This window comes from Platalea leucorodia (assembly GCF_965183815.1).
Source record: "Platalea leucorodia genome assembly, contig: HAP1_HAP1_SCAFFOLD_202, whole genome shotgun sequence".
In the NCBI taxonomy this organism is placed as follows: Eukaryota; Metazoa; Chordata; class Aves; order Pelecaniformes; family Threskiornithidae; genus Platalea; species Platalea leucorodia.
The window spans coordinates 30,180-163,301 of record NW_028121357.1 but is presented as its reverse complement, the minus strand read 5'-3'; the positions used below and the strand labels follow the sequence as shown (position 1 = coordinate 163,301).

Sequence of the window (133,122 nt, the reverse complement as noted above, 5' to 3'; positions counted from 1 at the left end):
CGGACCCCAGTGAACACACAGAGGCACATCAGCGGTGCCTCTTGCTTGGTCCCTGCCCAGCCGGAGCCGCCAGCAAGAATTTCTGGGCCCATGTGAAATGCCATCCTGGCCGCAGCCAGTGCGAGGGGAAAGCAGGGCGAAACTAGTCGTTGTCGCCACTGTAGCTGTCAGCGGCTGCTGTGCTGGGGACAGCATCGAGGGGAGACCACTGCCGCTCTTGGCAGAGGGCTGCTGCGCAGGGTTTGCCCTTTCCTCTCTGTGTTCCGCGTTCTGGCCTTGTTTTCCCTGCGGTATGAGGTCCTTGTCCGTCGTCAGCTGTCAGGCCCTGAAACACAGCTCTGTGCGTGAAGACCTCCTTCAGCAGCCGTAGATCAGCAGTCTTGTGAGCCGATCTTGCAGCTCATCGAACTCGCGCAGTGCCTCGGCGTAGGTGGCTGGATCCTGCGCCAGGCTCTGGAAGAGGTTGAGTGGCTCAGCTGCTTGGAAGGCTGGGGGCAAGACGATCTCCTCAGGCACCCTCTCGTTGCCAAAGAAGAAGTGGTCGAGGCGTTTCTCCTCCAGGCAGCAGCGCAGGTACTGCATGATATCCTGCAGCCGCAGCAGGAAATCCCTCCTGCGCCAGCCTGACAGGGGTAGGGTGGTCAGGAGGTGCATCACAACTGTCTTCAAGGTATAGGTGGAAAAGCTTGTGCCCACCAGGATGCGGGCACAGAGCTGCAGGCATTTGAGGTGGAAGCTGTCACGTGGGGCGTGCCTGGCCATATGCCTGAAGAACTTCACCTCTGCCACAGCGTAGCTCTCCGACCACATCGTGCTTGGGGTGGAGACGGCCTCTGTAGTCTGGCTGCTCAGGAAGATGCCCGAGTCGCCCTGCTGCACCCCGAGTATCATCTCAATTAAGAGACTTCTTTTGCCGTCTTTTGTCACCTGGAATTTGCAGGAGCGGCTGGAGGGCAGCACCCTTAGACGGTGGTTGGACGACTCGGGCAAAACCACCCAGGCGGCTTTCACCAGCTGCTGGAAGCAGCGGGCAGTTTTCTCCGCATCTAGGTAGGAGCCGGTGCAGAGGGTGCGTAGGAGACTGGGGTCCTGATTCCTCCTCAGGTCCTCTTTGGGGTGGTGGAGGAAGCACAGCGTGTTCTCCGCCAGCTGCTCCCTTGTGCAGGTGCACACCAGCTCCACGTGGATGCAGAAGTTCCTCGCTGGCATCTCCCCTGCCGTGCCCAGCTCCAGGTGGAAGGTGTGCCCACGGGGAGGCCGCAGGGGCACGAGCAGACGGTAGATGATGCCTTTCTCATCGGGACTCCAGCCTTCGAAGGCGCTGCCCACCCCGATGGCTGGTTGCAGCACTGGGAAGAAACTATTTGACAAGAGCACTTGGAGGACACGGAGGAGGTCGCCCACCAAGTCCTTCACCACCTGGCACTCTGTGGCCAGGTTCTGAACTGGCCACTGTATGTGCTCCTCAAAAAACCTTCCCAGGTAATCTGCATCATCGTCGTCGTCTTCCTCCTCCACCTCTACCTGCTCCCTGTCGCTGCTGGAGCTCTCCTCGTCGCTGCTGCTGGCTGGCTGGCTGACGGCTCCTCTTCCTCCACCGCCAGACCGCCAGCAGAGCCCCAAGAGCAGGACCAGGACTCCAGCAATGGCCCAGAACTGCCACTGCTGCAAGGCAGCAAAGAGCAGGGCTCCCCAGGAAAAGCCGCTCTGCTCCTGCCTCCTCTGCTCCTGGCTCCTCTGCTCCAGCTCCTGCAGCAGCCGAGCCATCTCCTGGCTCAGCTGCTCCGCACGCTGCTGCATGCGCTCGCGCGTGGCCTCATCCAGCTCATCACCGACCATCAGCAGGTTCAGAAAGATGCTTTGCACAAGCCAGAGGAGGAATTTTGTGGCAGCCATGGCCTGCAGGAGGAGGGAGAGAAGGGGTTCAGTGGGGCTGCAAGGGAGGGAGCTGGCGGCGGGGGGAGCAGGGATGGGAGCTGCAGGGGGCTGGCGGCACGTAGGAGAGGGTGCGAGGCAGCTGGGAGGCAGCAAGGCCTGTGCCCAGCCCCGGCGGCGGTAGAGACTCCGTGCCCTGCCCAAGGCGCTCGCGTGAGCGGCTGGGCCCTCGATGCAGGGTGACAACCCACCGTGCCGGGGCCCGTGTTTCTGCCCCGGCCCTCGTCCAGCCCAGCCTCCGCCTGCGTGGGCACTCACCGCTGGCCCAGGCCGTACTGGGGCAGCGCTGCCTGCTGGCGCCCCTGATAACCGCCCCCATTGTGACTCGTCACAGGCGCCAGAGCGCATCACAGGCACGCCCACCGGCCAGCCCCGCCCTTCGGCCCCACCCCGGCTCAGCAACTCACAGCAGCCCCAGGCAGCTAAGGCCCCCCACACCCACAAAGTACAGACCCACCCGCGCGGACAGGGCTCCCAGGGCCTCCCTTTCCAAAGCAGGCAGAGGCCCCCCAAACCCTTACCAAAGATCACATCGGGTGACGTGACCCATGGATGCTTTGCTCCTTGAAATGCAATCCCGTGAGATGGGATCAGCTCCCTTGATGCTGACCTCCGTGCTCGTGGACATGGGTGTGCTCTTGGTGCCTTCGTCACACCGATAGGTGGGTGGTGGCGTATACCCTGGCGGCGGGACGGGGCCTGTCCATGGCAGGATCTCTGTTCCTGCTGTGCCACTGCGAGAGGACATTGCTTCCAAAGAGACGTTTCCCAAGGGTGGAGATTGCCCAGGGGGCAACGCCCGCTGCCAATAGAGCACCGTCTTCTCCATGCCCAGCATCTTCAGTTCTGCGCTACCAGCTCCCTGGGGAGTGTCTGGGACGGGCAGATTCTCCGCCTGGACCCCAGTGAGTACACGGAGGCGCATCAGCGGTGCGTCTCGCTTGCTCCCTGCCCAGCCGGAGCTGCCTGGGAGTTTCTCGGTCCATGTCAAATGGCCACCATGGCCTTTAGAGTGAAAAAGGAGAGCAGGGCAAAAATCTTCTGCCACACAGCTGCCGTCAGGCCACTGCTTCTTATAAACGGGCCATGTACTGCACAAGTGCATGCTTTGAAGTGGAGACATCTCAAAAGCTTTCTTTAACCTTGCTGCCCGTGCTAAGTCTCCCTCCTTAAAGTGGTGGGAACCTGAGCTCGCAGGTCATGAGAGGGTGCGGCGAATGAGTCTCGTGCTCGTACGGGAGCCAGAGCAGCCAGAGCCCTGCTCTGCAGCCGTGTCACTTGTCCGCTGTGCAAAGGGCTCCCCACTCCGACAGCGGGATACCCGCCTCACTGGGGTCGCCCAAGGGCAACGCTGTCAGGCTCCCAGGGCTTGCTTTGCATATGGCTCCCAAGGAAGCCGCTTCGGCCCCCCTACGGCACACAGACAATGTGCACAGCTGTGGAGGGTGACAAATTATGCCGCTTGCCCCAGCGCAGGAGCACGGACAAGTAGGAGAGCCTCAGCTACAGAATCAGTGAAACCAGAGCCCACCGCATCAACTCTTCTGCAAAATGCTCCCTGAGTCTGTAGAGCCGAGCAGTCAGCGCACTATGCCTGTGTTCCCCGACAAAGTGATGCACAGGCGCTCACAGACGCAGCACTTGTTCAACAGGCCATTTAGTGGCAACTTCGCACAGGGTAAAGCTCCCAGAAGGAACAGACTCCGTCGAAGAGGCGAGGGCGGTCGCTGTCCAGGTGGTAACGGGAGTCTTTGTCACAAGCCTCCTTGCAACGGCCTCTTCAGCTGCATCAGGTCTGACTGCCCAGAGCGTGCTTTAGCTGTGGAGGAAAGGTGTGGCAGCGATTCCCAGTGCCGACTGAGCAGTGTCTTCTCTGTATCCTGTGTGCTCAGTTCTGTGGCACCAGCTCCCCGGGGAGCGTCTAGGCTGGGTAGGTTCTCCACCCGGACCCCAGTGAACACACAGAGGCACATCAGCGGTGCCTCTTGCTTGGTCCCTGCCCAGCCGGAGCCGCCAGCAAGAATTTCTGGGCCCATGTGAAATGCCATCCTGGCCGCAGCCAGTGCGAGGGGAAAGCAGGGCGAAACTAGTCGTTGTCGCCACTGTAGCTGTCAGCGGCTGCTGTGCTGGGGACAGCATCGAGGGGAGACCACTGCCGCTCTTGGCAGAGGGCTGCTGCGCAGGGTTTGCCCTTTCCTCTCTGTGTTCCGCGTTCTGGCCTTGTTTTCCCTGCGGTATGAGGTCCTTGTCCGTCGTCAGCTGTCAGGCCCTGAAACACAGCTCTGTGCGTGAAGACCTCCTTCAGCAGCCGTAGATCAGCAGTCTTGTGAGCCGATCTTGCAGCTCATCGAACTCGCGCAGTGCCTCGGCGTAGGTGGCTGGATCCTGCGCCAGGCTCTGGAAGAGGTTGAGTGGCTCAGCTGCTTGGAAGGCTGGGGGCAAGACGATCTCCTCAGGCACCCTCTCGTTGCCAAAGAAGAAGTGGTCGAGGCGTTTCTCCTCCAGGCAGCAGCGCAGGTACTGCATGATATCCTGCAGCCGCAGCAGGAAATCCCTCCTGCGCCAGCCTGACAGGGGTAGGGTGGTCAGGAGGTGCATCACAACTGTCTTCAAGGTATAGGTGGAAAAGCTTGTGCCCACCAGGATGCGGGCACAGAGCTGCAGGCATTTGAGGTGGAAGCTGTCACGTGGGGCGTGCCTGGCCATATGCCTGAAGAACTTCACCTCTGCCACAGCGTAGCTCTCCGACCACATCGTGCTTGGGGTGGAGACGGCCTCTGTAGTCTGGCTGCTCAGGAAGATGCCCGAGTCGCCCTGCTGCACCCCGAGTATCATCTCAATTAAGAGACTTCTTTTGCCGTCTTTTGTCACCTGGAATTTGCAGGAGCGGCTGGAGGGCAGCACCCTTAGACGGTGGTTGGACGACTCGGGCAAAACCACCCAGGCGGCTTTCACCAGCTGCTGGAAGCAGCGGGCAGTTTTCTCCGCATCTAGGTAGGAGCCGGTGCAGAGGGTGCGTAGGAGACTGGGGTCCTGATTCCTCCTCAGGTCCTCTTTGGGGTGGTGGAGGAAGCACAGCGTGTTCTCCGCCAGCTGCTCCCTTGTGCAGGTGCACACCAGCTCCACGTGGATGCAGAAGTTCCTCGCTGGCATCTCCCCTGCCGTGCCCAGCTCCAGGTGGAAGGTGTGCCCACGGGGAGGCCGCAGGGGCACGAGCAGACGGTAGATGATGCCTTTCTCATCGGGACTCCAGCCTTCGAAGGCGCTGCCCACCCCGATGGCTGGTTGCAGCACTGGGAAGAAACTATTTGACAAGAGCACTTGGAGGACACGGAGGAGGTCGCCCACCAAGTCCTTCACCACCTGGCACTCTGTGGCCAGGTTCTGAACTGGCCACTGTATGTGCTCCTCAAAAAACCTTCCCAGGTAATCTGCATCATCGTCGTCGTCTTCCTCCTCCACCTCTACCTGCTCCCTGTCGCTGCTGGAGCTCTCCTCGTCGCTGCTGCTGGCTGGCTGGCTGACGGCTCCTCTTCCTCCACCGCCAGACCGCCAGCAGAGCCCCAAGAGCAGGACCAGGACTCCAGCAATGGCCCAGAACTGCCACTGCTGCAAGGCAGCAAAGAGCAGGGCTCCCCAGGAAAAGCCGCTCTGCTCCTGCCTCCTCTGCTCCTGGCTCCTCTGCTCCAGCTCCTGCAGCAGCCGAGCCATCTCCTGGCTCAGCTGCTCCGCACGCTGCTGCATGCGCTCGCGCGTGGCCTCATCCAGCTCATCACCGACCATCAGCAGGTTCAGAAAGATGCTTTGCACAAGCCAGAGGAGGAATTTTGTGGCAGCCATGGCCTGCAGGAGGAGGGAGAGAAGGGGTTCAGTGGGGCTGCAAGGGAGGGAGCTGGCGGCGGGGGGAGCAGGGATGGGAGCTGCAGGGGGCTGGCGGCACGTAGGAGAGGGTGCGAGGCAGCTGGGAGGCAGCAAGGCCTGTGCCCAGCCCCGGCGGCGGTAGAGACTCCGTGCCCTGCCCAAGGCGCTCGCGTGAGCGGCTGGGCCCTCGATGCAGGGTGACAACCCACCGTGCCGGGGCCCGTGTTTCTGCCCCGGCCCTCGTCCAGCCCAGCCTCCGCCTGCGTGGGCACTCACCGCTGGCCCAGGCCGTACTGGGGCAGCGCTGCCTGCTGGCGCCCCTGATAACCGCCCCCATTGTGACTCGTCACAGGCGCCAGAGCGCATCACAGGCACGCCCACCGGCCAGCCCCGCCCTTTGGCCCCACCCCGGCTCAGCAACTCACAGCAGCCCCAGGCAGCTAAGGCCCCCCACACCCACAAAGTACAGACCCACCCGCGCGGACAGGGCTCCCAGGGCCTCCCTTTCCAAAGCAGGCAGAGGCCCCCCAAACCCTTACCAAAGATCACATCGGGTGACGTGACCCATGGATGCTTTGCTCCTTGAAATGCAATCCCGTGAGATGGGATCAGCTCCCTTGATGCTGACCTCCGTGCTCGTGGACATGGGTGTGCTCTTGGTGCCTTCGTCACACCGATAGGTGGGTGGTGGCGTATACCCTGGCGGCGGGACGGGGCCTGTCCATGGCAGGATCTCTGTTCCTGCTGTGCCACTGCGAGAGGACATTGCTTCCAAAGAGACGTTTCCCAAGGGTGGAGATTGCCCAGGGGGCAACGCCCGCTGCCAATAGAGCACCGTCTTCTCCATGCCCAGCATCTTCAGTTCTGCGCTACCAGCTCCCTGGGGAGTGTCTGGGACGGGCAGATTCTCCGCCTGGACCCCAGTGAGTACACGGAGGCGCATCAGCGGTGCGTCTCGCTTGCTCCCTGCCCAGCCGGAGCTGCCTGGGAGTTTCTCGGTCCATGTCAAATGGCCACCATGGCCTTTAGAGTGAAAAAGGAGAGCAGGGCAAAAATCTTCTGCCACACAGCTGCCGTCAGGCCACTGCTTCTTATAAACGGGCCATGTACTGCACAAGTGCATGCTTTGAACTGGAGACATCTCAAAAGCTTTCTTTAACCTTGCTGCCCGTGCTAAGTCTCCCTCCTTAAAGTGGTGGGAACCTGAGCTCGCAGGTCATGAGAGGGTGCGGCGAATGAGTCTCGTGCTCGTACGGGAGCCAGAGCAGCCAGAGCCCTGCTCTGCAGCCGTGTCACTTGTCCGCTGTGCAAAGGGCTCCCCACTCCGACAGCGGGATACCCGCCTCACTGGGGTCGCCCAAGGGCAACGCTGTCAGGCTCCCAGGGCTTGCTTTGCATATGGCTCCCAAGGAAGCCGCTTCGGCCCCCCTACGGCACACAGACAATGTGCACAGCTGTGGAGGGTGACAAATTATGCCGCTTGCCCCAGCGCAGGAGCACGGACAAGTAGGAGAGCCTCAGCTACAGAATCAGTGAAACCAGAGCCCACCGCATCAGCTCTTCTGCAAAATGCTCCCTGAGTCTGTAGAGCCGAGCAGTCAGCGCACTATGCCTGTGTTCCCCGACAAAGTGATGCACAGGCGCTCACAGACGCAGCACTTGTTCAACAGGCCATTTAGTGGCAACTTCGCACAGGGTAAAGCTCCCAGAAGGAACGGACTCCGTCGAAGAGGCGAGGGCGGTCGCTGTCCAGGTGGTAACGGGAGTCTTTGTCACAAGCCTCCTTGCAACGGCCTCTTCAGCTGCATCAGGTCTGACTGCCCAGAGCGTGCTTTAGCTGTGGAGGAAAGGTGTGGCAGCGATTCCCAGTGCCGACTGAGCAGTGTCTTCTCTGTATCCTGTGTGCTCAGTTCTGTGGCACCAGCTCCCCGGGGAGCGTCTAGGCTGGGTAGGTTCTCCACCCGGACCCCAGTGAACACACAGAGGCACATCAGCGGTGCCTCTTGCTTGGTCCCTGCCCAGCCGGAGCCGCCAGCAAGAATTTCTGGGCCCATGTGAAATGCCATCCTGGCCGCAGCCAGTGCGAGGGGAAAGCAGGGCGAAACTAGTCGTTGTCGCCACTGTAGCTGTCAGCGGCTGCTGTGCTGGGGACAGCATCGAGGGGAGACCACTGCCGCTCTTGGCAGAGGGCTGCTGCGCAGGGTTTGCCCTTTCCTCTCTGTGTTCCGCGTTCTGGCCTTGTTTTCCCTGCGGTATGAGGTCCTTGTCCGTCGTCAGCTGTCAGGCCCTGAAACACAGCTCTGTGCGTGAAGACCTCCTTCAGCAGCCGTAGATCAGCAGTCTTGTGAGCCGATCTTGCAGCTCATCGAACTCGCGCAGTGCCTCGGCGTAGGTGGCTGGATCCTGCGCCAGGCTCTGGAAGAGGTTGAGTGGCTCAGCTGCTTGGAAGGCTGGGGGCAAGACGATCTCCTCAGGCACCCTCTCGTTGCCAAAGAAGAAGTGGTCGAGGCGTTTCTCCTCCAGGCAGCAGCGCAGGTACTGCATGATATCCTGCAGCCGCAGCAGGAAATCCCTCCTGCGCCAGCCTGACAGGGGTAGGGTGGTCAGGAGGTGCATCACAACTGTCTTCAAGGTATAGGTGGAAAAGCTTGTGCCCACCAGGATGCGGGCACAGAGCTGCAGGCATTTGAGGTGGAAGCTGTCACGTGGGGCGTGCCTGGCCATATGCCTGAAGAACTTCACCTCTGCCACAGCGTAGCTCTCCGACCACATCGTGCTTGGGGTGGAGACGGCCTCTGTAGTCTGGCTGCTCAGGAAGATGCCCGAGTCGCCCTGCTGCACCCCGAGTATCATCTCAATTAAGAGACTTCTTTTGCCGTCTTTTGTCACCTGGAATTTGCAGGAGCGGCTGGAGGGCAGCACCCTTAGACGGTGGTTGGACGACTCGGGCAAAACCACCCAGGCGGCTTTCACCAGCTGCTGGAAGCAGCGGGCAGTTTTCTCCGCATCTAGGTAGGAGCCGGTGCAGAGGGTGCGTAGGAGACTGGGGTCCTGATTCCTCCTCAGGTCCTCTTTGGGGTGGTGGAGGAAGCACAGCGTGTTCTCCGCCAGCTGCTCCCTTGTGCAGGTGCACACCAGCTCCACGTGGATGCAGAAGTTCCTCGCTGGCATCTCCCCTGCCGTGCCCAGCTCCAGGTGGAAGGTGTGCCCACGGGGAGGCCGCAGGGGCACGAGCAGACGGTAGATGATGCCTTTCTCATCGGGACTCCAGCCTTCGAAGGCGCTGCCCACCCCGATGGCTGGTTGCAGCACTGGGAAGAAACTATTTGACAAGAGCACTTGGAGGACACGGAGGAGGTCGCCCACCAAGTCCTTCACCACCTGGCACTCTGTGGCCAGGTTCTGAACTGGCCACTGTATGTGCTCCTCAAAAAACCTTCCCAGGTAATCTGCATCATCGTCGTCGTCTTCCTCCTCCACCTCTACCTGCTCCCTGTCGCTGCTGGAGCTCTCCTCGTCGCTGCTGCTGGCTGGCTGGCTGACGGCTCCTCTTCCTCCACCGCCAGACCGCCAGCAGAGCCCCAAGAGCAGGACCAGGACTCCAGCAATGGCCCAGAACTGCCACTGCTGCAAGGCAGCAAAGAGCAGGGCTCCCCAGGAAAAGCCGCTCTGCTCCTGCCTCCTCTGCTCCTGGCTCCTCTGCTCCAGCTCCTGCAGCAGCCGAGCCATCTCCTGGCTCAGCTGCTCCGCACGCTGCTGCATGCGCTCGCGCGTGGCCTCATCCAGCTCATCACCGACCATCAGCAGGTTCAGAAAGATGCTTTGCACAAGCCAGAGGAGGAATTTTGTGGCAGCCATGGCCTGCAGGAGGAGGGAGAGAAGGGGTTCAGTGGGGCTGCAAGGGAGGGAGCTGGCGGCGGGGGGAGCAGGGATGGGAGCTGCAGGGGGCTGGCGGCACGTAGGAGAGGGTGCGAGGCAGCTGGGAGGCAGCAAGGCCTGTGCCCAGCCCCGGCGGCGGTAGAGACTCCGTGCCCTGCCCAAGGCGCTCGCGTGAGCGGCTGGGCCCTCGATGCAGGGTGACAACCCACCGTGCCGGGGCCCGTGTTTCTGCCCCGGCCCTCGTCCAGCCCAGCCTCCGCCTGCGTGGGCACTCACCGCTGGCCCAGGCCGTACTGGGGCAGCGCTGCCTGCTGGCGCCCCTGATAACCGCCCCCATTGTGACTCGTCACAGGCGCCAGAGCGCATCACAGGCACGCCCACCGGCCAGCCCCGCCCTTCGGCCCCACCCCGGCTCAGCAACTCACAGCAGCCCCAGGCAGCTAAGGCCCCCCACACCCACAAAGTACAGACCCACCCGCGCGGACAGGGCTCCCAGGGCCTCCCTTTCCAAAGCAGGCAGAGGCCCCCCAAACCCTTACCAAAGATCACATCGGGTGACGTGACCCATGGATGCTTTGCTCCTTGAAATGCAATCCCGTGAGATGGGATCAGCTCCCTTGATGCTGACCTCCGTGCTCGTGGACATGGGTGTGCTCTTGGTGCCTTCGTCACACCGATAGGTGGGTGGTGGCGTATACCCTGGCGGCGGGACGGGGCCTGTCCATGGCAGGATCTCTGTTCCTGCTGTGCCACTGCGAGAGGACATTGCTTCCAAAGAGACGTTTCCCAAGGGTGGAGATTGCCCAGGGGGCAACGCCCGCTGCCAATAGAGCACCGTCTTCTCCATGCCCAGCATCTTCAGTTCTGCGCTACCAGCTCCCTGGGGAGTGTCTGGGACGGGCAGATTCTCCGCCTGGACCCCAGTGAGTACACGGAGGCGCATCAGCGGTGCGTCTCGCTTGCTCCCTGCCCAGCCGGAGCTGCCTGGGAGTTTCTCGGTCCATGTCAAATGGCCACCATGGCCTTTAGAGTGAAAAAGGAGAGCAGGGCAAAAATCTTCTGCCACACAGCTGCCGTCAGGCCACTGCTTCTTATAAACGGGCCATGTACTGCACAAGTGCATGCTTTGAACTGGAGACATCTCAAAAGCTTTCTTTAACCTTGCTGCCCGTGCTAAGTCTCCCTCCTTAAAGTGGTGGGAACCTGAGCTCGCAGGTCATGAGAGGGTGCGGCGAATGAGTCTCGTGCTCGTACGGGAGCCAGAGCAGCCAGAGCCCTGCTCTGCAGCCGTGTCACTTGTCCGCTGTGCAAAGGGCTCCCCACTCCGACAGCGGGATACCCGCCTCACTGGGGTCGCCCAAGGGCAACGCTGTCAGGCTCCCAGGGCTTGCTTTGCATATGGCTCCCAAGGAAGCCGCTTCGGCCCCCCTACGGCACACAGACAATGTGCACAGCTGTGGAGGGTGACAAATTATGCCGCTTGCCCCAGCGCAGGAGCACGGACAAGTAGGAGAGCCTCAGCTACAGAATCAGTGAAACCAGAGCCCACCGCATCAACTCTTCTGCAAAATGCTCCCTGAGTCTGTAGAGCCGAGCAGTCAGCGCACTATGCCTGTGTTCCCCGACAAAGTGATGCACAGGCGCTCACAGACGCAGCACTTGTTCAACAGGCCATTTAGTGGCAACTTCGCACAGGGTAAAGCTCCCAGAAGGAACAGACTCCGTCGAAGAGGCGAGGGCGGTCGCTGTCCAGGTGGTAACGGGAGTCTTTGTCACAAGCCTCCTTGCAACGGCCTCTTCAGCTGCATCAGGTCTGACTGCCCAGAGCGTGCTTTAGCTGTGGAGGAAAGGTGTGGCAGCGATTCCCAGTGCCGACTGAGCAGTGTCTTCTCTGTATCCTGTGTGCTCAGTTCTGTGGCACCAGCTCCCCGGGGAGCGTCTAGGCTGGGTAGGTTCTCCACCCGGACCCCAGTGAACACACAGAGGCACATCAGCGGTGCCTCTTGCTTGGTCCCTGCCCAGCCGGAGCCGCCAGCAAGAATTTCTGGGCCCATGTGAAATGCCATCCTGGCCGCAGCCAGTGCGAGGGGAAAGCAGGGCGAAACTAGTCGTTGTCGCCACTGTAGCTGTCAGCGGCTGCTGTGCTGGGGACAGCATCGAGGGGAGACCACTGCCGCTCTTGGCAGAGGGCTGCTGCGCAGGGTTTGCCCTTTCCTCTCTGTGTTCCGCGTTCTGGCCTTGTTTTCCCTGCGGTATGAGGTCCTTGTCCGTCGTCAGCTGTCAGGCCCTGAAACACAGCTCTGTGCGTGAAGACCTCCTTCAGCAGCCGTAGATCAGCAGTCTTGTGAGCCGATCTTGCAGCTCATCGAACTCGCGCAGTGCCTCGGCGTAGGTGGCTGGATCCTGCGCCAGGCTCTGGAAGAGGTTGAGTGGCTCAGCTGCTTGGAAGGCTGGGGGCAAGACGATCTCCTCAGGCACCCTCTCGTTGCCAAAGAAGAAGTGGTCGAGGCGTTTCTCCTCCAGGCAGCAGCGCAGGTACTGCATGATATCCTGCAGCCGCAGCAGGAAATCCCTCCTGCGCCAGCCTGACAGGGGTAGGGTGGTCAGGAGGTGCATCACAACTGTCTTCAAGGTATAGGTGGAAAAGCTTGTGCCCACCAGGATGCGGGCACAGAGCTGCAGGCATTTGAGGTGGAAGCTGTCACGTGGGGCGTGCCTGGCCATATGCCTGAAGAACTTCACCTCTGCCACAGCGTAGCTCTCCGACCACATCGTGCTTGGGGTGGAGACGGCCTCTGTAGTCTGGCTGCTCAGGAAGATGCCCGAGTCGCCCTGCTGCACCCCGAGTATCATCTCAATTAAGAGACTTCTTTTGCCGTCTTTTGTCACCTGGAATTTGCAGGAGCGGCTGGAGGGCAGCACCCTTAGACGGTGGTTGGACGACTCGGGCAAAACCACCCAGGCGGCTTTCACCAGCTGCTGGAAGCAGCGGGCAGTTTTCTCCGCATCTAGGTAGGAGCCGGTGCAGAGGGTGCGTAGGAGACTGGGGTCCTGATTCCTCCTCAGGTCCTCTTTGGGGTGGTGGAGGAAGCACAGCGTGTTCTCCGCCAGCTGCTCCCTTGTGCAGGTGCACACCAGCTCCACGTGGATGCAGAAGTTCCTCGCTGGCATCTCCCCTGCCGTGCCCAGCTCCAGGTGGAAGGTGTGCCCACGGGGAGGCCGCAGGGGCACGAGCAGACGGTAGATGATGCCTTTCTCATCGGGACTCCAGCCTTCGAAGGCGCTGCCCACCCCGATGGCTGGTTGCAGCACTGGGAAGAAACTATTTGACAAGAGCACTTGGAGGACACGGAGGAGGTCGCCCACCAAGTCCTTCACCACCTGGCACTCTGTGGCCAGGTTCTGAACTGGCCACTGTATGTGCTCCTCAAAAAACCTTCCCAGGTAATCTGCATCATCGTCGTCGTCTTCCTCCTCCACCTCTACCTGCTCCCTGTCGCTGCTGGAGCTCTCCTCGTCGCTGCTGCTGGCTGGCTGGCTGACGGCTCCTCTTCCTCCACCGCCAGACCGCCAGCAGAGCCCCAAGAGCAGGACCAGGACTCCAGCAATGGCCCAGAACTGCCACTGCTGCAAGGCAGCAAAGAGCAGGGCTCCCCAGGAAAAGCCGCTCTGCTCCTGCCTCCTCTGCTCCTGGCTCCTCTGCTCCAGCTCCTGCAGCAGCCGAGCCATCTCCTGGCTCAGCTGCTCCGCACGCTGCTGCATGCGCTCGCGCGTGGCCTCATCCAGCTCATCACCGACCATCAGCAGGTTCAGAAAGATGCTTTGCACAAGCCAGAGGAGGAATTTTGTGGCAGCCATGGCCTGCAGGAGGAGGGAGAGAAGGGGTTCAGTGGGGCTGCAAGGGAGGGAGCTGGCGGCGGGGGGAGCAGGGATGGGAGCTGCAGGGGGCTGGCGGCACGTAGGAGAGGGTGCGAGGCAGCTGGGAGGCAGCAAGGCCTGTGCCCAGCCCCGGCGGCGGTAGAGACTCCGTGCCCTGCCCAAGGCGCTCGCGTGAGCGGCTGGGCCCTCGATGCAGGGTGACAACCCACCGTGCCGGGGCCCGTGTTTCTGCCCCGGCCCTCGTCCAGCCCAGCCTCCGCCTGCGTGGGCACTCACCGCTGGCCCAGGCCGTACTGGGGCAGCGCTGCCTGCTGGCGCCCCTGATAACCGCCCCCATTGTGACTCGTCACAGGCGCCAGAGCGCATCACAGGCACGCCCACCGGCCAGCCCCGCCCTTCGGCCCCACCCCGGCTCAGCAACTCACAGCAGCCCCAGGCAGCTAAGGCCCCCCACACCCACAAAGTACAGACCCACCCGCGCGGACAGGGCTCCCAGGGCCTCCCTTTCCAAAGCAGGCAGAGGCCCCCCAAACCCTTACCAAAGATCACATCGGGTGACGTGACCCATGGATGCTTTGCTCCTTGAAATGCAATCCCGTGAGATGGGATCAGCTCCCTTGATGCTGACCTCCGTGCTCGTGGACATGGGTGTGCTCTTGGTGCCTTCGTCACACCGATAGGTGGGTGGTGGCGTATACCCTGGCGGCGGGACGGGGCCTGTCCATGGCAGGATCTCTGTTCCTGCTGTGCCACTGCGAGAGGACATTGCTTCCAAAGAGACGTTTCCCAAGGGTGGAGATTGCCCAGGGGGCAACGCCCGCTGCCAATAGAGCACCGTCTTCTCCGTGCCCAGCATCTTCAGTTCTGCGCTACCAGCTCCCTGGGGAGTGTCTGGGATGGGCAGATTCTCCGCCTGGACCCCAGTGAGTACACGGAGGCGCATCAGCGGTGCGTCTCGCTCCCTGCCCAGCCGGAGCTGCCTGGGAGTTTCTCGGTCCATGTCAAATGGCCACCATGGCCTTTAGAGTGAAAAAGGAGAGCAGGGCAAAAATCTTCTGCCACACAGCTGCCGTCAGGCCACTGCTTCTTATAAACGGGCCATGTACTGCACAAGTGCATGCTTTGAACTGGAGACATCTCAAAAGCTTTCTTTAACCTTGCTGCCCGTGCTAAGTCTCCCTCCTTAAAGTGGTGGGAACCTGAGCTCGCAGGTCATGAGAGGGTGCGGCGAATGAGTCTCGTGCTCGTACGGGAGCCAGAGCAGCCAGAGCCCTGCTCTGCAGCCGTGTCACTTGTCCGCTGTGCAAAGGGCTCCCCACTCCGACAGCGGGATACCCGCCTCACTGGGGTCGCCCAAGGGCAACGCTGTCAGGCTCCCAGGGCTTGCTTTGCATATGGCTCCCAAGGAAGCCGCTTCGTCCCCCCTACGGCACACAGACAATGTGCACAGCTGTGGAGGGTGACAAATTATGCCGCTTGCCCCAGCGCAGGAGCACGGACAAGTAGGAGAGCCTCAGCTACAGAATCAGTGAAACCAGAGCCCACCGCATCAGCTCTTCTGCAAAGTGCTCCCTGAGTCTGTAGAGCCGAGCAGTCAGCGCACTATGCCTGTGTTCCCCGACAAAGTGATGCACAGGCGCTCACAGACGCAGCACTTGTTCAACAGGCCATTTAGTGGCAACTTCGCACAGGGTAAAGCTCCCAGAAGGAACGGACTCCGTCGAAGAGGCGAGGGCGGTCGCTGTCCAGGTGGTAACGGGAGTCTTTGTCACAAGCCTCCTTGCAACGGCCTCTTCAGCTGCATCAGGTCTGACTGCCCAGAGCGTGCTTTAGCTGTGGAGGAAAGGTGTGGCAGCGATTCCCAATGCCGACTGAGCAGTGTCTTCTCCGTCTCCAGCGTGCTCAGTTCTGTGGCACCAGCTCCCTGGGGAGCGTCTAGGCTGGGTAGGTTCTCCACCCGGACCCCAGTGAACACACAGAGGCACATCAGCGGTGCCTCTTGCTTGGTCCCTGCCCAGCCGGAGCCGCCAGCAAGAATTTCTTGGCCCATGTGAAATGCCATCCTGGCCGCAGCCAGTGCGAGGGGAAAGCAGGGCGAAACTAGTCGTTGTCGCCACTGTAGCTGTCAGCGGCTGCTGTGCTGGGGACAGCATCGAGGGGAGACCACTGCCGCTCTTGGCAGAGGGCTGCTGCGCAGGGTTTGCCCTTTCCTCTCTGTGTTCCGCGTTCTGGCCTTGTTTTCCCTGCGGTATGAGGTCCTTGTCCGTCGTCAGCTGTCAGGCCCTGAAACACAGCTCTGTGCGTGAAGACCTCCTTCAGCAGCCATAGATCAGCAGTCTTGTGAGCCGATCTTGCAGCTCATCGAACTCGCGCAGTGCCTCGGCGTAGGTGGCTGGATCCTGCGCCAGGCTCTGGAAGAGGTTGAGTGGCTCAGCTGCTTGGAAGGCTGGGGGCAAGACGATCTCCTCAGGCACCCTCTCGTTGCCAAAGAAGAAGTGGTCGAGGCGTTTCTCCTCCAGGCAGCAGCGCAGGTACTGCATGATATCCTGCAGCCGCAGCAGGAAATCCCTCCTGCGCCAGCCTGACAGGGGTAGGGTGGTCAGGAGGTGCATCACAACTGTCTTCAAGGTATAGGTGGAAAAGCTTGTGCCCACCAGGATGCGGGCACACAGCTGCAGGCATTTGAGGTGGAAGCTGTCACGTGGGGCGTGCCTGGCCATATGCCTGAAGAACTTCACCTCTGCCACAGTGTAGCTCTCCGACCACATCGTGCTTGGGGTGGAGACGGCCTCTGTAGTCTGGCTGCTCAGGAAGATGCCCGAGTCGCCTTGCTGCACCCCGAGTATCATCTCAATTAAGAGACTTCTTTTGCCGTCTTTTGTCACCTGGAATTTGCAGGAGCGGCTGGAGGGCAGCACCCTTAGACGGTGGTTGGACGACTCGGGCAAAACCACCCAGGCGGCTTTCACCAGCTGCTGGAAGCAGCGGGCAGTTTTCTCCGCATCTAGGTAGGAGCCGGTGCAGAGGGTGCGTAGGAGACTGGGGTCCTGATTCCTCCTCAGGTCCTCTTTGGGGTGGTGGAGGAAGCACAGCGTGTTCTCCGCCAGCTGCTCCCTTGTGCAGGTGCACACCAGCTCCACGTGGATGCAGAAGTTCCTCGCTGGCATCTCCCCTGCCGTGCCCAGCTCCAGGTGGAAGGTGTGCCCACGGGGAGGCCGCAGGGGCACGAGCAGACGGTAGATGATGCCTTTCTCATCGGGACTCCAGCCTTCGAAGGCGCTGCCCACCCCGATGGCTGGTTGCAGCACTGGGAAGAAACTATTTGACAAGAGCACTTGGAGGACACGGAGGAGGTCGCCCACCAAGTCCTTCACCACCTGGCACTCTGTGGCCAGGTTCTGAACTGGCCACTGTATGTGCTCCTCAAAAAACCTTCCCAGGTAATCTGCATCATCGTCGTCGTCTTCCTCCTCCACCTCTACCTGCTCCCTGTCGCTGCTGGAGCTCTCCTCGTCGCTGCTGCTGGCTGGCTGGCTGACGGCTCCTCTTCCTCCACCGCCAGACCGCCAGCAGAGCCCCAAGAGCAGGACCAGGACTCCAGCAATGGCCCAGAACTGCCACTGCTGCAAGGCAGCAAAGAGCAGGGCTCCCCAGGAAAAGCCGCTCTGCTCCTGGGCCGTCGGCTCCTGTCTCCTCTGCTCCTGGCTCCTCTGCTCCAGCTCCTGCAGCAGCCGAGCCATCTCCTGGCTCAGCTGCTCCGCACGCTGCTGCATGCGCTCGCGCGTGGCCTCATCCAGCTCATCACCGACCATCAGCAGGTTCAGAAAGATGCTTTGCACAAGCCAGAGGAGGAATTTTGTGGCAGCCATGGCCTGCAGGAGGAGGGAGAGAAGGGGTTCAGTGGGGCTGCAAGGGAGGGAGCTGGCGGTGGGGGGAGCAGGGATGGGAGCTGCAGGGGGCTGGCGGCACGTAGGAGAGGGTGCGAGGCAGCTGGGAGGCAGCAAGGCCTGCGCCCAGCCCCGGCGGCGGTAGAGACTCCGTGCCCTGCCCAAGGCGCTCGCGTGAGCGGCTGGGCCCTCGATGCAGGGTGACAACCCACCGTGCCGGGGCCCGTGTTTCTGCCCCGGCCCTCGTCCAGCCCAGCCTCCGCCTGCGTGGGCACTCACCGCTGGCCCAGGCCGTACTGGGGCAGCGCTGCCTGCTGGCGCCCCTGATAACCGCCCCCATTGTGACTCGTCACAGGCGCCAGAGCGCATCACAGGCACGCCCACCGGCCAGCCCCGCCCTTCGGCCCCACCCCGGCTCAGCGACTCACAGCAGCCCCAGGCAGCTAAGGCCCCCCACACCCACAAAGTACAGACCCACCCACGCGGACAGGGCTCCCAGGGCCTCCCTTTCCAAAGCAGGCAGAGGCCCCCCAAACCCTTACCAAAGATCACATCGGGTGACGTGACCCGTGGATGCTTTGCTCCTTGAAATGCAATCCCGTGAGATGGGATCAGCTCCCTTGATGCTGACCTCCGTGCTCGTGGACATGGGTGTGCTCTTGGTGCCTTCGTCACACCGATAGGTGGGTGGTGGCGTATACCCTGGCGGCGGGACGGGGCCTGTCCATGGCAGGATCTCTGTTCCTGCTGTGCCACTGCGAGAGGACATTGCTTCCAAAGAGACGTTTCCCAAGGGTGGAGATTGCCCAGGGGGCAACGCCCGCTGCCGATAGAGCACCGTCTTCTCCGTGCCCAGCATCTTCAGTTCTGCGCTACCAGCTCCCTGGGGAGTGTCTGGGACGGGCAGATTCTCCGCCTGGACCCCAGTGAGTACACGGAGGCGCATCAGCGGTGCGTCTCGCTTGCTCCCTGCCCAGCCGGAGCTGCCTGGGAGTTTCTCGGTCCATGTCAAATGGCCGCCATGGCCTTTAGAGTGAAAAAGGAGAGCAGGGCAAAAATCTTCTGCCACACAGCTGCCGTCAGGCCACTGCTTCTTATAAACGGGCCATGTACTGCACAAGTGCATGCTTTGAACTGGAGACATCTCAAAAGCTTTCTTTAACCTTGCTGCCCGTGCTAAGTCTCCCTCCTTAAAGTGGTGGGAACCTGAGCTCGCAGGTCATGCGGCGAATGAGTCTCGTGCTCGTACGGGAGCCAGAGCAGCCAGAGCCCTGCTCTGCAGCCGTGTCACTTGTCCGCTGTGCAAAGGGCTCCCCACTCCGACAGCGGGATACCCGCCTCACTGGGGTCGCCCAAGGGCAACGCTGTCAGGCTCCCAGGGCTTGCTTTGCATATGGCTCCCAAGGAAGCCGCTTCGGCCTCCCTACGGCACACAGACAATGTGCACAGCTGTGGAGGGTGACAAATTATGCCGCTTGCCCCAGCGCAGGAGCACGGACAAGTAGGAGAGCCTCAGCTACAGAATCAGTGAAACCAGAGCCCACCGCATCAGCTCTTCTGCAAAGTGCTCCCTGAGTCTGTAGAGCCGAGCAGTCAGCGCACTATGCCTGTGTTCCCCGACAAAGTGATGCACAGGCGCTCACAGACGCAGCACTTGTTCAACAGGCCATTTAGTGGCAACTTCGCACAGGGTAAAGCTCCCAGAAGGAACGGACTCCGTCGAAGAGGCGAGGGCGGTCGCTGTCCAGGTGGTAACGGGAGTCTTTGTCACAAGCCTCCTTGCAACGGCCTCTTCAGCTGCATCAGGCCTGACTGCCCAGAGCGTGCTTTAGCTGTGGAGGAAAGGTGTGGCAGCGATTCCCAATGCCGACTGAGCAGTGTCTTCTCCGTCTCCAGTGTGCTCAGTTCTGTGGCACCAGCTCCCCGGGGAGCGTCTAGGCTGGGTAGGTTCTCCACCCGGACCCCAGTGAACACACAGAGGCACATCAGCGGTGCCTCTTGCTTGGTCCCTGCCCAGCCGGAGCCGCCAGCAAGAATTTCTGGGCCCATGTGAAATGCCATCCTGGCCGCAGCCAGTGCGAGGGGAAAGCAGGGCGAAACTAGTCGTTGTCGCCACTGTAGCTGTCAGCGGCTGCTGTGCTGGGGACAGCATCGAGGGGAGACCACTGCCGCTCTTGGCAGAGGGCTGCTGCGCAGGGTTTGCCCTTTCCTCTCTGTGTTCCGCGTTCTGGCCTTGTTTTCCCTGCGGTATGAGGTCCTTGTCCGTCGTCAGCTGTCAGGCCCTGAAACACAGCTCTGTGCGTGAAGACCTCCTTCAGCAGCCGTAGATCAGCAGTCTTGTGAGCCGATCTTGCAGCTCATCGAACTCGCGCAGTGCCTCGGCGTAGGTGGCTGGATCCTGCGCCAGGCTCTGGAAGAGGTTGAGTGGCTCAGCTGCTTGGAAGGCTGGGGGCAAGACGATCTCCTCAGGCACCCTCTCGTTGCCAAAGAAGAAGTGGTCGAGGCGTTTCTCCTCCAGGCAGCAGCGCAGGTACTGCATGATATCCTGCAGCCGCAGCAGGAAATCCCTCCTGCGCCAGCCTGACAGGGGTAGGGTGGTCAGGAGGTGCATCACAACTGTCTTCAAGGTATAGGTGGAAAAGCTTGTGCCCACCAGGATGCGGGCACAGAGCTGCAGGCATTTGAGGTGGAAGCTGTCACGTGGGGCGTGCCTGGCCATATGCCTGAAGAACTTCACCTCTGCCACAGCGTAGCTCTCCGACCACATCGTGCTTGGGGTGGAGACGGCCTCTGTAGTCTGGCTGCTCAGGAAGATGCCCGAGTCGCCTTGCTGCACCCCGAGTATCATCTCAATTAAGAGACTTCTTTTGCCGTCTTTTGTCACCTGGAATTTGCAGGAGCGGCTGGAGGGCAGCACCCTTAGACGGTGGTTGGACGACTCGGGCAAAACCACCCAGGCGGCTTTCACCAGCTGCTGGAAGCAGCGGGCAGTTTTCTCCGCATCTAGGTAGGAGCCGGTGCAGAGGGTGCGTAGGAGACTGGGGTCCTGATTCCTCCTCAGGTCCTCTTTGGGGTGGTGGAGGAAGCACAGCGTGTTCTCCGCCAGCTGCTCCCTTGTGCAGGTGCACACCAGCTCCACGTGGATGCAGAAGTTCCTCGCTGGCATCTCCCCTGCCGTGCCCAGCTCCAGGTGGAAGGTGTGCCCACGGGGAGGCCGCAGGGGCACGAGCAGACGGTAGATGATGCCTTTCTCATCGGGACTCCAGCCTTCGAAGGCGCTGCCCACCCCGATGGCTGGTTGCAGCACTGGGAAGAAACTATTTGACAAGAGCACTTGGAGGACACGGAGGAGGTCGCCCACCAAGTCCTTCACCACCTGGCACTCTGTGGCCAGGTTCTGAACTGGCCACTGTATGTGCTCCTCAAAAAACCTTCCCAGGTAATCTGCATCATCGTCGTCGTCTTCCTCCTCCACCTCTACCTGCTCCCTGTCGCTGCTGGAGCTCTCCTCGTCGCTGCTGCTGGCTGGCTGGCTGACGGCTCCTCTTCCTCCACCGCCAGACCGCCAGCAGAGCCCCAAGAGCAGGACCAGGACTCCAGCAATGGCCCAGAACTGCCACTGCTGCAAGGCAGCAAAGAGCAGGGCTCCCCAGGAAAAGCCGCTCTGCTCCTGCCTCCTCTGCTCCTGGCTCCTCTGCTCCAGCTCCTGCAGCAGCCGAGCCATCTCCTGGCTCAGCTGCTCCGCACGCTGCTGCATGCGCTCGCGCGTGGCCTCATCCAGCTCATCACCGACCATCAGCAGGTTCAGAAAGATGCTTTGCACAAGCCAGAGGAGGAATTTTGTGGCAGCCATGGCCTGCAGGAGGAGGGAGAGAAGGGGTTCAGTGGGGCTGCAAGGGAGGGAGCTGGCTGTGGGGGGAGCAGGGATGGGAGCTGCAGGGGGCTGGCGGCACGTAGGAGAGGGTGCGAGGCAGCTGGGAGGCAGCAAGGCCTGTGCCCAGCCCCGGTGGCGGTAGAGACTCCGTGCCCTGCCCAAGGCGCTCGCGTGAGCGGCTGGGCCCTCGATGCAGGGTGACAACCCACCGTGCCGGGGCCCGTGTTTCTGCCCCGGCCCTCGTCCAGCCCAGCCTCCGCCTGCGTGGGCACTCACCGCTGGCCCAGGCCGTACTGGGGCAGCGCTGCCTGCTGGCGCCCCTGATAACCGCCCCCATTGTGACTCGTCACAGGCGCCAGAGCGCATCACAGGCACGCCCACCGGCCAGCCCCGCCCTTCGGCCCCACCCCGGCTCAGCGACTCACAGCAGCCCCAGGCAGCTAAGGCCCCCCACACCCACAAAGTACAGACCCACCCGCGCGGACAGGGCTCCCAGGGCCTCCCTTTCCAAAGCAGGCAGAGGCCCCCCAAACCCTTACCAAAGATCACATCGGGTGACGTGACCCGTGGATGCTTTGCTCCTTGAAATGCAATCCCGTGAGATGGGATCAGCTCCCTTGATGCTGACCTCCGTGCTCGTGGACATGGGTGTGCTCTTGGTGCCTTCGTCACACCGATAGGTGGGTGGTGGCGTATACCCTGGCGGCGGGACGGGGCCTGTCCATGGCAGGATCTCTGTTCCTGCTGTGCCACTGCGAGAGGACATTGCTTCCAAAGAGACGTTTCCCAAGGGTGGAGATTTCCCAGGGGGCAACGCCCGCTGCCAATAGAGCACCGTCTTCTCCATGCCCAGCATCTTCAGTTCTGCGCTACCAGCTCCCTGGGGAGTGTCTGGGACGGGCAGATTCTCCGCCTGGACCCCAGTGAGTACACGGAGGCGCATCAGCGGTGCGTCTCGCTTGCTCCCTGCCCAGCCGGAGCTGCCTGGGAGTTTCTCGGTCCATGTCAAATGGCCACCATGGCCTTTAGAGTGAAAAAGGAGAGCAGGGCAAAAATCTTCTGCCACACAGCTGCCGTCAGGCCACTGCTTCTTATAAACGGGCCATGTACTGCACAAGTGCATGCTTTGAACTGGAGACATCTCAAAAGCTTTCTTTAACCTTGCTGCCCGTGCTAAGTCTCCCTCCTTAAAGTGGTGGGAACCTGAGCTCGCAGGTCATGAGAGGGTGCGGCGAATGAGTCTCGTGCTCGTACGGGAGCCAGAGCAGCCAGAGCCCTGCTCTGCAGCCGTGTCACTTGTCCGCTGTGCAAAGGGCTCCCCACTCCGACAGCGGGATACCCGCCTCACTGGGGTCGCCCAAGGGCAACGCTGTCAGGCTCCCAGGGCTTGCTTTGCATATGGCTCCCAAGGAAGCCGCTTCGGCCCCCCTACGGCACACAGACAATGTGCACAGCTGTGGAGGGTGACAAATTATGCCGCTTGCCCCAGCGCAGGAGCACGGACAAGTAGGAGAGCCTCAGCTACAGAATCAGTGAAACCAGAGCCCACCGCATCAGCTCTTCTGCAAAATGCTCCCTGAGTCTGTAGAGCCGAGCAGTCAGCGCACTATGCCTGTGTTCCCCGACAAAGTGATGCACAGGCGCTCACAGACGCAGCACTTGTTCAACAGGCCATTTAGTGGCAACTTCGCACAGGGTAAAGCTCCCAGAAGGAACGGACTCCGTCGAAGAGGCGAGGGCGGTCGCTGTCCAGGTGGTAACGGGAGTCTTTGTCACAAGCCTCCTTGCAACGGCCTCTTCAGCTGCATCAGGTCTGACTGCCCAGAGCGTGCTTTAGCTGTGGAGGAAAGGTGTGGCAGCGATTCCCAGTGCCGACTGAGCAGTGTCTTCTCTGTATCCTGTGTGCTCAGTTCTGTGGCACCAGCTCCCCGGGGAGCGTCTAGGCTGGGTAGGTTCTCCACCCGGACCCCAGTGAACACACAGAGGCACATCAGCGGTGCCTCTTGCTTGGTCCCTGCCCAGCCGGAGCCGCCAGCAAGAATTTCTGGGCCCATGTGAAATGCCATCCTGGCCGCAGCCAGTGCGAGGGGAAAGCAGGGCGAAACTAGTCGTTGTCGCCACTGTAGCTGTCAGCGGCTGCTGTGCTGGGGACAGCATCGAGGGGAGACCACTGCCGCTCTTGGCAGAGGGCTGCTGCGCAGGGTTTGCCCTTTCCTCTCTGTGTTCCGCGTTCTGGCCTTGTTTTCCCTGCGGTATGAGGTCCTTGTCCGTCGTCAGCTGTCAGGCCCTGAAACACAGCTCTGTGCGTGAAGACCTCCTTCAGCAGCCGTAGATCAGCAGTCTTGTGAGCCGATCTTGCAGCTCATCGAACTCGCGCAGTGCCTCGGCGTAGGTGGCTGGATCCTGCGCCAGGCTCTGGAAGAGGTTGAGTGGCTCAGCTGCTTGGAAGGCTGGGGGCAAGACGATCTCCTCAGGCACCCTCTCGTTGCCAAAGAAGAAGTGGTCGAGGCGTTTCTCCTCCAGGCAGCAGCGCAGGTACTGCATGATATCCTGCAGCCGCAGCAGGAAATCCCTCCTGCGCCAGCCTGACAGGGGTAGGGTGGTCAGGAGGTGCATCACAACTGTCTTCAAGGTATAGGTGGAAAAGCTTGTGCCCACCAGGATGCGGGCACAGAGCTGCAGGCATTTGAGGTGGAAGCTGTCACGTGGGGCGTGCCTGGCCATATGCCTGAAGAACTTCACCTCTGCCACAGCGTAGCTCTCCGACCACATCGTGCTTGGGGTGGAGACGGCCTCTGTAGTCTGGCTGCTCAGGAAGATGCCCGAGTCGCCCTGCTGCACCCCGAGTATCATCTCAATTAAGAGACTTCTTTTGCCGTCTTTTGTCACCTGGAATTTGCAGGAGCGGCTGGAGGGCAGCACCCTTAGACGGTGGTTGGACGACTCGGGCAAAACCACCCAGGCGGCTTTCACCAGCTGCTGGAAGCAGCGGGCAGTTTTCTCCGCATCTAGGTAGGAGCCGGTGCAGAGGGTGCGTAGGAGACTGGGGTCCTGATTCCTCCTCAGGTCCTCTTTGGGGTGGTGGAGGAAGCACAGCGTGTTCTCCGCCAGCTGCTCCCTTGTGCAGGTGCACACCAGCTCCACGTGGATGCAGAAGTTCCTCGCTGGCATCTCCCCTGCCGTGCCCAGCTCCAGGTGGAAGGTGTGCCCACGGGGAGGCCGCAGGGGCACGAGCAGACGGTAGATGATGCCTTTCTCATCGGGACTCCAGCCTTCGAAGGCGCTGCCCACCCCGATGGCTGGTTGCAGCACTGGGAAGAAACTATTTGACAAGAGCACTTGGAGGACACGGAGGAGGTCGCCCACCAAGTCCTTCACCACCTGGCACTCTGTGGCCAGGTTCTGAACTGGCCACTGTATGTGCTCCTCAAAAAACCTTCCCAGGTAATCTGCATCATCGTCGTCGTCTTCCTCCTCCACCTCTACCTGCTCCCTGTCGCTGCTGGAGCTCTCCTCGTCGCTGCTGCTGGCTGGCTGGCTGACGGCTCCTCTTCCTCCACCGCCAGACCGCCAGCAGAGCCCCAAGAGCAGGACCAGGACTCCAGCAATGGCCCAGAACTGCCACTGCTGCAAGGCAGCAAAGAGCAGGGCTCCCCAGGAAAAGCCGCTCTGCTCCTGCCTCCTCTGCTCCTGGCTCCTCTGCTCCAGCTCCTGCAGCAGCCGAGCCATCTCCTGGCTCAGCTGCTCCGCACGCTGCTGCATGCGCTCGCGCGTGGCCTCATCCAGCTCATCACCGACCATCAGCAGGTTCAGAAAGATGCTTTGCACAAGCCAGAGGAGGAATTTTGTGGCAGCCATGGCCTGCAGGAGGAGGGAGAGAAGGGGTTCAGTGGGGCTGCAAGGGAGGGAGCTGGCGGCGGGGGGAGCAGGGATGGGAGCTGCAGGGGGCTGGCGGCACGTAGGAGAGGGTGCGAGGCAGCTGGGAGGCAGCAAGGCCTGTGCCCAGCCCCGGCGGCGGTAGAGACTCCGTGCCCTGCCCAAGGCGCTCGCGTGAGCGGCTGGGCCCTCGATGCAGGGTGACAACCCACCGTGCCGGGGCCCGTGTTTCTGCCCCGGCCCTCGTCCAGCCCAGCCTCCGCCTGCGTGGGCACTCACCGCTGGCCCAGGCCGTACTGGGGCAGCGCTGCCTGCTGGCGCCCCTGATAACCGCCCCCATTGTGACTCGTCACAGGCGCCAGAGCGCATCACAGGCACGCCCACCGGCCAGCCCCGCCCTTTGGCCCCACCCCGGCTCAGCAACTCACAGCAGCCCCAGGCAGCTAAGGCCCCCCACACCCACAAAGTACAGACCCACCCGCGCGGACAGGGCTCCCAGGGCCTCCCTTTCCAAAGCAGGCAGAGGCCCCCCAAACCCTTACCAAAGATCACATCGGGTGACGTGACCCATGGATGCTTTGCTCCTTGAAATGCAATCCCGTGAGATGGGATCAGCTCCCTTGATGCTGACCTCCGTGCTCGTGGACATGGGTGTGCTCTTGGTGCCTTCGTCACACCGATAGGTGGGTGGTGGCGTATACCCTGGCGGCGGGACGGGGCCTGTCCATGGCAGGATCTCTGTTCCTGCTGTGCCACTGCGAGAGGACATTGCTTCCAAAGAGACGTTTCCCAAGGGTGGAGATTGCCCAGGGGGCAACGCCCGCTGCCAATAGAGCACCGTCTTCTCCATGCCCAGCATCTTCAGTTCTGCGCTACCAGCTCCCTGGGGAGTGTCTGGGACGGGCAGATTCTCCGCCTGGACCCCAGTGAGTACACGGAGGCGCATCAGCGGTGCGTCTCGCTTGCTCCCTGCCCAGCCGGAGCTGCCTGGGAGTTTCTCGGTCCATGTCAAATGGCCACCATGGCCTTTAGAGTGAAAAAGGAGAGCAGGGCAAAAATCTTCTGCCACACAGCTGCCGTCAGGCCACTGCTTCTTATAAACGGGCCATGTACTGCACAAGTGCATGCTTTGAACTGGAGACATCTCAAAAGCTTTCTTTAACCTTGCTGCCCGTGCTAAGTCTCCCTCCTTAAAGTGGTGGGAACCTGAGCTCGCAGGTCATGAGAGGGTGCGGCGAATGAGTCTCGTGCTCGTACGGGAGCCAGAGCAGCCAGAGCCCTGCTCTGCAGCCGTGTCACTTGTCCGCTGTGCAAAGGGCTCCCCACTCCGACAGCGGGATACCCGCCTCACTGGGGTCGCCCAAGGGCAACGCTGTCAGGCTCCCAGGGCTTGCTTTGCATATGGCTCCCAAGGAAGCCGCTTCGGCCCCCCTACGGCACACAGACAATGTGCACAGCTGTGGAGGGTGACAAATTATGCCGCTTGCCCCAGCGCAGGAGCACGGACAAGTAGGAGAGCCTCAGCTACAGAATCAGTGAAACCAGAGCCCACCGCATCAGCTCTTCTGCAAAATGCTCCCTGAGTCTGTAGAGCCGAGCAGTCAGCGCACTATGCCTGTGTTCCCCGACAAAGTGATGCACAGGCGCTCACAGACGCAGCACTTGTTCAACAGGCCATTTAGTGGCAACTTCGCACAGGGTAAAGCTCCCAGAAGGAACGGACTCCGTCGAAGAGGCGAGGGCGGTCGCTGTCCAGGTGGTAACGGGAGTCTTTGTCACAAGCCTCCTTGCAACGGCCTCTTCAGCTGCATCAGGTCTGACTGCCCAGAGCGTGCTTTAGCTGTGGAGGAAAGGTGTGGCAGCGATTCCCAGTGCCGACTGAGCAGTGTCTTCTCTGTATCCTGTGTGCTCAGTTCTGTGGCACCAGCTCCCCGGGGAGCGTCTAGGCTGGGTAGGTTCTCCACCCGGACCCCAGTGAACACACAGAGGCACATCAGCGGTGCCTCTTGCTTGGTCCCTGCCCAGCCGGAGCCGCCAGCAAGAATTTCTGGGCCCATGTGAAATGCCATCCTGGCCGCAGCCAGTGCGAGGGGAAAGCAGGGCGAAACTAGTCGTTGTCGCCACTGTAGCTGTCAGCGGCTGCTGTGCTGGGGACAGCATCGAGGGGAGACCACTGCCGCTCTTGGCAGAGGGCTGCTGCGCAGGGTTTGCCCTTTCCTCTCTGTGTTCCGCGTTCTGGCCTTGTTTTCCCTGCGGTATGAGGTCCTTGTCCGTCGTCAGCTGTCAGGCCCTGAAACACAGCTCTGTGCGTGAAGACCTCCTTCAGCAGCCGTAGATCAGCAGTCTTGTGAGCCGATCTTGCAGCTCATCGAACTCGCGCAGTGCCTCGGCGTAGGTGGCTGGATCCTGCGCCAGGCTCTGGAAGAGGTTGAGTGGCTCAGCTGCTTGGAAGGCTGGGGGCAAGACGATCTCCTCAGGCACCCTCTCGTTGCCAAAGAAGAAGTGGTCGAGGCGTTTCTCCTCCAGGCAGCAGCGCAGGTACTGCATGATATCCTGCAGCCGCAGCAGGAAATCCCTCCTGCGCCAGCCTGACAGGGGTAGGGTGGTCAGGAGGTGCATCACAACTGTCTTCAAGGTATAGGTGGAAAAGCTTGTGCCCACCAGGATGCGGGCACAGAGCTGCAGGCATTTGAGGTGGAAGCTGTCACGTGGGGCGTGCCTGGCCATATGCCTGAAGAACTTCACCTCTGCCACAGCGTAGCTCTCCGACCACATCGTGCTTGGGGTGGAGACGGCCTCTGTAGTCTGGCTGCTCAGGAAGATGCCCGAGTCGCCCTGCTGCACCCCGAGTATCATCTCAATTAAGAGACTTCTTTTGCCGTCTTTTGTCACCTGGAATTTGCAGGAGCGGCTGGAGGGCAGCACCCTTAGACGGTGGTTGGACGACTCGGGCAAAACCACCCAGGCGGCTTTCACCAGCTGCTGGAAGCAGCGGGCAGTTTTCTCCGCATCTAGGTAGGAGCCGGTGCAGAGGGTGCGTAGGAGACTGGGGTCCTGATTCCTCCTCAGGTCCTCTTTGGGGTGGTGGAGGAAGCACAGCGTGTTCTCCGCCAGCTGCTCCCTTGTGCAGGTGCACACCAGCTCCACGTGGATGCAGAAGTTCCTCGCTGGCATCTCCCCTGCCGTGCCCAGCTCCAGGTGGAAGGTGTGCCCACGGGGAGGCCGCAGGGGCACGAGCAGACGGTAGATGATGCCTTTCTCATCGGGACTCCAGCCTTCGAAGGCGCTGCCCACCCCGATGGCTGGTTGCAGCACTGGGAAGAAACTATTTGACAAGAGCACTTGGAGGACACGGAGGAGGTCGCCCACCAAGTCCTTCACCACCTGGCACTCTGTGGCCAGGTTCTGAACTGGCCACTGTATGTGCTCCTCAAAAAACCTTCCCAGGTAATCTGCATCATCGTCGTCGTCTTCCTCCTCCACCTCTACCTGCTCCCTGTCGCTGCTGGAGCTCTCCTCGTCGCTGCTGCTGGCTGGCTGGCTGACGGCTCCTCTTCCTCCACCGCCAGACCGCCAGCAGAGCCCCAAGAGCAGGACCAGGACTCCAGCAATGGCCCAGAACTGCCACTGCTGCAAGGCAGCAAAGAGCAGGGCTCCCCAGGAAAAGCCGCTCTGCTCCTGCCTCCTCTGCTCCTGGCTCCTCTGCTCCAGCTCCTGCAGCAGCCGAGCCATCTCCTGGCTCAGCTGCTCCGCACGCTGCTGCATGCGCTCGCGCGTGGCCTCATCCAGCTCATCACCGACCATCAGCAGGTTCAGAAAGATGCTTTGCACAAGCCAGAGGAGGAATTTTGTGGCAGCCATGGCCTGCAGGAGGAGGGAGAGAAGGGGTTCAGTGGGGCTGCAAGGGAGGGAGCTGGCGGCGGGGGGAGCAGGGATGGGAGCTGCAGGGGGCTGGCGGCACGTAGGAGAGGGTGCGAGGCAGCTGGGAGGCAGCAAGGCCTGTGCCCAGCCCCGGCGGCGGTAGACACTCCGTGCCCTGCCCAAGGCGCTCGCGTGAGCGGCTGGGCCCTCGATGCAGGGTGACAACCCACCGTGCCGGGGCCCGTGTTTCTGCCCCGGCCCTCGTCCAGCCCAGCCTCCGCCTGCGTGGGCACTCACCGCTGGCCCAGGCCGTACTGGGGCAGCGCTGCCTGCTGGCGCCCCTGATAACCGCCCCCATTGTGACTCGTCACAGGCGCCAGAGCGCATCACAGGCACGCCCACCGGCCAGCCCCGCCCTTCGGCCCCACCCCGGCTCAGCAACTCACAGCAGCCCCAGGCAGCTAAGGCCCCCCACACCCACAAAGTACAGACCCACCCGCGCGGACAGGGCTCCCAGGGCCTCCCTTTCCAAAGCAGGCAGAGGCCCCCCAAACCCTTACCAAAGATCACATCGGGTGACGTGACCCATGGATGCTTTGCTCCTTGAAATGCAATCCCGTGAGATGGGATCAGCTCCCTTGATGCTGACCTCCGTGCTCGTGGACATGGGTGTGCTCTTGGTGCCTTCGTCACACCGATAGGTGGGTGGTGGCGTATACCCTGGCGGCGGGACGGGGCCTGTCCATGGCAGGATCTCTGTTCCTGCTGTGCCACTGCGAGAGGACATTGCTTCCAAAGAGACGTTTCCCAAGGGTGGAGATTGCCCAGGGGGCAACGCCCGCTGCCAATAGAGCACCGTCTTCTCCATGCCCAGCATCTTCAGTTCTGCGCTACCAGCTCCCTGGGGAGTGTCTGGGACGGGCAGATTCTCCGCCTGGACCCCAGTGAGTACACGGAGGCGCATCAGCGGTGCGTCTCGCTTGCTCCCTGCCCAGCCGGAGCTGCCTGGGAGTTTCTCGGTCCATGTCAAATGGCCACCATGGCCTTTAGAGTGAAAAAGGAGAGCAGGGCAAAAATCTTCTGCCACACAGCTGCCGTCAGGCCACTGCTTCTTATAAACGGGCCATGTACTGCACAAGTGCATGCTTTGAACTGGAGACATCTCAAAAGCTTTCTTTAACCTTGCTGCCCGTGCTAAGTCTCCCTCCTTAAAGTGGTGGGAACCTGAGCTCGCAGGTCATGAGAGGGTGCGGCGAATGAGTCTCGTGCTCGTACGGGAGCCAGAGCAGCCAGAGCCCTGCTCTGCAGCCGTGTCACTTGTCCGCTGTGCAAAGGGCTCCCCACTCCGACAGCGGGATACCCGCCTCACTGGGGTCGCCCAAGGGCAACGCTGTCAGGCTCCCAGGGCTTGCTTTGCATATGGCTCCCAAGGAAGCCGCTTCGGCCCCCCTACGGCACACAGACAATGTGCACAGCTGTGGAGGGTGACAAATTATGCCGCTTGCCCCAGCGCAGGAGCACGGACAAGTAGGAGAGCCTCAGCTACAGAATCAGTGAAACCAGAGCCCACCGCATCAGCTCTTCTGCAAAATGCTCCCTGAGTCTGTAGAGCCGAGCAGTCAGCGCACTATGCCTGTGTTCCCCGACAAAGTGATGCACAGGCGCTCACAGACGCAGCACTTGTTCAACAGGCCATTTAGTGGCAACTTCGCACAGGGTAAAGCTCCCAGAAGGAACAGACTCCGTCGAAGAGGCGAGGGCGGTCGCTGTCCAGGTGGTAACGGGAGTCTTTGTCACAAGCCTCCTTGCAACGGCCTCTTCAGCTGCATCAGGTCTGACTGCCCAGAGCGTGCTTTAGCTGTGGAGGAAAGGTGTGGCAGCGATTCCCAGTGCCGACTGAGCAGTGTCTTCTCTGTATCCTGTGTGCTCAGTTCTGTGGCACCAGCTCCCCGGGGAGCGTCTAGGCTGGGTAGGTTCTCCACCCGGACCCCAGTGAACACACAGAGGCACATCAGCGGTGCCTCTTGCTTGGTCCCTGCCCAGCCGGAGCCGCCAGCAAGAATTTCTGGGCCCATGTGAAATGCCATCCTGGCCGCAGCCAGTGCGAGGGGAAAGCAGGGCGAAACTAGTCGTTGTCGCCACTGTAGCTGTCAGCGGCTGCTGTGCTGGGGACAGCATCGAGGGGAGACCACTGCCGCTCTTGGCAGAGGGCTGCTGCGCAGGGTTTGCCCTTTCCTCTCTGTGTTCCGCGTTCTGGCCTTGTTTTCCCTGCGGTATGAGGTCCTTGTCCGTCGTCAGCTGTCAGGCCCTGAAACACAGCTCTGTGCGTGAAGACCTCCTTCAGCAGCCGTAGATCAGCAGTCTTGTGAGCCGATCTTGCAGCTCATCGAACTCGCGCAGTGCCTCGGCGTAGGTGGCTGGATCCTGCGCCAGGCTCTGGAAGAGGTTGAGTGGCTCAGCTGCTTGGAAGGCTGGGGGCAAGACGATCTCCTCAGGCACCCTCTCGTTGCCAAAGAAGAAGTGGTCGAGGCGTTTCTCCTCCAGGCAGCAGCGCAGGTACTGCATGATATCCTGCAGCCGCAGCAGGAAATCCCTCCTGCGCCAGCCTGACAGGGGTAGGGTGGTCAGGAGGTGCATCACAACTGTCTTCAAGGTATAGGTGGAAAAGCTTGTGCCCACCAGGATGCGGGCACAGAGCTGCAGGCATTTGAGGTGGAAGCTGTCACGTGGGGCGTGCCTGGCCATATGCCTGAAGAACTTCACCTCTGCCACAGCGTAGCTCTCCGACCACATCGTGCTTGGGGTGGAGACGGCCTCTGTAGTCTGGCTGCTCAGGAAGATGCCCGAGTCGCCCTGCTGCACCCCGAGTATCATCTCAATTAAGAGACTTCTTTTGCCGTCTTTTGTCACCTGGAATTTGCAGGAGCGGCTGGAGGGCAGCACCCTTAGACGGTGGTTGGACGACTCGGGCAAAACCACCCAGGCGGCTTTCACCAGCTGCTGGAAGCAGCGGGCAGTTTTCTCCGCATCTAGGTAGGAGCCGGTGCAGAGGGTGCGTAGGAGACTGGGGTCCTGATTCCTCCTCAGGTCCTCTTTGGGGTGGTGGAGGAAGCACAGCGTGTTCTCCGCCAGCTGCTCCCTTGTGCAGGTGCACACCAGCTCCACGTGGATGCAGAAGTTCCTCGCTGGCATCTCCCCTGCCGTGCCCAGCTCCAGGTGGAAGGTGTGCCCACGGGGAGGCCGCAGGGGCACGAGCAGACGGTAGATGATGCCTTTCTCATCGGGACTCCAGCCTTCGAAGGCGCTGCCCACCCCGATGGCTGGTTGCAGCACTGGGAAGAAACTATTTGACAAGAGCACTTGGAGGACACGGAGGAGGTCGCCCACCAAGTCCTTCACCACCTGGCACTCTGTGGCCAGGTTCTGAACTGGCCACTGTATGTGCTCCTCAAAAAACCTTCCCAGGTAATCTGCATCATCGTCGTCGTCTTCCTCCTCCACCTCTACCTGCTCCCTGTCGCTGCTGGAGCTCTCCTCGTCGCTGCTGCTGGCTGGCTGGCTGACGGCTCCTCTTCCTCCACCGCCAGACCGCCAGCAGAGCCCCAAGAGCAGGACCAGGACTCCAGCAATGGCCCAGAACTGCCACTGCTGCAAGGCAGCAAAGAGCAGGGCTCCCCAGGAAAAGCCGCTCTGCTCCTGCCTCCTCTGCTCCTGGCTCCTCTGCTCCAGCTCCTGCAGCAGCCGAGCCATCTCCTGGCTCAGCTGCTCCGCACGCTGCTGCATGCGCTCGCGCGTGGCCTCATCCAGCTCATCACCGACCATCAGCAGGTTCAGAAAGATGCTTTGCACAAGCCAGAGGAGGAATTTTGTGGCAGCCATGGCCTGCAGGAGGAGGGAGAGAAGGGGTTCAGTGGGGCTGCAAGGGAGGGAGCTGGCGGCGGGGGGAGCAGGGATGGGAGCTGCAGGGGGCTGGCGGCACGTAGGAGAGGGTGCGAGGCAGCTGGGAGGCAGCAAGGCCTGTGCCCAGCCCCGGCGGCGGTAGAGACTCCGTGCCCTGCCCAAGGCGCTCGCGTGAGCGGCTGGGCCCTCGATGCAGGGTGACAACCCACCGTGCCGGGGCCCGTGTTTCTGCCCCGGCCCTCGTCCAGCCCAGCCTCCGCCTGCGTGGGCACTCACCGCTGGCCCAGGCCGTACTGGGGCAGCGCTGCCTGCTGGCGCCCCTGATAACCGCCCCCATTGTGACTCGTCACAGGCGCCAGAGCGCATCACAGGCACGCCCACCGGCCAGCCCCGCCCTTCGGCCCCACCCCGGCTCAGCAACTCACAGCAGCCCCAGGCAGCTAAGGCCCCCCACACCCACAAAGTACAGACCCACCCGCGCGGACAGGGCTCCCAGGGCCTCCCTTTCCAAAGCAGGCAGAGGCCCCCCAAACCCTTACCAAAGATCACATCGGGTGACGTGACCCATGGATGCTTTGCTCCTTGAAATGCAATCCCGTGAGATGGGATCAGCTCCCTTGATGCTGACCTCCGTGCTCGTGGACATGGGTGTGCTCTTGGTGCCTTCGTCACACCGATAGGTGGGTGGTGGCGTATACCCTGGCGGCGGGACGGGGCCTGTCCATGGCAGGATCTCTGTTCCTGCTGTGCCACTGCGAGAGGACATTGCTTCCAAAGAGACGTTTCCCAAGGGTGGAGATTGCCCAGGGGGCAACGCCCGCTGCCAATAGAGCACCGTCTTCTCCGTGCCCAGCATCTTCAGTTCTGCGCTACCAGCTCCCTGGGGAGTGTCTGGGATGGGCAGATTCTCCGCCTGGACCCCAGTGAGTACACGGAGGCGCATCAGCGGTGCGTCTCGCTCCCTGCCCAGCCGGAGCTGCCTGGGAGTTTCTCGGTCCATGTCAAATGGCCACCATGGCCTTTAGAGTGAAAAAGGAGAGCAGGGCAAAAATCTTCTGCCACACAGCTGCCGTCAGGCCACTGCTTCTTATAAACGGGCCATGTACTGCACAAGTGCATGCTTTGAACTGGAGACATCTCAAAAGCTTTCTTTAACCTTGCTGCCCGTGCTAAGTCTCCCTCCTTAAAGTGGTGGGAACCTGAGCTCGCAGGTCATGAGAGGGTGCGGCGAATGAGTCTCGTGCTCGTACGGGAGCCAGAGCAGCCAGAGCCCTGCTCTGCAGCCGTGTCACTTGTCCGCTGTGCAAAGGGCTCCCCACTCCGACAGCGGGATACCCGCCTCACTGGGGTCGCCCAAGGGCAACGCTGTCAGGCTCCCAGGGCTTGCTTTGCATATGGCTCCCAAGGAAGCCGCTTCGGCCTCCCTACGGCACACAGACAATGTGCACAGCTGTGGAGGGTGACAAATTATGCCGCTTGCCCCAGCGCAGGAGCACGGACAAGTAGGAGAGCCTCAGCTACAGAATCAGTGAAACCAGAGCCCACCGCATCAGCTCTTCTGCAAAGTGCTCCCTGAGTCTGTAGAGCCGAGCAGTCAGCGCACTATGCCTGTGTTCCCCGACAAAGTGATGCACAGGCGCTCACAGACGCAGCACTTGTTCAACAGGCCATTTAGTGGCAACTTCGCACAGGGTAAAGCTCCCAGAAGGAACGGACTCCGTCGAAGAGGCGAGGGCGGTCGCTGTCCAGGTGGTAACGGGAGTCTTTGTCACAAGCCTCCTTGCAACGGCCTCTTCAGCTGCATCAGGTCTGACTGCCCAGAGCGTGCTTTAGCTGTGGAGGAAAGGTGTGGCAGCGATTCCCAGTGCCGACTGAGCAGTGTCTTCTCCGTCTCCAGCGTGCTCAGTTCTGTGGCACCAGCTCCCCGGGGAGCGTCTAGGCTGGGTAGGTTCTCCACCCGGACCCCAGTGAACACACAGAGGCACATCAGCGGTGCCTCTTGCTTGGTCCCTGCCCAGCCGGAGCCGCCAGCAAGAATTTCTGGGCCCATGTGAAATGCCATCCTGGCCGCAGCCAGTGTGAGGGGAAAGCAGGGCGAAACTAGTCGTTGTCGCCACTGTAGCTGTCAGCGGCTGCTGTGCTGGGGACAGCATCGAGGGGAGACCACTGCCGCTCTTGGCAGAGGGCTGCTGCGCAGGGTTTGCCCTTTCCTCTCTGTGTTCCGCGTTCTGGCCTTGTTTTCCCTGCGGTATGAGGTCCTTGTCCGTCGTCAGCTGTCAGGCCCTGAAACACAGCTCTGTGCGTGAAGACCTCCTTCAGCAGCCATAGATCAGCAGTCTTGTGAGCCGATCTTGCAGCTCATCGAACTCGCGCAGTGCCTCGGCGTAGGTGGCTGGATCCTGCGCCAGGCTCTGGAAGAGGTTGAGTGGCTCAGCTGCTTGGAAGGCTGGGGGCAAGACGATCTCCTCAGGCACCCTCTCGTTGCCAAAGAAGAAGTGGTCGAGGCGTTTCTCCTCCAGGCAGCAGCGCAGGTACTGCATGATATCCTGCAGCCGCAGCAGGAAATCCCTCCTGCGCCAGCCTGACAGGGGTAGGGTGGTCAGGAGGTGCATCACAACTGTCTTCAAGGTATAGGTGGAAAAGCTTGTGCCCACCAGGATGCGGGCACACAGCTGCAGGCATTTGAGGTGGAAGCTGTCACGTGGGGCGTGCCTGGCCATATGCCTGAAGAACTTCACCTCTGCCACAGCGTAGCTCTCCGACCACATCGTGCTTGGGGTGGAGACGGCCTCTGTAGTCTGGCTGCTCAGGAAGATGCCCGAGTCGCCCTGCTGCACCCCGAGTATCATCTCAATTACGAGACTTCTTTTGCCGTCTTTTGTCACCTGGAATTTGCAGGAGCGGCTGGAGGGCAGCACCCTTAGACGGTGGTTGGACGACTCGGGCAAAACCACCCAGGCGGCTTTCACCAGCTGCTGGAAGCAGCGGGCAGTTTTCTCCGCATCTAGGTAGGAGCCGGTGCAGAGGGTGCGTAGGAGACTGGGGTCCTGATTCCTCCTCAGGTCCTCTTTGGGGTGGTGGAGGAAGCACAGCGTGTTCTCCGCCAGCTGCTCCCTTGTGCAGGTGCACACCAGCTCCACGTGGATGCAGAAGTTCCTCGCTGGCATCTCCCCTGCCGTGCCCAGCTCCAGGTGGAAGGTGTGCCCACGGGGAGGCCGCAGGGGCACGAGCAGACGGTAGATGATGCCTTTCTCATCGGGACTCCAGCCTTCGAAGGCGCTGCCCACCCCGATGGCTGGTTGCAGCACTGGGAAGAAACTATTTGACAAGAGCACTTGGAGGACACGGAGGAGGTCGCCCACCAAGTCCTTCACCACCTGGCACTCTGTGGCCAGGTTCTGAACTGGCCACTGTATGTGCTCCTCAAAAAACCTTCCCAGGTAATCTGCATCATCGTCGTCGTCTTCCTCCTCCACCTCTACCTGCTCCCTGTCGCTGCTGGAGCTCTCCTCGTCGCTGCTGCTGGCTGGCTGGCTGACGGCTCCTCTTCCTCCACCGCCAGACCGCCAGCAGAGCCCCAAGAGCAGGACCAGGACTCCAGCAATGGCCCAGAACTGCCACTGCTGCAAGGCAGCAAAGAGCAGGGCTCCCCAGGAAAAGCCGCTCTGCTCCTGGGCCGTCGGCTCCTGCCTCCTCTGCTCCTGGCTCCTCTGCTCCAGCTCCTGCAGCAGCCGAGCCATCTCCTGGCTCAGCTGCTCCGCACGCTGCTGCATGCGCTCGCGCGTGGCCTCATCCAGCTCATCACCGACCATCAGCAGGTTCAGAAAGATGCTTTGCACAAGCCAGAGGAGGAATTTTGTGGCAGCCATGGCCTGCAGGAGGAGGGAGAGAAGGGGTTCAGTGGGGCTGCAAGGGAGGGAGCTGGCGGCGGGGGGAGCAGGGATGGGAGCTGCAGGGGGCTGGCGGCACGTAGGAGAGGGTGCGAGGCAGCTGGGAGGCAGCAAGGCCTGCGCCCAGCCCCGGCGGCGGTAGAGACTCCGTGCCCTGCCCAAGGCGCTCACGTGAGCGGCTGGGCCCTCGATGCAGGGTGACAACCCACCGTGCCGGGGCCCGTGTTTCTGCCCCGGCCCTCGTCCAGCCCAGCCTCCGCCTGCGTGGGCACTCACCGCTGGCCCAGGCCGTACTGGGGCAGCGCTGCCTGCTGGCGCCCCTGATAACCGCCCCCATTGTGACTCGTCACAGGCGCCAGAGCGCATCACAGGCACGCCCACCGGCCAGCCCCGCCCTTCGGCCCCACCCCGGCTCAGCGACTCACAGCAGCCCCAGGCAGCTAAGGCCCCCCACACCCACAAAGTACAGACCCACCCACGCGGACAGGGCTCCCAGGGCCTCCCTTTCCAAAGCAGGCAGAGGCCCCCCAAACCCTTACCAAAGATCACATCGGGTGACGTGACCCGTGGATGCTTTGCTCCTTGAAATGCAATCCCGTGAGATGGGATCAGCTCCCTTGATGCTGACCTCCGTGCTCGTGGACATGGGTGTGCTCTTGGTGCCTTCGTCACACCGATAGGTGGGTGGTGGCGTATACCCTGGCGGCGGGACGGGGCCTGTCCATGGCAGGATCTCTGTTCCTGCTGTGCCACTGCGAGAGGACATTGCTTCCAAAGAGACGTTTCCCAAGGGTGGAGATTTCCCAGGGGGCAACGCCCGCTGCCAATAGAGCACCGTCTTCTCCGTGCCCAGCATCTTCAGTTCTGCGCTACCAGCTCCCTGGGGAGTGTCTGGGACGGGCAGATTCTCCGCCTGGACCCCAGTGAGTACACGGAGGCGCATCAGCGGTGCGTCTCGCTTGCTCCCTGCCCAGCCGGAGCTGCCTGGGAGTTTCTCGGTCCATGTCAAATGGCCGCCATGGCCTTTAGAGTGAAAAAGGAGAGCAGGGCAAAAATCTTCTGCCACACAGCTGCCGTCAGGCCACTGCTTCTTATAAACGGGCCATGTACTGCACAAGTGCATGCTTTGAACTGGAGACATCTCAAAAGCTTTCTTTAACCTTGCTGCCCGTGCTAAGTCTCCCTCCTTAAAGTGGTGGGAACCTGAGCTCGCAGGTCATGAGAGGGTGCGGCGAATGAGTCTCGTGCTCGTACGGGAGCCAGAGCAGCCAGAGCCCTGCTCTGCAGCCGTGTCACTTGTCCGCTGTGCAAAGGGCTCCCCACTCCGACAGCGGGATACCCGCCTCACTGGGGTCGCCCAAGGGCAACGCTGTCAGGCTCCCAGGGCTTGCTTTGCATATGGCTCCCAAGGAAGCCGCTTCGGCCTCCCTACGGCACACAGACAATGTGCACAGCTGTGGAGGGTGACAAATTATGCCGCTTGCCCCAGCGCAGGAGCACGGACAAGTAGGAGAGCCTCAGCTACAGAATCAGTGAAACCAGAGCCCACCGCATCAGCTCTTCTGCAAAGTGCTCCCTGAGTCTGTAGAGCCGAGCAGTCAGCGCACTATGCCTGTGTTCCCCGACAAAGTGATGCACAGGCGCTCACAGACGCAGCACTTGTTCAACAGGCCATTTAGTGGCAACTTCGCACAGGGTAAAGCTCCCAGAAGGAACGGACTCCGTCGAAGAGGCGAGGGCGGTCGCTGTCCAGGTGGTAACGGGAGTCTTTGTCACAAGCCTCCTTGCAACGGCCTCTTCAGCTGCATCAGGTCTGACTGCCCAGAGCGTGCTTTAGCTGTGGAGGAAAGGTGTGGCAGCGATTCCCAGTGCCGACTGAGCAGTGTCTTCTCTGTATCCTGTGTGCTCAGTTCTGTGGCACCAGCTCCCCGGGGAGCGTCTAGGCTGGGTAGGTTCTCCACCCGGACCCCAGTGAACACACAGAGGCACATCAGCGGTGCCTCTTGCTTGGTCCCTGCCCAGCCGGAGCCGCCAGCAAGAATTTCTGGGCCCATGTGAAATGCCATCCTGGCCGCAGCCAGTGCGAGGGGAAAGCAGGGCGAAACTAGTCGTTGTCGCCACTGTAGCTGTCAGCGGCTGCTGTGCTGGGGACAGCATCGAGGGGAGACCACTGCCGCTCTTGGCAGAGGGCTGCTGCGCAGGGTTTGCCCTTTCCTCTCTGTGTTCCGCGTTCTGGCCTTGTTTTCCCTGCGGTATGAGGTCCTTGTCCGTCGTCAGCTGTCAGGCCCTGAAACACAGCTCTGTGCGTGAAGACCTCCTTCAGCAGCCGTAGATCAGCAGTCTTGTGAGCCGATCTTGCAGCTCATCGAACTCGCGCAGTGCCTCGGCGTAGGTGGCTGGATCCTGCGCCAGGCTCTGGAAGAGGTTGAGTGGCTCAGCTGCTTGGAAGGCTGGGGGCAAGACGATCTCCTCAGGCACCCTCTCGTTGCCAAAGAAGAAGTGGTCGAGGCGTTTCTCCTCCAGGCAGCAGCGCAGGTACTGCATGATATCCTGCAGCCGCAGCAGGAAATCCCTCCTGCGCCAGCCTGACAGGGGTAGGGTGGTCAGGAGGTGCATCACAACTGTCTTCAAGGTATAGGTGGAAAAGCTTGTGCCCACCAGGATGCGGGCACAGAGCTGCAGGCATTTGAGGTGGAAGCTGTCACGTGGGGCGTGCCTGGCCATATGCCTGAAGAACTTCACCTCTGCCACAGCGTAGCTCTCCGACCACATCGTGCTTGGGGTGGAGACGGCCTCTGTAGTCTGGCTGCTCAGGAAGATGCCCGAGTCGCCTTGCTGCACCCCGAGTATCATCTCAATTAAGAGACTTCTTTTGCCGTCTTTTGTCACCTGGAATTTGCAGGAGCGGCTGGAGGGCAGCACCCTTAGACGGTGGTTGGACGACTCGGGCAAAACCACCCAGGCGGCTTTCACCAGCTGCTGGAAGCAGCGGGCAGTTTTCTCCGCATCTAGGTAGGAGCCGGTGCAGAGGGTGCGTAGGAGACTGGGGTCCTGATTCCTCCTCAGGTCCTCTTTGGGGTGGTGGAGGAAGCACAGCGTGTTCTCCGCCAGCTGCTCCCTTGTGCAGGTGCACACCAGCTCCACGTGGATGCAGAAGTTCCTCGCTGGCATCTCCCCTGCCGTGCCCAGCTCCAGGTGGAAGGTGTGCCCACGGGGAGGCCGCAGGGGCACGAGCAGACGGTAGATGATGCCTTTCTCATCGGGACTCCAGCCTTCGAAGGCGCTGCCCACCCCGATGGCTGGTTGCAGCACTGGGAAGAAACTATTTGACAAGAGCACTTGGAGGACACGGAGGAGGTCGCCCACCAAGTCCTTCACCACCTGGCACTCTGTGGCCAGGTTCTGAACTGGCCACTGTATGTGCTCCTCAAAAAACCTTCCCAGGTAATCTGCATCATCGTCGTCGTCTTCCTCCTCCACCTCTACCTGCTCCCTGTCGCTGCTGGAGCTCTCCTCGTCGCTGCTGCTGGCTGGCTGGCTGACGGCTCCTCTTCCTCCACCGCCAGACCGCCAGCAGAGCCCCAAGAGCAGGACCAGGACTCCAGCAATGGCCCAGAACTGCCACTGCTGCAAGGCAGCAAAGAGCAGGGCTCCCCAGGAAAAGCCGCTCTGCTCCTGGGCCGTCGGCTCCTGCCTCCTCTGCTCCTGGCTCCTCTGCTCCAGCTCCTGCAGCAGCCGAGCCATCTCCTGGCTCAGCTGCTCCGCACGCTGCTGCATGCGCTCGCGCGTGGCCTCATCCAGCTCATCACCGACCATCAGCAGGTTCAGAAAGATGCTTTGCACAAGCCAGAGGAGGAATTTTGTGGCAGCCATGGCCTGCAGGAGGAGGGAGAGAAGGGGTTCAGTGGGGCTGCAAGGGAGGGAGCTGGCGGCAGGGGGAGCAGGGATGGGAGCTGCAGGGGGCTGGCGGCACGTAGGAGAGGGTGCGAGGCAGCTGGGAGGCAGCAAGGCCTGCGCCCAGCCCCGGCGGCGGTAGAGACTCCGTGCCCTGCCCAAGGCGCTCGCGTGAGCGGCTGGGCCCTCGATGCAGGGTGACAACCCACCGTGCCGGGGCCCGTGTTTCTGCCCCGGCCCTCGTCCAGCCCAGCCTCCGCCTGCGTGGGCACTCACCGCTGGCCCAGGCCGTACTGGGGCAGCGCTGCCTGCTGGCGCCCCTGATAACCGCCCCCATTGTGACTCGTCACAGGCGCCAGAGCGCATCACAGGCACGCCCACCGGCCAGCCCCGCCCTTCGGCCCCACCCCGGCTCAGCGACTCACAGCAGCCCCAGGCAGCTAAGGCCCCCCACACCCACAAAGTACAGACCCACCCGCGCGGACAGGGCTCCCAGGGCCTCCCTTTCCAAAGCAGGCAGAGGCCCCCCAAACCCTTACCAAAGATCACATCGGGTGACGTGACCCGTGGATGCTTTGCTCCTTGAAATGCAATCCCGTGAGATGGGATCAGCTCCCTTGATGCTGACCTCCGTGCTCGTGGACATGGGTGTGCTCTTGGTGCCTTCGTCACACCGATAGGTGGGTGGTGGCGTATACCCTGGCGGCGGGACGGGGCCTGTCCATGGCAGGATCTCTGTTCCTGCTGTGCCACTGCGAGAGGACATTGCTTCCAAAGAGACGTTTCCCAAGGGTGGAGATTGCCCAGGGGGCAACGCCCGCTGCCAATAGAGCACCGTCTTCTCCGTGCCCAGCATCTTCAGTTCTGCGCTACCAGCTCCCTGGGGAGTGTCTGGGACGGGCAGATTCTCCGCCTGGACCCCAGTGAGTACACGGAGGCGCATCAGCGGTGCGTCTCGCTTGCTCCCTGCCGAGCCAGAGCTGCCTGGGAGTTTCTCGGTCCATGTCAAATGGCCGCCATGGCCTTTAGAGTGAAAAAGGAGAGCAGGGCAAAAATCTTCTGCCACACAGCTGCCGTCAGGCCACTGCTTCTTATAAACGGGCCATGTACTGCACAAGTGCATGCTTTGAACTGGAGACATCTCAAAAGCTTTCTTTAACCTTGCTGCCCGTGCTAAGTCTCCCTCCTTAAAGTGGTGGGAACCTGAGCTCGCAGGTCATGCGGCGAATGAGTCTCGTGCTCGTACGGGAGCCAGAGCAGCCAGAGCCCTGCTCTGCAGCCGTGTCACTTGTCCGCTGTGCAAAGGGCTCCCCACTCCGACAGCGGGATACCCGCCTCACTGGGGTCGCCCAAGGGCAACGCTGTCAGGCTCCCAGGGCTTGCTTTGCATATGGCTCCCAAGGAAGCCGCTTCGGCCTCCCTACGGCACACAGACAATGTGCACAGCTGTGGAGGGTGACAAATTATGCCGCTTGCCCCAGCGCAGGAGCACGGACAAGTAGGAGAGCCTCAGCTACAGAATCAGTGAAACCAGAGCCCACCGCATCAGCTCTTCTGCAAAGTGCTCCCTGAGTCTGTAGAGCCGAGCAGTCAGCGCACTATGCCTGTGTTCCCCGACAAAGTGATGCACAGGCGCTCACAGACGCAGCACTTGTTCAACAGGCCATTTAGTGGCAACTTCGCACAGGGTAAAGCTCCCAGAAGGAACGGACTCCGTCGAAGAGGCGAGGGCGGTCGCTGTCCAGGTGGTAACGGGAGTCTTTGTCACAAGCCTCCTTGCAACGGCCTCTTCAGCTGCATCAGGCCTGACTGCCCAGAGCGTGCTTTAGCTGTGGAGGAAAGGTGTGGCAGCGATTCCCAATGCCGACTGAGCAGTGTCTTCTCCGTCTCCAGTGTGCTCAGTTCTGTGGCACCAGCTCCCCGGGGAGCGTCTAGGCTGGGTAGGTTCTCCACCCGGACCCCAGTGAACACACAGAGGCACATCAGCGGTGCCTCTTGCTTGGTCCCTGCCCAGCCGGAGCCGCCAGCAAGAATTTCTGGGCCCATGTGAAATGCCATCCTGGCCGCAGCCAGTGCGAGGGGAAAGCAGGGCGAAACTAGTCGTTGTCGCCACTGTAGCTGTCAGCGGCTGCTGTGCTGGGGACAGCATCGAGGGGAGACCACTGCCGCTCTTGGCAGAGGGCTGCTGCGCAGGGTTTGCCCTTCCCTCTCTGTGTTCCGCGTTCTGGCCTTGTTTTCCCTGCGGTATGAGGTCCTTGTCCGTCGTCAGCTGTCAGGCCCTGAAACACAGCTCTGTGCGTGAAGACCTCCTTCAGCAGCCGTAGATCAGCAGTCTTGTGAGCCGATCTTGCAGCTCATCGAACTCGCGCAGTGCCTCGGCGTAGGTGGCTGGATCCTGCGCCAGGCTCTGGAAGAGGTTGAGTGGCTCAGCTGCTTGGAAGGCTGGGGGCAAGACGATCTCCTCAGGCACCCTCTCGTTGCCAAAGAAGAAGTGGTCGAGGCGTTTCTCCTCCAGGCAGCAGCGCAGGTACTGCATGATATCCTGCAGCCGCAGCAGGAAATCCCTCCTGCGCCAGCCTGACAGGGGTAGGGTGGTCAGGAGGTGCATCACAACTGTCTTCAAGGTATAGGTGGAAAAGCTTGTGCCCACCAGGATGCGGGCACAGAGCTGCAGGCATTTGAGGTGGAAGCTGTCACGTGGGGCGTGCCTGGCCATATGCCTGAAGAACTTCACCTCTGCCACAGCGTAGCTCTCCGACCACATCGTGCTTGGGGTGGAGACGGCCTCTGTAGTCTGGCTGCTCAGGAAGATGCCCGAGTCGCCTTGCTGCACCCCGAGTATCATCTCAATTAAGAGACTTCTTTTGCCGTCTTTTGTCACCTGGAATTTGCAGGAGCGGCTGGAGGGCAGCACCCTTAGACGGTGGTTGGACAACTCGGGCAAAACCACCCAGGCGGCTTTCACCAGCTGCTGGAAGCAGCGGGCAGTTTTCTCCGCATCTAGGTAGGAGCCGGTGCAGAGGGTGCGTAGGAGACTGGGGTCCTGATTCCTCCTCAGGTCCTCTTTGGGGTGGTGGAGGAAGCACAGCGTGTTCTCCGCCAGCTGCTCCCTTGTGCAGGTGCACACCAGCTCCACGTGGATGCAGAAGTTCCTCGCTGGCATCTCCCCTGCCGTGCCCAGCTCCAGGTGGAAGGTGTGCCCACGGGGAGGCCGCAGGGGCACGAGCAGACGGTAGATGATGCCTTTCTCATCGGGACTCCAGCCTTCGAAGGCGCTGCCCACCCCGATGGCTGGTTGCAGCACTGGGAAGAAACTATTTGACAAGAGCACTTGGAGGACACGGAGGAGGTCGCCCACCAAGTCCTTCACCACCTGGCACTCTGTGGCCAGGTTCTGAACTGGCCACTGTATGTGCTCCTCAAAAAACCTTCCCAGGTAATCTGCATCATCGTCGTCGTCTTCCTCCTCCACCTCTACCTGCTCCCTGTCGCTGCTGGAGCTCTCCTCGTCGCTGCTGCTGGCTGGCTGGCTGACGGCTCCTCTTCCTCCACCGCCAGACCGCCAGCAGAGCCCCAAGAGCAGGACCAGGACTCCAGCAATGGCCCAGAACTGCCACTGCTGCAAGGCAGCAAAGAGCAGGGCTCCCCAGGAAAAGCCGCTCTGCTCCTGGGCCGTCGGCTCCTGTCTCCTCTGCTCCTGGCTCCTCTGCTCCAGCTCCTGCAGCAGCCGAGCCATCTCCTGGCTCAGCTGCTCCGCACGCTGCTGCATGCGCTCGCGCGTGGCCTCATCCAGCTCATCACCGACCATCAGCAGGTTCAGAAAGATGCTTTGCACAAGCCAGAGGAGGAATTTTGTGGCAGCCATGGCCTGCAGGAGGAGGGAGAGAAGGGGTTCAGTGGGGCTGCAAGGGAGGGAGCTGGCGGTGGGGGGAGCAGGGATGGGAGCTGCAGGGGGCTGGCGGCACGTAGGAGAGGGTGCGAGGCAGCTGGGAGGCAGCAAGGCCTGCGCCCAGCCCCGGCGGCGGTAGAGACTCCGTGCCCTGCCCAAGGCGCTCGCGTGAGCGGCTGGGCCCTCGATGCAGGGTGACAACCCACCGTGCCGGGGCCCGTGTTTCTGCCCCAGCCCTCGTCCAGCCCAGCCTCCGCCTGCGTGGGCACTCACCGCTGGCCCAGGCCGTACTGGGGCAGCGCTGCCTGCTGGCGCCCCTGATAACCGCCCCCATTGTGACTCGTCACAGGCGCCAGAGCGCATCACAGGCACGCCCACCGGCCAGCCCCGCCCTTCGGCCCCACCCCGGCTCAGCGACTCACAGCAGCCCCAGGCAGCTAAGGCCCCCCACACCCACAAAGTACAGACCCACCCGCGCGGACAGGGCTCCCAGGGCCTCCCTTTCCAAAGCAGGCAGAGGCCCCCCAAACCCTTACCAAAGATCACATCGGGTGACGTGACCCGTGGATGCTTTGCTCCTTGAAATGCAATCCCGTGAGATGGGATCAGCTCCCTTGATGCTGACCTCCGTGCTCGTGGACATGGGTGTGCTCTTGGTGCCTTCGTCACACCGATAGGTGGGTGGTGGCGTATACCCTGGCGGCGGGACGGGGCCTGTCCATGGCAGGATCTCTGTTCCTGCTGTGCCACTGCGAGAGGACATTGCTTCCAAAGAGACGTTTCCCAAGGGTGGAGATTGCCCAGGGGGCAACGCCCGCTGCCAATAGAGCACCGTCTTCTCCATGCCCAGCATCTTCAGTTCTGCGCTACCAGCTCCCTGGGGAGTGTCTGGGACGGGCAGATTCTCCGCCTGGACCCCAGTGAGTACACGGAGGCGCATCAGCGGTGCGTCTCGCTTGCTCCCTGCCCAGCCAGAGCTGCCTGGGAGTTTCTCGGTCCATGTCAAATGGCCGCCATGGCCTTTAGAGTGAAAAAGGAGAGCAGGGCAAAAATCTTCTGCCACACAGCTGCCGTCAGGCCACTGCTTCTTATAAACGGGCCATGTACTGCACAAGTGCATGCTTTGAACTGGAGACATCTCAAAAGCTTTCTTTAACCTTGCTGCCCGTGCTAAGTCTCCCTCCTTAAAGTGGTGGGAACCTGAGCTCGCAGGTCATGAGAGGGTGCGGCGAATGAGTCTCGTGCTCGTACGGGAGCCAGAGCAGCCAGAGGCCTGCTCTGCAGCCGTGTCACTTGTCCGCTGTGCAAAGGGCTCCCCACTCCGACAGCGGGATACCCGCCTCACTGGGGTCGCCCAAGGGCAACGCTGTCAGGCTCCCAGGGCTTGCTTTGCATATGGCTCCCAAGGAAGCCGCTTCGGCCTCCCTACGGCACACAGACAATGTGCACAGCTGTGGAGGGTGACAAATTATGCCGCTTGCCCCAGCGCAGGAGCACGGACAAGTAGGAGAGCCTCAGCTACAGAATCAGTGAAACCAGAGCCCACCGCATCAGCTCTTCTGCAAAGTGCTCCCTGAGTCTGTAGAGCCGAGCAGTCAGCGCACTATGCCTGTGTTCCCCGACAAAGTGATGCACAGGCGCTCACAGACGCAGCACTTGTTCAACAGGCCATTTAGTGGCAACTTCGCACAGGGTAAAGCTCCCAGAAGGAACGGACTCCGTCGAAGAGGCGAGGGCGGTCGCTGTCCAGGTGGTAACGGGAGTCTTTGTCACAAGCCTCCTTGCAACGGCCTCTTCAGCTGCATCAGGCCTGACTGCCCAGAGCGTGCTTTAGCTGTGGAGGAAAGGTGTGGCAGCGATTCCCAATGCCGACTGAGCAGTGTCTTCTCCGTCTCCAGTGTGCTCAGTTCTGTGGCACCAGCTCCCCGGGGAGCGTCTAGGCTGGGTAGGTTCTCCACCCGGACCCCAGTGAACACACAGAGGCACATCAGCGGTGCCTCTTGCTTGGTCCCTGCCCAGCCGGAGCCGCCAGCAAGAATTTCTGGGCCCATGTGAAATGCCATCCTGGCCGCAGCCAGTGCGAGGGGAAAGCAGGGCGAAACTAGTCGTTGTCGCCACTGTAGCTGTCAGCGGCTGCTGTGCTGGGGACAGCATCGAGGGGAGACCACTGCCGCTCTTGGCAGAGGGCTGCTGCGCAGGGTTTGCCCTTTCCTCTCTGTGTTCCGCGTTCTGGCCTTGTTTTCCCTGCGGTATGAGGTCCTTGTCCGTCGTCAGCTGTCAGGCCCTGAAACACAGCTCTGTGCGTGAAGACCTCCTTCAGCAGCCGTAGATCAGCAGTCTTGTGAGCCGATCTTGCAGCTCATCGAACTCGCGCAGTGCCTCGGCGTAGGTGGCTGGATCCTGCGCCAGGCTCTGGAAGAGGTTGAGTGGCTCAGCTGCTTGGAAGGCTGGGGGCAAGACGATCTCCTCAGGCACCCTCTCGTTGCCAAAGAAGAAGTGGTCGAGGCGTTTCTCCTCCAGGCAGCAGCGCAGGTACTGCATGATATCCTGCAGCCGCAGCAGGAAATCCCTCCTGCGCCAGCCTGACAGGGGTAGGGTGGTCAGGAGGTGCATCACAACTGTCTTCAAGGTATAGGTGGAAAAGCTTCTGCCCACCAGGATGCGGGCACAGAGCTGCAGGCATTTGAGGTGGAAGCTGTCACGTGGGGCGTGCCTGGCCATATGCCTGAAGAACTTCACCTCTGCCACAGCGTAGCTCTCCGACCACATCGTGCTTGGGGTGGAGACGGCCTCTGTAGTCTGGCTGCTCAGGAAGATGCCCGAGTCGCCTTGCTGCACCCCGAGTATCATCTCAATTAAGAGACTTCTTTTGCCGTCTTTTGTCACCTGGAATTTGCAGGAGCGGCTGGAGGGCAGCACCCTTAGACGGTGGTTGGACAACTCGGGCAAAACCACCCAGGCGGCTTTCACCAGCTGCTGGAAGCAGCGGGCAGTTTTCTCCGCATCTAGGTAGGAGCCGGTGCAGAGGGTGCGTAGGAGACTGGGGTCCTGATTCCTCCTCAGGTCCTCTTTGGGGTGGTGGAGGAAGCACAGCGTGTTCTCCGCCAGCTGCTCCCTTGTGCAGGTGCACACCAGCTCCACGTGGATGCAGAAGTTCCTCGCTGGCATCTCCCCTGCCGTGCCCAGCTCCAGGTGGAAGGTGTGCCCACGGGGAGGCCGCAGGGGCACGAGCAGACGGTAGATGATGCCTTTCTCATCGGGACTCCAGCCTTCGAAGGCGCTGCCCACCCCGATGGCTGGTTGCAGCACTGGGAAGAAACTATTTGACAAGAGCACTTGGAGGACACGGAGGAGGTCGCCCACCAAGTCCTTCACCACCTGGCACTCTGTGGCCAGGTTCTGAACTGGCCACTGTATGTGCTCCTCAAAAAACCTTCCCAGGTAATCTGCATCATCGTCGTCGTCTTCCTCCTCCACCTCTACCTGCTCCCTGTCGCTGCTGGAGCTCTCCTCGTCGCTGCTGCTGGCTGGCTGGCTGACGGCTCCTCTTCCTCCACCGCCAGACCGCCAGCAGAGCCCCAAGAGCAGGACCAGGACTCCAGCAATGGCCCAGAACTGCCACTGCTGCAAGGCAGCAAAGAGCAGGGCTCCCCAGGAAAAGCCGCTCTGCTCCTGGGCCGTCGGCTCCTGCCTCCTCTGCTCCTGGCTCCTCTGCTCCAGCTCCTGCAGCAGCCGAGCCATCTCCTGGCTCAGCTGCTCCGCACGCTGCTGCATGCGCTCGCGCGTGGCCTCATCCAGCTCATCACCGACCATCAGCAGGTTCAGAAAGATGCTTTGCACAAGCCAGAGGAGGAATTTTGTGGCAGCCATGGCCTGCAGGAGGAGGGAGAGAAGGGGTTCAGTGGGGCTGCAAGGGAGGGAGCTGGCGGCGGGGGGAGCAGGGATGGGAGCTGCAGGGGGCTGGCGGCACGTAGGAGAGGGTGCGAGGCAGCTGGGAGGCAGCAAGGCCTGTGCCCAGCCCCGGCGGCGGTAGAGACTCCGTGCCCTGCCCAAGGCGCTCGCGTGAGCGGCTGGGCCCTCGATGCAGGGTGACAACCCACCGTGCCGGGGCCCGTGTTTCTGCCCCGGCCCTCGTCCAGCCCAGCCTCCGCCTGCGTGGGCACTCACCGCTGGCCCAGGCCGTACTGGGGCAGCGCTGCCTGCTGGCGCCCCTGATAACCGCCCCCATTGTGACTCGTCACAGGCGCCAGAGCGCATCACAGGCACGCCCACCGGCCAGCCCCGCCCTTCGGCCCCACCCCGGCTCAGCGACTCACAGCAGCCCCAGGCAGCTAAGGCCCCCCACACCCACAAAGTACAGACCCACCCGCGCGGACAGGGCTCCCAGTGCCTCCCTTTCCAAAGCAGGCAGAGGCCCCCCAAACCCTTACCAAAGATCACATCGGGTGACGTGACCCGTGGATGCTTTGCTCCTTGAAATGCAATCCCGTGAGATGGGATCAGCTCCCTTGATGCTGACCTCCGTGCTCGTGGACATGGGTGTGCTCTTGGTGCCTTCGTCACACCGATAGGTGGGTGGTGGCGTATACCCTGGCGGCGGGACGGGGCCTGTCCATGGCAGGATCTCTGTTCCTGCTGTGCCACTGCGAGAGGACATTGCTTCCAAAGAGACGTTTCCCAAGGGTGGAGATTGCCCAGGGGGCAACGCCCGCTGCCAATAGAGCACCGTCTTCTCCGTGCCCAGCATCTTCAGTTCTGCGCTACCAGCTCCCTGGGGAGTGTCTGGGACGGGCAGATTCTCCGCCTGGACCCCAGTGAGTACACGGAGGCGCATCAGCGGTGCGTCTCGCTTGCTCCCTGCCCAGCCAGAGCTGCCTGGGAGTTTCTCGGTCCATGTCAAATGGCCGCCATGGCCTTTAGAGTGAAAAAGGAGAGCAGGGCAAAAATCTTCTGCCACACAGCTGCCGTCAGGCCACTGCTTCTTATAAACGGGCCATGTACTGCACAAGTGCATGCTTTGAACTGGAGACATCTCAAAAGCTTTCTTTAACCTTGCTGCCCGTGCTAAGTCTCCCTCCTTAAAGTGGTGGGAACCTGAGCTCGCAGGTCATGCGGCGAATGAGTCTCGTGCTCGTACGGGAGCCAGAGCAGCCAGAGGCCTGCTCTGCAGCCGTGTCACTTGTCCGCTGTGCAAAGGGCTCCCCACTCCGACAGCGGGATACCCGCCTCACTGGGGTCGCCCAAGGGCAACGCTGTCAGGCTCCCAGGGCTTGCTTTGCATATGGCTCCCAAGGAAGCCGCTTCGGCCTCCCTACGGCACACAGACAATGTGCACAGCTGTGGAGGGTGACAAATTATGCCGCTTGCCCCAGCGCAGGAGCACGGACAAGTAGGAGAGCCTCAGCTACAGAATCAGTGAAACCAGAGCCCACCGCATCAGCTCTTCTGCAAAATGCTCCCTGAGTCTGTAGAGCCGAGCAGTCAGCGCACTATGCCTGTGTTCCCCGACAAAGTGATGCACAGGCGCTCACAGACGCAGCACTTGTTCAACAGGCCATTTAGTGGCAACTTCGCACAGGGTAAAGCTCCCAGAAGGAACGGACTCCGTCGAAGAGGCGAGGGCGGTCGCTGTCCAGGTGGTAACGGGAGTCTTTGTCACAAGCCTCCTTGCAACGGCGTCTTCAGCTGCATCAGGTCTGACTGCCCAGAGCATGCTTTAGCTGTGGAGGAAAGGTGTGGCAGCGATTCCCAATGCCGACTGAGCAGTGTCTTCTCCGTCTCCAGCGTGCTCAGTTCTGTGGCACCAGCTCCCCGGGGAGCGTCTAGGCTGGGTAGGTTCTCCACCCGGACCCCAGTGAACACACAGAGGCACATCAGCGGTGCCTCTTGCTTGGTCCCTGCCCAGCCGGAGCCGCCAGCAAGAATTTCTGGGCCCATGTGAAATGCCATCCTGGCCGCAGCCAGTGCGAGGGGAAAGCAGGGCGAAACTAGTCGTTGTCGCCACTGTAGCTGTCAGCGGCTGCTGTGCTGGGGACAGCATCGAGGGGAGACCACTGCCGCTCTTGGCAGAGGGCTGCTGCGCAGGGTTTGCCCTTTCCTCTCTGTGTTCCGCGTTCTGGCCTTGTTTTCCCTGCGGTATGAGGTCCTTATCCGTCGTCAGCTGTCAGGCCCTGAAACACAGCTCTGTGCGTGAAGACCTCTTTCAGCAGCCGTAGATCAGCAGTCTTGTGAGCCGATCTTGCAGCTCATCGAACTCGCGCAGTGCCTCGGCGTAGGTGGCTGGATCCTGCGCCAGGCTCTGGAAGAGGTTGAGTGGCTCAGCTGCTTGGAAGGCTGGGGGCAAGACGATCTCCTCAGGCACCCTCTCGTTGCCAAAGAAGAAGTGGTCGAGGCGTTTCTCCTGCAGGCAGCAGCGCAGGTACTGCATGATATCCTGCAGCCGCAGCAGGAAATCCCTCCTGCGCCAGCCTGACAGGGGTAGGGTGGTCAGGAGGTGCATCACAACTGTCTTCAAGGTATAGGTGGAAAAGCTTGTGCCCACCAGGATGCGGGCACAGAGCTGCAGGCATTTGAGGTGGAAGCTGTCACGTGGGGCGTGCCTGGCCATATGCCTGAAGAACTTCACCTCTGCCACAGCGTAGCTCTCCGACCACATCGTGCTTGGGGTGGAGACGGCCTCTGTAGTCTGGCTGCTCAGGAAGATGCCCGAGTCGCCTTGCTGCACCCCGAGTATCATCTCAATTAAGAGACTTCTTTTGCCGTCTTTTGTCACCTGGAATTTGCAGGAGCGGCTGGAGGGCAGCACCCTTAGACGGTGGTTGGACGACTCGGGCAAAACCACCCAGGCGGCTTTCACCAGCTGCTGGAAGCAGCGGGCAGTTTTCTCCGCATCTAGGTAGGAGCCGGTGCAGAGGGTGCGTAGGAGACTGGGGTCCTGATTCCTCCTCAGGTCCTCTTTGGGGTGGTGGAGGAAGCACAGCGTGTTCTCCGCCAGCTGCTCCCTTGTGCAGGTGCACACCAGCTCCACGTGGATGCAGAAGTTCCTCGCTGGCATCTCCCCTGCCGTGCCCAGCTCCAGGTGGAAGGTGTGCCCACGGGGAGGCCGCAGGGGCACGAGCAGACGGTAGATGATGCCTTTCTCATCGGGACTCCAGCCTTCGAAGGCGCTGCCCACCCCGATGGCTGGTTGCAGCACTGGGAAGAAACTATTTGACAAGAGCACTTGGAGGACACGGAGGAGGTCGCCCACCAAGTCCTTCACCACCTGGCACTCTGTGGCCAGGTTCTGAACTGGCCACTGTATGTGCTCCTCAAAAAACCTTCCCAGGTAATCTGCATCATCGTCGTCATCTTCCTCCTCCACCTCTACCTGCTCCCTGTCGCTGCTGGAGCTCTCCTCGTCGCTGCTGCTGGCTGGCTGGCTGACGGCTCCTCTTCCTCCACCGCCAGACCGCCAGCAGAGCCCCAAGAGTAGGACCAGGACTCCAGCAATGGCCCAGAACTGCCACTGCTGCAAGGCAGCAAAGAGCAGGGCTCCCCAGGAAAAGCCGCTCTGCTCCTGGGCCGTCGGCTCCTGCCTCCTCTGCTCCTGGCTCCTCTGCTCCAGCTCCTGCAGCAGCCGAGCCATCTCCTGGCTCAGCTGCTCCGCACGCTGCTGCATGCGCTCGCGCGTGGCCTCATCCAGCTCATCACCGACCATCAGCAGGTTCAGAAAGATGCTTTGCACAAGCCAGAGGAGGAATTTTGTGGCAGCCATGGCCTGCAGGAGGAGGGAGAGAAGGGGTTCAGTGGGGCTGCAAGGGAGGGAGCTGGCGGCGGGGGGAGCAGGGATGGGAGCTGCAGGGGGCTGGCGGCACGTAGGAGAGGGTGCGAGGCAGCTGGGAGGCAGCAAGGCCTGCGCCCAGCCCCGGCGGCGGTAGAGACTCCGTGCCCTGCCCAAGGCGCTCGCATGAGCGGCTGGGCCCTCGATGCAGGGTGACAACCCACCGTGCCGGGGCCCGTGTTTCTGCCCCGGCCCTCGTCCAGCCCAGCCTCCGCCTGCGTGGGCACTCACCGCTGGCCCAGGCCGTACTGGGGCAGCGCTGCCTGCTGGCGCCCCTGATAACCGCCCCCATTGTGACTCGTCACAGGCGCCAGAGCGCATCACAGGCACGCCCACCGGCCAGCCCCGCCCTTCGGCCCCACCCCGGCTCAGCGACTCACAGCAGCCCCAGGCAGCTAAGGCCCCCCACACCCACAAAGTACAGACCCACCCGCGCGGACAGGGCTCCCAGGGCCTCCCTTTCCAAAGCAGGCAGAGGCCCCCCAAACCCTTACCAAAGATCACATCGGGTGACGTGACCCGTGGATGCTTTGCTCCTTGAAATGCAATCCCGTGAGATGGGATCAGCTCCCTTGATGCTGACCTCCGTGCTCGTGGACATGGGTGTGCTCTTGGTGCCTTCGTCACACCGATAGGTGGGTGGTGGCGTATACCCTGGCGGCGGGACGGGGCCTGTCCATGGCAGGATCTCTGTTCCTGCTGTGCCACTGCGAGAGGACATTGCTTCCAAAGAGACGTTTCCCAAGGGTGGAGATTTCCCAGGGGGCAACGCCCGCTGCCAATAGAGCACCGTCTTCTCCGTGCCCAGCATCTTCAGTTCTGCGCTACCAGCTCCCTGGGGAGTGTCTGGGACGGGCAGATTCTCCGCCTGGACCCCAGTGAGTACACGGAGGCGCATCAGCGGTGCGTCTCGCTTGCTCCCTGCCCAGCCGGAGCTGCCTGGGAGTTTCTCGGTCCATGTCAAATGGCCGCCATGGCCTTTAGAGTGAAAAAGGAGAGCAGGGCAAAAATCTTCTGCCACACAGCTGCCGTCAGGCCACTGCTTCTTATAAACGGGCCATGTACTGCACAAGTGCATGCTTTGAACTAGAGACATCTCAAAAGCTTTCTTTAACCTTGCTGCCCGTGCTAAGTCTCCCTCCTTAAAGTGGTGGGAACCTGAGCTCGCAGGTCATGAGAGGGTGCGGCGAATGAGTCTCGTGCTCGTACGGGAGCCAGAGCAGCCAGAGCCCTGCTCTGCAGCCGTGTCACTTGTCCGCTGTGCAAAGGGCTCCCCACTCCGACAGCGGGATACCCGCCTCACTGGGGTCGCCCAAGGGCAACGCTGTCAGGCTCCCAGGGCTTGCTTTGCATATGGCTCCCAAGGAAGCCGCTTCGGCCTCCCTACGGCACACAGACAATGTGCACAGCTGTGGAGGGTGACAAATTATGCCGCTTGCCCCAGCGCAGGAGCACGGACAAGCAGGAGAGCCTCAGCTACAGAATCAGTGAAACCAGAGCCCACCGCATCAGCTCTTCTGCAAAATGCTCCCTGAGTCTGTAGAGCCGAGCAGTCAGCGCACTATGCCTGTGTTCCCCGACAAAGTGATGCACAGGCGCTCACAGACGCAGCACTTGTTCAACAGGCCATTTAGTGGCAACTTTGCACAGGGTAAAGCTCCCAGAAGGAACGGACTCCGTCGAAGAGGCGAGGGCCGTCGCTGTCCAGGTGATAACGGGAGTCTTTGTCACAAGCCTCCTTGCAACGGCCTCTTCAGCTGCATCAGGTCTGACTGCCCAGAGCATGCTTTAGCTGTGGAGGAAAGGTGTGGCAGCGATTCCCAATGCCGACTGAGCAGTGTCTTCTCCGTCTCCAGCGTGCTCAGTTCTGTGGCACCAGCTCCCCGGGGAGCGTCTAGGCTGGGTAGGTTCTCCACCCGGACCCCAGTGAACACACAGAGGCACATCAGCGGTGCCTCTTGCTTGGTCCCTGCCCAGCCGGAGCCGCCAGCAAGAATTTCTGGGCCCATGTGAAATGCCATCCTGGCCGCAGCCAGTGCGAGGGGAAAGCAGGGCGAAACTAGTCGTTGTCGCCACTGTAGCTGTCAGCGGCTGCTGTGCTGGGGACAGCATCGAGGGGAGACCACTGCCGCTCTTGGCAGAGGGCTGCTGCGCAGGGTTTGCCCTTTCCTCTCTGTGTTCCGCGTTCTGGCCTTGTTTTCCCTGCGGTATGAGGTCCTTGTCCGTCGTCAGCTGTCAGGCCCTGAAACACAGCTCTGTGCGTGAAGACCTCCTTCAGCAGCCGTAGATCAGCAGTCTTGTGAGCCGATCTTGCAGCTCATCGAACTCGCGCAGTGCCTCGGCGTAGGTGGCTGGATCCTGCGCCAGGCTCTGGAAGAGGTTGAGTGGCTCAGCTGCTTGGAAGGCTGGGGGCAAGACGATCTCCTCAGGCACCCTCTCGTTGCCAAAGAAGAAGTGGTCGAGGCGTTTCTCCTCCAGGCAGCAGCGCAGGTACTGCATGATATCCTGCAGCCGCAGCAGGAAATCCCTCCTGCGCCAGCCTGACAGGGGTAGGGTGGTCAGGAGGTGCATCACAACTGTCTTCAAGGTATAGGTGGAAAAGCTTGTGCCCACCAGGATGCGGGCACAGAGCTGCAGGCATTTGAGGTGGAAGCTGTCACGTGGGGCGTGCCTGGCCATATGCCTGAAGAACTTCACCTCTGCCACAGCGTAGCTCTCCGACCACATCGTGCTTGGGGTGGAGACGGCCTCTGTAGTCTGGCTGCTCAGGAAGATGCCCGAGTCGCCTTGCTGCACCCCGAGTATCATCTCAATTAAGAGACTTCTTTTGCCGTCTTTTGTCACCTGGAATTTGCAGGAGCGGCTGGAGGGCAGCACCCTTAGACGGTGGTTGGACGACTCGGGCAAAACCACCCAGGCGGCTTTCACCAGCTGCTGGAAGCAGCGGGCAGTTTTCTCCGCATCTAGGTAGGAGCCGGTGCAGAGGGTGCGTAGGAGACTGGGGTCCTGATTCCTCCTCAGGTCCTCTTTGGGGTGGTGGAGGAAGCACAGCGTGTTCTCCGCCAGCTGCTCCCTTGTGCAGGTGCACACCAGCTCCACGTGGATGCAGAAGTTCCTCGCTGGCATCTCCCCTGCCGTGCCCAGCTCCAGGTGGAAGGTGTGCCCACGGGGAGGCCGCAGGGGCACGAGCAGACGGTAGATGATGCCTTTCTCATCGGGACTCCAGCCTTCGAAGGCGCTGCCCACCCCGATGGCTGGTTGCAGCACTGGGAAGAAACTATTTGACAAGAGCACTTGGAGGACACGGAGGAGGTCGCCCACCAAGTCCTTCACCACCTGGCACTCTGTGGCCAGGTTCTGAACTGGCCACTGTATGTGCTCCTCAAAAAACCTTCCCAGGTAATCTGCATCATCGTCGTCGTCTTCCTCCTCCACCTCTACCTGCTCCCTGTCGCTGCTGGAGCTCTCCTCGTCGCTGCTGCTGGCTGGCTGGCTGACGGCTCCTCTTCCTCCACCGCCAGACCGCCAGCAGAGCCCCAAGAGTAGGACCAGGACTCCAGCAATGGCCCAGAACTGCCACTGCTGCAAGGCAGCAAAGAGCAGGGCTCCCCAGGAAAAGCCGCTCTGCTCCTGGGCCGTCGGCTCCTGCCTCCTCTGCTCCTGGCTCCTCTGCTCCAGCTCCTGCAGCAGCCGAGCCATCTCCTGGCTCAGCTGCTCCGCACGCTGCTGCATGCGCTCGCGCGTGGCCTCATCCAGCTCATCACCGACCATCAGCAGGTTCAGAAAGATGCTTTGCACAAGCCAGAGGAGGAATTTTGTGGCAGCCATGGCCTGCAGGAGGAGGGAGAGAAGGGGTTCAGTGGGGCTGCAAGGGAGGGAGCTGGCGGCGGGGGGAGCAGGGATGGGAGCTGCAGGGGGCTGGCGGCACGTAGGAGAGGGTGCGAGGCAGCTGGGAGGCAGCAAGGCCTGCGCCCAGCCCCGGCGGCGGTAGAGACTCCGTGCCCTGCCCAAGGCGCTCGCATGAGCGGCTGGGCCCTCGATGCAGGGTGACAACCCACCGTGCCGGGGCCCGTGTTTCTGCCCCGGCCCTCGTCCAGCCCAGCCTCCGCCTGCGTGGGCACTCACCGCTGGCCCAGGCCGTACTGGGGCAGCGCTGCCTGCTGGCGCCCCTGATAACCGCCCCCATTGTGACTCGTCACAGGCGCCAGAGCGCATCACAGGCACGCCCACCGGCCAGCCCCGCCCTTCGGCCCCACCCCGGCTCAGCGACTCACAGCAGCCCCAGGCAGCTAAGGCCCCCCACACCCACAAAGTACAGACCCACCCGCGCGGACAGGGCTCCCAGGGCCTCCCTTTCCAAAGCAGGCAGAGGCCCCCCAAACCCTTACCAAAGATCACATCGGGTGACGTGACCCGTGGATGCTTTGCTCCTTGAAATGCAATCCCGTGAGATGGGATCAGCTCCCTTGATGCTGACCTCCGTGCTCGTGGACATGGGTGTGCTCTTGGTGCCTTCGTCACACCGATAGGTGGGTGGTGGCGTATACCCTGGCGGCGGGACGGGGCCTGTCCATGGCAGGATCTCTGTTCCTGCTGTGCCACTGCGAGAGGACATTGCTTCCAAAGAGACGTTTCCCAAGGGTGGAGATTTCCCAGGGGGCAACGCCCGCTGCCGATAGAGCACCGTCTTCTCCGTGCCCAGCATCTTCAGTTCTGCGCTACCAGCTCCCTGGGGAGTGTCTGGGACGGGCAGATTCTCCGCCTGGACCCCAGTGAGTACACGGAGGCGCATCAGCGGTGCGTCTCGCTTGCTCCCTGCCCAGCCGGAGCTGCCTGGGAGTTTCTCGGTCCATGTCAAATGGCCACCATGGCCTTTAGAGTGAAAAAGGAGAGCAGGGCAAAAATCTTCTGCCACACAGCTGCCGTCAGGCCACTGCTTCTTATAAACGGGCCATGTACTGCACAAGTGCATGCTTTGAACTAGAGACATCTCAAAAGCTTTCTTTAACCTTGCTGCCCGTGCTAAGTCTCCCTCCTTAAAGTGGTGGGAACCTGAGCTCGCAGGTCATGAGAGGGTGCGGCGAATGAGTCTCGTGCTCGTACGGGAGCCAGAGCAGCCAGAGCCCTGCTCTGCAGCCGTGTCACTTGTCCGCTGTGCAAAGGGCTCCCCACTCCGACAGCGGGATACCCGCCTCACTGGGGTCGCCCAAGGGCAACGCTGTCAGGCTCCCAGGGCTTGCTTTGCATATGGCTCCCAAGGAAGCCGCTTCGGCCTCCCTACGGCACACAGACAATGTGCACAGCTGTGGAGGGTGACAAATTATGCCGCTTGCCCCAGCGCAGGAGCACGGACAAGTAGGAGAGCCTCAGCTACAGAATCAGTGAAACCAGAGCCCACCGCATCAGCTCTTCTGCAAAGTGCTCCCTGAGTCTGTAGAGCCGAGCAGTCAGCGCACTATGCCTGTGTTCCCCGACAAAGTGATGCACAGGCACTCACAGACGCAGCACTTGTTCAACAGGCCATTTAGTGGCAACTTTGCACAGGGTAAAGCTCCCAGAAGGAACGGACTCCGTCGAAGAGGCGAGGGCCGTCGCTGTCCAGGTGATAACGGGAGTCTTTGTCACAAGCCTCCTTGCAACGGCCTCTTCAGCTGCATCAGGTCTGACTGCCCAGAGCATGCTTTAGCTGTGGAGGAAAGGTGTGGCAGCGATTCCCAATGCCGACTGAGCAGTGTCTTCTCCGTCTCCAGCGTGCTCAGTTCTGTGGCACCAGCTCCCCGGGGAGCGTCTAGGCTGGGTAGGTTCTCCACCCGGACCCCAGTGAACACACAGAGGCACATCAGCGGTGCCTCTTGCTTGGTCCCTGCCCAGCCGGAGCCGCCAGCAAGAATTTCTGGGCCCATGTGAAATGCCATCCTGGCCGCAGCCAGTGCGAGGGGAAAGCAGGGCGAAACTAGTCGTTGTCGCCACTGTAGCTGTCAGCGGCTGCTGTGCTGGGGACAGCATCGAGGGGAGACCACTGCCGCTCTTGGCAGAGGGCTGCTGCGCAGGGTTTGCCCTTTCCTCTCTGTGTTCCGCGTTCTGGCCTTGTTTTCCCTGCGGTATGAGGTCCTTGTCCGTCGTCAGCTGTCAGGCCCTGAAACACAGCTCTGTGCGTGAAGACCTCCTTCAGCAGCCGTAGATCAGCAGTCTTGTGAGCCGATCTTGCAGCTCATCGAACTTGCGCAGTGCCTCGGCGTAGGTGGCTGGATCCTGCGCCAGGCTCTGGAAGAGGTTGAGTGGCTCAGCTGCTTGGAAGGCTGGGGGCAAGACGATCTCCTCAGGCACCCTCTCGTTGCCAAAGAAGAAGTGGTCGAGGCGTTTCTCCTCCAGGCAGCAGCGCAGGTACTGCATGATATCCTGCAGCCGCAGCAGGAAATCCCTCCTGCGCCAGCCTGACAGGGGTAGGGTGGTCAGGAGGTGCATCACAACTGTCTTCAAGGTATAGGTGGAAAAGCTTGTGCCCACCAGGATGCGGGCACAGAGCTGCAGGCATTTGAGGTGGAAGCTGTCACGTGGGGCGTGCCTGGCCATATGCCTGAAGAACTTCACCTCTGCCACAGCGTAGCTCTCCGACCACATCGTGCTTGGGGTGGAGACGGCCTCTGTAGTCTGGCTGCTCAGGAAGATGCCCGAGTCGCCTTGCTGCACCCCGAGTATCATCTCAATTAAGAGACTTCTTTTGCCGTCTTTTGTCACCTGGAATTTGCAGGAGCGGCTGGAGGGCAGCACCCTTAGACGGTGGTTGGACGACTCGGGCAAAACCACCCAGGCGGCTTTCACCAGCTGCTGGAAGCAGCGGGCAGTTTTCTCCGCATCTAGGTAGGAGCCGGTGCAGAGGGTGCGTAGGAGACTGGGGTCCTGATTCCTCCTCAGGTCCTCTTTGGGGTGGTGGAGGAAGCACAGCGTGTTCTCCGCCAGCTGCTCCCTTGTGCAGGTGCACACCAGCTCCACGTGGATGCAGAAGTTCCTCGCTGGCATCTCCCCTGCCGTGCCCAGCTCCAGGTGGAAGGTGTGCCCACGGGGAGGCCGCAGGGGCACGAGCAGACGGTAGATGATGCCTTTCTCATCGGGACTCCAGCCTTCGAAGGCGCTGCCCACCCCGATGGCTGGTTGCAGCACTGGGAAGAAACTATTTGACAAGAGCACTTGGAGGACACGGAGGAGGTCGCCCACCAAGTCCTTCACCACCTGGCACTCTGTGGCCAGGTTCTGAACTGGCCACTGTATGTGCTCCTCAAAAAACCTTCCCAGGTAATCTGCATCATCGTCGTCGTCTTCCTCCTCCACCTCTACCTGCTCCCTGTCGCTGCTGGAGCTCTCCTCGTCGCTGCTGCTGGCTGGCTGGCTGACGGCTCCTCTTCCTCCACCGCCAGACCGCCAGCAGAGCCCCAAGAGTAGGACCAGGACTCCAGCAATGGCCCAGAACTGCCACTGCTGCAAGGCAGCAAAGAGCAGGGCTCCCCAGGAAAAGCCGCTCTGCTCCTGGGCCGTCGGCTCCTGCCTCCTCTGCTCCTGGCTCCTCTGCTCCAGCTCCTGCAGCAGCCGAGCCATCTCCTGGCTCAGCTGCTCCGCACGCTGCTGCATGCGCTCGCGCGTGGCCTCATCCAGCTCATCACCGACCATCAGCAGGTTCAGAAAGATGCTTTGCACAAGCCAGAGGAGGAATTTTGTGGCAGCCATGGCCTGCAGGAGGAGGGAGAGAAGGGGTTCAGTGGGGCTGCAAGGGAGGGAGCTGGCGGCGGGGGGAGCAGGGATGGGAGCTGCAGGGGGCTGGCGGCACGTAGGAGAGGGTGCGAGGCAGCTGGGAGGCAGCAAGGCCTGCGCCCAGCCCCGGCGGCGGTAGAGACTCCGTGCCCTGCCCAAGGCGCTCGCGTGAGCGGCTGGGCCCTCGATGCAGGGTGACAACCCACCGTGCCGGGGCCCGTGTTTCTGCCCCGGCCCTCGTCCAGCCCAGCCTCCGCCTGCGTGGGCACTCACCGCTGGCCCAGGCCGTACTGGGGCAGCGCTGCCTGCTGGTGCCCCTGATAACCGCCCCCATTGTGACTCGTCACAGGCGCCAGAGCGCATCACAGGCACGCCCACCGGCCAGCCCCGCCCTTCGGCCCCACCCCGGCTCAGCGACTCACAGCAGCCCCAGGCAGCTAAGGCTCCCCACACCCACAAAGTACAGACCCACCCGCGCGGACAGGGCTCCCAGGGCCTCCCTTTCCAAAGCAGGCAGAGGCCCCCCAAACCCTTACCAAAGATCACATCGGGTGACGTGACCCGTGGATGCTTTGCTCCTTGAAATGCAATCCCGTGAGATGGGATCAGCTCCCTTGATGCTGACCTCCGTGCTCGTGGACATGGGTGTGCTCTTGGTGCCTTCGTCACACCGATAGGTGGGTGGTGGCGTATACCCTGGCGGTGGGACGGGGCCTGTCCATGGCAGGATCTCTGTTCCTGCTGTGCCACTGCGAGAGGACATTGCTTCCAAAGAGACGTTTCCCAAGGGTGGAGATTTCCCAGGGGGCAACGCCCGCTGCCAATAGAGCACCGTCTTCTCCGTGCCCAGCATCTTCAGTTCTGCGCTACCAGCTCCCTGGGGAGTGTCTGGGACGGGCAGATTCTCCGCCTGGACCCCAGTGAGTACACGGAGGCGCATCAGCGGTGCGTCTCGCTTGCTCCCTGCCCAGCCGGAGCTGCCTGGGAGTTTCTCGGTCCATGTCAAATGGCCGCCATGGCCTTTAGAGTGAAAAAGGAGAGCAGGGCAAAAATCTTCTGCCACACAGCTGCCGTCAGGCCACTGCTTCTTATAAACGGGCCATGTACTGCACAAGTGCATGCTTTGAACTGGAGACATCTCAAAAGCTTTCTTTAACCTTGCTGCCCGTGCTAAGTCTCCCTCCTTAAAGTGGTGGGAACCTGAGCTCGCAGGTCATGAGAGGGTGCGGCGAATGAGTCTCGTGCTCGTACGGGAGCCAGAGCAGCCAGAGGCCTGCTCTGCAGCCGTGTCACTTGTCCGCTGTGCAAAGGGCTCCCCACTCCGGCAGCGGGATACCCGCCTCACTGGGGTCGCCCAAGGGCAACGCTGTCAGGCTCCCAGGGCTTGCTTTGCATATGGCTCCCAAGGAAGCCGCTTCGGCCTCCCTACGGCACACAGACAATGTGCACAGCTGTGGAGGGTGACAAATTATGCCGCTTGCCCCAGCGCAGGAGCACGGACAAGTAGGAGAGCCTCAGCTACAGAATCAGTGAAACCAGAGCCCACCGCATCAGCTCTTCTGCAAAGTGCTCCCTGAGTCTGTAGAGCCGAGCAGTCAGCGCACTATGCCTGTGTTCCCCGACAAAGTGATGCACAGGCGCTCACAGACGCAGCACTTGTTCAACAGGCCATTTAGTGGCAACTTCGCACAGGGTAAAGCTCCCAGAAGGAACGGACTCCGTCGAAGAGGCGAGGGCCGTCGCTGTCCAGGTGGTAACGGGAGTCTTTGTCACAAGCCTCCTTGCAACGGCCTCTTCAGCTGCATCAGGTCTGACTGCCCAGAGCGTGCTTTAGCTGTGGAGGAAAGGTGTGGCAGCGATTCCCAATGCCGACTGAGCAGTGTCTTCTCTGTATCCTGTGTGCTCAGTTCTGTGGCACCAGCTCCCCGGGGAGCGTCTAGGCTGGGTAGGTTCTCCACCCGGACCCCAGTGAACACACAGAGGCACATCAGCGGTGCCTCTTGCTTGGTCCCTGCCCAGCCGGAGCCGCCAGCAAGAATTTCTGGGCCCATGTGAAATGCCATCCTGGCCGCAGCCAGTGCGAGGGGAAAGCAGGGCGAAACTAGTCGTTGTCGCCACTGTAGCTGTCAGCGGCTGCTGTGCTGGGGACAGCATCGAGGGGAGACCACTGCCGCTCTTGGCAGAGGGCTGCTGCGCAGGGTTTGCCCTTTCCTCTCTGTGTTCCGCGTTCTGGCCTTGTTTTCCCTGCGGTATGAGGTCCTTGTCCGTCGTCAGCTGTCATGCCCTGAAACACAGCTCTGTGCGTGAAGACCTCTTTCAGCAGCCGTAGATCAGCAGTCTTGTGAGCCGATCTTGCAGCTCATCGAACTCGCGCAGTGCCTCGGCGTAGGTGGCTGGATCCTGCGCCAGGCTCTGGAAGAGGTTGAGTGGCTCAGCTGCTTGGAAGGCTGGGGGCAAGACGATCTCCTCAGGCACCCTCTCGTTGCCAAAGAAGAAGTGGTCGAGGCGTTTCTCCTCCAGGCAGCAGCGCAGGTACTGCATGATATCCTGCAGCCGCAGCAGGAAATCCCTCCTGCGCCAGCCTGACAGGGGTAGGGTGGTCAGGAGGTGCATCACAACTGTCTTCAAGGTATAGGTGGAAAAGCTTGTGCCCACCAGGATGCGGGCACAGAGCTGCAGGCATTTGAGGTGGAAGCTGTCACGTGGGGCGTGCCTGGCCATATGCCTGAAGAACTTCACCTCTGCCACAGCGTAGGTCTCCGACCACATCGTGCTTGGGGTGGAGACGGCCTCTGTAGTCTGGCTGCTCAGGAAGATGCCCGAGTCGCCTTGCTGCACCCCGAGTATCATCTCAATTAAGAGACTTCTTTTGCCGTCTTTTGTCACCTGGAATTTGCAGGAGCGGCTGGAGGGCAGCACCCTTAGACGGTGGTTGGACGACTCGGGCAAAACCACCCAGGCGGCTTTCACCAGCTGCTGGAAGCAGCGGGCAGTTTTCTCCGCATCTAGGTAGGAGCCGGTGCAGAGGGTGCGTAGGAGACTGGGGTCCTGATTCCTCCTCAGGTCCTCTTTGGGGTGGTGGAGGAAGCACAGCGTGTTCTCCGCCAGCTGCTCCCTTGTGCAGGTGCACACCAGCTCCACGTGGATGCAGAAGTTCCTCGCTGGCATCTCCCCTGCCGTGCCCAGCTCCAGGTGGAAGGTGTGCCCACGGGGAGGCCGCAGGGGCACGAGCAGACGGTAGATGATGCCTTTCTCATCGGGACTCCAGCCTTCGAAGGCGCTGCCCACCCCGATGGCTGGTTGCAGCACTGGGAAGAAACTATTTGACAAGAGCACTTGGAGGACACGGAGGAGGTCGCCCACCAAGTCCTTCACCACCTGGCACTCTGTGGCCAGGTTCTGAACTGGCCACTGTATGTGCTCCTCAAAAAACCTTCCCAGGTAATCTGCATCATCGTCGTCGTCTTCCTCCTCCACCTCTACCTGCTCCCTGTCGCTGCTGGAGCTCTCCTCGTCGCTGCTGCTGGCTGGCTGGCTGACGGCTCCTCTTCCTCCACCGCCAGACCGCCAGCAGAGCCCCAAGAGCAGGACCAGGACTCCAGCAATGGCCCAGAACTGCCACTGCTGCAAGGCAGCAAAGAGCAGGGCTCCCCAGGAAAAGCCGCTCTGCTCCTGGGCCGTCGGCTCCTGCCTCCTCTGCTCCTGGCTCCTCTGCTCCAGCTCCTGCAGCAGCCGAGCCATCTCCTGGCTCAGCTGCTCCGCACGCTGCTGCATGCGCTCGCGCGTGGCCTCATCCAGCTCATCACCGACCATCAGCAGGTTCAGAAAGATGCTTTGCACAAGCCAGAGGAGGAATTTTGTGGCAGCCATGGCCTGCAGGAGGAGGGAGAGAAGGGGTTCAGTGGGGCTGCAAGGGAGGGAGCTGGCGGTGGGGGGAGCAGGGATGGGAGCTGCAGGGGGCTGGCGGCACGTAGGAGAGGGTGCGAGGCAGCTGGGAGGCAGCAAGGCCTGCGCCCAGCCCCGGCGGCGGTAGAGACTCCGTGCCCTGCCCAAGGCGCTCGCGTGAGCGGCTGGGCCCTCGATGCAGGGTGACAACCCACCGTGCCGGGGCCCGTGTTTCTGCCCCGGCCCTCGTCCAGCCCAGCCTCCGCCTGCGTGGGCACTCACCGCTGGCCCAGGCCGTACTGGGGCAGCGCTGCCTGCTGGCGCCCCTGATAACCGCCCCCATTGTGACTCGTCACAGGCGCCAGAGCGCATCACAGGCACGCCCACCGGCCAGCCCCGCCCTTCGGCCCCACCCCGGCTCAGCAACTCACAGCAGCCCCAGGCAGCTAAGGCCCCCCACACCCACAAAGTACAGACCCACCCGCGCGGACAGGGCTCCCAGGGCCTCCCTTTCCAAAGCAGGCAGAGGCCCCCCAAACCCTTACCAAAGATCACATCGGGTGACGTGACCCGTGGATGCTTTGCTCCTTGAAATGCAATCCCGTGAGATGGGATCAGCTCCCTTGATGCTGACCTCCGTGCTCGTGGACATGGGTGTGCTCTTGGTGCCTTCGTCACACCGATAGGTGGGTGGTGGCGTATACCCTGGCGGCGGGACGGGGCCTGTCCATGGCAGGATCTCTGTTCCTGCTGTGCCACTGCGAGAGGACATTGCTTCCAAAGAGACGTTTCCCAAGGGTGGAGATTTCCCAGGGGGCAACGCCCGCTGCCAATAGAGCACCGTCTTCTCCGTGCCCAGCATCTTCAGTTCTGCGCTACCAGCTCCCTGGGGAGTGTCTGGGACGGGCAGATTCTCCGCCTGGACCCCAGTGAGTACACGGAGGCGCATCAGCGGTGCGTCTCGCTTGCTCCCTGCCCAGCTGGAGCTGCCTGGGAGTTTCTCGGTCCATGTCAAATGGCCGCCATGGCCTTTAGAGTGAAAAAGGAGAGCAGGGCAAAAATCTTCTGCCACACAGCTGCCGTCAGGCCACTGCTTCTTATAAACGGGCCATGTACTGCACAAGTGCATGCTTTGAACTGGAGACATCTCAAAAGCTTTCTTTAACCTTGCTGCCCGTGCTAAGTCTCCCTCCTTAAAGTGGTGGGAACCTGAGCTCGCAGGTCATGAGAGGGTGCGGCGAATGAGTCTCGTGCTCGTACGGGAGCCAGAGCAGCCAGAGCCCTGCTCTGCAGCCGTGTCACTTGTCCGCTGTGCAAAGGGCTCCCCACTCCGACAGCGGGATACCCGCCTCACTGGGGTCGCCCAAGGGCAACGCTGTCAGGCTCCCAGGGCTTGCTTTGCATATGGCTCCCAAGGAAGCCGCTTCGGCCTCCCTACGGCACACAGACAATGTGCACAGCTGTGGAGGGTGACAAATTATGCCGCTTGCCCCAGCGCAGGAGCACGGACAAGTAGGAGAGCCTCAGCTACAGAATCAGTGAAACCAGAGCCCACCGCATCAGCTCTTCTGCAAAGTGCTCCCTGAGTCTGTAGAGCCGAGCAGTCAGCGCACTATGCCTGTGTTCCCCGACGAAGTGATGCACAGGCACTCACAGACGCAGCACTTGTTCAACAGGCCATTTAGTGGCAACTTTGCACAGGGTAAAGCTCCCAGAAGGAACGGACTCCGTCGAAGAGGCGAGGGCCGTCGCTGTCCAGGTGATAACGGGAGTCTTTGTCACAAGCCTCCTTGCAACGGCCTCTTCAGCTGCATCAGGTCTGACTGCCCAGAGCATGCTTTAGCTGTGGAGGAAAGGTGTGGCAGCGATTCCCAATGCCGACTGAGCAGTGTCTTCTCTGTATCCTGTGTGCTCAGTTCTGTGGCACCAGCTCCCCGGGGAGCGTCTAGGCTGGGTAGGTTCTCCACCCGGACCCCAGTGAACACACAGAGGCACATCAGCGGTGCCTCTTGCTTGGTCCCTGCCCAGCCGGAGCCGCCAGCAAGAATTTCTGGGCCCATGTGAAATGCCATCCTGGCCGCAGCCAGTGCGAGGGGAAAGCAGGGCGAAACTAGTCGTTGTCGCCACTGTAGCTGTCAGCGGCTGCTGTGCTGGGGACAGCATCGAGGGGAGACCACTGCCGCTCTTGGCAGAGGGCTGCTGCGCAGGGTTTGCCCTTTCCTCTCTGTGTTCCGCGTTCTGGCCTTGTTTTCCCTGCGGTATGAGGTCCTTGTCCGTCGTCAGCTGTCATGCCCTGAAACACAGCTCTGTGCGTGAAGACCTCTTTCAGCAGCCGTAGATCAGCAGTCTTGTGAGCCGATCTTGCAGCTCATCGAACTCGCGCAGTGCCTCGGCGTAGGTGGCTGGATCCTGCGCCAGGCTCTGGAAGAGGTTGAGTGGCTCAGCTGCTTGGAAGGCTGGGGGCAAGACGATCTCCTCAGGCACCCTCTCGTTGCCAAAGAAGAAGTGGTCGAGGCGTTTCTCCTGCAGGCAGCAGCGCAGGTACTGCATGATATCCTGCAGCCGCAGCAGGAAATCCCTCCTGCGCCAGCCTGACAGGGGTAGGGTGGTCAGGAGGTGCATCACAACTGTCTTCAAGGTATAGGTGGAAAAGCTTGTGCCCACCAGGATGCGGGCACAGAGCTGCAGGCATTTGAGGTGGAAGCTGTCACGTGGGGCGTGCCTGGCCATATGCCTGAAGAACTTCACCTCTGCCACAGCGTAGCTCTCCGACCACATCGTGCTTGGGGTGGAGACGGCCTCTGTAGTCTGGCTGCTCAGGAAGATGCCCGAGTCGCCTTGCTGCACCCCGAGTATCATCTCAATTAAGAGACTTCTTTTGCCGTCTTTTGTCACCTGGAATTTGCAGGAGCGGCTGGAGGGCAGCACCCTTAGACGGTGGTTGGACGACTCGGGCAAAACCACCCAGGCGGCTTTCACCAGCTGCTGGAAGCAGCGGGCAGTTTTCTCCGCATCTAGGTAGGAGCCGGTGCAGAGGGTGCGTAGGAGACTGGGGTCCTGATTCCTCCTCAGGTCCTCTTTGGGGTGGTGGAGGAAGCACAGCGTGTTCTCCGCCAGCTGCTCCCTTGTGCAGGTGCACACCAGCTCCACGTGGATGCAGAAGTTCCTCGCTGGCATCTCCCCTGCCGTGCCCAGCTCCAGGTGGAAGGTGTGCCCACGGGGAGGCCGCAGGGGCACGAGCAGACGGTAGATGATGCCTTTCTCATCGGGACTCCAGCCTTCGAAGGCGCTGCCCACCCCGATGGCTGGTTGCAGCACTGGGAAGAAACTATTTGACAAGAGCACTTGGAGGACACGGAGGAGGTTGCCCACCAAGTCCTTCACCACCTGGCACTCTGTGGCCAGGTTCTGAACTGGCCACTGTATGTGCTCCTCAAAAAACCTTCCCAGGTAATCTGCATCATCGTCGTCGTCTTCCTCCTCCACCTCTACCTGCTCCCTGTCGCTGCTGGAGCTCTCCTCGTCGCTGCTGCTGGCTGGCTGGCTGACGGCTCCTCTTCCTCCACCGCCAGACCGCCAGCAGAGCCCCAAGAGCAGGACCAGGACTCCAGCAATGGCCCAGAACTGCCACTGCTGCAAGGCAGCAAAGAGCAGGGCTCCCCAGGAAAAGCCGCTCTGCTCCTGGGCCGTCGGCTCCTGCCTCCTCTGCTCCTGGCTCCTCTGCTCCAGCTCCTGCAGCAGCCGAGCCATCTCCTGGCTCAGCTGCTCCGCACGCTGCTGCATGCGCTCGCGCGTGGCCTCATCCAGCTCATCACCGACCATCAGCAGGTTCAGAAAGATGCTTTGCACAAGCCAGAGGAGGAATTTTGTGGCAGCCATGGCCTGCAGGAGGAGGGAGAGAAGGGGTTCAGTGGGGCTGCAAGGGAGGGAGCTGGCGGTGGGGGGAGCAGGGATGGGAGCTGCAGGGGGCTGGCGGCACGTAGGAGAGGGTGCGAGGCAGCTGGGAGGCAGCAAGGCCTGCGCCCAGCCCCGGCGGCGGTAGAGACTCCGTGCCCTGCCCAAGGCGCTCGCGTGAGCGGCTGGGCCCTCGATGCAGGGTGACAACCCACCGTGCCGGGGCCCGTGTTTCTGCCCCGGCCCTCGTCCAGCCCAGCCTCCGCCTGCGTGGGCACTCACCGCTGGCCCAGGCCGTACTGGGGCAGCGCTGCCTGCTGGCGCCCCTGATAACCGCCCCCATTGTGACTCGTCACAGGCGCCAGAGCGCATCACAGGCACGCCCACCGGCCAGCCCCGCCCTTCGGCCCCACCCCGGCTCAGCAACTCACAGCAGCCCCAGGCAGCTAAGGCCCCCCACACCCACAAAGTACAGACCCACCCGCGCGGACAGGGCTCCCAGGGCCTCCCTTTCCAAAGCAGGCAGAGGCCCCCCAAACCCTTACCAAAGATCACATCGGGTGACGTGACCCGTGGATGCTTTGCTCCTTGAAATGCAATCCCGTGAGATGGGATCAGCTCCCTTGATGCTGACCTCCGTGCTCGTGGACATGGGTGTGCTCTTGGTGCCTTCGTCACACCGATAGGTGGGTGGTGGCGTATACCCTGGCGGCGGGACGGGGCCTGTCCATGGCAGGATCTCTGTTCCTGCTGTGCCACTGCGAGAGGACATTGCTTCCAAAGAGACGTTTCCCAAGGGTGGAGATTTCCCAGGGGGCAACGCCCGCTGCCAATAGAGCACCGTCTTCTCCGTGCCCAGCATCTTCAGTTCTGCGCTACCAGCTCCCTGGGGAGTGTCTGGGACGGGCAGATTCTCCGCCTGGACCCCAGTGAGTACACGGAGGCGCATCAGCGGTGCGTCTCGCTTGCTCCCTGCCCAGCCGGAGCTGCCTGGGAGTTTCTCGGTCCATGTCAAATGGCCGCCATGGCCTTTAGAGTGAAAAAGGAGAGCAGGGCAAAAATCTTCTGCCACACAGCTGCCGTCAGGCCACTGCTTCTTATAAACGGGCCATGTACTGCACAAGTGCATGCTTTGAACTGGAGACATCTCAAAAGCTTTCTTTAACCTTGCTGCCCGTGCTAAGTCTCCCTCCTTAAAGTGGTGGGAACCTGAGCTCGCAGGTCATGAGAGGGTGCGGCGAATGAGTCTCGTGCTCGTACGGGAGCCAGAGCAGCCAGAGCCCTGCTCTGCAGCCGTGTCACTTGTCCGCTGTGCAAAGGGCTCCCCACTCCGACAGCGGGATACCCGCCTCACTGGGGTCGCCCAAGGGCAACGCTGTCAGGCTCCCAGGGCTTGCTTTGCATATGGCTCCCAAGGAAGCCGCTTCGGCCTCCCTACGGCACACAGACAATGTGCACAGCTGTGGAGGGTGACAAATTATGCCGCTTGCCCCAGCGCAGGAGCACGGACAAGTAGGAGAGCCTCAGCTACAGAATCAGTGAAACCAGAGCCCACCGCATCAGCTCTTCTGCAAAGTGCTCCCTGAGTCTGTAGAGCCGAGCAGTCAGCGCACTATGCCTGTGTTCCCCGACAAAGTGATGCACAGGCGCTCACAGACGCAGCACTTGTTCAACAGGCCATTTAGTGGCAACTTCGCACAGGGTAAAGCTCCCAGAAGGAACGGACTCCGTCGAAGAGGCGAGGGCCGTCGCTGTCCAGGTGGTAACGGGAGTCTTTGTCACAAGCCTCCTTGCAACGGCCTCTTCAGCTGCATCAGGTCTGACTGCCCAGAGCGTGCTTTAGCTGTGAAGGAAAGGTGTGGCAGCGATTCCCAATGCCGACTGAGCAGTGTCTTCTCCGTCTCCAGCGTGCTCAGTTCTGTGGCACCAGCTCCCCGGGGAGCGTCTAGGCTGGGTAGGTTCTCCACCCGGACCCCAGTGAACACACAGAGGCACATCAGCGGTGCCTCTTGCTTGGTCCCTGCCCAGCCGGAGCCGCCAGCAAGAATTTCTGGGCCCATGTGAAATGCCATCCTGGCCGCAGCCAGTGCGAGGGGAAAGCAGGGCGAAACTAGTCGTTGTCGCCACTGTAGCTGTCAGCGGCTGCTGTGCTGGGGACAGCATCGAGGGGAGACCACTGCCGCTCTTGGCAGAGGGCTGCTGCGCAGGGTTTGCCCTTTCCTCTCTGTGTTCCGCGTTCTGGCCTTGTTTTCCCTGCGGTATGAGGTCCTTGTCCGTCGTCAGCTGTCAGGCCCTGAAACACAGCTCTGTGCGTGAAGACCTCCTTCAGCAGCCGTAGATCAGCAGTCTTGTGAGCCGATCTTGCAGCTCATCGAACTCGCGCAGTGCCTCGGCGTAGGTGGCTGGATCCTGCGCCAGGCTCTGGAAGAGGTTGAGTGGCTCAGCTGCTTGGAAGGCTGGGGGCAAGACGATCTCCTCAGGCACCCTCTCGTTGCCAAAGAAGAAGTGGTCGAGGCGTTTCTCCTGCAGGCAGCAGCGCAGGTACTGCATGATATCCTGCAGCCGCAGCAGGAAATCCCTCCTGCGCCAGCCTGACAGGGGTAGGGTGGTCAGGAGGTGCATCACAACTGTCTTCAAGGTATAGGTGGAAAAGCTTGTGCCCACCAGGATGCGGGCACAGAGCTGCAGGCATTTGAGGTGGAAGCTGTCACGTGGGGCGTGCCTGGCCATATGCCTGAAGAACTTCACCTCTGCCACAGCGTAGCTCTCCGACCACATCGTGCTTGGGGTGGAGACGGCCTCTGTAGTCTGGCTGCTCAGGAAGATGCCCGAGTCGCCTTGCTGCACCCCGAGTATCATCTCAATTAAGAGACTTCTTTTGCCGTCTTTTGTCACCTGGAATTTGCAGGAGCGGCTGGAGGGCAGCACCCTTAGACGGTGGTTGGACGACTCGGGCAAAACCACCCAGGCGGCTTTCACCAGCTGCTGGAAGCAGCGGGCAGTTTTCTCCGCATCTAGGTAGGAGCCGGTGCAGAGGGTGCGTAGGAGACTGGGGTCCTGATTCCTCCTCAGGTCCTCTTTGGGGTGGTGGAGGAAGCACAGCGTGTTCTCCGCCAGCTGCTCCCTTGTGCAGGTGCACACCAGCTCCACGTGGATGCAGAAGTTCCTCGCTGGCATCTCCCCTGCCGTGCCCAGCTCCAGGTGGAAGGTGTGCCCACGGGGAGGCCGCAGGGGCACGAGCAGACGGTAGATGATGCCTTTCTCATCGGGACTCCAGCCTTCGAAGGCGCTGCCCACCCCGATGGCTGGTTGCAGCACTGGGAAGAAACTATTTGACAAGAGCACTTGGAGGACACGGAGGAGGTCGCCCACCAAGTCCTTCACCACCTGGCACTCTGTGGCCAGGTTCTGAACTGGCCACTGTATGTGCTCCTCAAAAAACCTTCCCAGGTAATCTGCATCATCGTCGTCGTCTTCCTCCTCCACCTCTACCTGCTCCCTGTCGCTGCTGGAGCTCTCCTCGTCGCTGCTGCTGGCTGGCTGGCTGACGGCTCCTCTTCCTCCACCGCCAGACCGCCAGCAGAGCCCCAAGAGCAGGACCAGGACTCCAGCAATGGCCCAGAACTGCCACTGCTGCAAGGCAGCAAAGAGCAGGGCTCCCCAGGAAAAGCCGCTCTGCTCCTGGGCCATCGGCTCCTGCCTCCTCTGCTCCTGGCTCCTCTGCTCCAGCTCCTGCAGCAGCCGAGCCATCTCCTGGCTCAGCTGCTCCGCACGCTGCTGCATGCGCTCGCGCGTGGCCTCATCCAGCTCATCACCGACCATGAGCAGGTTCAGAAAGATGCTTTGCACAAGCCAGAGGAGGAATTTTGTGGCAGCCATGGCCTGCAGGAGGAGGGAGAGAAGGGGTTCAGTGGGGCTGCAAGGGAGGGAGCTGGCGGTGGGGGGAGCAGGGATGGGAGCTGCAGGGAGCTGGCGGCACGTAGGAGAGGGTGCGAGGCAGCTGGGAGGCAGTAAGGCCTGCGCCCAGCCCCGGCGGCGGTAGAGACTCCGTGCCCTGCCCAAGGCGCTCGCGTGAGCGGCTGGGCCCTCGATGCAGGGTGACAACCCACCGTGCCGGGGCCCGTGTTTCTGCCCCGGCCCTCGTCCAGCCCAGCCTCCGCCTGCGCGGGCACTCACCGCTGGCCCAGGCCGTACTGGGGCAGCGCTGCCTGCTGGCGCCCCTGATAACCGCCCCCATTGTGACTCGTCACAGGCGCCAGAGCGCATCACAGGCACGCCCACCGGCCAGCCCCGCCCTTCGGCCCCACCCCGGCTCAGCGACTCACAGCAGCCCCAGGCAGCTAAGGCCCCCCACACCCACAAAGTACAGACCCACCCGCGCGGACAGGGCTCCCAGGGCCTCCCTTTCCAAAGCAGGCAGAGGCCCCCCAAACCCTTACCAAAGATCACATCGGGTGACGTGACCCGTGGATGCTTTGCTCCTTGAAATGCAATCCCGTGAGATGGGATCAGCTCCCTTGATGCTGACCTCCGTGCTCGTGGACATGGGTGTGCTCTTGGTGCCTTCGTCACACCGATAGGTGGGTGGTGGCGTATACCCTGGCGGCGGGACGGGGCCTGTCCATGGCAGGATCTCTGTTCCTGCTGTGCCACTGCGAGAGGACATTGCTTCCAAAGAGACGTTTCCCAAGGGTGGAGATTTCCCAGGGGGCAACGCCCGCTGCCAATAGAGCACCGTCTTCTCCGTGCCCAGCATCTTCAGTTCTGCGCTACCAGCTCCCTGGGGAGTGTCTGGGACGGGCAGATTCTCCGCCTGGACCCCAGTGAGTACACGGAGGCGCATCAGCGGTGCGTCTCGCTTGCTCCCTGCCCAGCTGGAGCTGCCTGGGAGTTTCTCGGTCCATGTCAAATGGCCGCCATGGCCTTTAGAGTGAAAAAGGAGAGCAGGGCAAAAATCTTCTGCCACACAGCTGCCGTCAGGCCACTGCTTCTTATAAACGGGCCATGTACTGCACAAGTGCATGCTTTGAACTGGAGACATCTCAAAAGCTTTCTTTAACCTTGCTGCCCGTGCTAAGTCTCCCTCCTTAAAGTGGTGGGAACCTGAGCTCGCAGGTCATGAGAGGGTGCGGCGAATGAGTCTCGTGCTCATACGGGAGCCAGAGCAGCCAGAGGCCTGCTCTGCAGCCGTGTCACTTGTCCGCTGTGCAAAGGGCTCCCCACTCCGACAGCGGGATACCCGCCTCACTGGGGTCGCCCAAGGGCAACGCTGTCAGGCTCCCAGGGCTTGCTTTGCATATGGCTCCCAAGGAAGCCGCTTTGGCCTCCCTACGGCACACAGACAATGTGCACAGCTGTGGAGGGTGACAAATTATGCCGCTTGCCCCAGCGCAGGAGCACGGACAAGTAGGAGAGCCTCAGCTACAGAATCAGTGAAACCAGAGCCCACCGCATCAGCTCTTCTGCAAAGTGCTCCCTGAGTCTGTAGAGCCGAGCAGTCAGCGCACTATGCCTGTGTTCCCCGACAAAGTGATGCACAGGCGCTCACAGACGCAGCACTTGTTCAACAGGCCATTTAGTGGCAACTTCGCACAGGGTAAAGCTCCCAGAAGGAACGGACTCCGTCGAAGAGGCGAGGGCCGTCGCTGTCCAGGTGGTAACGGGAGTCTTTGTCACAAGCCTCCTTGCAACGGCCTCTTCAGCTGCATCAGGTCTGACTGCCCAGAGCGTGCTTTAGCTGTGGAGGAAAGGTGTGGCAGCGATTCCCAATGCCGACTGAGCAGTGTCTTCTCTGTATCCTGTGTGCTCAGTTCTGTGGCACCAGCTCCCCGGGGAGCGTCTAGGCTGGGTAGGTTCTCCACCCGGACCCCAGTGAACACACAGAGGCACATCAGCGGTGCCTCTTGCTTGGTCCCTGCCCAGCCGGAGCCGCCAGCAAGAATTTCTGGGCCCATGTGAAATGCCATCCTGGCCGCAGCCAGTGCGAGGGGAAAGCAGGGCGAAACTAGTCGTTGTCGCCACTGTAGCTGTCAGCGGCTGCTGTGCTGGGGACAGCATCGAGGGGAGACCACTGCCGCTCTTGGCAGAGGGCTGCTGCGCAGGGTTTGCCCTTTCCTCTCTGTGTTCCGCGTTCTGGCCTTGTTTTCCCTGCGGTATGAGGTCCTTGTCCGTCGTCAGCTGTCAGGCCCTGAAACACAGCTCTGTGCGTGAAGACCTCTTTCAGCAGCCGTAGATCAGCAGTCTTGTGAGCCGATCTTGCAGCTCATCGAACTCGCGCAGTGCCTCGGCGTAGGTGGCTGGATCCTGCGCCAGGCTCTGGAAGAGGTTGAGTGGCTCAGCTGCTTGGAAGGCTGGGGGCAAGACGATCTCCTCAGGCACCCTCTCGTTGCCAAAGAAGAAGTGGTCGAGGCGTTTCTCCTCCAGGCAGCAGCGCAGGTACTGCATGATATCCTGCAGCCGCAGCAGGAAATCCCTCCTGCGCCAGCCTGACAGGGGTAGGGTGGTCAGGAGGTGCATCACAACTGTCTTCAAGGTATAGGTGGAAAAGCTTGTGCCCACCAGGATGCGGGCACAGAGCTGCAGGCATTTGAGGTGGAAGCTGTCACGTGGGGCGTGCCTGGCCATATGCCTGAAGAACTTCACCTCTGCCACAGCGTAGCTCTCCGACCACATCGTGCTTGGGGTGGAGACGGCCTCTGTAGTCTGGCTGCTCAGGAAGATGCCCGAGTCGCCTTGCTGCACCCCGAGTATCATCTCAATTAAGAGACTTCTTTTGCCGTCTTTTGTCACCTGGAATTTGCAGGAGCGGCTGGAGGGCAGCACCCTTAGACGGTGGTTGGACGACTCGGGCAAAACCACCCAGGCGGCTTTCACCAGCTGCTGGAAGCAGCGGGCAGTTTTCTCCGCATCTAGGTAGGAGCCGGTGCAGAGGGTGCGTAGGAGACTGGGGTCCTGATTCCTCCTCAGGTCCTCTTTGGGGTGGTGGAGGAAGCACAGCGTGTTCTCCGCCAGCTGCTCCCTTGTGCAGGTGCACACCAGCTCCACGTGGATGCAGAAGTTCCTCGCTGGCATCTCCCCTGCCGTGCCCAGCTCCAGGTGGAAGGTGTGCCCACGGGGAGGCCGCAGGGGCACGAGCAGACGGTAGATGATGCCTTTCTCATCGGGACTCCAGCCTTCGAAGGCGCTGCCCACCCCGATGGCTGGTTGCAGCACTGGGAAGAAACTATTTGACAAGAGCACTTGGAGGACACGGAGGAGGTCGCCCACCAAGTCCTTCACCACCTGGCACTCTGTGGCCAGGTTCTGAACTGGCCACTGTATGTGCTCCTCAAAAAACCTTCCCAGGTAATCTGCATCATCGTCGTCGTCTTCCTCCTCCACCTCTACCTGCTCCCTGTCGCTGCTGGAGCTCTCCTCGTCGCTGCTGCTGGCTGGCTGGCTGACGGCTCCTCTTCCTCCACCGCCAGACCGCCAGCAGAGCCCCAAGAGCAGGACCAGGACTCCAGCAATGGCCCAGAACTGCCACTGCTGCAAGGCAGCAAAGAGCAGGGCTCCCCAGGAAAAGCCGCTCTGCTCCTGGGCCGTCGGCTCCTGCCTCCTCTGCTCCTGGCTCCTCTGCTCCAGCTCCTGCAGCAGCCGAGCCATCTCCTGGCTCAGCTGCTCCGCACGCTGCTGCATGCGCTCGCGCGTGGCCTCATCCAGCTCATCACCGACCATCAGCAGGTTCAGAAAGATGCTTTGCACAAGCCAGAGGAGGAATTTTGTGGCAGCCATGGCCTGCAGGAGGAGGGAGAGAAGGGGTTCAGTGGGGCTGCAAGGGAGGGAGCTGGCGGTGGGGGGAGCAGGGATGGGAGCTGCAGGGGGCTGGCGGCACGTAGGAGAGGGTGCGAGGCAGCTGGGAGGCAGCAAGGCCTGCGCCCAGCCCCGGCGGCGGTAGAGACTCCGTGCCCTGCCCAAGGCGCTCGCGTGAGCGGCTGGGCCCTCGATGCAGGGTGACAACCCACCGTGCCGGGGCCCGTGTTTCTGCCCCGGCCCTCGTCCAGCCCAGCCTCCGCCTGCGTGGGCACTCACCGCTGGCCCAGGCCGTACTGGGGCAGCGCTGCCTGCTGGCGCCCCTGATAACCGCCCCCATTGTGACTCGTCACAGGCGCCAGAGCGCATCACAGGCACGCCCACCGGCCAGCCCCGCCCTTCGGCCCCACCCCGGCTCAGCAACTCACAGCAGCCCCAGGCAGCTAAGGCCCCCCACACCCACAAAGTACAGACCCACCCGCGCGGACAGGGCTCCCAGGGCCTCCCTTTCCAAAGCAGGCAGAGGCCCCCCAAACCCTTACCAAAGATCACATCGGGTGACGTGACCCGTGGATGCTTTGCTCCTTGAAATGCAATCCCGTGAGATGGGATCAGCTCCCTTGATGCTGACCTCCGTGCTCGTGGACATGGGTGTGCTCTTGGTGCCTTCGTCACACCGATAGGTGGGTGGTGGCGTATACCCTGGCGGCGGGACGGGGCCTGTCCATGGCAGGATCTCTGTTCCTGCTGTGCCACTGCGAGAGGACATTGCTTCCAAAGAGACGTTTCCCAAGGGTGGAGATTTCCCAGGGGGCAACGCCCGCTGCCAATAGAGCACCGTCTTCTCCGTGCCCAGCATCTTCAGTTCTGCGCTACCAGCTCCCTGGGGAGTGTCTGGGACGGGCAGATTCTCCGCCTGGACCCCAGTGAGTACACGGAGGCGCATCAGCGGTGCGTCTCGCTTGCTCCCTGCCCAGCTGGAGCTGCCTGGGAGTTTCTCGGTCCATGTCAAATGGCCGCCATGGCCTTTAGAGTGAAAAAGGAGAGCAGGGCAAAAATCTTCTGCCACACAGCTGCCGTCAGGCCACTGCTTCTTATAAACGGGCCATGTACTGCACAAGTGCATGCTTTGAACTGGAGACATCTCAAAAGCTTTCTTTAACCTTGCTGCCCGTGCTAAGTCTCCCTCCTTAAAGTGGTGGGAACCTGAGCTCGCAGGTCATGAGAGGGTGCGGCGAATGAGTCTCGTGCTCGTACGGGAGCCAGAGCAGCCAGAGCCCTGCTCTGCAGCCGTGTCACTTGTCCGCTGTGCAAAGGGCTCCCCACTCCGACAGCGGGATACCCGCCTCACTGGGGTCGCCCAAGGGCAACGCTGTCAGGCTCCCAGGGCTTGCTTTGCATATGGCTCCCAAGGAAGCCGCTTCGGCCTCCCTACGGCACACAGACAAGTGCACAGCTGTGGAGGGTGACAAATTATGCCGCTTGCCCCAGCGCAGGAGCACGGACAAGTAGGAGAGCCTCAGCTACAGAATCAGTGAAACCAGAGCCCACCGCATCAGCTCTTCTGCAAAGTGCTCCCTGAGTCTGTAGAGCCGAGCAGTCAGCGCACTATGCCTGTGTTCCCCGACGAAGTGATGCACAGGCACTCACAGACGCAGCACTTGTTCAACAGGCCATTTAGTGGCAACTTTGCACAGGGTAAAGCTCCCAGAAGGAACGGACTCCGTCGAAGAGGCGAGGGCCGTCGCTGTCCAGGTGATAACGGGAGTCTTTGTCACAAGCCTCCTTGCAACGGCCTCTTCAGCTGCATCAGGTCTGACTGCCCAGAGCATGCTTTAGCTGTGGAGGAAAGGTGTGGCAGCGATTCCCAATGCCGACTGAGCAGTGTCTTCTCCGTCTCCAGCGTGCTCAGTTCTGTGGCACCAGCTCCCCGGGGAGCGTCTAGGCTGGGTAGGTTCTCCACCCGGACCCCAGTGAACACACAGAGGCACATCAGCGGTGCCTCTTGCTTGGTCCCTGCCCAGCCGGAGCCGCCAGCAAGAATTTCTGGGCCCATGTGAAATGCCATCCTGGCCGCAGCCAGTGCGAGGGGAAAGCAGGGCGAAACTAGTCGTTGTCGCCACTGTAGCTGTCAGCGGCTGCTGTGCTGGGGACAGCATCGAGGGGAGACCACTGCCGCTCTTGGCAGAGGGCTGCTGCGCAGGGTTTGCCCTTTCCTCTCTGTGTTCCGCGTTCTGGCCTTGTTTTCCCTGCGGTATGAGGTCCTTGTCCGTCGTCAGCTGTCATGCCCTGAAACACAGCTCTGTGCGTGAAGACCTCCTTCAGCAGCCGTAGATCAGCAGTCTTGTGAGCCGATCTTGCAGCTCATCGAACTCGCGCAGTGCCTCGGCGTAGGTGGCTGGATCCTGCGCCAGGCTCTGGAAGAGGTTGAGTGGCTCAGCTGCTTGGAAGGCTGGGGGCAAGACGATCTCCTCAGGCACCCTCTCGTTGCCAAAGAAGAAGTGGTCGAGGCGTTTCTCCTGCAGGCAGCAGCGCAGGTACTGCATGATATCCTGCAGCCGCAGCAGGAAATCCCTCCTGCGCCAGCCTGACAGGGGTAGGGTGGTCAGGAGGTGCATCACAACTGTCTTCAAGGTATAGGTGGAAAAGCTTGTGCCCACCAGGATGCGGGCACAGAGCTGCAGGCATTTGAGGTGGAAGCTGTCACGTGGGGCGTGCCTGGCCATATGCCTGAAGAACTTCACCTCTGCCACAGCGTAGCTCTCCGACCACATCGTGCTTGGGGTGGAGACGGCCTCTGTAGTCTGGCTGCTCAGGAAGATGCCCGAGTCGCCTTGCTGCACCCCGAGTATCATCTCAATTAAGAGACTTCTTTTGCCGTCTTTTGTCACCTGGAATTTGCAGGAGCGGCTGGAGGGCAGCACCCTTAGACGGTGGTTGGACGACTCGGGCAAAACCACCCAGGCGGCTTTCACCAGCTGCTGGAAGCAGCGGGCAGTTTTCTCCGCATCTAGGTAGGAGCCGGTGCAGAGGGTGCGTAGGAGACTGGGGTCCTGATTCCTCCTCAGGTCCTCTTTGGGGTGGTGGAGGAAGCACAGCGTGTTCTCCGCCAGCTGCTCCCTTGTGCAGGTGCACACCAGCTCCACGTGGATGCAGAAGTTCCTCGCTGGCATCTCCCCTGCCGTGCCCAGCTCCAGGTGGAAGGTGTGCCCACGGGGAGGCCGCAGGGGCACGAGCAGACGGTAGATGATGCCTTTCTCATCGGGACTCCAGCCTTCGAAGGCGCTGCCCACCCCGATGGCTGGTTGCAGCACTGGGAAGAAACTATTTGACAAGAGCACTTGGAGGACACGGAGGAGGTTGCCCACCAAGTCCTTCACCACCTGGCACTCTGTGGCCAGGTTCTGAACTGGCCACTGTATGTGCTCCTCAAAAAACCTTCCCAGGTAATCTGCATCATCGTCGTCGTCTTCCTCCTCCACCTCTACCTGCTCCCTGTCGCTGCTGGAGCTCTCCTCGTCGCTGCTGCTGGCTGGCTGGCTGACGGCTCCTCTTCCTCCACCGCCAGACCGCCAGCAGAGCCCCAAGAGCAGGACCAGGACTCCAGCAATGGCCCAGAACTGCCACTGCTGCAAGGCAGCAAAGAGCAGGGCTCCCCAGGAAAAGCCGCTCTGCTCCTGGGCCGTCGGCTCCTGCCTCCTCTGCTCCTGGCTCCTCTGCTCCAGCTCCTGCAGCAGCCGAGCCATCTCCTGGCTCAGCTGCTCCGCACGCTGCTGCATGCGCTCGCGCGTGGCCTCATCCAGCTCATCACCGACCATCAGCAGGTTCAGAAAGATGCTTTGCACAAGCCAGAGGAGGAATTTTGTGGCAGCCATGGCCTGCAGGAGGAGGGAGAGAAGGGGTTCAGTGGGGCTGCAAGGGAGGGAGCTGGCGGTGGGGGGAGCAGGGATGGGAGCTGCAGGGGGCTGGCGGCACGTAGGAGAGGGTGCGAGGCAGCTGGGAGGCAGCAAGGCCTGCGCCCAGCCCCGGCGGCGGTAGAGACTCCGTGCCCTGCCCAAGGCGCTCGCGTGAGCGGCTGGGCCCTCGATGCAGGGTGACAACCCACCGTGCCGGGGCCCGTGTTTCTGCCCCGGCCCTCGTCCAGCCCAGCCTCCGCCTGCGTGGGCACTCACCGCTGGCCCAGGCCGTACTGGGGCAGCGCTGCCTGCTGGCGCCCCTGATAACCGCCCCCATTGTGACTCGTCACAGGCGCCAGAGCGCATCACAGGCACGCCCACCGGCCAGCCCCGCCCTTCGGCCCCACCCCGGCTCAGCAACTCACAGCAGCCCCAGGCAGCTAAGGCCCCCCACACCCACAAAGTACAGACCCACCCGCGCGGACAGGGCTCCCAGGGCCTCCCTTTCCAAAGCAGGCAGAGGCCCCCCAAACCCTTACCAAAGATCACATCGGGTGACGTGACCCGTGGATGCTTTGCTCCTTGAAATGCAATCCCGTGAGATGGGATCAGCTCCCTTGATGCTGACCTCCGTGCTCGTGGACATGGGTGTGCTCTTGGTGCCTTCGTCACACCGATAGGTGGGTGGTGGCGTATACCCTGGCGGCGGGACGGGGCCTGTCCATGGCAGGATCTCTGTTCCTGCTGTGCCACTGCGAGAGGACATTGCTTCCAAAGAGACGTTTCCCAAGGGTGGAGATTTCCCAGGGGGCAACGCCCGCTGCCAATAGAGCACCGTCTTCTCTGTGCCCAGCATCTTCAGTTCTGCGCTACCAGCTCCCTGGGGAGTGTCTGGGACGGGCAGATTCTCCGCCTGGACCCCAGTGAGTACACGGAGGCGCATCAGCGGTGCGTCTCGCTTGCTCCCTGCCCAGCCGGAGCTGCCTGGGAGTTTCTCGGTCCATGTCAAATGGCCGCCATGGCCTTTAGAGTGAAAAAGGAGAGCAGGGCAAAAATCTTCTGCCACACAGCTGCCGTCAGGCCACTGCTTCTTATAAACGGGCCATGTACTGCACAAGTGCATGCTTTGAACTGGAGACATCTCAAAAGCTTTCTTTAACCTTGCTGCCCGTGCTAAGTCTCCCTCCTTAAAGTGGTGGGAACCTGAGCTCGCAGGTCATGAGAGGGTGCGGCGAATGAGTCTCGTGCTCGTACGGGAGCCAGAGCAGCCAGAGCCCTGCTCTGCAGCCGTGTCACTTGTCCGCTGTGCAAAGGGCTCCCCACTCCGACAGCGGGATACCCGCCTCACTGGGGTCGCCCAAGGGCAACGCTGTCAGGCTCCCAGGGCTTGCTTTGCATATGGCTCCCAAGGAAGCCGCTTCGGCCTCCCTACGGCACACAGACAATGTGCACAGCTGTGGAGGGTGACAAATTATGCCGCTTGCCCCAGCGCAGGAGCACGGACAAGTAGGAGAGCCTCAGCTACAGAATCAGTGAAACCAGAGCCCACCGCATCAGCTCTTCTGCAAAGTGCTCCCTGAGTCTGTAGAGCCGAGCAGTCAGCGCACTATGCCTGTGTTCCCCGACAAAGTGATGCACAGGCGCTCACAGACGCAGCACTTGTTCAACAGGCCATTTAGTGGCAACTTCGCACAGGGTAAAGCTCCCAGAAGGAACGGACTCCGTCGAAGAGGCGAGGGCCGTCGCTGTCCAGGTGGTAACGGGAGTCTTTGTCACAAGCCTCCTTGCAACGGCCTCTTCAGCTGCATCAGGTCTGACTGCCCAGAGCGTGCTTTAGCTGTGAAGGAAAGGTGTGGCAGCGATTCCCAATGCCGACTGAGCAGTGTCTTCTCCGTCTCCAGCGTGCTCAGTTCTGTGGCACCAGCTCCCCGGGGAGCGTCTAGGCTGGGTAGGTTCTCCACCCGGACCCCAGTGAACACACAGAGGCACATCAGCGGTGCCTCTTGCTTGGTCCCTGCCCAGCCGGAGCCGCCAGCAAGAATTTCTGGGCCCATGTGAAATGCCATCCTGGCCGCAGCCAGTGCGAGGGGAAAGCAGGGCGAAACTAGTCGTTGTCGCCACTGTAGCTGTCAGCGGCTGCTGTGCTGGGGACAGCATCGAGGGGAGACCACTGCCGCTCTTGGCAGAGGGCTGCTGCGCAGGGTTTGCCCTTTCCTCTCTGTGTTCCGCGTTCTGGCCTTGTTTTCCCTGCGGTATGAGGTCCTTGTCCGTCGTCAGCTGTCAGGCCCTGAAACACAGCTCTGTGCGTGAAGACCTCCTTCAGCAGCCGTAGATCAGCAGTCTTGTGAGCCGATCTTGCAGCTCATCGAACTCGCGCAGTGCCTCGGCGTAGGTGGCTGGATCCTGCGCCAGGCTCTGGAAGAGGTTGAGTGGCTCAGCTGCTTGGAAGGCTGGGGGCAAGACGATCTCCTCAGGCACCCTCTCGTTGCCAAAGAAGAAGTGGTCGAGGCGTTTCTCCTCCAGGCAGCAGCGCAGGTACTGCATGATATCCTGCAGCCGCAGCAGGAAATCCCTCCTGCGCCAGCCTGACAGGGGTAGGGTGGTCAGGAGGTGCATCACAACTGTCTTCAAGGTATAGGTGGAAAAGCTTGTGCCCACCAGGATGCGGGCACAGAGCTGCAGGCATTTGAGGTGGAAGCTGTCACGTGGGGCGTGCCTGGCCATATGCCTGAAGAACTTCACCTCTGCCACAGCGTAGCTCTCCGACCACATCGTGCTTGGGGTGGAGACGGCCTCTGTAGTCTGGCTGCTCAGGAAGATGCCCGAGTCGCCTTGCTGCACCCCGAGTATCATCTCAATTAAGAGACTTCTTTTGCCGTCTTTTGTCACCTGGAATTTGCAGGAGCGGCTGGAGGGCAGCACCCTTAGACGGTGGTTGGACGACTCGGGCAAAACCACCCAGGCGGCTTTCACCAGCTGCTGGAAGCAGCGGGCAGTTTTCTCCGCATCTAGGTAGGAGCCGGTGCAGAGGGTGCGTAGGAGACTGGGGTCCTGATTCCTCCTCAGGTCCTCTTTGGGGTGGTGGAGGAAGCACAGCGTGTTCTCCGCCAGCTGCTCCCTTGTGCAGGTGCACACCAGCTCCACGTGGATGCAGAAGTTCCTCGCTGGCATCTCCCCTGCCGTGCCCAGCTCCAGGTGGAAGGTGTGCCCACGGGGAGGCCGCAGGGGCACGAGCAGACGGTAGATGATGCCTTTCTCATCGGGACTCCAGCCTTCGAAGGCGCTGCCCACCCCGATGGCTGGTTGCAGCACTGGGAAGAAACTATTTGACAAGAGCACTTGGAGGACACGGAGGAGGTCGCCCACCAAGTCCTTCACCACCTGGCACTCTGTGGCCAGGTTCTGAACTGGCCACTGTATGTGCTCCTCAAAAAACCTTCCCAGGTAATCTGCATCATCGTCGTCGTCTTCCTCCTCCACCTCTACCTGCTCCCTGTCGCTGCTGGAGCTCTCCTCGTCGCTGCTGCTGGCTGGCTGGCTGACGGCTCCTCTTCCTCCACCGCCAGACCGCCAGCAGAGCCCCAAGAGCAGGACCAGGACTCCAGCAATGGCCCAGAACTGCCACTGCTGCAAGGCAGCAAAGAGCAGGGCTCCCCAGGAAAAGCCGCTCTGCTCCTGGGCCATCGGCTCCTGCCTCCTCTGCTCCTGGCTCCTCTGCTCCAGCTCCTGCAGCAGCCGAGCCATCTCCTGGCTCAGCTGCTCCGCACGCTGCTGCATGCGCTCGCGCGTGGCCTCATCCAGCTCATCACCGACCATGAGCAGGTTCAGAAAGATGCTTTGCACAAGCCAGAGGAGGAATTTTGTGGCAGCCATGGCCTGCAGGAGGAGGGAGAGAAGGGGTTCAGTGGGGCTGCAAGGGAGGGAGCTGGCGGTGGGGGGAGCAGGGATGGGAGCTGCAGGGAGCTGGCGGCACGTAGGAGAGGGTGCGAGGCAGCTGGGAGGCAGTAAGGCCTGCGCCCAGCCCCGGCGGCGGTAGAGACTCCGTGCCCTGCCCAAGGCGCTCGCGTGAGCGGCTGGGCCCTCGATGCAGGGTGACAACCCACCGTGCCGGGGCCCGTGTTTCTGCCCCGGCCCTCGTCCAGCCCAGCCTCCGCCTGCGCGGGCACTCACCGCTGGCCCAGGCCGTACTGGGGCAGCGCTGCCTGCTGGCGCCCCTGATAACCGCCCCCATTGTGACTCGTCACAGGCGCCAGAGCGCATCACAGGCACGCCCACCGGCCAGCCCCGCCCTTCGGCCCCACCCCGGCTCAGCGACTCACAGCAGCCCCAGGCAGCTAAGGCCCCCCACACCCACAAAGTACAGACCCACCCGCGCGGACAGGGCTCCCAGGGCCTCCCTTTCCAAAGCAGGCAGAGGCCCCCCAAACCCTTACCAAAGATCACATCGGGTGACGTGACCCGTGGATGCTTTGCTCCTTGAAATGCAATCCCGTGAGATGGGATCAGCTCCCTTGATGCTGACCTCCGTGCTCGTGGACATGGGTGTGCTCTTGGTGCCTTCGTCACACCGATAGGTGGGTGGTGGCGTATACCCTGGCGGCGGGACGGGGCCTGTCCATGGCAGGATCTCTGTTCCTGCTGTGCCACTGCGAGAGGACATTGCTTCCAAAGAGACATTTCCCAAGGGTGGAGATTTCCCAGGGGGCAACGCCCGCTGCCGATAGAGCACCGTCTTCTCCGTGCCTAGCATCTTCAGTTCTGCGCTACCAGCTCCCTGGGGAGTGTCTGGGACGGGCAGATTCTCCGCCTGGACCCCAGTGAGTACACGGAGGCGCATCAGCGGTGCGTCTCGCTTGCTCCCTGCCCAGCCGGAGCTGCCTGGGAGTTTCTCGGTCCATGTCAAATGGCCGCCATGGCCTTTAGAGTGAAAAAGGAGAGCAGGGCAAAAATCTTCTGCCACACAGCTGCCGTCAGGCCACTGCTTCTTATAAACGGGCCATGTACTGCACAAGTGCATGCTTTGAACTGGAGACATCTCAAAAGCTTTCTTTAACCTTGCTGCCCGTGCTAAGTCTCCCTCCTTAAAGTGGTGGGAACCTGAGCTCGCAGGTCATGAGAGGGTGCGGCGAATGAGTCTCGTGCTCGTACGGGAGCCAGAGCAGCCAGAGCCCTGCTCTGCAGCCGTGTCACTTGTCCGCTGTGCAAAGGGCTCCCCACTCCGACAGCGGGATACCCGCCTCACTGGGGTTGCCCAAGGGCAACGCTGTCAGGCTCCCAGGGCTTGCTTTGCATATGGCTCCCAAGGAAGCCGCTTCGGCCTCCCTACGGCACACAGACAATGTGCACAGCTGTGGAGGGTGACAAATTATGCCGCTTGCCCCAGCGCAGGAGCACGGACAAGTAGGAGAGCCTCAGCTACAGAATCAGTGAAACCAGAGCCCACCGCATCAGCTCTTCTGCAAAATGCTCCCTGAGTCTGTAGAGCCGAGCAGTCAGCGCACTATGCCTGTGTTCCCCGACAAAGTGATGCACAGGCGCTCACAGACGCAGCACTTGTTCAACAGGCCATTTAGTGGCAACTTCGCACAGGGTAAAGCTCCCAGAAGGAATGGACTCCGTCGAAGAGGCGAGGGCGGTCGCTGTCCAGGTGGTAACGGGAGTCTTTGTCACAAGCCTCCTTGCAACGGCCTCTTCAGCTGCATCAGGTCTGACTGCCCAGAGCGTGCTTTAGCTGTGGAGGAAAGGTGTGGCAGCGATTCCCAGTGCCGACTGAGCAGTGTCTTCTCTGTATCCTGTGTGCTCAGTTCTGTGGCACCAGCTCCCCGGGGAGCGTCTAGGCTGGGTAGGTTCTCCACCCGGACCCCAGTGAACACACAGAGGCACATCAGCGGTGCCTCTTGCTTGGTCCCTGCCCAGCCGGAGCCGCCAGCAAGAATTTCTGGGCCCATGTGAAATGCCATCCTGGCCGCAGCCAGTGCGAGGGGAAAGCAGGGCGAAACTAGTCGTTGTCGCCACTGTAGCTGTCAGCGGCTGCTGTGCTGGGGACAGCATCGAGGGGAGACCACTGCCGCTCTTGGCAGAGGGCTGCTGCGCAGGGTTTGCCCTTTCCTCTCTGTGTTCCGCGTTCTGGCCTTGTTTTCCCTGCGGTATGAGGTCCTTGTCCGTCGTCAGCTGTCAGGCCCTGAAACACAGCTCTGTGCGTGAAGACCTCTTTCAGCAGCCGTAGATCAGCAGTCTTGTGAGCCGATCTTGCAGCTCATCGAACTCGCGCAGTGCCTCGGCGTAGGTGGCTGGATCCTGCGCCAGGCTCTGGAAGAGGTTGAGTGGCTCAGCTGCTTGGAAGGCTGGGGGCAAGACGATCTCCTCAGGCACCCTCTCGTTGCCAAAGAAGAAGTGGTCGAGGCGTTTCTCCTCCAGGCAGCAGCGCAGGTACTGCATGATATCCTGCAGCCGCAGCAGGAAATCCCTCCTGCGCCAGCCTGACAGGGGTAGGGTGGTCAGGAGGTGCATCATAACTGTCTTCAAGGTATAGGTGGAAAAGCTTGTGCCCACCAGGATGCGGGCACAGAGCTGCAGGCATTTGAGGTGGAAGCTGTCACGTGGGGCGTGCCTGGCCATATGCCTGAAGAACTTCACCTCTGCCACAGCGTAGCTCTCCGACCACATCGTGCTTGGGGTGGAGACGGCCTCTGTAGTCTGGCTGCTCAGGAAGATGCCCGAGTCGCCTTGCTGCACCCCGAGTATCATCTCAATTAAGAGACTTCTTTTGCCGTCTTTTGTCACCTGGAATTTGCAGGAGCGGCTGGAGGGCAGCACCCTTAGACGGTGGTTGGACGACTCGGGCAAAACCACCCAGGCGGCTTTCACCAGCTGCTGGAAGCAGCGGGCAGTTTTCTCCGCATCTAGGTAGGAGCCGGTGCAGAGGGTGCGTAGGAGACTGGGGTCCTGATTCCTCCTCAGGTCCTCTTTGGGGTGGTGGAGGAAGCACAGCGTGTTCTCCGCCAGCTGCTCCCTTGTGCAGGTGCACACCAGCTCCACGTGGATGCAGAAGTTCCTCGCTGGCATCTCCCCTGCCGTGCCCAGCTCCAGGTGGAAGGTGTGCCCACGGGGAGGCCGCAGGGGCACGAGCAGACGGTAGATGATGCCTTTCTCATCGGGACTCCAGCCTTCGAAGGCGCTGCCCACCCCGATGGCTGGTTGCAGCACTGGGAAGAAACTATTTGACAAGAGCACTTGGAGGACACGGAGGAGGTCGCCCACCAAGTCCTTCACCACCTGGCACTCTGTGGCCAGGTTCTGAACTGGCCACTGTATGTGCTCCTCAAAAAACCTTCCCAGGTAATCTGCATCATCGTCGTCGTCTTCCTCCTCCACCTCTACCTGCTCCCTGTCGCTGCTGGAGCTCTCCTCGTCGCTGCTGCTGGCTGGCTGGCTGGCTGACGGCTCCTCTTCCTCCACCGCCAGACCGCCAGCAGAGCCCCAAGAGCAGGACCAGGACTCCAGCAATGGCCCAGAACTGCCACTGCTGCAAGGCAGCAAAGAGCAGGGCTCCCCAGGAAAAGCCGCTCTGCTCCTGGGCCATCGGCTCCTGCCTCCTCTGCTCCTGGCTCCTCTGCTCCAGCTCCTGCAGCAGCCGAGCCATCTCCTGGCTCAGCTGCTCCGCACGCTGCTGCATGCGCTCGCGCGTGGCCTCATCCAGCTCATCACCGACCATGAGCAGGTTCAGAAAGATGCTTTGCACAAGCCAGAGGAGGAATTTTGTGGCAGCCATGGCCTGCAGGAGGAGGGAGAGAAGGGGTTCAGTGGGGCTGCAAGGGAGGGAGCTGGCGGTGGGGGGAGCAGGGATGGGAGCTGCAGGGAGCTGGCGGCACGTAGGAGAGGGTGCGAGGCAGCTGGGAGGCAGTAAGGCCTGCGCCCAGCCCCGGCGGCGGTAGAGACTCCGTGCCCTGCCCAAGGCGCTCGCGTGAGCGGCTGGGCCCTCGATGCAGGGTGACAACCCACCGTGCCGGGGCCCGTGTTTCTGCCCCGGCCCTCGTCCAGCCCAGCCTCCGCCTGCGCGGGCACTCACCGCTGGCCCAGGCCGTACTGGGGCAGCGCTGCCTGCTGGCGCCCCTGATAACCGCCCCCATTGTGACTCGTCACAGGCGCCAGAGCGCATCACAGGCACGCCCACCGGCCAGCCCCGCCCTTCGGCCCCACCCCGGCTCAGCGACTCACAGCAGCCCCAGGCAGCTAAGGCCCCCCACACCCACAAAGTACAGACCCACCCGCGCGGACAGGGCTCCCAGGGCCTCCCTTTCCAAAGCAGGCAGAGGCCCCCCAAACCCTTACCAAAGATCACATCGGGTGACGTGACCCGTGGATGCTTTGCTCCTTGAAATGCAATCCCGTGAGATGGGATCAGCTCCCTTGATGCTGACCTCCGTGCTCGTGGACATGGGTGTGCTCTTGGTGCCTTCGTCACACCGATAGGTGGGTGGTGGCGTATACCCTGGCGGCGGGACGGGGCCTGTCCATGGCAGGATCTCTGTTCCTGCTGTGCCACTGCGAGAGGACATTGCTTCCAAAGAGACATTTCCCAAGGGTGGAGATTTCCCAGGGGGCAACGCCCGCTGCCGATAGAGCACCGTCTTCTCCGTGCCTAGCGTCTTCAGTTCTGCGCTACCAGCTCCCTGGGGAGTGTCTGGGACGGGCAGATTCTCCGCCTGGACCCCAGTGAGTACACGGAGGCGCATCAGCGGTGCGTCTCGCTTGCTCCCTGCCCAGCCGGAGCTGCCTGGGAGTTTCTCGGTCCATGTCAAATGGCCGCCATGGCCTTTAGAGTGAAAAAGGAGAGCAGGGCAAAAATCTTCTGCCACACAGCTGCCGTCAGGCCACTGCTTCTTATAAACGGGCCATGTACTGCACAAGTGCATGCTTTGAACTGGAGACATCTCAAAAGCTTTCTTTAACCTTGCTGCCCGTGCTAAGTCTCCCTCCTTAAAGTGGTGGGAACCTGAGCTCGCAGGTCATGAGAGGGTGCGGCGAATGAGTCTCGTGCTCGTACGGGAGCCAGAGCAGCCAGAGCCCTGCTCTGCAGCCGTGTCACTTGTCCGCTGTGCAAAGGGCTCCCCACTCCGACAGCGGGATACCCGCCTCACTGGGGTCGCCCAAGGGCAACGCTGTCAGGCTCCCAGGGCTTGCTTTGCATATGGCTCCCAAGGAAGCCGCTTCGGCCCCCCTACGGCACACAGACAATGTGCACAGCTGTGGAGGGTGACAAATTATGCCGCTTGCCCCAGCGCAGGAGCACGGACAAGTAGGAGAGCCTCAGCTACAGAATCAGTGAAACCAGAGCCCACCGCATCAGCTCTTCTGCAAAATGCTCCCTGAGTCTGTAGAGCCGAGCAGTCAGCGCACTATGCCTGTGTTCCCCGACAAAGTGATGCACAGGCGCTCACAGACGCAGCACTTGTTCAACAGGCCATTTAGTGGCAACTTCGCACAGGGTAAAGCTCCCAGAAGGAACGGACTCCGTCGAAGAGGCGAGGGCGGTCGCTGTCCAGGTGGTAACGGGAGTCTTTGTCACAAGCCTCCTTGCAACGGCCTCTTCAGCTGCATCAGGTCTGACTGCCCAGAGCGTGCTTTAGCTGTGGAGGAAAGGTGTGGCAGCGATTCCCAGTGCCGACTGAGCAGTGTCTTCTCTGTATCCTGTGTGCTCAGTTCTGTGGCACCAGCTCCCCGGGGAGCGTCTAGGCTGGGTAGGTTCTCCACCCGGACCCCAGTGAACACACAGAGGCACATCAGCGGTGCCTCTTGCTTGGTCCCTGCCCAGCCGGAGCCGCCAGCAAGAATTTCTGGGCCCATGTGAAATGCCATCCTGGCCGCAGCCAGTGCGAGGGGAAAGCAGGGCGAAACTAGTCGTTGTCGCCACTGTAGCTGTCAGCGGCTGCTGTGCTGGGGACAGCATCGAGGGGAGACCACTGCCGCTCTTGGCAGAGGGCTGCTGCGCAGGGTTTGCCCTTTCCTCTCTGTGTTCCGCGTTCTGGCCTTGTTTTCCCTGCGGTATGAGGTCCTTGTCCGTCGTCAGCTGTCAGGCCCTGAAACACAGCTCTGTGCGTGAAGACCTCCTTCAGCAGCCGTAGATCAGCAGTCTTGTGAGCCGATCTTGCAGCTCATCGAACTCGCGCAGTGCCTCGGCGTAGGTGGCTGGATCCTGCGCCAGGCTCTGGAAGAGGTTGAGTGGCTCAGCTGCTTGGAAGGCTGGGGGCAAGACGATCTCCTCAGGCACCCTCTCGTTGCCAAAGAAGAAGTGGTCGAGGCGTTTCTCCTCCAGGCAGCAGCGCAGGTACTGCATGATATCCTGCAGCCGCAGCAGGAAATCCCTCCTGCGCCAGCCTGACAGGGGTAGGGTGGTCAGGAGGTGCATCATAACTGTCTTCAAGGTATAGGTGGAAAAGCTTGTGCCCACCAGGATGCGGGCACAGAGCTGCAGGCATTTGAGGTGGAAGCTGTCACGTGGGGCATGCCTGGCCATATGCCTGAAGAACTTCACCTCTGCCACAGCGTAGCTCTCCGACCACATCGTGCTTGGGGTGGAGACGGCCTCTGTAGTCTGGCTGCTCAGGAAGATGCCCGAGTCGCCCTGCTGCACCCCGAGTATCATCTCAATTAAGAGACTTCTTTTGCCGTCTTTTGTCACCTGGAATTTGCAGGAGCGGCTGGAGGGCAGCACCCTTAGACGGTGGTTGGACGACTCGGGCAAAACCACCCAGGCGGCTTTCACCAGCTGCTGGAAGCAGCGGGCAGTTTTCTCCGCATCTAGGTAGGAGCCGGTGCAGAGGGTGCGTAGGAGACTGGGGTCCTGATTCCTCCTCAGGTCCTCTTTGGGGTGGTGGAGGAAGCACAGCGTGTTCTCCGCCAGCTGCTCCCTTGTGCAGGTGCACACCAGCTCCACGTGGATGCAGAAGTTCCTCGCTGGCATCTCCCCTGCCGTGCCCAGCTCCAGGTGGAAGGTGTGCCCACGGGGAGGCCGCAGGGGCACGAGCAGACGGTAGATGATGCCTTTCTCATCGGGACTCCAGCCTTCGAAGGCGCTGCCCACCCCGATGGCTGGTTGCAGCACTGGGAAGAAACTATTTGACAAGAGCACTTGGAGGACACGGAGGAGGTCGCCCACCAAGTCCTTCACCACCTGGCACTCTGTGGCCAGGTTCTGAACTGGCCACTGTATGTGCTCCTCAAAAAACCTTCCCAGGTAATCTGCATCATCGTCGTCGTCTTCCTCCTCCACCTCTACCTGCTCCCTGTCGCTGCTGGAGCTCTCCTCGTCGCTGCTGCTGGCTGGCTGGCTGACGGCTCCTCTTCCTCCACCGCCAGACCGCCAGCAGAGCCCCAAGAGCAGGACCAGGACTCCAGCAATGGCCCAGAACTGCCACTGCTGCAAGGCAGCAAAGAGCAGGGCTCCCCAGGAAAAGCCGCTCTGCTCCTGGGCCATCGGCTCCTGCCTCCTCTGCTCCTGGCTCCTCTGCTCCAGCTCCTGCAGCAGCCGAGCCATCTCCTGGCTCAGCTGCTCCGCACGCTGCTGCATGCGCTCGCGCGTGGCCTCATCCAGCTCATCACCGACCATCAGCAGGTTCAGAAAGATGCTTTGCACAAGCCAGAGGAGGAATTTTGTGGCAGCCATGGCCTGCAGGAGGAGGGAGAGAAGGGGTTCAGTGGGGCTGCAAGGGAGGGAGCTGGCGGTGGGGGGAGCAGGGATGGGAGCTGCAGGGGGCTGGCGGCACGTAGGAGAGGGTGCGAGGCAGCTGGGAGGCAGCAAGGCCTGCGCCCAGCCCCGGCGGCGGTAGAGACTCCGTGCCCTGCCCAAGGCGCTCGCATGAGCGGCTGGGCCCTCGATGCAGGGTGACAACCCACCGTGCCGGGGCCCGTGTTTCTGCCCCGGCCCTCGTCCAGCCCAGCCTCCGCCTGCGCGGGCACTCACCGCTGGCCCAGGCCGTACTGGGGCAGCGCTGCCTGCTGGCGCCCCTGATAACCGCCCCCATTGTGACTCGTCACAGGCGCCAGAGCGCATCACAGGCACGCCCACCGGCCAGCCCCGCCCTTCGGCCCCACCCCGGCTCAGCGACTCACAGCAGCCCCAGGCAGCTAAGGCCCCCCACACCCACAAAGTACAGACCCACCCGCGCGGACAGGGCTCCCAGGGCCTCCCTTTCCAAAGCAGGCAGAGGCCCCCCAAACCCTTACCAAAGATCACATCGGGTGACGTGACCCGTGGATGCTTTGCTCCTTGAAATGCAATCCCGTGAGATGGGATCAGCTCCCTTGATGCTGACCTCCGTGCTCGTGGACATGGGTGTGCTCTTGGTGCCTTCGTCACACCGATAGGTGGGTGGTGGCGTATACCCTGGCGGCGGGACGGGGCCTGTCCATGGCAGGATCTCTGTTCCTGCTGTGCCACTGCGAGAGGACATTGCTTCCAAAGAGACATTTCCCAAGGGTGGAGATTTCCCAGGGGGCAACGCCCGCTGCCGATAGAGCACCGTCTTCTCCGTGCCTAGCATCTTCAGTTCTGCGCTACCAGCTCCCTGGGGAGTGTCTGGGACGGGCAGATTCTCCGCCTGGACCCCAGTGAGTACACGGAGGCGCATCAGCGGTGCGTCTCGCTTGCTCCCTGCCCAGCCGGAGCTGCCTGGGAGTTTTTCGGTCCATGTCAAATGGCCACCATGGCCTTTAGAGTGAAAAAGGAGAGCAGGGCAAAAATCTTCTGCCACACAGCTGCCGTCAGGCCACTGCTTCTTATAAACGGGCCATGTACTGCACAAGTGCATGCTTTGAACTGGAGACATCTCAAAAGCTTTCTTTAACCTTGCTGCCCGTGCTAAGTCTCCCTCCTTAAAGTGGTGGGAACCTGAGCTCGCAGGTCATGAGAGGGTGCGGCGAATGAGTCTCGTGCTCGTACGGGAGCCAGAGCAGCCAGAGCCCTGCTCTGCAGCCGTGTCACTTGTCCGCTGTGCAAAGGGCTCCCCACTCCGACAGCGGGATACCTGCCTCACTGGGGTCGCCCAAGGGCAACGCTGTCAGGCTCCCAGGGCTTGCTTTGCATATGGCTCCCAAGGAAGCCGCTTCGGCCTCCCTACGGCACACAGACAATGTGCACAGCTGTGGAGGGTGACAAATTATGCCGCTTGCCCCAACGCAGGAGCACGGACAATGTGCACACCAGCTCCACGTGGATGCAGAAGTTCCTCGCTGGCATCTCCCCTGCCGTGCCCAGCTCCAGGTGGAAGGTGTGCCCACGGGTCTCTTTTCCAAAGTGTATGGTCTTTGGGCAGGGATCTGCGGATTTTGGCCGATGGTAAGCTCAATAGGATTCAACGACGTGCCCTGGCGGCCAAAAGGGCCAGCCATCTCCTGGGGTGCATTAGGCACAGTATAGCTTGCCCGTTGAAAGAAGGGATTGACCCACTATACTCACTGCTGGTGCGGCCTCACCTCGAGTACTGTGTGCAGTTTGAGGCACAACAGCGTAGGAAGGATATAAAAATATGAGAATGTGTCCAAAGGAGGGCGAGAAAGATGGTGAAAGGACTAGTGGGCATGTCCTTATGAGGCGCGGCTGAGGACACTGGGTTTGTTCAGCGTAGAGGAGAGGAAACTGAGGGGTGACCTGATTGCTGTCTACCGCTTCCTCAGGACGGGCAGCAGAGAGGGAGGTGCTGATCTCTTCTCTCTGATGTCCGGCGCTAGGATGCAAAGGAATGGCTTAAAGCTGCATCAGGGGAAGTTCAGATTGGATATTAGGAAAAAGTTGTTCACTGAGAGGGTGGTCAAGCAGTGCAACAAGCTCCCCCCAGGAAACGGTCATGGCCCCAAGCCTGTTGGTCTTCAAGAAGCAATTGGACAATGCTCTTAGGTATACGAGAGAGAGTTGTGGTGAATGGAGTTAAACCTAGTGGGCTGCTGGTCACAAGTGGTGTTCCCCAGGGCTCAGTATTCGGGCCAGTTCTGTTTCATATCTTTCTCCATGATCTGGACGAGGGAATCAAGTGCCCCCTCAGTAAATTTGTGAGACGACACCAAGTTGGGCGAGTGTTGATCTGCTGGAGGGTAGGAAGGCTCTGCAGAAGGACCTGGACAGTCTGGATCGATGGGCCGAGGCAAGCTGTATGAGGTTCAACAAGGCTCAGTGCTGGGTCCTGCACTTGGGTCACAACAACCCTGTGCAAGGCTACAGGCTTTGGGAAGAGTGGCTGGAGAGCTGCCTGGCGGAAAAGGCCGTGGGGGTGCTGGTCGACAGGTGGCACTGTGCCCAGGTGGCCAAGAAGGCCAAGAGCATCCTGGCTTGTATCAGAAATACAGTGGCCAGCAGGACTAGGGCAGCGATCGTGCCCCGGTACTCGACACTGGTGAGGCCGCACCTCAAATACTGTGTTCAGGTTTGGGCCCCTCACTACAACAAGGACGTTGAGGTGCTGGAGCGCGTCCAAAGAAGGGCAACGAAGCTGGTGAAGGGTGTACCGGTGTTATGAAGAGCGGCTGAGGGAGCTGGGGTTGTTTAGCCTGGAGAAGAGGAGGCTGAGGGGAGACCTTATCGCTCTCTACAGCTACCTGAAAGGAGGTTGTAGCGAGGTGGGGGTCGGTCTCTTTTCCCAGGTAGCAAGCGATAGGAGGAGAGGAAATGGCCTCAAGTTGCGCCAGGGGAGGTTTAGATTGGATATTAGGAAAAATTTCTTCCCCAAAAGGGTTGTCAAGTGTTGGAAGAGGCTGCCCAGGGAAGTGGTTGAGGCACCATGCCTGGAGGTATCTATGAGATGTGTAGGCGTGGCGCCTAGGGCCGTGTTTAGTGGTGGGCTTGGCAGTGTTAGGTTAACGGTTGGACTCACTGATCTTAGAGGTCTTTTCCAACGTCTATGATTCTGTGATTCTATGATTTAACTTCAAGGTTGGCCAGTGTGGAGCCAGGGGTTGGATTCGATGATCCTCGTGGGTCGCTTCCAACTCAGGATATGCTGTGATGATGAGATTGCCACTGGCAGGCAGATGATGATAAATCCAAAGTAAAGCACCACGCAAGCTCCTGTGAAGAAAATTAACTCTAGCTCAGCTTTAGCCAGTGCACCAGGACAGCTGCGAGTCGCTGAGCCGGGGTGGGGCCAAAGGGCAGGGTTGCACGGCGCACGTGCCTGTGATGCGCTCTGGCGCCTGTGATGAGTCACAATGGGGGCAGTTATCAGGGGCGCCAGCAGGCAGCGCTGCCCCAGTACGGCCTGGGCCAGCGGTGAGTGCACACGCCGGGGGAGGCTGGGCTGGACGAGGGCCGGGGCAGAAACGTGGGCCCCTGGCAGGGTGGGAGCGCCTGGGGCAGGGCGCAGGCCTTGCTGCCTCCCAGCTGTCTCCCAGCTGCCTCGCACCCTCTCCTACGTGCCGCCAGCTCCTTGCGGCTCCCATCCCTGCTCCCCCTGCCGCCAGCTCCCTCCCTCGCAGCCCCACTGAACCCCTTCTCTCCCTCCTCCTGCAGGCCATGGCTACCATAATATCCCTCATCCGCTTTGTGCTAAGCATCATCCAGCTCCCGCAGATGGTCGGTGATGAGCTGGATGAGGCCACGCGCGAGCACATGCAGCAGCGTGCCGAGCAGCTGAGCCAGGAGATGGCTCGGCTGCTGCAGGAGCTGGAGCAGAAGAGCCAGGAGCAGAGGATTCAGGAGCAGAGCGGCTTTTCCTGGGGAGCCCTGCTCTTTGCTGCCTTGCAGCAGTGGCAGTTCTGGGCCATTGCTGGAGTCCTGGTCCTGCTCTTGGGGCTCTGCTGGCGGCTCAGGAAAAGGGGCCGTCAGCCAGCCAGCAGCAGCAAGGAGGGCAGTTCCGGAAAAAAGGTGGCTAAGGAGGAGCAAGAAGAAAAAGCCAGTGTTGCACTGGCTGTGGGCAGAATTTCCGCCAAGCGCCTCCTGGACCTGCCGCAATCGTTCACAATGGTGGAGGAGCTGGCGGATGAACTTCTCCGTATCTGCCGAAAACTTTCCAGGAATAGTTTCATGCCGCGGCTGAAGGCAGCCATCAGGGTGAGCGGCGCCTTAGAAGGCTGGAGTTCCTGTGAGGATGATGCTGTCTCCTGCCTGCTTGTGCCTCTGAAGCCCCCCCGTGGACACACCTTCCACCTGGAGCTGGGCACTGCGGAGGAGATGCCGGCAAGGAACTGCAGCCTCCGCGTGGAGCTGAAGTGCGTCTGCACGAGGGAGCGGCTGGTGGGGGACATGCTGTGCTTCCTCCACCACCCCAAGGAGGAGCTGAGGAGAAATCAGGGTCCCAGCCTCCTAGGCACCCTCTGCACCGGCCCCTACCTGGACATGGAGAAAACCACCCGCTGGTTCCAGATATTGATAAAAGCGGCCTGGGTGCTTTTGCCTCAGTCGAGACACTGCCGTCTAACAGTGCTGCCCTCCAGGCGCTCCTGCAAGCTCCGGCTGACAAGCGCTTCCGATAGTACCCTCTTGATTGAGATGGTATTTGGTGTGCAGCAAGAGGACTCAGACACCTTCCTGAGCATCGAGTAGGCAGAGGCCAGCGTTAGCAGCAGCAGGACGTGGCCAGAGAGCTGTGCTGTGGCAGAGGTGCGGTTCTTCAGGCACAGGGCCCGGCCTGAAGACGCTCCCCGGGGAGCTGGTGCCGCAGAACTGAACATGCCGCCCATGGGGAACACGCTGCTCAACCGGCAGTGGGAATTGCTGCCGCACCTTTCCTCCACAGCAAAAGCACGCTCTGGGGAGTGAGACCGCATGCAGCTGAAGGGGCCAGTACAAGGAGCCCGGCAACAGAGACTCCCGTCGCTACCTGGACAGCGACTGCCTGCCCTCTTCGAGAGAGTCCAGTCCCTCTGGCAGCTTCACCCTGTGCAGAGATGTCAATAAATCCCTCGGTTAACACACAAACACTGCGTCTGGGAGCGCCTGTGCATCGCTTTGTTGGGGAAGGCAGGCAGAGGGTGCTGACGGCTCAGCTGCCACAGAGTCGGGGGGCATTTTGCAGAAGAGCTGGTGCAGCAGGCTCTGGTTGCAGTGATTTCACTGAGCTTTGGCTTCCCAGGTGTTGTGGGTTAATCCCAGCAGGCAGCTTGACATCACACAGCTGCTCATTCACTTGCCCCCAGTGGGATGGCAGAGAGAATCCGCAGGGTAAAAGTGGGAAAGCTTGTGGGTTGAGAGAGGACAGGTTAGCAGGTAAAGCAAGAGCTACACGCCCAGGCAAAGCAACGTAAAGGATTCATTCACTACTCCCCTGGTCTGCCGACCAGACCTGCCTTTCCGGGAAGGGTTCTGCCTCGCTGGGGCTCAGGGTGAAGGCGCTACCAGGAAACTTCCTAACCTTGTATGGCCCTCAGATTCTTATCAGCTCTTGCTTTGTCATGTGGGTACCCACAAAGTCGCGAAGAGAAGCCCGAGGGCGGTCAAAAGAGACTTCAAGGCCTCGGGGAGATTGGTAAAGGCATCAGGAGCGCAGGTAGTATTCTCCTCTGTCCTCCCAGTTGTAGGGAATGATGTCGAAAGAAACAGGCAGCCGCAGCGTATCAATACCTGGCTCCAAGGCTAGCGTCACTGGCAGAATTTGGGCTTTTCCAATCATGGGATGGGCTATGCGACACCAGGCCTGCTGGGGTCTGACGAGAGGCAGCGTTCTCAATGGGAGAAAAGTGTTTTTGCTCACCAATTAGCGGGGCTGATGGGAAGGGCTTTAAACTAGGTTTGAAGGGGGCAAGGGATAAAATCGGGCTTACTAGTGGTAAGCTATGGGACGGCATGGCAACGTTTGAGGGACGGCGCGCTAGCGAGAGCTTTCGCTCTGCTCCGCGATGTACTGAGTACGCCGGAGCGCATTTGAAATATTTGTACGCTAATGCACGTGCTGTGAGGAATAGAGAGGAGGAACTAGAGGCCTTGGCTCAGTCCCAGAGCTACGGCGTCGTTGGCATAAGTGAGACCTGTTGGGAAGAGTCCTGTGGCTGGAGTGCTGGCATGGACGGTTATAGGCTGCTGCGGAGAGAGAGGCAGGGCAGGTGAGGCGGAGGGGTAGTGCCGTATGCAAAGGAGGGCTTGGACTGTACAGCGCTTGCAGCTGAGGACGACGTGGTTGAGAGCCTGTGCGTAAAGATTAGGGGAAAAGCCAATAAAGCGGAAGTTCTTGCAGGAGTCTACTATGGATCACCCAGGCAGGATGATGACACTGATGTAGTATTCTATAAGGAATCAAGGGCAATCTCTAGATCAGTCGCCCTGTGTCGTCCTTCTGGGTGACTTCAACTTCCCAGCTGCTAACTGGGACTGTCATGGAGCAGACAGGAACAGGCCCGGGAAATTCCTGAAGCCCGCGTTGAAGAGAACTTTTTGAGAGGGGTCCTAAGGGAGCCAACTAGGAAAGGTGCCCTCCTAGAGCTGTTCTTTGTGCATAGAGACGGTGTCGTGGGCGAAGTGATGACCGGTGGCTGTCTTGGGCATAGTGATCAAGAAATGGCTGAGTTTAAGATCTTTGGTGATATGGGAAAAACTGTCCACAGAGCTACTGCCCTGGATTCTGGGAGGGCAGACTTTAGGCTGCTCAAGGAACTAGTTAGTAAGGTCCCCTGGGAATCCGCTTTCGAGGGTACTGGTGTCCATAAATGGGGGTCACTTTTTAAGAGCCGTTTCTTAAGAGCATAGGAGCGAGCAGTTCCAATGTGTACCGGTGTTATGAAGAGCGGCTGAGGGAGCTGGGGTTGTTTAGCCTGGAGAAGAGGAGGCTGAGGGGAGACCTTATCGCTCTCTACAGCTACCTGAAAGGAGGTTGTAGCGAGGTGGGGGTCGGTCTCTTTTCCCAGGTAGCAAGCGATAGGAGGAGAGGAAATGGCCTCAAGTTGCGCCAGGGGAGGTTTAGATTGGATATTAGGAAAAATTTCTTCCCCAAAAGGCTTATCAAGTGTTGGAAGAGGCTGCCCAGGGAAGTGGTTGAGGCACCATGCCTGGAGGTATCTATGAGATGTGTAGACGTGGCGCCTAGGGCCGAGTTTAGTGGTGGGCTTGGCAGTGTTAGGTTAACGGTTGGACTCACTGATCTTAGAGGTCTTTTCCAACGTCTATGATTCTGTGATTCTATGATTTAACTTCAAGGCTGGCCAGTGTGGAGCCAGGGGTTGGACTCGATGATCCTCGTGGGTCGCTTCCAACTCAGGATATGCTGTGATGATGAGATTGCCACTGGCAGGCAGATGATGATAAATCCAAAGTAAAGCACCACGCAAGCTCCTGTGAAGAAAATTAACTCTAGCTCAGCTTTAGCCAGTGCACCAGGACAGCTGCGAGTCGCTGAGCCGGGGTGGGGCCGAAGGGCAGGGTTGCACGGCGCACGTGCCTGTGATGCGCTCTGGCGCCTGTGATGAGTCACAACGGGGACAGTTATCAGGGGCGCCAGCAGGCAGCGCTGCCCCAGTACGGCCTGGGCCAGCGGTGAGTGCACACGCCGGGGGAGGCTGGGCTGGACGAGGGCCGGGGCAGAAACGTGGGCCCCTGGCAGGGTGGGTTGTCAGTCGGCATCGAGGGCCCAGCCGCTCCCGGGAGCGCCTGGGGCAGGGCGCAGGCCTTGCTGCCTCCCAGCTGTCTCGCACCCTCTCCTACGTGCCGCCAGCTCCTTGCGGCTCCCATCCCTGCTCCCCCTGCCGCCAGCTCCCTCCCTCGCAGCCCCACTGAACCCCTTCTCTCCCTCCTCCTGCAGGCCATGGCTACCATAATATCCCTCATCCGCTTTGTGCTAAGCATCATCCAGCTCCCGCAGATGGTCGGTGATGAGCTGGATGAGGCCACGCGCGAGCACATGCAGCAGCGTGCCGAGCAGCTGAGCCAGGAGATGGCTCGGCTGCTGCAGGAGCTGGAGCAGAAGAGCCAGGAGCAGAGGATTCAGGAGCAGAGCGGCTTTTCCTGGGGAGCCCTGCTCTTTGCTGCCTTGCAGCAGTGGCAGTTCTGGGCCATTGCTGGAGTCCTGGTCCTGCTCTTGGGGCTCTGCTGGCGGCTCAGGAAAAGGGGCCGTCAGCCAGCCAGCAGCAGCAAGGAGGGCAGTTCCGGAAAAAAGGTGGCTAAGGAGGAGCAAGAAGAAAAAGCCAGTGTTGCACTGGCTGTGGGCAGAATTTCCGCCAAGCGCCTCCTGGACCTGCCGCAATCGTTCACAATGGTGGAGGAGCTGGCGGATGAACTTCTCCGTATCTGCCGAAAACTTTCCAGGAATAGTTTCATGCCGCGGCTGAAGGCAGCCATCAGGGTGAGCGGCGCCTTAGAAGGCTGGAGTTCCTGTGAGGATGATGCTGTCTACTGCCTGCTTGTGCCTCTGAAGCCCCCCCGTGGACACACCTTCCACCTGGAGCTGGGCACTGCGGAGGAGATGCCGGCAAGGAACTGCAGCCTCCGCGTGGAGCTGAAGTGCGTCTGCACGAGGGAGCGGCTGGTGGGGGACATGCTGTGCTTCCTCCACCACCCCAAGGAGGAGCTGAGGAGAAATCAGGGTCCCAGCCTCCTAGGCACCCTCTGCACCGGCCCCTACCTGGACATGGAGAAAACCACCCGCTGGTTCCAGATATTGATAAAAGCGGCCTGGGTGCTTTTGCCTCAGTCGAGACACTGCCGTCTAACAGTGCTGCCCTCCAGGCGCTCCTGCAAGCTCCGGCTGACAAGCGCTTCCGATAGTACCCTCTTGATTGAGATGGTATTTGGTGTGCAGCAAGAGGACTCAGACACCTTCCTGAGCATCGAGTAGGCAGAGGCCAGCGTTAGCAGCAGCAGGACGTGGCCAGAGAGCTGTGCTGTGGCAGAGGTGCGGTTCTTCAGGCACAGGGCCCGGCCTGAAGACGCTCCCCGGGGAGCTGGTGCCGCAGAACTGAACATGCCGCCCATGGGGAACACGCTGCTCAACCGGCAGTGGGAATTGCTGCCGCACCTTTCCTCCACAGCAAAAGCACGCTCTGGGGAGTGAGACCGCATGCAGCTGAAGGGGCCAGTACAAGGAGCCCGGCAACAGAGACCCCCGTCGCTACCCGGGCAGCGACTGCCTGCCCTCTTCGAGAGAGTCCAGTCCCTCTGGCAGCTTCACCCTGTGCAGAGATGTCAATAAATCCCTCGGTTAACACACAAACACTGCGTCTGGGAGCGCCTGTGCATCGCTTTGTTGGGGAAGGCAGGCAGAGGGTGCTGACGGCTCAGCTGCCACAGAGTCGGGGGGCATTTTGCAGAAGAGCTGGTGCAGCGGGCTCTGGTTGCAGTGATTTCACTGAGCTTTGGCTTCCCAGGTGTTGTGGGTTAATCCCAGCAGGCAGCTTGACATCACACAGCTGCTCATTCACTTGCCCCCAGTGGGATGGCAGAGAGAATCCGCAGGGTAAAAGTGGGAAAGCTTGTGGGTTGAGAGAGGACAGGTTAGCAGGTAAAGCAAGAGCTACACGCCCAGGCAAAGCAACGTAAAGGATTCGTTCACTACTCCCCTGGTCTGCCGACCAGACCTGCCTTTCCGGGAAGGGTTCTGCCTCGCTGGGGCTCAGGGTGAAGGCGCTACCAGGAAACTTCCTAACCTTGTATGGCCCTCAGATTCTTATCAGCTCTTGCTTTGTCATGTGGGTACCCACAAAGTCGCGACGAGAAGCCCGAGGGCGGTCAAAAGAGACTTCAAGGCCTCGGGGAGATTGGTAAAGGCATCAGGAGCGCAGGTAGTATTCTCCTCTGTCCTCCCAGTTGTAGGGAATGACGTCGAAAGAAACAGGCAGCCGCAGCGTATCAATACCTGGCTCCAAGGCTAGCGTCACTGGCAGAATTTGGGGTTTTCCAATCATGGGATGGGCTATGCGACACCAGGCCTGCTGGGGTCTGACGAGAGGCAGCGTTCTCAATGGGAGAAAAGTGTTTTTGCTCACCAATTGGCGGGGCTGATGGGAAGGGCTTTAAACTAGGTTTGAAGGGGGCAAGGGATAAAATCGGGCTTACTAGTGGTAAGCTATGGGACGGCATGGCAACGTTTGAGGGACGGCGCGCTAGCGAGAGCTTTCGCTCTGCTCCGCGATGTACTGAGTACGCCGGAGCGCATTTGAAATATTTGTACGCTAATGCACGTGCTGTGAGGAATAGAGAGGAGGAACTAGAGGCCTTGGCTCAGTCCCAGAGCTACGGCGTCGTTGGCATAAGTGAGACCTGTTGGGAAGAGTCCTGTGGCTGGAGTGCTGGCATGGACGGTTATAGGCTGCTGCGGAGAGAGAGGCAGGGCAGGCGAGGCGGAGGGGTAGTGCCGTATGCAAAGGAGGGCTTGGACTGTACAGCGCTTGCAGCTGAGGACGACGTGGTTGAGAGCCTGTGCGTAAAGATTAGGGGAAAAGCCAATAAAGCGGAAGTTCTTGCAGGAGTCTACTATGGATCACCCAGGCAGGATGATGACACTGATGTAGTATTCTATAAGGAATCAAGGGCAATCTCTAGATCAGTCGCCCTGTGTCGTCCTTCTGGGTGACTTCAACTTCCCAGCTGCTAACTGGGACTGTCATGGAGCAGACAGGAACAGGCCCGGGAAATTCCTGAAGCCCGCGTTGAAGAGAACGTTTTGAGAGGGGTCCTAAGGGAGCCAACTAGGAAAGGTGCCCTCCTAGCGCTGTTCTTTGTGCATAGAGACGGTCTCGTGGGCGAAGTGATGACCGGTGGCTGTCTTGGGCATAGTGATCAAGAAATGGCTGAGTTTAAGATCTTTGGTGATATGGGAAAAACTGTCCACAGAGCTACTGCCCTGGATTCTGGGAGGGCAGACTTTAGGCTGCTCAAGGAACTAGTTAGTAAGGTCCCCTGGGAATCCGCTTTCGAGGGTACTGGTGTCCATAAATGGGGGTCACTTTTTAAGAGCCGTTTCTTAAGAGCACAGGAGCGAGCAGTTCCAATGTGTACCGGTGTTATGAAGAGCGGCTGAGGGAGCTGGGGTTGTTTAGCTTGGAGAAGAGGAGGCTGAGGGGAGACCTTATCGCTCTCTACAGCTACCTGAAAGGAGGTTGTAGCGAGGTGGGGGTCGGTCTCTTTTCCCAGGTAGCAAGCGATAGGAGGAGAGGAAATGGCCTCAAGTTGCGCCAGGGGAGGTTTAGATTGGATATTAGGAAAAATTTCTTCCCCAAAAGGCTTATCAAGTGTTGGAAGAGGCTGCGCAGGGAAGTGGTTGAGGCACCATGCCTGGAGGTATCTATGAGATGTGTAGACGTGGCGCCTAGGGCCGAGTTTAGTGGTGGGCTTGGCAGTGTTAGGTTAACGGTTGGACTCACTGATCTTAGAGGTCTTTTCCAACGTCTATGATTCTGTGATTCTATGATTTAACTTCAAGGCTGGCCAGTGTGGAGCCAGGGGTTGGACTCGATGATCCTCGTGGGTCGCTTCCAACTCAGGATATGCTGTGATGATGAGATTGCCACTGGCAGGCAGATGATGATAAATCCAAAGTAAAGCACCACGCAAGCTCCTGTGAAGAAAATTAACTCTAGCTCAGCTTTAGCCAGTGCACCAGGACAGCTGCGAGTCGCTGAGCCGGGGTGGGGCCGAAGGGCAGGGTTGCACGGCGCACGTGCCTGTGATGCGCTCTGGCGCCTGTGATGAGTCACAACGGGGACAGTTATCAGGGGCGCCAGCAGGCAGCGCTGCCCCAGTACGGCCTGGGCCAGCGGTGAGTGCACACGCCGGGGGAGGCTGGGCTGGACGAGGGCCGGGGCAGAAACGTGGGCCCCTGGCAGGGTGGGTTGTCAGTCGGCATCGAGGGCCCAGCCGCTCCCGGGAGCGCCTGGGGCAGGGCGCAGGCCTTGCTGCCTCCCAGCTGTCTCGCACCCTCTCCTACGTGCCGCCAGCTCCTTGCGGCTCCCATCCCTGCTCCCCCTGCCGCCAGCTCCCTCCCTCGCAGCCCCACTGAACCCCTTCTCTCCCTCCTCCTGCAGGCCATGGCTACCATAATATCCCTCATCCGCTTTGTGCTAAGCATCATCCAGCTCCCGCAGATGGTCGGTGATGAGCTGGATGAGGCCACGCGCGAGCACATGCAGCAGCGTGCCGAGCAGCTGAGCCAGGAGATGGCTCGGCTGCTGCAGGAGCTGGAGCAGAAGAGCCAGGAGCAGAGGATTCAGGAGCAGAGCGGCTTTTCCTGGGGAGCCCTGCTCTTTGCTGCCTTGCAGCAGTGGCAGTTCTGGGCCATTGCTGGAGTCCTGGTCCTGCTCTTGGGGCTCTGCTGGCGGCTCAGGAAAAGGGGCCGTCAGCCAGCCAGCAGCAGCAAGGAGGGCAGTTCCGGAAAAAAGGTGGCTAAGGAGGAGCAAGAAGAAAAAGCCAGTGTTGCACTGGCTGTGGGCAGAATTTCCGCCAAGCGCCTCCTGGACCTGCCGCAATCGTTCACAATGGTGGAGGAGCTGGCGGATGAACTTCTCCGTATCTGCCGAAAACTTTCCAGGAATAGTTTCATGCCGCGGCTGAAGGCAGCCATCAGGGTGAGCGGCGCCTTAGAAGGCTGGAGTTCCTGTGAGGATGATGCTGTCTACTGCCTGCTTGTGCCTCTGAAGCCCCCCCGTGGACACACCTTCCACCTGGAGCTGGGCACTGCGGAGGAGATGCCGGCAAGGAACTGCAGCCTCCGCGTGGAGCTGAAGTGCGTCTGCACGAGGGAGCGGCTGGTGGGGGACATGCTGTGCTTCCTCCACCACCCCAAGGAGGAGCTGAGGAGAAATCAGGGTCCCAGCCTCCTAGGCACCCTCTGCACCGGCCCCTACCTGGACATGGAGAAAACCACCCGCTGGTTCCAGATATTGATAAAAGCGGCCTGGGTGCTTTTGCCTCAGTCGAGACACTGCCGTCTAACAGTGCTGCCCTCCAGGCGCTCCTGCAAGCTCCGGCTGACAAGCGCTTCCGATAGTACCCTCTTGATTGAGATGGTATTTGGTGTGCAGCAAGAGGACTCAGACACCTTCCTGAGCATCGAGTAGGCAGAGGCCAGCGTTAGCAGCAGCAGGACGTGGCCAGAGAGCTGTGCTGTGGCAGAGGTGCGGTTCTTCAGGCACAGGGCCCGGCCTGAAGACGCTCCCCGGGGAGCTGGTGCCGCAGAACTGAACATGCCGCCCATGGGGAACACGCTGCTCAACCGGCAGTGGGAATTGCTGCCGCACCTTTCCTCCACAGCAAAAGCACGCTCTGGGGAGTGAGACCGCATGCAGCTGAAGGGGCCAGTACAAGGAGCCCGGCAACAGAGACCCCCGTCGCTACCCGGGCAGCGACTGCCTGCCCTCTTCGAGAGAGTCCAGTCCCTCTGGCAGCTTCACCCTGTGCAGAGATGTCAATAAATCCCTCGGTTAACACACAAACACTGCGTCTGGGAGCGCCTGTGCATCGCTTTGTTGGGGAAGGCAGGCAGAGGGTGCTGACGGCTCAGCTGCCACAGAGTCGGGGGGCATTTTGCAGAAGAGCTGGTGCAGCGGGCTCTGGTTGCAGTGATTTCACTGAGCTTTGGCTTCCCAGGTGTTGTGGGTTAATCCCAGCAGGCAGCTTGACATCACACAGCTGCTCATTCACTTGCCCCCAGTGGGATGGCAGAGAGAATCCGCAGGGTAAAAGTGGGAAAGCTTGTGGGTTGAGAGAGGACAGGTTAGCAGGTAAAGCAAGAGCTACACGCCCAGGCAAAGCAACGTAAAGGATTCGTTCACTACTCCCCTGGTCTGCCGACCAGACCTGCCTTTCCGGGAAGGGTTCTGCCTCGCTGGGGCTCAGGGTGAAGGCGCTACCAGGAAACTTCCTAACCTTGTATGGCCCTCAGATTCTTATCAGCTCTTGCTTTGTCATGTGGGTACCCACAAAGTCGCGACGAGAAGCCCGAGGGCGGTCAAAAGAGACTTCAAGGCCTCGGGGAGATTGGTAAAGGCATCAGGAGCGCAGGTAGTATTCTCCTCTGTCCTCCCAGTTGTAGGGAATGACGTCGAAAGAAACAGGCAGCCGCAGCGTATCAATACCTGGCTCCAAGGCTAGCGTCACTGGCAGAATTTGGGGTTTTCCAATCATGGGATGGGCTATGCGACACCAGGCCTGCTGGGGTCTGACGAGAGGCAGCGTTCTCAATGGGAGAAAAGTGTTTTTGCTCACCAATTGGCGGGGCTGATGGGAAGGGCTTTAAACTAGGTTTGAAGGGGGCAAGGGATAAAATCGGGCTTACTAGTGGTAAGCTATGGGACGGCATGGCAACGTTTGAGGGACGGCGCGCTAGCGAGAGCTTTCGCTCTGCTCCGCGATGTACTGAGTACGCCGGAGCGCATTTGAAATATTTGTACGCTAATGCACGTGCTGTGAGGAATAGAGAGGAGGAACTAGAGGCCTTGGCTCAGTCCCAGAGCTACGGCGTCGTTGGCATAAGTGAGACCTGTTGGGAAGAGTCCTGTGGCTGGAGTGCTGGCATGGACGGTTATAGGCTGCTGCGGAGAGAGAGGCAGGGCAGGCGAGGCGGAGGGGTAGTGCCGTATGCAAAGGAGGGCTTGGACTGTACAGCGCTTGCAGCTGAGGACGACGTGGTTGAGAGCCTGTGCGTAAAGATTAGGGGAAAAGCCAATAAAGCGGAAGTTCTTGCAGGAGTCTACTATGGATCACCCAGGCAGGATGATGACACTGATGTAGTATTCTATAAGGAATCAAGGGCAATCTCTAGATCAGTCGCCCTGTGTCGTCCTTCTGGGTGACTTCAACTTCCCAGCTGCTAACTGGGACTGTCATGGAGCAGACAGGAACAGGCCCGGGAAATTCCTGAAGCCCGCGTTGAAGAGAACGTTTTGAGAGGGGTCCTAAGGGAGCCAACTAGGAAAGGTGCCCTCCTAGCGCTGTTCTTTGTGCATAGAGACGGTCTCGTGGGCGAAGTGATGACCGGTGGCTGTCTTGGGCATAGTGATCAAGAAATGGCTGAGTTTAAGATCTTTGGTGATATGGGAAAAACTGTCCACAGAGCTACTGCCCTGGATTCTGGGAGGGCAGACTTTAGGCTGCTCAAGGAACTAGTTAGTAAGGTCCCCTGGGAATCCGCTTTCGAGGGTACTGGTGTCCATAAATGGGGGTCACTTTTTAAGAGCCGTTTCTTAAGAGCACAGGAGCGAGCAGTTCCAATGTGTACCGGTGTTATGAAGAGCGGCTGAGGGAGCTGGGGTTGTTTAGCTTGGAGAAGAGGAGGCTGAGGGGAGACCTTATCGCTCTCTACAGCTACCTGAAAGGAGGTTGTAGCGAGGTGGGGGTCGGTCTCTTTTCCCAGGTAGCAAGCGATAGGAGGAGAGGAAATGGCCTCAAGTTGCGCCAGGGGAGGTTTAGATTGGATATTAGGAAAAATTTCTTCCCCAAAAGGCTTATCAAGTGTTGGAAGAGGCTGCGCAGGGAAGTGGTTGAGGCACCATGCCTGGAGGTATCTATGAGATGTGTAGACGTGGCGCCTAGGGCCGAGTTTAGTGGTGGGCTTGGCAGTGTTAGGTTAACGGTTGGACTCACTGATCTTAGAGGTCTTTTCCAACGTCTATGATTCTGTGATTCTATGATTTAACTTCAAGGCTGGCCAGTGTGGAGCCAGGGGTTGGACTCGATGATCCTCGTGGGTCGCTTCCAACTCAGGATATGCTGTGATGATGAGATTGCCACTGGCAGGCAGATGATGATAAATCCAAAGTAAAGCACCACGCAAGCTCCTGTGAAGAAAATTAACTCTAGCTCAGCTTTAGCCAGTGCACCAGGACAGCTGCGAGTCGCTGAGCCGGGGTGGGGCCGAAGGGCAGGGTTGCACGGCGCACGTGCCTGTGATGCGCTCTGGCGCCTGTGATGAGTCACAACGGGGACAGTTATCAGGGGCGCCAGCAGGCAGCGCTGCCCCAGTACGGCCTGGGCCAGCGGTGAGTGCACACGCCGGGGGAGGCTGGGCTGGACGAGGGCCGGGGCAGAAACGTGGGCCCCTGGCAGGGTGGGTTGTCAGTCGGCATCGAGGGTCCAGCCGCTCCCGGGAGCGCCTGGGGCAGGGCGCAGGCCTTGCTGCCTCCCAGCTGTCTCGCACCCTCTCCTACGTGCCGCCAGCTCCTTGCGGCTCCCATCCCTGCTCCCCCTGCCGCCAGCTCCCTCCCTCGCAGCCCCACTGAACCCCTTCTCTCCCTCCTCCTGCAGGCCATGGCTACCATAATATCCCTCATCCGCTTTGTGCTAAGCATCATCCAGCTCCCGCAGATGGTCGGTGATGAGCTGGATGAGGCCACGCGCGAGCACATGCAGCAGCGTGCCGAGCAGCTGAGCCAGGAGATGGCTCGGCTGCTGCAGGAGCTGGAGCAGAAGAGCCAGGAGCAGAGGATTCAGGAGCAGAGCGGCTTTTCCTGGGGAGCCCTGCTCTTTGCTGCCTTGCAGCAGTGGCAGTTCTGGGCCATTGCTGGAGTCCTGGTCCTGCTCTTGGGGCTCTGCTGGCGGCTCAGGAAAAGGGGCCGTCAGCCAGCCAGCAGCAGCAAGGAGGGCAGTTCCGGAAAAAAGGTGGCTAAGGAGGAGCAAGAAGAAAAAGCCAGTGTTGCACTGGCTGTGGGCAGAATTTCCGCCAAGCGCCTCCTGGACCTGCCGCAATCGTTCACAATGGTGGAGGAGCTGGCGGATGAACTTCTCCGTATCTGCCGAAAACTTTCCAGGAATAGTTTCATGCCGCGGCTGAAGGCAGCCATCAGGGTGAGCGGCGCCTTAGAAGGCTGGAGTTCCTGTGAGGATGATGCTGTCTCCTGCCTGCTTGTGCCTCTGAAGCCCCCCCGTGGACACACCTTCCACCTGGAGCTGGGCACTGCGGAGGAGATGCCGGCAAGGAACTGCAGCCTCCGCGTGGAGCTGAAGTGCGTCTGCACGAGGGAGCGGCTGGTGGGGGACATGCTGTGCTTCCTCCACCACCCCAAGGAGGAGCTGAGGAGAAATCAGGGTCCCAGCCTCCTAGGCACCCTCTGCACCGGCCCCTACCTGGACATGGAGAAAACCACCCGCTGGTTCCAGATATTGATAAAAGCGGCCTGGGTGCTTTTGCCTCAGTCGAGACACTGCCGTCTAACAGTGCTGCCCTCCAGGCGCTCCTGCAAGCTCCGGCTGACAAGCGCTTCCGATAGTACCCTCTTGATTGAGATGGTATTTGGTGTGCAGCAAGAGGACTCAGACACCTTCCTGAGCATCGAGTAGGCAGAGGCCAGCGTTAGCAGCAGCAGGACGTGGCCAGAGAGCTGTGCTGTGGCAGAGGTGCGGTTCTTCAGGCACAGGGCCCGGCCTGAAGACGCTCCCCGGGGAGCTGGTGCCGCAGAACTGAACATGCCGCCCATGGGGAACACGCTGCTCAACCGGCAGTGGGAATTGCTGCCGCACCTTTCCTCCACAGCAAAAGCACGCTCTGGGGAGTGAGACCGCATGCAGCTGAAGGGGCCAGTACAAGGAGCCCGGCAACAGAGACCCCCGTCGCTACCCGGGCAGCGACTGCCTGCCCTCTTCGAGAGAGTCCAGTCCCTCTGGCAGCTTCACCCTGTGCAGAGATGTCAATAAATCCCTCGGTTAACACACAAACACTGCGTCTGGGAGCGCCTGTGCATCGCTTTGTTGGGGAAGGCAGGCAGAGGGTGCTGACGGCTCAGCTGCCACAGAGTCGGGGGGCATTTTGCAGAAGAGCTGGTGCAGCGGGCTCTGGTTGCAGTGATTTCACTGAGCTTTGGCTTCCCAGGTGTTGTGGGTTAATCCCAGCAGGCAGCTTGACATCACACAGCTGCTCATTCACTTGCCCCCAGTGGGATGGCAGAGAGAATCCGCAGGGTAAAAGTGGGAAAGCTTGTGGGTTGAGAGAGGACAGGTTAGCAGGTAAAGCAAGAGCTACACGCCCAGGCAAAGCAACGTAAAGGATTCGTTCACTACTCCCCTGGTCTGCCGACCAGACCTGCCTTTCCGGGAAGGGTTCTGCCTCGCTGGGGCTCAGGGTGAAGGCGCTACCAGGAAACTTCCTAACCTTGTATGGCCCTCAGATTCTTATCAGCTCTTGCTTTGTCATGTGGGTACCCACAAAGTCGCGACGAGAAGCCCGAGGGCGGTCAAAAGAGACTTCAAGGCCTCGGGGAGATTGGTAAAGGCATCAGGAGCGCAGGTAGTATTCTCCTCTGTCCTCCCAGTTGTAGGGAATGACGTCGAAAGAAACAGGCAGCCGCAGCGTATCAATACCTGGCTCCAAGGCTAGCGTCACGGGCAGAATTTGGGGTTTTCCAATCATGGGATGGGCTATGCGACACCAGGCCTGCTGGGGTCTGACGAGAGGCAGCGTTCTCAATGGGAGAAAAGTGTTTTTGCTCACCAATTGGCGGGGCTGATGGGAAGGGCTTTAAACTAGGTTTGAAGGGGGCAAGGGATAAAATCGGGCTTACTAGTGGTAAGCTATGGGACGGCATGGCAACGTTTGAGGGACGGCGCGCTAGCGAGAGCTTTCGCTCTGCTCCGCGATGTACTGAGTACGCCGGAGCGCATTTGAAATATTTGTACGCTAATGCACGTGCTGTGAGGAATAGAGAGGAGGAACTAGAGGCCTTGGCTCAGTCCCAGAGCTACGGCGTCGTTGGCATAAGTGAGACCTGTTGGGAAGAGTCCTGTGGCTGGAGTGCTGGCATGGACGGTTATAGGCTGCTGCGGAGAGAGAGGCAGGGCAGGCGAGGCGGAGGGGTAGTGCCGTATGCAAAGGAGGGCTTGGACTGTACAGCGCTTGCAGCTGAGGACGACGTGGTTGAGAGCCTGTGCGTAAAGATTAGGGGAAAAGCCAATAAAGCGGAAGTTCTTGCAGGAGTCTACTATGGATCACCCAGGCAGGATGATGACACTGATGTAGTATTCTATAAGGAATCAAGGGCAATCTCTAGATCAGTCGCCCTGTGTCGTCCTTCTGGGTGACTTCAACTTCCCAGCTGCTAACTGGGACTGTCATGGAGCAGACAGGAACAGGCCCGGGAAATTCCTGAAGCCCGCGTTGAAGAGAACGTTTTGAGAGGGGTCCTAAGGGAGCCAACTAGGAAAGGTGCCCTCCTAGCGCTGTTCTTTGTGCATAGAGACGGTCTCGTGGGCGAAGTGATGACCGGTGGCTGTCTTGGGCATAGTGATCAAGAAATGGCTGAGTTTAAGATCTTTGGTGATATGGGAAAAACTGTCCACAGAGCTACTGCCCTGGATTCTGGGAGGGCAGACTTTAGGCTGCTCAAGGAACTAGTTAGTAAGGTCCCCTGGGAATCCGCTTTCGAGGGTACTGGTGTCCATAAATGGGGGTCACTTTTTAAGAGCCGTTTCTTAAGAGCACAGGAGCGAGCAGTTCCAATGTGTACCGGTGTTATGAAGAGCGGCTGAGGGAGCTGGGGTTGTTTAGCTTGGAGAAGAGGAGGCTGAGGGGAGACCTTATCGCTCTCTACAGCTACCTGAAAGGAGGTTGTAGCGAGGTGGGGGTCGGTCTCTTTTCCCAGGTAGCAAGCGATAGGAGGAGAGGAAATGGCCTCAAGTTGCGCCAGGGGAGGTTTAGATTGGATATTAGGAAAAATTTCTTCCCCAAAAGGCTTATCAAGTGTTGGAAGAGGCTGCGCAGGGAAGTGGTTGAGGCACCATGCCTGGAGGTATCTATGAGATGTGTAGACGTGGCGCCTAGGGCCGAGTTTAGTGGTGGGCTTGGCAGTGTTAGGTTAACGGTTGGACTCACTGATCTTAGAGGTCTTTTCCAACGTCTATGATTCTGTGATTCTATGATTTAACTTCAAGGCTGGCCAGTGTGGAGCCAGGGGTTGGACTCGATGATCCTCGTGGGTCGCTTCCAACTCAGGATATGCTGTGATGATGAGATTGCCACTGGCAGGCAGATGATGATAAATCCAAAGTAAAGCACCACGCAAGCTCCTGTGAAGAAAATTAACTCTAGCTCAGCTTTAGCCAGTGCACCAGGACAGCTGCGAGTCGCTGAGCCGGGGTGGGGCCGAAGGGCAGGGTTGCACGGCGCACGTGCCTGTGATGCGCTCTGGCGCCTGTGATGAGTCACAACGGGGACAGTTATCAGGGGCGCCAGCAGGCAGCGCTGCCCCAGTACGGCCTGGGCCAGCGGTGAGTGCACACGCCGGGGGAGGCTGGGCTGGACGAGGGCCGGGGCAGAAACGTGGGCCCCTGGCAGGGTGGGTTGTCAGTCGGCATCGAGGGTCCAGCCGCTCCCGGGAGCGCCTGGGGCAGGGCGCAGGCCTTGCTGCCTCCCAGCTGTCTCGCACCCTCTCCTACGTGCCGCCAGCTCCTTGCGGCTCCCATCCCTGCTCCCCCTGCCGCCAGCTCCCTCCCTCGCAGCCCCACTGAACCCCTTCTCTCCCTCCTCCTGCAGGCCATGGCTACCATAATATCCCTCATCCGCTTTGTGCTAAGCATCATCCAGCTCCCGCAGATGGTCGGTGATGAGCTGGATGAGGCCACGCGCGAGCACATGCAGCAGCGTGCCGAGCAGCTGAGCCAGGAGATGGCTCGGCTGCTGCAGGAGCTGGAGCAGAAGAGCCAGGAGCAGAGGATTCAGGAGCAGAGCGGCTTTTCCTGGGGAGCCCTGCTCTTTGCTGCCTTGCAGCAGTGGCAGTTCTGGGCCATTGCTGGAGTCCTGGTCCTGCTCTTGGGGCTCTGCTGGCGGCTCAGGAAAAGGGGCCGTCAGCCAGCCAGCAGCAGCAAGGAGGGCAGTTCCGGAAAAAAGGTGGCTAAGGAGGAGCAAGAAGAAAAAGCCAGTGTTGCACTGGCTGTGGGCAGAATTTCCGCCAAGCGCCTCCTGGACCTGCCGCAATCGTTCACAATGGTGGAGGAGCTGGCGGATGAACTTCTCCGTATCTGCCGAAAACTTTCCAGGAATAGTTTCATGCCGCGGCTGAAGGCAGCCATCAGGGTGAGCGGCGCCTTAGAAGGCTGGAGTTCCTGTGAGGATGATGCTGTCTACTGCCTGCTTGTGCCTCTGAAGCCCCCCCGTGGACACACCTTCCACCTGGAGCTGGGCACTGCGGAGGAGATGCCGGCAAGGAACTGCAGCCTCCGCGTGGAGCTGAAGTGCATCTGCACGAGGGAGCGGCTGGTGGGGGACATGCTGTGCTTCCTCCACCACCCCAAGGAGGAGCTGAGGAGAAATCAGGGTCCCAGCCTCCTAGGCACCCTCTGCACCGGCCCCTACCTGGACATGGAGAAAACCACCCGCTGGTTCCAGATATTGATAAAAGCGGCCTGGGTGCTTTTGCCTCAGTCGAGACACTGCCGTCTAACAGTGCTGCCCTCCAGGCGCTCCTGCAAGCTCCGGCTGACAAGCGCTTCCGATAGTACCCTCTTGATTGAGATGGTATTTGGTGTGCAGCAAGAGGACTCAGACACCTTCCTGAGCATCGAGTAGGCAGAGGCCAGCGTTAGCAGCAGCAGGACGTGGCCAGAGAGCTGTGCTGTGGCAGAGGTGCGGTTCTTCAGGCACAGGGCCCGGCCTGAAGACGCTCCCCGGGGAGCTGGTGCCGCAGAACTGAACATGCCGCCCATGGGGAACACGCTGCTCAACCGGCAGTGGGAATTGCTGCCGCACCTTTCCTCCACAGCAAAAGCACGCTCTGGGGAGTGAGACCGCATGCAGCTGAAGGGGCCAGTACAAGGAGCCCGGCAACAGAGACCCCCGTCGCTACCCGGGCAGCGACTGCCTGCCCTCTTCGAGAGAGTCCAGTCCCTCTGGCAGCTTCACCCTGTGCAGAGATGTCAATAAATCCCTCGGTTAACACACAAACACTGCGTCTGGGAGCGCCTGTGCATCGCTTTGTTGGGGAAGGCAGGCAGAGGGTGCTGACGGCTCAGCTGCCACAGAGTCGGGGGGCATTTTGCAGAAGAGCTGGTGCAGCAGGCTCTGGTTGCAGTGATTTCACTGAGCTTTGGCTTCCCAGGTGTTGTGGGTTAATCCCAGCAGGCAGCTTGACATCACACAGCTGCTCATTCACTTGCCCCCAGTGGGATGGCAGAGAGAATCTGCAGGGTAAAAGTGGGAAAGCTTGTGGGTTGAGAGAGGACAGGTTAGCAGGTAAAGCAAGAGCTACACGCCCAGGCAAAGCAACGTAAAGGATTCATTCACTACTCCCCTGGTCTGCCGACCAGACCTGCCTTTCCGGGAAGGGTTCTGCCTCGCTGGGGCTCAGGGTGAAGGCGCTACCAGGAAACTTCCTAACCTTGTATGGCCCTCAGATTCTTATCAGCTCTTGCTTTGTCATGTGGGTACCCACAAAGTCGCGACGAGAAGCCCGAGGGCGGTCAAAAGAGACTTCAAGGCCTCGGGGAGATTGGTAAAGGCATCAGGAGCGCAGGTAGTATTCTCCTCTGTCCTCCCAGTTGTAGGGAATGACGTCGAAAGAAACAGGCAGCCGCAGCGTATCAATACCTGGCTCCAAGGCTAGCGTCACTGGCAGAATTTGGGGTTTTCCAATCATGGGATGGGCTATGCGACACCAGGCCTGCTGGGGTCTGACGAGAGGCAGCGTTCTCAATGGGAGAAAAGTGTTTTTGCTCACCAATTAGCGGGGCTGATGGGAAGGGCTTTAAACTAGGTTTGAAGGGGGCAAGGGATAAAATCGGGCTTACTAGTGGTAAGCTATGGGACGGCATGGCAACGTTTGAGGGACGGCGCGCTAGCGAGAGCTTTCGCTCTGCTCCGCGATGTACTGAGTACGCCGGAGCGCATTTGAAATATTTGTACGCTAATGCACGTGCTGTGAGGAATAGAGAGGAGGAACTAGAGGCCTTGGCTCAGTCCCAGAGCTACGGCGTCGTTGGCATAAGTGAGACCTGTTGGGAAGAGTCCTGTGGCTGGAGTGCTGGCATGGACGGTTATAGGCTGCTGCGGAGAGAGAGGCAGGGCAGGCGAGGCGGAGGGGTAGTGCCGTATGCAAAGGAGGGCTTGGACTGTACAGCGCTTGCAGCTGAGGACGACGTGGTTGAGAGCTTCTGCGTAAAGATCAGGGGAAAAGCCAATAAAGCGGAAGTTCTTGCAGGAGTCTACTATGGATCACCCAGGCAGGATGATGACACTGATGTAGTATTCTATAAGGAATCAAGGGCAATCTCTAGATCAGTCGCCCTGTGTCGTCCTTCTGGGTGACTTCAACTTCCCAGCTGCTAACTGGGACTGTCATGGAGCAGACAGGAACAGGCCCGGGAAATTCCTGAAGCCCGCGTTGAAGAGAACTTTTTGAGAGGGGTCCTAAGGGAGCCAACTAGGAAAGGTGCCCTCCTAGAGCTGTTCTTTGTGCATAGAGACGGTGTCGTGGGCGAAGTGATGACCGGTGGCTGTCTTGGGCATAGTGATCAAGAAATGGCTGAGTTTAAGATCTTTGGTGATATGGGAAAAACTGTCCACAGAGCTACTGCCCTGGATTCTGGGAGGGCAGACTTTAGGCTGCTCAAGGAACTAGTTAGTAAGGTCCCCTGGGAATCCGCTTTCGAGGGTACTGGTGTCCATAAATGGGGGTCACTTTTTAAGAGCCGTTTCTTAAGAGCACAGGAGCGAGCAGTTCCAATGTGTACCGGTGTTATGAAGAGCGGCTGAGGGAGCTGGGGTTGTTTAGCTTGGAGAAGAGGAGGCTGAGGGGAGACCTTATCGCTCTCTACAGCTACCTGAAAGGAGGTTGTAGCGAGGTGGGGGTCGGTCTCTTTTCCCAGGTAGCAAGCGATAGGAGGAGAGGAAATGGCCTCAAGTTGCGCCAGGGGAGGTTTAGATTGGATATTAGGAAAAATTTCTTCCCCAAAAGGCTTATCAAGTGTTGGAAGAGGCTGCGCAGGGAAGTGGTTGAGGCACCATGCCTGGAGGTATCTATGAGATGTGTAGACGTGGCGCCTAGGGCCGAGTTTAGTGGTGGGCTTGGCAGTGTTAGGTTAACGGTTGGACTCACTGATCTTAGAGGTCTTTTCCAACGTCTATGATTCTGTGATTCTATGATTTAACTTCAAGGCTGGCCAGTGTGGAGCCAGGGGTTGGACTCGATGATCCTCGTGGGTCGCTTCCAACTCAGGATATGCTGTGATGATGAGATTGCCACTGGCAGGCAGATGATGATAAATCCAAAGTAAAGCACCACGCAAGCTCCTGTGAAGAAAATTAACTCTAGCTCAGCTTTAGCCAGTGCACCAGGACAGCTGCGAGTCGCTGAGCCGGGGTGGGGCCGAAGGGCAGGGTTGCACGGCGCACGTGCCTGTGATGCGCTCTGGCGCCTGTGATGAGTCACAACGGGGACAGTTATCAGGGGCGCCAGCAGGCAGCGCTGCCCCAGTACGGCCTGGGCCAGCGGTGAGTGCACACGCCGGGGGAGGCTGGGCTGGACGAGGGCCGGGGCAGAAACGTGGGCCCCTGGCAGGGTGGGTTGTCAGTCGGCATCGAGGGTCCAGCCGCTCCCGGGAGCGCCTGGGGCAGGGCGCAGGCCTTGCTGCCTCCCAGCTGTCTCGCACCCTCTCCTACGTGCCGCCAGCTCCTTGCGGCTCCCATCCCTGCTCCCCCTGCCGCCAGCTCCCTCCCTCGCAGCCCCACTGAACCCCTTCTCTCCCTCCTCCTGCAGGCCATGGCTACCATAATATCCCTCATCCGCTTTGTGCTAAGCATCATCCAGCTCCCGCAGATGGTCGGTGATGAGCTGGATGAGGCCACGCGCGAGCACATGCAGCAGCGTGCCGAGCAGCTGAGCCAGGAGATGGCTCGGCTGCTGCAGGAGCTGGAGCAGAAGAGCCAGGAGCAGAGGATTCAGGAGCAGAGCGGCTTTTCCTGGGGAGCCCTGCTCTTTGCTGCCTTGCAGCAGTGGCAGTTCTGGGCCATTGCTGGAGTCCTGGTCCTGCTCTTGGGGCTCTGCTGGCGGCTCAGGAAAAGGGGCCGTCAGCCAGCCAGCAGCAGCAAGGAGGGCAGTTCCGGAAAAAAGGTGGCTAAGGAGGAGCAAGAAGAAAAAGCCAGTGTTGCACTGGCTGTGGGCAGAATTTCCGCCAAGCGCCTCCTGGACCTGCCGCAATCGTTCACAATGGTGGAGGAGCTGGCGGATGAACTTCTCCGTATCTGCCGAAAACTTTCCAGGAATAGTTTCATGCCGCGGCTGAAGGCAGCCATCAGGGTGAGCGGCGCCTTAGAAGGCTGGAGTTCCTGTGAGGATGATGCTGTCTACTGCCTGCTTGTGCCTCTGAAGCCCCCCCGTGGACACACCTTCCACCTGGAGCTGGGCACTGCGGAGGAGATGCCGGCAAGGAACTGCAGCCTCCGCGTGGAGCTGAAGTGCATCTGCACGAGGGAGCGGCTGGTGGGGGACATGCTGTGCTTCCTCCACCACCCCAAGGAGGAGCTGAGGAGAAATCAGGGTCCCAGCCTCCTAGGCACCCTCTGCACCGGCCCCTACCTGGACATGGAGAAAACCACCCGCTGGTTCCAGATATTGATAAAAGCGGCCTGGGTGCTTTTGCCTCAGTCGAGACACTGCCGTCTAACAGTGCTGCCCTCCAGGCGCTCCTGCAAGCTCCGGCTGACAAGCGCTTCCGATAGTACCCTCTTGATTGAGATGGTATTTGGTGTGCAGCAAGAGGACTCAGACACCTTCCTGAGCATCGAGTAGGCAGAGGCCAGCGTTAGCAGCAGCAGGACGTGGCCAGAGAGCTGTGCTGTGGCAGAGGTGCGGTTCTTCAGGCACAGGGCCCGGCCTGAAGACGCTCCCCGGGGAGCTGGTGCCGCAGAACTGAACATGCCGCCCATGGGGAACACGCTGCTCAACCGGCAGTGGGAATTGCTGCCGCACCTTTCCTCCACAGCAAAAGCACGCTCTGGGGAGTGAGACCGCATGCAGCTGAAGGGGCCAGTACAAGGAGCCCGGCAACAGAGACCCCCGTCGCTACCCGGGCAGCGACTGCCTGCCCTCTTCGAGAGAGTCCAGTCCCTCTGGCAGCTTCACCCTGTGCAGAGATGTCAATAAATCCCTCGGTTAACACACAAACACTGCGTCTGGGAGCGCCTGTGCATCGCTTTGTTGGGGAAGGCAGGCAGAGGGTGCTGACGGCTCAGCTGCCACAGAGTCGGGGGGCATTTTGCAGAAGAGCTGGTGCAGCGGGCTCTGGTTGCAGTGATTTCACTGAGCTTTGGCTTCCCAGGTGTTGTGGGTTAATCCCAGCAGGCAGCTTGACATCACACAGCTGCTCATTCACTTGCCCCCAGTGGGATGGCAGAGAGAATCTGCAGGGTAAAAGTGGGAAAGCTTGTGGGTTGAGAGAGGACAGGTTAGCAGGTAAAGCAAGAGCTACACGCCCAGGCAAAGCAACGTAAAGGATTCATTCACTACTCCCCTGGTCTGCCGACCAGACCTGCCTTTCCGGGAAGGGTTCTGCCTCGCTGGGGCTCAGGGTGAAGGCGCTACCAGGAAACTTCCTAACCTTGTATGGCCCTCAGATTCTTATCAGCTCTTGCTTTGTCATGTGGGTACCCACAAAGTCGCGACGAGAAGCCCGAGGGCGGTCAAAAGAGACTTCAAGGCCTCGGGGAGATTGGTAAAGGCATCAGGAGCGCAGGTAGTATTCTCCTCTGTCCTCCCAGTTGTAGGGAATGACGTCGAAAGAAACAGGCAGCCGCAGCGTATCAATACCTGGCTCCAAGGCTAGCGTCACTGGCAGAATTTGGGGTTTTCCAATCATGGGATGGGCTATGCGACACCAGGCCTGCTGGGGTCTGACGAGAGGCAGCGTTCTCAATGGGAGAAAAGTGTTTTTGCTCACCAATTAGCGGGGCTGATGGGAAGGGCTTTAAACTAGGTTTGAAGGGGGCAAGGGATAAAATCGGGCTTACTAGTGGTAAGCTATGGGACGGCATGGCAACGTTTGAGGGACGGCGCGCTAGCGAGAGCTTTCGCTCTGCTCCGCGATGTACTGAGTACGCCGGAGCGCATTTGAAATATTTGTACGCTAATGCACGTGCTGTGAGGAATAGAGAGGAGGAACTAGAGGCCTTGGCTCAGTCCCAGAGCTACGGCGTCGTTGGCATAAGTGAGACCTGTTGGGAAGAGTCCTGTGGCTGGAGTGCTGGCATGGACGGTTATAGGCTGCTGCGGAGAGAGAGGCAGGGCAGGCGAGGCGGAGGGGTAGTGCCGTATGCAAAGGAGGGCTTGGACTGTACAGCGCTTGCAGCTGAGGACGACGTGGTTGAGAGCTTCTGCGTAAAGATCAGGGGAAAAGCCAATAAAGCGGAAGTTCTTGCAGGAGTCTACTATGGATCACCCAGGCAGGATGATGACACTGATGTAGTATTCTATAAGGAATCAAGGGCAATCTCTAGATCAGTCGCCCTGTGTCGTCCTTCTGGGTGACTTCAACTTCCCAGCTGCTAACTGGGACTGTCATGGAGCAGACAGGAACAGGCCCGGGAAATTCCTGAAGCCCGCGTTGAAGAGAACTTTTTGAGAGGGGTCCTAAGGGAGCCAACTAGGAAAGGTGCCCTCCTAGAGCTGTTCTTTGTGCATAGAGACGGTGTCGTGGGCGAAGTGATGACCGGTGGCTGTCTTGGGCATAGTGATCAAGAAATGGCTGAGTTTAAGATCTTTGGTGATATGGGAAAAACTGTCCACAGAGCTACTGCCCTGGATTCTGGGAGGGCAGACTTTAGGCTGCTCAAGGAACTAGTTAGTAAGGTCCCCTGGGAATCCGCTTTCGAGGGTACTGGTGTCCATAAATGGGGGTCACTTTTTAAGAGCCGTTTCTTAAGAGCATAGGAGCGAGCAATTCCAATGTGTACCGGTGTTATGAAGAGCGGCTGAGGGAGCTGGGGTTGTTTAGCTTGGAGAAGAGGAGGCTGAGGGGAGACCTTATCGCTCTCTACAGCTACCTGAAAGGAGGTTGTAGCGAGGTGGGGGTCGGTCTCTTTTCCCAGGTAGCAAGCGATAGGAGGAGAGGAAATGGCCTCAAGTTGCGCCAGGGGAGGTTTAGATTGGATATTAGGAAAAATTTCTTCCCCAAAAGGCTTATCAAGTGTTGGAAGAGGCTGCGCAGGGAAGTGGTTGAGGCACCATGCCTGGAGGTATCTATGAGATGTGTAGACGTGGCGCCTAGGGCCGTGTTTAGTGGTGGGCTTGGCAGTGTTAGGTTAACGGTTGGACTCACTGATCTTAGAGGTCTTTTCCAACGTCTATGATTCTGTGATTCTATGATTTAACTTCAAGGCTGGCCAGTGTGGAGCCAGGGGTTGGACTCGATGATCCTCGTGGGTCGCTTCCAACTCAGGATATGCTGTGATGATGAGATTGCCACTGGCAGGCAGATGATGATAAATCCAAAGTAAAGCACCACGCAAGCTCCTGTGAAGAAAATTAACTCTAGCTCAGCTTTAGCCAGTGCACCAGGACAGCTGCGAGTCGCTGAGCCGGGGTGGGGCCGAAGGGCAGGGTTGCACGGCGCACGTGCCTGTGATGCGCTCTGGCGCCTGTGATGAGTCACAACGGGGACAGTTATCAGGGGCGCCAGCAGGCAGCGCTGCCCCAGTACGGCCTGGGCCAGCGGTGAGTGCACACGCCGGGGGAGGCTGGGCTGGACGAGGGCCGGGGCAGAAACGTGGGCCCCTGGCAGGGTGGGTTGTCAGTCGGCATCGAGGGCCCAGCCGCTCCCGGGAGCGCCTGGGGCAGGGCGCAGGCCTTGCTGCCTCCCAGCTGTCTCGCACCCTCTCCTACGTGCCGCCAGCTCCTTGCGGCTCCCATCCCTGCTCCCCCTGCCGCCAGCTCCCTCCCTCGCAGCCCCACTGAACCCCTTCTCTCCCTCCTCCTGCAGGCCATGGCTACCATAATATCCCTCATCCGCTTTGTGCTAAGCATCATCCAGCTCCCGCAGATGGTCGGTGATGAGCTGGATGAGGCCACGCGCGAGCACATGCAGCAGCGTGCCGAGCAGCTGAGCCAGGAGATGGCTCGGCTGCTGCAGGAGCTGGAGCAGAAGAGCCAGGAGCAGAGGATTCAGGAGCAGAGCGGCTTTTCCTGGGGAGCCCTGCTCTTTGCTGCCTTGCAGCAGTGGCAGTTCTGGGCCATTGCTGGAGTCCTGGTCCTGCTCTTGGGGCTCTGCTGGCGGCTCAGGAAAAGGGGCCGTCAGCCAGCCAGCAGCAGCAAGGAGGGCAGTTCCGGAAAAAAGGTGGCTAAGGAGGAGCAAGAAGAAAAAGCCAGTGTTGCACTGGCTGTGGGCAGAATTTCCGCCAAGCGCCTCCTGGACCTGCCGCAATCGTTCACAATGGTGGAGGAGCTGGCGGATGAACTTCTCCGTATCTGCCGAAAACTTTCCAGGAATAGTTTCATGCCGCGGCTGAAGGCAGCCATCAGGGTGAGCGGCGCCTTAGAAGGCTGGAGTTCCTGTGAGGATGATGCTGTCTACTGCCTGCTTGTGCCTCTGAAGCCCCCCCGTGGACACACCTTCCACCTGGAGCTGGGCACTGCGGAGGAGATGCCGGCAAGGAACTGCAGCCTCCGCGTGGAGCTGAAGTGCATCTGCACGAGGGAGCGGCTGGTGGGGGACATGCTGTGCTTCCTCCACCACCCCAAGGAGGAGCTGAGGAGAAATCAGGGTCCCAGCCTCCTAGGCACCCTCTGCACCGGCCCCTACCTGGACATGGAGAAAACCACCCGCTGGTTCCAGATATTGATAAAAGCGGCCTGGGTGCTTTTGCCTCAGTCGAGACACTGCCGTCTAACAGTGCTGCCCTCCAGGCGCTCCTGCAAGCTCCGGCTGACAAGCGCTTCCGATAGTACCCTCTTGATTGAGATGGTATTTGGTGTGCAGCAAGAGGACTCAGACACCTTCCTGAGCATCGAGTAGGCAGAGGCCAGCGTTAGCAGCAGCAGGACGTGGCCAGAGAGCTGTGCTGTGGCAGAGGTGCGGTTCTTCAGGCACAGGGCCCGGCCTGAAGACGCTCCCCGGGGAGCTGGTGCCGCAGAACTGAACATGCCGCCCATGGGGAACACGCTGCTCAACCGGCAGTGGGAATTGCTGCCGCACCTTTCCTCCACAGCAAAAGCACGCTCTGGGGAGTGAGACCGCATGCAGCTGAAGGGGCCAGTACAAGGAGCCCGGCAACAGAGACCCCCGTCGCTACCCGGGCAGCGACTGCCTGCCCTCTTCGAGAGAGTCCAGTCCCTCTGGCAGCTTCACCCTGTGCAGAGATGTCAATAAATCCCTCGGTTAACACACAAACACTGCGTCTGGGAGCGCCTGTGCATCGCTTTGTTGGGGAAGGCAGGCAGAGGGTGCTGACGGCTCAGCTGCCACAGAGTCAGGGGGCATTTTGCAGAAGAGCTGGTGCAGCGGGCTCTGGTTGCAGTGATTTCACTGAGCTTTGGCTTCCCAGGTGTTGTGGGTTAATCCCAGCAGGCAGCTTGACATCACACAGCTGCTCATTCACTTGCCCCCAGTGGGATGGCAGAGAGAATCCGCAGGGTAAAAGTGGGAAAGCTTGTGGGTTGAGAGAGGACAGGTTAGCAGGTAAAGCAAGAGCTACACGCCCAGGCAAAGCAACGTAAAGGATTCATTCACTACTCCCCTGGTCTGCCGACCAGACCTGCCTTTCCGGGAAGGGTTCTGCCTCGCTGGGGCTCAGGGTGAAGGCGCTACCAGGAAACTTCCTAACCTTGTATGGCCCTCAGATTCTTATCAGCTCTTGCTTTGTCATGTGGGTACCCACAAAGTCGCGAAGAGAAGCCCGAGGGCGGTCAAAAGAGACTTCAAGGCCTCGGGGAGATTGGTAAAGGCATCAGGAGCGCAGGTAGTATTCTCCTCTGTCCTCCCAGTTGTAGGGAATGACGTCGAAAGAAACAGGCAGCTGCAGCGTATCAATACCTGGCTCCAAGGCTAGCGTCACTGGCAGAATTTGGGGTTTTCCAATCATGGGATGGGCTATGCGACACCAGGCCTGCTGGGGTCTGACGAGAGGCAGCGTTCTCAATGGGAGAAAAGTGTTTTTGCTCACCAATTAGCGGGGCTGATGGGAAGGGCTTTAAACTAGGTTTGAAGGGGGCAAGGGATAAAATCGGGCTTACTAGTGGTAAGCTATGGGACGGCATGGCAACGTTTGAGGGACGGCGCGCTAGCGAGAGCTTTCGCTCTGCTCCGCGATGTACTGAGTACGCCGGAGCGCATTTGAAATATTTGTACGCTAATGCACGTGCTGTGAGGAATAGAGAGGAGGAACTAGAGGCCTTGGCTCAGTCCCAGAGCTACGGCGTCGTTGGCATAAGTGAGACCTGTTGGGAAGAGTCCTGTGGCTGGAGTGCTGGCATGGACGGTTATAGGCTGCTGCGGAGAGAGAGGCAGGGCAGGCGAGGCGGAGGGGTAGTGCCGTATGCAAAGGAGGGCTTGGACTGTACAGCGCTTGCAGCTGAGGACGACGTGGTTGAGAGCTTCTGCGTAAAGATCAGGGGAAAAGCCAATAAAGCGGAAGTTCTTGCAGGAGTCTACTATGGATCACCCAGGCAGGATGATGACACTGATGTAGTATTCTATAAGGAATCAAGGGCAATCTCTAGATCAGTCGCCCTGTGTCGTCCTTCTGGGTGACTTCAACTTCCCAGCTGCTAACTGGGACTGTCATGGAGCAGACAGGAACAGGCCCGGGAAATTCCTGAAGCCCGCGTTGAAGAGAACTTTTTGAGAGGGGTCCTAAGGGAGCCAACTAGGAAAGGTGCCCTCCTAGAGCTGTTCTTTGTGCATAGAGACGGTGTCGTGGGCGAAGTGATGACCGGTGGCTGTCTTGGGCATAGTGATCAAGAAATGGCTGAGTTTAAGATCTTTGGTGATATGGGAAAAACTGTCCACAGAGCTACTGCCCTGGATTCTGGGAGGGCAGACTTTAGGCTGCTCAAGGAACTAGTTAGTAAGGTCCCCTGGGAATCCGCTTTCGAGGGTACTGGTGTCCATAAATGGGGGTCACTTTTTAAGAGCCGTTTCTTAAGAGCACAGGAGCGAGCAATTCCAATGTGTACCGGTGTTATGAAGAGCGGCTGAGGGAGCTGGGGTTGTTTAGCTTGGAGAAGAGGAGGCTGAGGGGAGACCTTATCGCTCTCTACAGCTACCTGAAAGGAGGTTGTAGCGAGGTGGGGGTCGGTCTCTTTTCCCAGGTAGCAAGCGATAGGAGGAGAGGAAATGGCCTCAAGTTGCGCCAGGGGAGGTTTAGATTGGATATTAGGAAAAATTTCTTCCCCAAAAGGCTTATCAAGTGTTGGAAGAGGCTGCGCAGGGAAGTGGTTGAGGCACCATGCCTGGAGGTATCTATGAGATGTGTAGACGTGGCGCCTAGGGCCGTGTTTAGTGGTGGGCTTGGCAGTGTTAGGTTAACGGTTGGACTCACTGATCTTAGAGGTCTTTTCCAACGTCTATGATTCTGTGATTCTATGATTTAACTTCAAGGCTGGCCAGTGTGGAGCCAGGGGTTGGACTCGATGATCCTCGTGGGTCGCTTCCAACTCAGGATATGCTGTGATGATGAGATTGCCACTGGCAGGCAGATGATGATAAATCCAAAGTAAAGCACCACGCAAGCTCCTGTGAAGAAAATTAACTCTAGCTCAGCTTTAGCCAGTGCACCAGGACAGCTGCGAGTCGCTGAGCCGGGGTGGGGCCGAAGGGCAGGGTTGCACGGCGCACGTGCCTGTGATGCGCTCTGGCGCCTGTGATGAGTCACAACGGGGACAGTTATCAGGGGCGCCAGCAGGCAGCGCTGCCCCAGTACGGCCTGGGCCAGCGGTGAGTGCACACGCCGGGGGAGGCTGGGCTGGACGAGGGCCGGGGCAGAAACGTGGGCCCCTGGCAGGGTGGGTTGTCAGTCGGCATCGAGGGCCCAGCCGCTCCCGGGAGCGCCTGGGGCAGGGCGCAGGCCTTGCTGCCTCCCAGCTGTCTCGCACCCTCTCCTACGTGCCGCCAGCTCCTTGCGGCTCCCATCCCTGCTCCCCCTGCCGCCAGCTCCCTCCCTCGCAGCCCCACTGAACCCCTTCTCTCCCTCCTCCTGCAGGCCATGGCTACCATAATATCCCTCATCCGCTTTGTGCTAAGCATCATCCAGCTCCCGCAGATGGTCGGTGATGAGCTGGATGAGGCCACGCGCGAGCACATGCAGCAGCGTGCCGAGCAGCTGAGCCAGGAGATGGCTCGGCTGCTGCAGGAGCTGGAGCAGAAGAGCCAGGAGCAGAGGATTCAGGAGCAGAGCGGCTTTTCCTGGGGAGCCCTGCTCTTTGCTGCCTTGCAGCAGTGGCAGTTCTGGGCCATTGCTGGAGTCCTGGTCCTGCTCTTGGGGCTCTGCTGGCGGCTCAGGAAAAGGGGCCGTCAGCCAGCCAGCAGCAGCAAGGAGGGCAGTTCCGGAAAAAAGGTGGCTAAGGAGGAGCAAGAAGAAAAAGCCAGTGTTGCACTGGCTGTGGGCAGAATTTCCGCCAAGCGCCTCCTGGACCTGCCGCAATCGTTCACAATGGTGGAGGAGCTGGCGGATGAACTTCTCCGTATCTGCCGAAAACTTTCCAGGAATAGTTTCATGCCGCGGCTGAAGGCAGCCATCAGGGTGAGCGGCGCCTTAGAAGGCTGGAGTTCCTGTGAGGATGATGCTGTCTACTGCCTGCTTGTGCCTCTGAAGCCCCCCCGTGGACACACCTTCCACCTGGAGCTGGGCACTGCGGAGGAGATGCCGGCAAGGAACTGCAGCCTCCGCGTGGAGCTGAAGTGCATCTGCACGAGGGAGCGGCTGGTGGGGGACATGCTGTGCTTCCTCCACCACCCCAAGGAGGAGCTGAGGAGAAATCAGGGTCCCAGCCTCCTAGGCACCCTCTGCACCGGCCCCTACCTGGACATGGAGAAAACCACCCGCTGGTTCCAGATATTGATAAAAGCGGCCTGGGTGCTTTTGCCTCAGTCGAGACACTGCCGTCTAACAGTGCTGCCCTCCAGGCGCTCCTGCAAGCTCCGGCTGACAAGCGCTTCCGATAGTACCCTCTTGATTGAGATGGTATTTGGTGTGCAGCAAGAGGACTCAGACACCTTCCTGAGCATCGAGTAGGCAGAGGCCAGCGTTAGCAGCAGCAGGACGTGGCCAGAGAGCTGTGCTGTGGCAGAGGTGCGGTTCTTCAGGCACAGGGCCCGGCCTGAAGACGCTCCCCGGGGAGCTGGTGCCGCAGAACTGAACATGCCGCCCATGGGGAACACGCTGCTCAACCGGCAGTGGGAATTGCTGCCGCACCTTTCCTCCACAGCAAAAGCACGCTCTGGGGAGTGAGACCGCATGCAGCTGAAGGGGCCAGTACAAGGAGCCCGGCAACAGAGACCCCCGTCGCTACCCGGGCAGCGACTGCCTGCCCTCTTCGAGAGAGTCCAGTCCCTCTGGCAGCTTCACCCTGTGCAGAGATGTCAATAAATCCCTCGGTTAACACACAAACACTGCGTCTGGGAGCGCCTGTGCATCGCTTTGTTGGGGAAGGCAGGCAGAGGGTGCTGACGGCTCAGCTGCCACAGAGTCGGGGGGCATTTTGCAGAAGAGCTGGTGCAGCGGGCTCTGGTTGCAGTGATTTCACTGAGCTTTGGCTTCCCAGGTGTTGTGGGTTAATCCCAGCAGGCAGCTTGACATCACACAGCTGCTCATTCACTTGCCCCCAGTGGGATGGCAGAGAGAATCCGCAGGGTAAAAGTGGGAAAGCTTGTGGGTTGAGAGAGGACAGGTTAGCAGGTAAAGCAAGAGCTACACGCCCAGGCAAAGCAACGTAAAGGATTCATTCACTACTCCCCTGGTCTGCCGACCAGACCTGCCTTTCCGGGAAGGGTTCTGCCTCGCTGGGGCTCAGGGTGAAGGCGCTACCAGGAAACTTCCTAACCTTGTATGGCCCTCAGATTCTTATCAGCTCTTGCTTTGTCATGTGGGTACCCACAAAGTCGCGACGAGAAGCCCGAGGGCGGTCAAAAGAGACTTCAAGGCCTCGGGGAGATTGGTAAAGGCATCAGGAGCGCAGGTAGTATTCTCCTCTGTCCTCCCAGTTGTAGGGAATGACGTCGAAAGAAACAGGCAGCCGCAGCGTATCAATACCTGGCTCCAAGGCTAGCGTCACTGGCAGAATTTGGGGTTTTCCAATCATGGGATGGGCTATGCGACACCAGGCCTGCTGGGGTCTGACGAGAGGCAGCGTTCTCAATGGGAGAAAAGTGTTTTTGCTCACCAATTAGCGGGGCTGATGGGAAGGGCTTTAAACTAGGTTTGAAGGGGGCAAGGGATAAAATCGGGCTTACTAGTGGTAAGCTATGGGACGGCATGGCAACGTTTGAGGGACGGCGCGCTAGCGAGAGCTTTCGCTCTGCTCCGCGATGTACTGAGTACGCCGGAGCGCATTTGAAATATTTGTACGCTAATGCACGTGCTGTGAGGAATAGAGAGGAGGAACTAGAGGCCTTGGCTCAGTCCCAGAGCTACGGCGTCGTTGGCATAAGTGAGACCTGTTGGGAAGAGTCCTGTGGCTGGAGTGCTGGCATGGACGGTTATAGGCTGCTGCGGAGAGAGAGGCAGGGCAGGCGAGGCGGAGGGGTAGTGCCGTATGCAAAGGAGGGCTTGGACTGTACAGCGCTTGCAGCTGAGGACGACGTGGTTGAGAGCTTCTGCGTAAAGATCAGGGGAAAAGCCAATAAAGCGGAAGTTCTTGCAGGAGTCTACTATGGATCACACAGGCAGGATGATGACACTGATGTAGTATTCTATAAGGAATCAAGGGCAATCTCTAGATCAGTCGCCCTGTGTCGTCCTTCTGGGTGACTTCAACTTCCCAGCTGCTAACTGGGACTGTCATGGAGCAGACAGGAACAGGCCCGGGAAATTCCTGAAGCCCGCGTTGAAGAGAACTTTTTGAGAGGGGTCCTAAGGGAGCCAACTAGGAAAGGTGCCCTCCTAGAGCTGTTCTTTGTGCATAGAGACGGTGTCGTGGGCGAAGTGATGACCGGTGGCTGTCTTGGGCATAGTGATCAAGAAATGGCTGAGTTTAAGATCTTTGGTGATATGGGAAAAACTGTCCACAGAGCTACTGCCCTGGATTCTGGGAGGGCAGACTTTAGGCTGCTCAAGGAACTAGTTAGTAAGGTCCCCTGGGAATCCGCTTTCGAGGGTACTGGTGTCCATAAATGGGGGTCACTTTTTAAGAGCCGTTTCTTAAGAGCACAGGAGCGAGCAATTCCAATGTGTACCGGTGTTATGAAGAGCGGCTGAGGGAGCTGGGGTTGTTTAGCTTGGAGAAGAGGAGGCTGAGGGGAGACCTTATCGCTCTCTACAGCTACCTGAAAGGAGGTTGTAGCGAGGTGGGGGTCGGTCTCTTTTCCCAGGTAGCAAGCGATAGGAGGAGAGGAAATGGCCTCAAGTTGCGCCAGGGGAGGTTTAGATTGGATATTAGGAAAAATTTCTTCCCCAAAAGGCTTATCAAGTGTTGGAAGAGGCTGCCCAGGGAAGTGGTTGAGGCACCATGCCTGGAGGTATCTATGAGATGTGTAGACGTGGCGCCTAGGGCCGTGTTTAGTGGTGGGCTTGGCAGTGTTAGGTTAACGGTTGGACTCACTGATCTTAGAGGTCTTTTCCAACGTCTATGATTCTGTGATTCTATGATTTAACTTCAAGGCTGGCCAGTGTGGAGCCAGGGGTTGGACTCGATGATCCTCGTGGGTCGCTTCCAACTCAGGATATGCTGTGATGATGAGATTGCCACTGGCAGGCAGATGATGATAAATCCAAAGTAAAGCACCACGCAAGCTCCTGTGAAGAAAATTAACTCTAGCTCAGCTTTAGCCAGTGCACCAGGACAGCTGCGAGTCGCTGAGCCGGGGTGGGGCCGAAGGGCAGGGTTGCACGGCGCACGTGCCTGTGATGCGCTCTGGCGCCTGTGATGAGTCACAACGGGGACAGTTATCAGGGGCGCCAGCAGGCAGCGCTGCCCCAGTACGGCCTGGGCCAGCGGTGAGTGCACACGCCGGGGGAGGCTGGGCTGGACGAGGGCCGGGGCAGAAACGTGGGCCCCTGGCAGGGTGGGTTGTCAGTCGGCATCGAGGGCCCAGCCGCTCCCGGGAGCGCCTGGGGCAGGGCGCAGGCCTTGCTGCCTCCCAGCTGTCTCGCACCCTCTCCTACGTGCCGCCAGCTCCTTGCGGCTCCCATCCCTGCTCCCCCTGCCGCCAGCTCCCTCCCTCGCAGCCCCACTGAACCCCTTCTCTCCCTCCTCCTGCAGGCCATGGCTACCATAATATCCCTCATCCGCTTTGTGCTAAGCATCATCCAGCTCCCGCAGATGGTCGGTGATGAGCTGGATGAGGCCACGCGCGAGCACATGCAGCAGCGTGCCGAGCAGCTGAGCCAGGAGATGGCTCGGCTGCTGCAGGAGCTGGAGCAGAAGAGCCAGGAGCAGAGGATTCAGGAGCAGAGCGGCTTTTCCTGGGGAGCCCTGCTCTTTGCTGCCTTGCAGCAGTGGCAGTTCTGGGCCATTGCTGGAGTCCTGGTCCTGCTCTTGGGGCTCTGCTGGCGGCTCAGGAAAAGGGGCCGTCAGCCAGCCAGCAGCAGCAAGGAGGGCAGTTCCGGAAAAAAGGTGGCTAAGGAGGAGCAAGAAGAAAAAGCCAGTGTTGCACTGGCTGTGGGCAGAATTTCCGCCAAGCGCCTCCTGGACCTGCCGCAATCGTTCACAATGGTGGAGGAGCTGGCGGATGAACTTCTCCGTATCTGCCGAAAACTTTCCAGGAATAGTTTCATGCCGCGGCTGAAGGCAGCCATCAGGGTGAGCGGCGCCTTAGAAGGCTGGAGTTCCTGTGAGGATGATGCTGTCTACTGCCTGCTTGTGCCTCTGAAGCCCCCCCGTGGACACACCTTCCACCTGGAGCTGGGCACTGCGGAGGAGATGCCGGCAAGGAACTGCAGCCTCCGCGTGGAGCTGAAGTGCATCTGCACGAGGGAGCGGCTGGTGGGGGACATGCTGTGCTTCCTCCACCACCCCAAGGAGGAGCTGAGGAGAAATCAGGGTCCCAGCCTCCTAGGCACCCTCTGCACCGGCCCCTACCTGGACATGGAGAAAACCACCCGCTGGTTCCAGATATTGATAAAAGCGGCCTGGGTGCTTTTGCCTCAGTCGAGACACTGCCGTCTAACAGTGCTGCCCTCCAGGCGCTCCTGCAAGCTCCGGCTGACAAGCGCTTCCGATAGTACCCTCTTGATTGAGATGGTATTTGGTGTGCAGCAAGAGGACTCAGACACCTTCCTGAGCATCGAGTAGGCAGAGGCCAGCGTTAGCAGCAGCAGGACGTGGCCAGAGAGCTGTGCTGTGGCAGAGGTGCGGTTCTTCAGGCACAGGGCCCGGCCTGAAGACGCTCCCCGGGGAGCTGGTGCCGCAGAACTGAACATGCCGCCCATGGGGAACACGCTGCTCAACCGGCAGTGGGAATTGCTGCCGCACCTTTCCTCCACAGCAAAAGCACGCTCTGGGGAGTGAGACCGCATGCAGCTGAAGGGGCCAGTACAAGGAGCCCGGCAACAGAGACCCCCGTCGCTACCCGGGCAGCGACTGCCTGCCCTCTTCGAGAGAGTCCAGTCCCTCTGGCAGCTTCACCCTGTGCAGAGATGTCAATAAATCCCTCGGTTAACACACAAACACTGCGTCTGGGAGCGCCTGTGCATCGCTTTGTTGGGGAAGGCAGGCAGAGGGTGCTGACGGCTCAGCTGCCACAGAGTCGGGGGGCATTTTGCAGAAGAGCTGGTGCAGCGGGCTCTGGTTGCAGTGATTTCACTGAGCTTTGGCTTCCCAGGTGTTGTGGGTTAATCCCAGCAGGCAGCTTGACATCACACAGCTGCTCATTCACTTGCCCCCAGTGGGATGGCAGAGAGAATCCGCAGGGTAAAAGTGGGAAAGCTTGTGGGTTGAGAGAGGACAGGTTAGCAGGTAAAGCAAGAGCTACACGCCCAGGCAAAGCAACGTAAAGGATTCATTCACTACTCCCCTGGTCTGCCGACCAGACCTGCCTTTCCGGGAAGGGTTCTGCCTCGCTGGGGCTCAGGGTGAAGGCGCTACCAGGAAACTTCCTAACCTTGTATGGCCCTCAGATTCTTATCAGCTCTTGCTTTGTCATGTGGGTACCCACAAAGTCGCGACGAGAAGCCCGAGGGCGGTCAAAAGAGACTTCAAGGCCTCGGGGAGATTGGTAAAGGCATCAGGAGCGCAGGTAGTATTCTCCTCTGTCCTCCCAGTTGTAGGGAATGACGTCGAAAGAAACAGGCAGCCGCAGCGTATCAATACCTGGCTCCAAGGCTAGCGTCACTGGCAGAATTTGGGGTTTTCCAATCATGGGATGGGCTATGCGACACCAGGCCTGCTGGGGTCTGACGAGAGGCAGCGTTCTCAATGGGAGAAAAGTGTTTTTGCTCACCAATTGGCGGGGCTGATGGGAAGGGCTTTAAACTAGGTTTGAAGGGGGCAAGGGATAAAATCGGGCTTACTACTGGTAAGCTATGGGACGGCATGGCAACGTTTGAGGGACGGCGCGCTAGCGAGAGCTTTCGCTCTGCTCCGCGATGTACTGAGTACGCCGGAGCGCATTTGAAATATTTGTACGCTAATGCACGTGCTGTGAGGAATAGAGAGGAGGAACTAGAGGCCTTGGCTCAGTCCCAGAGCTACGGCGTCGTTGGCATAAGTGAGACCTGTTGGGAAGAGTCCTGTGGCTGGAGTGCTGGCATGGACGGTTATAGGCTGCTGCGGAGAGAGAGGCAGGGCAGGCGAGGCGGAGGGGTAGTGCCGTATGCAAAGGAGGGCTTGGACTGTACAGCGCTTGCAGCTGAGGACGACGTGGTTGAGAGCTTCTGCGTAAAGATCAGGGGAAAAGCCAATAAAGCGGAAGTTCTTGCAGGAGTCTACTATGGATCACCCAGGCAGGATGATGACACTGATGTAGTATTCTATAAGGAATCAAGGGCAATCTCTAGATCAGTCGCCCTGTGTCGTCCTTCTGGGTGACTTCAACTTCCCAGCTGCTAACTGGGACTGTCATGGAGCAGACAGGAACAGGCCCGGGAAATTCCTGAAGCCCGCGTTGAAGAGAACTTTTTGAGAGGGGTCCTAAGGGAGCCAACTAGGAAAGGTGCCCTCCTAGAGCTGTTCTTTGTGCATAGAGACGGTGTCGTGGGCGAAGTGATGACCGGTGGCTGTCTTGGGCATAGTGATCAAGAAATGGCTGAGTTTAAGATCTTTGGTGATATGGGAAAAACTGTCCACAGAGCTACTGCCCTGGATTCTGGGAGGGCAGACTTTAGGCTGCTCAAGGAACTAGTTAGTAAGGTCCCCTGGGAATCCGCTTTCGAGGGTACTGGTGTCCATAAATGGGGGTCACTTTTTAAGAGCCGTTTCTTAAGAGCACAGGAGCGAGCAATTCCAATGTGTACCGGTGTTATGAAGAGCGGCTGAGGGAGCTGGGGTTGTTTAGCTTGGAGAAGAGGAGGCTGAGGGGAGACCTTATCGCTCTCTACAGCTACCTGAAAGGAGGTTGTAGCGAGGTGGGGGTCGGTCTCTTTTCCCAGGTAGCAAGCGATAGGAGGAGAGGAAATGGCCTCAAGTTGCGCCAGGGGAGGTTTAGATTGGATATTAGGAAAAATTTCTTCCCCAAAAGGCTTATCAAGTGTTGGAAGAGGCTGCCCAGGGAAGTGGTTGAGGCACCATGCCTGGAGGTATCTATGAGATGTGTAGACGTGGCGCCTAGGGCCGTGTTTAGTGGTGGGCTTGGCAGTGTTAGGTTAACGGTTGGACTCACTGATCTTAGAGGTCTTTTCCAACGTCTATGATTCTGTGATTCTATGATTTAACTTCAAGGCTGGCCAGTGTGGAGCCAGGGGTTGGACTCGATGATCCTCGTGGGTCGCTTCCAACTCAGGATATGCTGTGATGATGAGATTGCCACTGGCAGGCAGATGATGATAAATCCAAAGTAAAGCACCACGCAAGCTCCTGTGAAGAAAATTAACTCTAGCTCAGCTTTAGCCAGTGCACCAGGACAGCTGCGAGTCGCTGAGCCGGGGTGGGGCCGAAGGGCAGGGTTGCACGGCGCACGTGCCTGTGATGCGCTCTGGCGCCTGTGATGAGTCACAACGGGGACAGTTATCAGGGGCGCCAGCAGGCAGCGCTGCCCCAGTACGGCCTGGGCCAGCGGTGAGTGCACACGCCGGGGGAGGCTGGGCTGGACGAGGGCCGGGGCAGAAACGTGGGCCCCTGGCAGGGTGGGTTGTCAGTCGGCATCGAGGGCCCAGCCGCTCCCGGGAGCGCCTGGGGCAGGGCGCAGGCCTTGCTGCCTCCCAGCTGTCTCGCACCCTCTCCTACGTGCCGCCAGCTCCTTGCGGCTCCCATCCCTGCTCCCCCTGCCGCCAGCTCCCTCCCTCGCAGCCCCACTGAACCCCTTCTCTCCCTCCTCCTGCAGGCCATGGCTACCATAATATC

General features: G+C 60.2%; 23 protein-coding genes across 23 annotated transcripts; all 23 read right to left on the bottom strand.

Moving 5' to 3' along the window:
- Window positions 1-357: 357 nt before the first annotated feature.
- LOC309603805 (inositol 1,4,5-trisphosphate receptor-interacting protein-like 1) lies at window positions 358-1,896 on the bottom strand (the record flags this gene model as incomplete). The annotated part of the gene is made up of 1 exon (XM_082338711.1): window positions 358-1,896. The coding sequence occupies one exon, from the start codon at window positions 1,894-1,896 to the stop codon at window positions 358-360; it is 1,539 nt and encodes a 512-aa protein (XP_082194837.1).
- A 2,340-nt stretch (window positions 1,897-4,236) lies between these two features.
- On the bottom strand, window positions 4,237-5,775 carry LOC309603803 (inositol 1,4,5-trisphosphate receptor-interacting protein-like 1; the record flags this gene model as incomplete). The annotated part of the gene is made up of 1 exon (XM_082338710.1): window positions 4,237-5,775. One exon carries the CDS (start codon window positions 5,773-5,775, stop codon window positions 4,237-4,239), a length of 1,539 nt encoding a protein of 512 aa, XP_082194836.1.
- Window positions 5,776-8,115: 2,340 nt separating this feature from the next.
- Window positions 8,116-9,654, bottom strand: LOC309603802 (inositol 1,4,5-trisphosphate receptor-interacting protein-like 1; the record flags this gene model as incomplete). Its single annotated transcript, XM_082338709.1, has 1 exon — window positions 8,116-9,654. One exon carries the CDS (start codon window positions 9,652-9,654, stop codon window positions 8,116-8,118), a length of 1,539 nt encoding a protein of 512 aa, XP_082194835.1.
- Window positions 9,655-15,869: 6,215 nt separating this feature from the next.
- On the bottom strand, window positions 15,870-17,423 carry LOC309603801 (inositol 1,4,5-trisphosphate receptor-interacting protein-like 1; the record flags this gene model as incomplete). The annotated part of the gene is made up of 1 exon (XM_082338708.1): window positions 15,870-17,423. The coding sequence occupies one exon, from the start codon at window positions 17,421-17,423 to the stop codon at window positions 15,870-15,872; it is 1,554 nt and encodes a 517-aa protein (XP_082194834.1).
- A 2,332-nt stretch (window positions 17,424-19,755) lies between these two features.
- Window positions 19,756-20,841, bottom strand: LOC309603800 (inositol 1,4,5-trisphosphate receptor-interacting protein-like 1; the record flags this gene model as incomplete). The annotated part of the gene is made up of 1 exon (XM_082338707.1): window positions 19,756-20,841. A coding segment is annotated over one exon (1,086 nt), but the record flags the coding sequence as incomplete, so codon positions are not given.
- Window positions 20,842-23,634: 2,793 nt separating this feature from the next.
- LOC309603799 (inositol 1,4,5-trisphosphate receptor-interacting protein-like 1) lies at window positions 23,635-25,173 on the bottom strand (the record flags this gene model as incomplete). The annotated part of the gene is made up of 1 exon (XM_082338706.1): window positions 23,635-25,173. One exon carries the CDS (start codon window positions 25,171-25,173, stop codon window positions 23,635-23,637), a length of 1,539 nt encoding a protein of 512 aa, XP_082194832.1.
- Window positions 25,174-27,513: 2,340 nt separating this feature from the next.
- On the bottom strand, window positions 27,514-29,052 carry LOC309603798 (inositol 1,4,5-trisphosphate receptor-interacting protein-like 1; the record flags this gene model as incomplete). Its single annotated transcript, XM_082338705.1, has 1 exon — window positions 27,514-29,052. One exon carries the CDS (start codon window positions 29,050-29,052, stop codon window positions 27,514-27,516), a length of 1,539 nt encoding a protein of 512 aa, XP_082194831.1.
- A 2,340-nt stretch (window positions 29,053-31,392) lies between these two features.
- Window positions 31,393-32,931, bottom strand: LOC309603797 (inositol 1,4,5-trisphosphate receptor-interacting protein-like 1; the record flags this gene model as incomplete). The annotated part of the gene is made up of 1 exon (XM_082338704.1): window positions 31,393-32,931. The coding sequence occupies one exon, from the start codon at window positions 32,929-32,931 to the stop codon at window positions 31,393-31,395; it is 1,539 nt and encodes a 512-aa protein (XP_082194830.1).
- A 2,336-nt stretch (window positions 32,932-35,267) lies between these two features.
- On the bottom strand, window positions 35,268-36,821 carry LOC309603796 (inositol 1,4,5-trisphosphate receptor-interacting protein-like 1; the record flags this gene model as incomplete). Its single annotated transcript, XM_082338703.1, has 1 exon — window positions 35,268-36,821. One exon carries the CDS (start codon window positions 36,819-36,821, stop codon window positions 35,268-35,270), a length of 1,554 nt encoding a protein of 517 aa, XP_082194829.1.
- Window positions 36,822-39,161: 2,340 nt separating this feature from the next.
- Window positions 39,162-40,715, bottom strand: LOC309603795 (inositol 1,4,5-trisphosphate receptor-interacting protein-like 1; the record flags this gene model as incomplete). Its single annotated transcript, XM_082338702.1, has 1 exon — window positions 39,162-40,715. One exon carries the CDS (start codon window positions 40,713-40,715, stop codon window positions 39,162-39,164), a length of 1,554 nt encoding a protein of 517 aa, XP_082194828.1.
- Window positions 40,716-43,047: 2,332 nt separating this feature from the next.
- LOC309603794 (inositol 1,4,5-trisphosphate receptor-interacting protein-like 1) lies at window positions 43,048-44,601 on the bottom strand (the record flags this gene model as incomplete). Its single annotated transcript, XM_082338701.1, has 1 exon — window positions 43,048-44,601. The coding sequence occupies one exon, from the start codon at window positions 44,599-44,601 to the stop codon at window positions 43,048-43,050; it is 1,554 nt and encodes a 517-aa protein (XP_082194827.1).
- A 2,340-nt stretch (window positions 44,602-46,941) lies between these two features.
- LOC309603793 (inositol 1,4,5-trisphosphate receptor-interacting protein-like 1) lies at window positions 46,942-48,495 on the bottom strand (the record flags this gene model as incomplete). The annotated part of the gene is made up of 1 exon (XM_082338700.1): window positions 46,942-48,495. One exon carries the CDS (start codon window positions 48,493-48,495, stop codon window positions 46,942-46,944), a length of 1,554 nt encoding a protein of 517 aa, XP_082194826.1.
- Window positions 48,496-50,827: 2,332 nt separating this feature from the next.
- LOC309603792 (inositol 1,4,5-trisphosphate receptor-interacting protein-like 1) lies at window positions 50,828-52,381 on the bottom strand (the record flags this gene model as incomplete). Its single annotated transcript, XM_082338699.1, has 1 exon — window positions 50,828-52,381. One exon carries the CDS (start codon window positions 52,379-52,381, stop codon window positions 50,828-50,830), a length of 1,554 nt encoding a protein of 517 aa, XP_082194825.1.
- A 2,340-nt stretch (window positions 52,382-54,721) lies between these two features.
- Window positions 54,722-56,275, bottom strand: LOC309603791 (inositol 1,4,5-trisphosphate receptor-interacting protein-like 1; the record flags this gene model as incomplete). The annotated part of the gene is made up of 1 exon (XM_082338698.1): window positions 54,722-56,275. One exon carries the CDS (start codon window positions 56,273-56,275, stop codon window positions 54,722-54,724), a length of 1,554 nt encoding a protein of 517 aa, XP_082194824.1.
- A 2,340-nt stretch (window positions 56,276-58,615) lies between these two features.
- LOC309603789 (inositol 1,4,5-trisphosphate receptor-interacting protein-like 1) lies at window positions 58,616-60,169 on the bottom strand (the record flags this gene model as incomplete). The annotated part of the gene is made up of 1 exon (XM_082338697.1): window positions 58,616-60,169. The coding sequence occupies one exon, from the start codon at window positions 60,167-60,169 to the stop codon at window positions 58,616-58,618; it is 1,554 nt and encodes a 517-aa protein (XP_082194823.1).
- Window positions 60,170-62,509: 2,340 nt separating this feature from the next.
- LOC309603788 (inositol 1,4,5-trisphosphate receptor-interacting protein-like 1) lies at window positions 62,510-64,063 on the bottom strand (the record flags this gene model as incomplete). Its single annotated transcript, XM_082338696.1, has 1 exon — window positions 62,510-64,063. One exon carries the CDS (start codon window positions 64,061-64,063, stop codon window positions 62,510-62,512), a length of 1,554 nt encoding a protein of 517 aa, XP_082194822.1.
- A 2,340-nt stretch (window positions 64,064-66,403) lies between these two features.
- On the bottom strand, window positions 66,404-67,957 carry LOC309603787 (inositol 1,4,5-trisphosphate receptor-interacting protein-like 1; the record flags this gene model as incomplete). Its single annotated transcript, XM_082338695.1, has 1 exon — window positions 66,404-67,957. The coding sequence occupies one exon, from the start codon at window positions 67,955-67,957 to the stop codon at window positions 66,404-66,406; it is 1,554 nt and encodes a 517-aa protein (XP_082194821.1).
- Window positions 67,958-70,297: 2,340 nt separating this feature from the next.
- LOC309603786 (inositol 1,4,5-trisphosphate receptor-interacting protein-like 1) lies at window positions 70,298-71,851 on the bottom strand (the record flags this gene model as incomplete). The annotated part of the gene is made up of 1 exon (XM_082338694.1): window positions 70,298-71,851. One exon carries the CDS (start codon window positions 71,849-71,851, stop codon window positions 70,298-70,300), a length of 1,554 nt encoding a protein of 517 aa, XP_082194820.1.
- A 2,340-nt stretch (window positions 71,852-74,191) lies between these two features.
- Window positions 74,192-75,745, bottom strand: LOC309603785 (inositol 1,4,5-trisphosphate receptor-interacting protein-like 1; the record flags this gene model as incomplete). The annotated part of the gene is made up of 1 exon (XM_082338693.1): window positions 74,192-75,745. The coding sequence occupies one exon, from the start codon at window positions 75,743-75,745 to the stop codon at window positions 74,192-74,194; it is 1,554 nt and encodes a 517-aa protein (XP_082194819.1).
- Window positions 75,746-78,084: 2,339 nt separating this feature from the next.
- On the bottom strand, window positions 78,085-79,638 carry LOC309603784 (inositol 1,4,5-trisphosphate receptor-interacting protein-like 1; the record flags this gene model as incomplete). The annotated part of the gene is made up of 1 exon (XM_082338692.1): window positions 78,085-79,638. One exon carries the CDS (start codon window positions 79,636-79,638, stop codon window positions 78,085-78,087), a length of 1,554 nt encoding a protein of 517 aa, XP_082194818.1.
- A 2,340-nt stretch (window positions 79,639-81,978) lies between these two features.
- LOC309603783 (inositol 1,4,5-trisphosphate receptor-interacting protein-like 1) lies at window positions 81,979-83,532 on the bottom strand (the record flags this gene model as incomplete). The annotated part of the gene is made up of 1 exon (XM_082338691.1): window positions 81,979-83,532. One exon carries the CDS (start codon window positions 83,530-83,532, stop codon window positions 81,979-81,981), a length of 1,554 nt encoding a protein of 517 aa, XP_082194817.1.
- A 2,340-nt stretch (window positions 83,533-85,872) lies between these two features.
- Window positions 85,873-87,430, bottom strand: LOC309603782 (inositol 1,4,5-trisphosphate receptor-interacting protein-like 1; the record flags this gene model as incomplete). The annotated part of the gene is given in 2 exon segments (XM_082338690.1): window positions 85,873-87,123; window positions 87,125-87,430. Coding segments are annotated over 2 exon segments (1,557 nt in total).
- Window positions 87,431-89,770: 2,340 nt separating this feature from the next.
- Window positions 89,771-91,324, bottom strand: LOC309603806 (inositol 1,4,5-trisphosphate receptor-interacting protein-like 1; the record flags this gene model as incomplete). The annotated part of the gene is made up of 1 exon (XM_082338712.1): window positions 89,771-91,324. The coding sequence occupies one exon, from the start codon at window positions 91,322-91,324 to the stop codon at window positions 89,771-89,773; it is 1,554 nt and encodes a 517-aa protein (XP_082194838.1).
- Between the last annotated feature and the right edge of the window lie 41,798 nt (window positions 91,325-133,122).